This window comes from Leguminivora glycinivorella, chromosome 16, assembly GCF_023078275.1.
Source record: "Leguminivora glycinivorella isolate SPB_JAAS2020 chromosome 16, LegGlyc_1.1, whole genome shotgun sequence".
NCBI lineage: Eukaryota > Metazoa > Arthropoda > Insecta > Lepidoptera > Tortricidae > Leguminivora > Leguminivora glycinivorella.
Window position 1 is genome coordinate 1,560,370 of NC_062986.1, and position 144,179 is coordinate 1,704,548.

Below are 144,179 nucleotides of genomic sequence, written 5' to 3' on the forward strand. Positions count from 1 at the left end.
TTTTTCTGAGACTTTGTCCGTCTATACGGAGTTACATGTGTCTTTGGTATAATATTTATAAAAGCGTAATTTTAAGAATTTCTGACTTATTGTTTTCGATACATAACCAGTATAATAGATTTTTTCCGCTATTTAACTTGAAACGACACAAAGGTAATTTCATAGTTTTGAAAATCACAGTTTTGAGTCGTCACATATTATATATTCACCAAACAATTGTAATTATAACTTCATCTGCTAAGTATTCGAAAATCAAAACCATCTGCCAAGTACAAATTAACATTGAACATTGACAAAGCTTGCCGCGTGCCAGCCTAGCCAAAGTCACATTGATAATCGTTGACGTTACCTAGCAACAGCAAAATAGGGTATCTACCTAGTAATTACTCTTCTAAAAATTAAAATTTTGTAAAAACCCCCGACCGCGACATAGTTGACCGATTTTGATGAAACATGGCTAAGAACACTAAATCGGTTCATCCGTTCGGGAGCTACGATGCCACAGACAGACACACACACAGACAGATAGACTGACAGACAGACACACACACAGACAGACACGTCAAACTTATAACACCCCGTTGTTTTTGCGTCGGGGGTTAAAAATTAAAATTTTGTAAAAACCCCCGACCGCGACATAATAAACCGATTTTGATGAAACATGGCTAAGAACACTCCCGACTAACTCAGCTTTCAGACAAAAAAACTAAATCTAATCGGTTTATCCGTTCGGGAGTTACGATGCCACAGACAGACACACAAACAGACAGACAGACAGACACGTCAAACTTATAACACCCCGTCATTTTTGCGTCGGGGGCTAAAAATCACTTTTCTGTAATAGTGGCGCGACACAGCCAGATTGCATTTCAATCTTCACCTAGCGTCAAAGGTTGTCATTTTGGGTAGACCGGCCAAGAGCGATAAACAGAGTAGCAACGATACGCTCCCGAAGCGTAAGCGACCGTGACGTTGGCTAGCTACCCAGGTACCTGTTCCTATTTGTTACCAAGCCCTTGGCTAAAGTTTTCAATGTCAATGTATGTAGAAGTTACCAAAGTTACCAAACTTCACCCTATGATTTTGTTACCTAACAATAATTTCAAATTGGCCGCTTTATTGAAAAAGTTTAACAATTATTACCGATGAGATTAATTTTTAATTAATATCAATTTACAAGTTGGAACTTGTGAAGTTATACCTAATTATAGGATCACTCGTGTGTCTGTCACAGCCAATTTTCTCCGAAACTACCGAACCGATTAACTTGAAACTTGGCACACATATGTAAACCTGTGACTCAAAGGCGGACATGGAATATAAATTAAGAAAATTCAATTATAGGGGCCACTTTTGGGAGGTAAAAGTGAAAATTAAAAATCAAAGTTTCTAGAACTATATGTGAGTGTGCACGGGAAAACGTCCCACTTTGTCGATTGCTATAAAGCCGCTTTGTCAGTTTATTCATATAAAGATACAAGTAAATCTCGCCTTAATGGTAACCGACAAAGTGGGACGTTTTGCTAAACACACTCACATATTGTGTTACATATCAAATGAAAGAGTTTTTTATAAGTATTTAAAAAAAAAATTTATTTTTAGTAACGTAATTTTCAAGTAATTTAAGAAAATAGGCAAAAAATGACCATTCCCCCCTTATCTCCGAAACTACTAAGCGTAAAATTTTCAAAAAAATACACGAGATAGTTTTCAATCTATAGATTACAGGAAAACCTATTAGAAATCTACAGTAAAGCGTAAGTCGGACCTAAGAAAAAAACTCAAATTACGAATTTCACTCACTGCCGCTGCAAGGAGTTAACAAATCTCTCGAAATTGTGTCAACGCGTTTGAATATTACATAGAAACTCATTTCTGTTTCGTTTTGTTCAAAATATCGATTATTCGCAAAAATGACTTAAGTTCCTACTAAAAAGGAGGCGCTTAAGCCCTTCTTGTAAAGTACGAGTACGAGTACAACTCGCACTTGGCCAGTTTTTTGTTTATTAGGCGTGACAACAGGTATTAAGTTTATTATAGCGCTTCGCTTGCATCGTCTTGGCGGGGGCACTACCGACATTACCGTTGCCCCCAGATTTATAATTAAATGTTTTTTTTTTTGCTAGTGTATAATTTTTTTAATTTTCAAGTTATTTATATTTAGAGGCATTCATTGCAAAATAAAAATGACTAAAATGGAACCTTGACAAAACTAATAATTTAGATTAACACACTTAGGTAAATAGGTATACGATTATGAAGATTTATAGGGATTTGTATTCAATTATTTTTAAATACTGTTTTAATTCTTCATTCTGATATATTTAGTCATAAATACAAACACAAAATGTTTAGGTACATGAACAAACATTACCTTAGCTTGCACTAAAATAAATATGATAATTGAATAAATTTAAAATTTGTTTCCTAGTCATAATACAAATATTGCAAGTTAAGAGCGCTATGACAAAAAAAGGCGATATATTGTAAAATGTACAATATTTATCGGCAAAATTGTACACTTTACTCATACTAAAAGACAGTTAAAGTACTTGTTTCAGTTAGAAAATCTAATTAACTGTCGGTTCATTAAAAAACATATGGATGAAAAAGCGTTTTCAATTAGTAATGATTTTTTTTCTGATGCTCGTTTAGGAAAAACCGCGCGAAGCACAGATTTCGGAGCTCTTATTATGTACAATTTGATAAGCTCACTCTCATAAATGCGGTAAATTTAAATTCCTAATATCTTGTACTTTAGGCCCATTAAACAATATTTATCATTTAATCCTTTGAAATTGAGAAATTGAAAGTAAAACGAACTCAATTTTGTCTTGAAAATACATCGAAACAAGTGATCATTTCTCCGAAAATCTACATGTTATCGAAGTTATTTTAGTATATAAATAATCTGCACAATGTGCTTAAACTGCTGTTATCCATTTGTCGTTATAATATTTTATCATGATTTTTTGCCAATTTTTTGAAAACTAGCCTTCCTGTCGCTATTTTACCGGCGACGGACGCCTGCGATTTCAGTGCCGCGCCGGAGCTCGAGGAGGTAAGACGTATGTCGCTTTGGTCTCCGAGTTTTCATCGCAAACGTCGAGAATATTTATCGTTGTGTGGGTCGGACGCCTTGTTTATACACGGGCTATCCTCGCATTGTGTGTGTGTAAACAGCGACCAACGAATTTGATCCTAGATCCGTAAATATTTGCTTTTGTAATACTTTGTTATGTTTGAATGTTAAAGTATTACAACATTGTGATGATAAAAATGTGAAAATTACAATACGGTCAAGATGATAAGACACATCAAGATGGTACTCGGGATCTGATGATGGAGCCAGAAGGTGGTCACCAGTACCAGTGAACCATGTAAGTAAACGACTTCGTGTTTAGGCTCGTTGGGTTCGTCTCAACAAGACCTTTGACAAGAGGTGGTACTCAGGGTCTGATGATGGAGCCAGATGGTGGTCACCAGTACCAATGAACCATATAACTAAACCCAGAGATGGGGAAATCGTAATCGATTCCGGATTACACGATTACTTGATTTTACTTTGTAATCTGACACTACTGGGTGTCAGATTACTTGTAATGTAATCAAGTGAAACGGTAAATTACCATTACATGTAAAGGAATCACTAATCATCTATACAATCATTACTATTACCAATAATTCGGAATCATAGTCGATTCAAAATAACTGAAATTATTGACTTGATTACTTTCAGATTACGAATATGTAGTACCTCAGATTGCTGACTGTCACTTTGATACAAAAGTCATCATGGGTGTTGTAAAATAGGTTTTAGGGGTGCTGATTCCAAAATTAATGACCAATGTGGAATCTGACATTGCTGACTGTCACTTTGACACAAAAGTCGTCATGGGTGTCGTAAAATAGGTTTTAGGGGGTGCTGATTCCAAAATTAATGACCAATGTTCAATCTGACATTGCTGATTGTCACTCTGACACAAAAGTCGTCATGGGTGTCGTAAAATAGGTTTTAGGGGGTGCTGATTACAAAATGAATGACCAATTTGGAATCTGACATTGCTGACTGTCACTTTGACACAAAAGTCGTCATGGGTGTCGTAAAATAGGTTTTAGGGGGTGCTGATTCCAAAATTAATGACCAATGTGGAATCTGACATTGCTGACTGTCACTTTGACACAAAAGTCGTCATGGGTGTCGTAAAATAGGTTTTAGGGGGTGCTGATTCCAAAATTAATGACCAATGTGGAATCTGACATTGCTGACTGTCACTTTGACACAAAAGTCGTCATGGGTGTCGTAAAATAGGTTTTAGGGGTGCTGATTCCAAAATTAGTGACCAATTTGGAATCTGACATTGCTGACTGTCACTTTGACACAAAGTCGTCATGGGTGTCGTAAAATAGGTTTTAGGGGGTGCTGATTCCAAAATTAATGACCAATGTGGAATCTGACATTGCTGACTGTCACTTTGACACAAAAGTCGTCATGGGTGTCGTAAAATAGGTTTTAGGAGGTGCTGATTCCAAAATTAATGACCACTGTGGAATCTGACATTGCTGACTGTCACTTTGACACAAAAGTCGTCATGGGTGTCGTAAAATAGGTTTTAGGGGGTGCTGATTCCAAAATTAGTGACCAATTTGGAATCTGACATTGCTGACTGTCACTTTGACACAAAAGTCGTCATGGGTGTCGTAAAATAGGTTTTAGGGGGTGCTGATTCCAAAATTAGTGACCAATTTGGAATCTGACATTGCTGACTGTCACTTTGACACAAAAGTCGTCATGGGTGTCGTCAAATAGGTATCCGGTGGTGTTTGAAAACTAATGACCAATTTGGAATCTGACACTGTTGACTGTCACTTTGACACAAAAGTGATCATGGGTGTCTTCAAATAGGTTTTCATGGGTACTGATCTCAATATTAATGATCAATTTGGAATCTGACATTGCTGACTGTCACTTTGACATAAAAGTCGTTATGGGTGTCATCAAATAGGTTTCCAGGGGTACTGTGCAATGTCAGGTTCCAAATCGGTCATTACTTTTTAAATCATTTCATTAATTTTGGAATCAGTACCCCCTAAAAACTATTTGACTACACCCATGATTCCTTTTGTGTCAAAATGACAATTAGCACTGTGAGATTCCAAAATAGTCGTTAATTTTGGAATCAGCACCCCCGGAAACCTTTTTGACGACACCCATGACGACTTTTGTGTCAAAGTGACAGTCAGCAATGTCAAGATTCCAAATCGGTCATTAATTTTCAAATCAGCACCTCCGGAAACCTATTTGACGACACCCATGACGACTTTTGTGTCAAAGTGACAGTCAGCAATGTTAGATTCCACATTGGTCATTATTTTTGGAATCAGCACCCCCTAAAACCTATTTTACGACACCCATGATGACTTTTGTGTCAAAGTGGCAGTCAGCAATGTTAGATTCCACATTGGTCATTAATTTTGGAATCAGCACCCCCTAAAACCAATTTTACGACACCCATGACGACTTTTGTGTCAAAGTGACAGTCAGCAATGTCAGATTCCACATTGTTCATTAATTTTGGAATCAGCACCCCCGCAAACCTATTTTACGACACCCATGACGACTTTTGTGTCAAAGTGACAGTCAGCAATGTCAGATTCCAAATCGGTCATTAATTTTTAAATCAGCACACCCGAAAACCTATACTCGTGGTATATGCACTTGAAATGTGAAAGTGAAAATGCTAGAATGACATGTAAACCACGAAGTTGTATAGTCATATTGTTCATTAGTATTGGTGACCACCATCTGGCTCCATCATCAGACCCTGAGCACCACCTTGAAGTAATTAGAATTGTATTTGTCTTATTTTATCATCATATTAATATATACTTTACTCTAATACTTATCATATAACAAAAGCAAATATTTGGGATGGGGTCTACTTTTATAATTATTACTTTAATTTTTTAAATAAATTTTAACATAATTGATATTATTTCGCGCTATATTCTCGTATTTTCGTACAAAATAATGTTTATTAGAAACCAAAAGTTTATATCGAGATAGTAGATTGTGGTTGTTATCAAAATTCCATAGAAAGGATCAAGATTGTTTTGTCCATTATTGTAGTGCGAGCGAGTGATAAGACGTGCTAGAAAGGGTCGGCATATTGGGCTCGCGCGGCGGGTAAAATACCTAATTTCGCCCGACGCCGAAATGTTATAACGCTCTTAACAACTCGCTATCATGACTACCTACCTATGAATCATTCAACGATACCTATTTGTAAACCTTGAAAAATTACGATAAAATTACTAATGTTTAATTGCGAAATTAAATAGGGCAGTAAGTATATTCATAGATTTTATACACCCTGTTTTTATTGAATTCCGTTAACTTTAAAAGAATATTATTTAGTTCAAATACAATCAATTTCTTTAAGAAACTAGCCTCTTAACTCTTACGGTTATCGAATTATTAAAAAAAAATTACTGAACACGTGTGTGGCATCCCTTACCACTTCCTAATGTTATTTGTTTTGACATGTGCCGTCAAAAACTTGACAATTACTTTAATGTTATGATTAAGGTCCTATCACAGTAATTAATCTATGATGTATGGAAACGAAAAAAAAATCGAATTTGACAAAAAGCGATATACTTACAGGGTGGTTTCTGTTCTGATGATGAACCTAATAACTGCGTGTTGAATTTAATTAAATTATTTATTACCTATCGGTAATTGTATAAAAGCTACAATTTAAGTAAGTAATCGAATAAAAATAAGAATGATAATTTGAGATGTGTTGTTGTTAGTACCTAAGGTTAAAATAAAATTATAATTGGCAAATATCATCAATCTAGACCATCTAGAGGTTTAAATTGGTGCCTATATTTTTCCTAAAATATTTTATTTAACGAGAAATCAAAACATAAATTATGTACTCGGCGTAACTAGTCAACGTGTATGTGACACCATTGCATCCCCACGACATCAGTGAAACCGCACCGCATTGTCACGGACATCATGACACGCAGTCGTAAATAAAAGTGACGCTCAATGTTTATGTCCGCGTGTCCCGTGCGTCTGCGTCGAGCGTCGTTGCCCGAATGGCGGCGCGGGGCGCGCGGGGCGCCCGGCCGCGGGGCGCGGGGGGCGGGGCGAACAGCTGAGCTGGGTATATTGACAGCACGTTGCCTGCCATCCAGTCGGTCCGCAGCCTTCGCGGAGTGCGAACTTCACAATTGATATGACAGCCGCTCGCAGCATATGAACACACGCTGCGGTAGGGTAACGATAAAATTATGACTTTTGGAGCTAACCACGTTCGAGTAAAGGAGTTTCATAGGATTGTTTCTAGGTATTGGGAAGTCTCCGGTGCGACCGCCGAGAGGCGTGAAAAACTGTAAAAACAGTGTGACTGTGTTGTGTTTTTTTTTAATGAAAATGGTGCCCCAACAAGTGTCGGATGTTCGGTCCATGTCGCCGACTGCGAGCGCCGGGCCGGTGTTCGGTTCCCAGTTGGTGGACAAAAACTCGTCCACACCTTATACGGATGCTACACAGGTAAGTTTTTTGTGAAAAATTGGCAAAGTGTGAAAAAGTGACAAAAATTTTTTTTTATAAAAAAATAAATCAACGTAAATTCGTTTCAAAATCTACTGAAACTAAAACAAAATCCATTTTTAATTGAATAATTCAAAAAATATAAAGATTCAATAAAATCAAAATAAAAAACGACATTCAAAAATTTAAAATGCAACTGTCGAAACAAGTCTCGGTTACCTACAAAGTAGAAAAAAAATACAAACCAGTTCTTCGCGAAAACACAAAAATACACAGCTCAATGACATTTAAAAGTAAATAACAAAATTATATTCCAAATATGAATTTTGAGTCCGAAAAATTCTAAGTTTCTTTAAACTGTTCTATAGATCAGTCATGGTCTAAATTGACTACCTGCGAAAAAAAAGTGATCTACATACATCGTAATCGAATGATTCGAATGTTTATTTGTATCGAGTGAAATGCGCAGTAACTTTATCGTCTATCGTTGTAAACATGTTTTGCGATAATCTACGCGAGAAAATACTATTTGATAAAAATGCGGAAAATAGGAATAAGTAAGTAAATAACTTGTGGATAAAATTATTCATAGGCATGTTGTCGCAGCGAACGGAATGAATAAGAATGAGGCCATATTTTTGCATTTAAAGGCATTAAAATACAAATTAGTTTCCGCAAATGCATTAAACCCAATGACACACAAAATTCGAAGGTGATTTTACTAAGCTTCTTATGTTTAATTAGAAATTAGAATCATCATAGTAACAAACTGTGTGGTAGGACATGATTTTTTTTGCAAAGTTTAAACTCTCTCTGAAAATATTGTGTGACACATAAAAACGAGCGTAAATTGCATCCAAAAGTGTTAAAAAAACAGTTTGGTGTCGAAATTTGGAAACTGTATCGTTTCGTAAGTGCTACTAAAGTTTCCGAAAAAAATACTAGTCTGACAGATTTTCGCTTTACCAAAGAGAAGGATCGTTTTAAATTTTGAAAGTCTGCATTTTTTACGATTTACTCTTTTAAATTAAATTAAAAAATCAAATGTGCATAACTTACGATTTTTGCCTTAGCGCGAGTCTTGTATATGACTGTATGCTTTAAATTAATTCTAAAAACCGGCCAAGAGCGTGTCGGGCCACGCTCAGTGTAGGGTTCCGTAGTTTTCCGTATTTTTCTCAAAAACTACTGAACCTATCAAGTTCAAAACAATTTTCCTAGAAAGTCTTTATAAAGTTCTACTTTTGTGATTTTTTTCATATTTTTTAAACATATGGTTCAAAAGTTAGAGGGGGGGGGACGCACTTTTTTTTCCTTTAAGAGCGATTATTTCCGCAAATATTAATATTATCAAAAAACGATCTTAGTAAACCCTTACTCATTTTTAAATACCTATCCAACAATATAATCACACGTTGGGGTTGGAATGAAAAAAAAAATCAGCCCCCAGTTTACATGTAGGGGGGGTACCCTAATAAAACATTTTTTTCCATTTTTTATTTTTGCACTTTATTGGCGTGATTGATATACATATTTGTACCAAATTTCAGCTTTCTAGTGCTTACGGTTACTGAGATTATCCGCGGACGGACGGACGGACGGACGGACGGACGGACGGACGGACGGACAGACAGACATGGCGAAACTATAAGGGTTCCTAGTTGACTACGGAACCCTAAAAACGAATGAATTAATTACATGTTGTAAGTGTTGACCCATAAAACTATAAAACGTTATTAAAGTAACTATTAATGTTAAGATTGAGCATTAAAAATAAAATTAATTATATATAATCTGATGTAATACAACTCGTAAAATCGCACAATAAAATATTTTTATGGACATAATAAGTTCTTAACGTAACTACAAAATCGATGTTTTACTTTTAATTTAACTACTTTATTTCCTACAGTAGTTAAATTTGAAGATAAATGAATTCTTACTTAGTAATCAAAATCAGTAACGTTCAAACCTACAAACGAATGGCCTATACAAAATTTCAAGTATTTATTTAATATCTTTAAATTTATGAATCGACTTAGAAATACGAAAATACCTACGTAGTTTATACTATGATAAAATAAATATCACTTTTTTAACCTGTCAGATTATAATTTATCTGACAGGTAAAAGGTGGTATTTTGACAAAACAGTGCACAGTGTAAGAAAATCAGATTTTTTAATCGTCCGCTATAAAAAAATATAACATCCCAAACCAACACCAACATCAAGAATGTCTAAATCGCGAAATAAATTGATATTTATTTTATGACATAATTTTTACTGATTTTAAAAATTACCTATACTAATTTAAGTATGGAAAGATAAAGACATGTTTACCATTGCATATAAATGAATAATACTAAAAGCGCTTGTGAAAAAAAAAACACATATATAATATTTAGTTATAATTTAAAAAAAAACCTTCAGCAGATTTCCCCTGTATTTTTATAGCCATAACAGTCATGTATTCGTGTAAATAACATCGATGAACTGAAAAAAAAATAATGTTCATATTTTGCCAATCTGCGTTTTTAAAAATGAGAAAAAAAATTACATTCTCGATAGCCTAACTAAAACATAAAACACGTGTCAAGAAAATACAAAAATCAGCAATTCCATTTCAAATCCGCGAAAAAAACCTTGAAGTGTTTGTGAACGCCTGATATTTGAGTCACGCTCGCGAAGTTCATGAACTCCAAGAAGTCCATGATTAACGTTCACCAGAGCAGTGACATGACAAACAACTTTTCAAATTATCGCACTCGGCGATATGACGTCGCAAATGAAGCGATATCAGTCACAACAATCGATAAAACGAGAGGCACTGCCTATCCGCGCGAAATACGTAAAATGCGCCCGGGTATGGGTGCATTAACATTTTCAATGTCAACCCGCAATATTTTTAGCCTTCTGTGTGTGTGTGCGGAGTGCCGACGAACGTGTTTGCTTGTGTGTAATGCGTGCTGGCTTGCATTCAACTCCAAAAGAGCATTAAAGCTAAACGTCTACCCACACATACGTCTGTTCCTCTCAAAGCGTCAGTACTAGGAAATGATAATCTTAGGTCATTCGCGCTTGTTTTAACTCAGAATATTCAGGAAAATGCTTAGTCTTAACACGATCTGTGTAATTAGCTCCTGGGTTTGGTTAAGCCTTAATTAACAGCCACTGAGGAAATTATCAGATCATAAAAATGTTAATTGCGTAGAAATAAATGAGTTAATAATGTTTTGTTTATTTACGCTAAACTGCATTAAAGATGAGTCGTAACTTTTATATTGATTTCGTTTTAAATTTTTAGAGCTAATTTTAGTCGAAAAGAATGATCGACTCATTTCCCTGCGTCTGTTTTTTTTTTCATCTTGATAACCCTGCCTATCTTAAATATCTTAATGCATCAGTGATGCTAAATAAAGGTGTTTACTCTTAAACTAGATAACTCCTAGAGATATATAATATGATAATTATGATCTAAAATTGATAGCAGAAAAAACATCTTGCGAGTCAGTTGCTCTTAGTGATAATTATCACGCGGAAACGATTAAAACCATTACTACAACATAATGGATTAACTACAATAGCTTAAGAAATTAGCGACGTTCAATCATTACGATACGATACCCAACAAAAACAACGCAGTTGCACAATCCCCGTATAGATTGATAAATCATGATACGAGCTAAAAAATAACAGCAGAAAAAACTTACAAAAAAATAACAAAATTAACTTAGGGCGGAGTTTCGGGTCATTATAATTTGAACCGAGCGAACTGCGGACTTGTTTCTAGTCGGTTTTTGTCGTTTTTTTTGCTAGCGCTGTTGCCGACCGACTATGCCTTTCCACCAAGGTTGATTCACGCCTCCTAGTACCTTTAACACTATTGTCCGCTCCAAAGCGATTGTTACATTATACAATCGAAACTGAAAAACCCACCTCGCCAGCTTTTAATTTACTTTAAGCACTTCCTAGAAAGAAAAGGCACTTTGTTAAGCCCGACGCTAACTTTTCCTTCGTGTTTGTCTACTATCGTCGGTTTGCTTACAACTGCTACTCACGAAATGCCCTGTTTGAGAATTTCAGCTATTCCGATTACATTTTTACTTCAAGTTTCGAACTTCTGTATATGCGAGGGGCTGGCATTAAATTTCGGAGCGCTGTATCGAGGTAATAATTTAACTTTAAGCGCGCTGGTAACCATTCGAAAACAATTCTGTGTTAAAATCCTTTCCTCGCATAAGTTTATCGCTTAAGTAAGCAAATTTATGTACCCTAATGCAGTGTTGGCAGTTCTGTGCAAATCAACATTTGATTGTAAAATACGGACCTATGTCGGCAAATGCAATTTGCTCTACACTTGTGGGTGGTATTTAATGGCACCATTATATGCCGGGGAACGGCGAACGTTGCCTAAGAAAATTACCGCTCAAGAACAGACGTGTCTATCAAACTCAACAAGTACACAGGTTATTGAACAGCCCAGGTGCGATGTTTTTGAAAAACACCACGGCGAGTTCGCGGTCTCCGCGGATCTGAGACTTACCAAACTCGTGACGTGACATGTGAAAACAGAAAGTCAACACTGCAAACAGCAATAAATTCCGGGCCCGTTTGACGCGGACTGAAAAACGCAAGAACAACTTCCATGGGAAACAACAAAAATAAACCAATATATCCTTCACTCCTGTTTTCCGCATACGGGTTCATTTACTGTACGGTAAACAAGCGTCGGTTTTACAAAATTGGATATTTGAACTTTTCAACGTTAAATGTGATTACTCGGTGTATGCTAACCTAGTTTGCGTTTCATGTTATTAGCCGTTATTGGAATTGCTTACGTTCGACTGTATCAAGATTTCAAGAGGCCTAATCAAGATGACTTCCATCATTTCAGTAAAGTCTCGTTAGTGAAGGACGGCGTAATCAAAATTCATTACACAAAATGAGCGCGGCCCGAGCCTTCGGAGATACCATTTAGGGTGTTTATTCATGTATTCCGAACAAGTTCATTTCAGACATTTACTCCTCCGAGTCTTACCCCATTAGCGATTTATGTATGCTGATTGGATCCCCAAAAACTTGCCCAAGTTTCACGGCTCCCCTTAAGTCGCTGGCTTGATTAGGTGTTTTTAGACGAAGCAACTTTTTGTGGAAGTTTGATTGGAAAGTAATGGAAGGTCGGCGTCGTGTTATCGCTCCGAACAACGCTCCGTTAAATCGTAAGGATGTTATTTGTATTATTGCTTTTCGATGTTATAAATAGCTGGGTCCTCGAGTTCTTAAGTGCGTCGTTGATTTTACTTAGCTACTGGTAATGGGCCTACGAATCACGTTCTAATAGAGCTTTGCTGTTTTCGTCACTCGAGAGCTTTTGTAACTCGATCTCCTCTCGACAAAGCTTTAAATCTTGAACGAATGACATCGTAAATATTGGGTCTCCGTTGACCCCATCGCTTGCAATTTTAAAATGATAAATTTCATGACTGGTTTTTAAACACGAGATGACACGGTATACTCGACACTTTCGAATTTTCTCTTTTATTTGCATGCTCGCTGAAGGACATGCAATTAATAATTTTAATAGGGCTCTGAACAATATGGGCTTCATCTAAGGCGATTGAGCTATTGTAATAGTTCTACAGCCGTCGTAAACCGGTATTTATAAAGCCTTTCAGGGTAATTTAATTAATAGTGCACGCACACTCAATTCCGTTTTAAGCGTTTATATTAATGCCTCTCGGCATTTTCTGATAATTGAGTGCGTTAAATATTCATAATTCGTAACAGTCTAATCAAAAGAAACATCAACTTCATTTTTAGCTATTACGTTTTTTTATTATGTATATCGCATTTTTAGGGTTCCGTAGTCAACTAGGAACCCTTATAGTTTCGCCATGTCTGTCTGTCCGTCCGTCCGTCCGTCCGTCCGCGGATAATCTCAGTAACCGTTAGCACTAGAAAGCTGAAATTTGGTACCAATATGTACATCAATCACGCCAACAAAGTGCAAAAATAAAAAATGGAAAAAATGTTTTATTAGGGTACCCCCCCTACATGTAAAGTGGGGGCTGATATTTTTTTTCATTCCAACCCCAACGTGTGATATATTGTTGGATAGGTATTTAAAAATGAATAAGGGTTTACTAAGATCGTTTTTTGATAATATTAATATTTTCGTAAATAATTGCTCCTAAAGGAAAAAAAAGTGCGTCCCCCCCCCCCTCTAACTTTTGAACCATATGTTTAAAAAATATGAAAAAAATCACAAAAGTAGAACTTTATAAATACTTTCTAGGAAAATTGTTTTGAACTTGATAGGTTCAGTAGTTTTTGAGAAAAATACGGAAAACTACGGAACCCTACACTGAGCGTGGCCCGACACGCTCTTGGCCGGTTTTTATAATCTCATTTTTCTCGATGTTTGAAAACACTAAAATCTAATTCAAACGTCCCTTTTAAATCTTTATAGAACTCTTTAAAACTCTGGTTAGTTTCCCCACAAATCTAGTCTATTCCTCCGGTTAAACTTAAATCGGCACAAGCCTAACATTACCGAGAACCAGTTCCGCGCCGAGTATTATCGACAATGACCTTTGCTTAAATCGCTCACCAAAACCGGTACCGGACTCTCTTTTTTAGCTTTTGTTGTTTTGTTATTAAATCAGACGGGTACGGTATGATTTTGTTTAATGTTCATAGCCCTACCAACCTTGACTTTCATTTTGTTCACGTTTGAAATGATATCAAATATAATAATACTCTTTTTAATATTACAACTTAAATTAGATTTTTTGTTAATCTGCGTTCGTTCTAAAACATTACTATTACTGGATTTTATTACTTCTTTTAAAACTAAAATGTCTTAAATAAGAATCATTATTGCATATTCTACTTTATTATATCGTGTATATTCTTTAAAATTACCTGCATGTACACTTTCTTCTTTACCTCCACTTAATCTAGTTGGAAATTCACTTAACTTGCGTTTATCTTTATCGGAATTTTGCACCGCAGCAACTTTTGTATCGCACAAGTTTGCGTGTACCAACTTGCTTCCTCAATAACTGGCTGAATTAACTTGGTTTATAAAAATCTGCCGGAGTCAGGACTTGGAGTTTGATACTTTAGAACCCTTGTATTCCTGTCTGGAATCTTTGATAGTTTCTGCAGGAAATTAGATTCCTTGCGCAGCTTGTATTGACGGGCCTCTGGAATTTGTTAGGTTAGCTTTTAATAGAATTCTGTAATATCCTGTACTGCTTATACCTGATATTTGATCACGATAGTTAGGTTTTGATCTCAAAAAAGATATGAATACATTATCATACTGTTTAAACTTATATTACCGGGATATAGACCGTGATTAGTGATTTGTTTGTGTAAAAAACCGGTGAAGTCAGAATTGAACAAACGTAGTGACACTGTGAGTGTAGTGTGTTTGGACAGACCATCGAGCGTGAATGCGACCAGTGGTAACGCTGAAAGTGAACGCAGCCGACGCGCGCGAAGGAGGGTAGATCGCGCGCTGTCTATGCAACTTTAACATCCACCCGCCTTCGTCAGTTTTCCGTGATCATGATGCATGCAACAGCGTCGAAATATCGGGAGCTCGACAAAAATCAAAAAGGTAATCACGGTCTATATCCCGGTCAATATAAGTCTAATGAAAATAACCGTGAATCATTCAAAACTCTTATTCATACTGTATAAAATTGAATAGATTTTCTTCTTTCGCACTATCAGCTTTTTTTACTAAGCTCTTGTGTTAAATGATTATTTGAACATCTGCCAGACAACCAAATTTATTTAAAACAGAGAATCGTATTAAAACCAAAGCCAACTATGACACTAAACATACCTAAAGCAATATCTAAAGCAGTGTAAAAACTGAACATAAAAAGCCGTTGGCAATAGTTGGCGTGACTCCTGAGTTAATCCTTTATACGTCGGCCAAATTAATCACCCGCCTCGAATTTCCATTCTGCGAAGTTTTATCAAAACTTGGTACACTGGCGGTTGAACGGCCACTTTTTAACGCTACGTGTAGATTTTTACTTACTTTTTGCAAGTTTAAATTGAATTTATAAGCAAATTTAAGGCATAGTCCTGAAATTTATATCTTTTTGTTATTCTTTTTAAGCTATTAATTTTCACTGCTGTTTGTTTTTAGATTATTCATTATAATAATAATACTAACTGCTTCGCAAACATGGTCGAACTTAAGATAATCTTAAGATTTAAAATACCGATGTTGGAAATACATGACTTAAAAGTCTTAAGACCCAATGTCTTTGATTTATCGAATGAACATGAGTAGGACGTGCTAAATATGACACCCTGAAGTAGTACTAAATACATTTTTGAACTAAAATTATTTGTCTGCAGTGTAAATGAACGATTTAAGCAGGTCAAACGCAGCCTTAAACCTACCCATCCCACATATTCAAAACTAAATGGCTTCCCTCAAATTTACTACCAAAAGGAATCATCAACAATTATTATAATTTCTGATTTCTGTACGTTACTTGGCAAACGCCGGGTTCTGGATACCATCCAGCCTGAAGTGTTTACTTGGTGCTACTAAATTTAAGTTTAGTCTCAAAGGGGTTCAAACGAGCTAAGTTTAGTCTTAAAGCTAAAAGTTTCGAGATCGTTCCTTGAAAAAATGCTTTGGGGATCCAGTTTTATGCGGGGCTAATACTTTTAATCATTTTGACGGACGGGAAAATAACAACTTTAAGCTTTTTATTTTGAGTCTTTTGAAAATCACTCACCAGACTTATTCAATTTGGTAGGTTACATAAGTATTTTAACTTCTGATTAGCAGAAACGTCTGCAATCGATGCCACTAGGCTTAGAATAAATTTAAAAGTGGAAAATGTCTGTCTTGGGTGAGACTTGAACTCCAGATCCAGAGGCCGTGAGTTCAAGTCTCACCCAAGGCAGACATTTTCCACTTTTAAATTTACATTAGTATCTTCATTTATTAAGGTAGACTACGATATGAAAATCGAAAAATCAATTTGACTTAAGACATTTTGATAGAACTTGTTGAAGATTAGGGAACCAATACATTCTATGACCCTTATTTTTCCGAACAGACTAAGAATAGTAAAAAAAAAAAACAATACTGATCCAGGAAACGATTTCAACAAACTCTTTTGCCGAAACTCCACTCTAGTTAATAACTAAACCCTTTTAAAAGTAGCATTGGAAATCCATAAGGAATGCAGTGCCCTAATTGATTGAACTGTGGAAGATAAACAAGGGCTCCGAAATAAAGATTCACCTGTGGAGTTAGGTAATTGGGAAAACATCACTTTGGTAATGGGGTTCCGTTGGAAAACTTTTAGGAAACCGTAAAATTCAAGAAAACCATCTAAAAAGGGCAAGCCCATTTATAATTAAAAAAAAGTGCTATTGAGAATTTAATTCACAGTGATAAATAAGTTATAAGGGGCCGTCCATAAATTACGTCATCGATTTTTTCAGATTTTAGACCCCCCCCCTATAATCATCCTATCGTCATATCTTAATGACCCCCCCCCCTTCTCCCAAAATTGACGTCATTACCAGTTTGACAAAATAAAACATTGCAGATTTGAGAAAAATAGGGTATTATATGATTAAAAAAAGTATTTTATCTGTAGTTATTACTGTATTTGTGTACATCTATGTTGCATTACTTATGTATGTTTATTATGAGTTATTTTAGTATTGTATGCGCCTTAGCCGCCTCTCACATTTGCAGTCTCACTTACTAGGTGTGCTGGAAGAAATTTCTTTTTAGAAATAATCTTTTTGTACGTGAAAAATAAACTATAAATAAATAAATAAGAATGACGTCAATTTCGAAACACCCCCCCCCCCATCTATCATTTACCGTCATCCGCAGACCAACCCCCCCCCCCCTAATTTAGGATGACGTAATTTATGGACGGCCCCTAAAACGTTTTTAAGAAATTTATACAGACAGAAGCAGCAATCATCTTGAGCAGCACTATGAGTACTATGATGAAATGTAACAAGTTGTACATAAAAAAATATTTCGACTTAGAACTTATTAATACCTTGTGTAAATATTTTAAAGTAAAAAAAAAACAGTTTTAAAAATGTTTTGAATGAAAAAAAAAAACAAAAATTTTGCATCTGCTAAAATAGAAAACGTTGTGAAAAAGTCTACAGAACCACATATAAATTGAACTCGTGCTTGACCGCACACACAATCAGATTAGGTTTCGCAATATTCTTTTTTCGGGCCAAGAAAAATATCTTAGACATTCAAACATCAATGGAAAGCAAGAAATTTATATTTCTGACTAAAACCGATATCTAAAGAGTTGAAAGGATTTTAGAACACAAAATGCTTTTTGGTTTAATTATTTTGTATACTTTTCTAAGTATACTTTAACTTTTTATAGTATATTTTGTATGTATGTATGTATGTATAAACTCTTTATTGTACAAAACACAAAACACAAATATGACACAGGATAGACAGTACAAAGGCGAACTTATCCCTTTAAGGGATTTCTTCCAGCTAACCTTTGAGCTAACCTTTTGTATACTTGCCTTTATAAGTGTGGTAAAACTGGCAAATCATCAGTTTTTTTGTTGTTCTGCAATTATTTCATTACTTATTCAAAATTATATTAAAACGTTGATATGAAATATTTACCCAACATCAGTGACAATGATATTTATTTCTAATAACCTTAAAAGCGAAAGCTATTACTTGTCAGTAAACTCAACTAGGTACATACAGACATACATATAATCACGCCTGTATCCCATAAAGGGGTAGGCAGAGCACATGAACTACTGTTTCAGTGCCACTCATGGCAAAAAGGGGTTGAAAGAAATCCAAATTGTGACATTGTAGTGACAGGTTGCCAGTCTCTCGCCTACGCCACAATTGAACCCATATTCACAGTCGACTTGTATTCAATATACAGTCGATATTATTCTATTGTAGGTTTATTCTAACATAACGAGTATTAATATATTTAATGCCTGACTTGTACCTTTATAATAGCAAAAATATTAAATCGTGAAATTAATACCTTTATTTTATATCTGAGTTAAATAAAACATGATAATATTTCTCTATCCAGATCTTATTTCTAATTTATGTTATTGCAAAACTTGAACTATAAAATGGTATTCTATGTTTACCACTTTATAGTTTCACTTCTGTTACTTCACAAGCTTTCCAATATTACTAATTAATGTAAGTGAGAACTAATAACATACATTATATTATAATCCCTTTCATAACGCCTAGGTTTCACTTATTAGAAAATACAGACATAAAATAAAATATTATGGTTATGTACTAATACGGGACTAGTACCGCAGCATGCTCTGGGGTAGGGATAGTTAGCATAAACCTACGTAGATATTTATTTTAATGGATATATTTTTAATATACTACAAATATTTGATGAAAGGCGCACAGATCCAAATCCCATAGCTTTTCCTCTTTTTAGTGCTACAATGTTTAAAACTCACTCGATACTAGATCTCCTAGTTCGACACGGTTCTTACAACTGGTTTAGATCTCGTATAACTCGATTTATTATCATTTGTACTAGTAAATATGCATTGAACAAACACGTGTCGTGTTTGCATAGATATCCAGATCTCATTACAGAAGTTTATTATAACGTTCTTTTATGTAACTGTTAATTTCCTAAGGGTAAATGTCCTCACAAATTTTGGCGACGTAAAGTCGCGTCAGTTTTAGGCTTCACTTAATTAATTATACTATTAATTATTTCTACACGTGTATATATTAAACAATAAGTTTTTAACGGTAAACAATAATATCGGTTACTTTATCGTCGCTAATGTATATTGAATTACAGTGTTCTAATTAACTTTGATAACAGCCAGTATATGGACTATGAGTAGGTGTAGTACATATAATATATATGTGACACGTGTTAATGTACATGCGATAGGATCATGTACGATTCTAGTCCTTTTAAACAATTTTTACAAACGTGTACTATATTAAATGTCTCTGTATGAAGTATGGAGTCCCACTGTTGGGCAAAAACCTCCTTCAATCTTTTTATCTCAGTATTGATTTGACAAATTTCTGGCTTGTCGTTGAATAGGCGAAACGACTAAAAAAAACTAATTAGTCCGTCAGTTAGATGTTGAAAGAATTTTAGACACGTATTTTTTCTTTTTTCTTTTTTCTCATAAACGAAAAATGACGACGGTACAGTGCGTTGAAGTTTCGCGTGACGTCACGCCTAGGTACAATTTTTACTTAGACCTGACGTCACAAGCCCCCACTCCGGAACTTTGATGCTCTATATCTTTATAATTTTTCATTAATTAGAAAAAGCGAAAAATATGTGTTCAGTATTTTTGGACGATCTAACTGACGGAGTAAACAGAATGCCATTTTTTTATGTAGTCGTCATCCCTATTGAAACATGCTTCCGTCCTCTAGCCAAGTACAATCGTTGATGTTTCGTATAGTATTTCAGTCATATATATCTATAGCTCTTCCATATCTCATATTAAATAAATAAATAAATATTATAGGACATTCTTACACAGATTGACTGAGGCCCACGGTAAGCTCAAGAAGGCTTGTGTTGTGGGTACCTACTCAGACAACGATATATATAATATACAAATACTTATATACATAGAAAACATCCATGACTCAGGAACAAATATCTGTGCTCATCACACAAATAAATGCCCGTACCGGGATTCGAACCCGGGACCGCGGCGTAGCAGGCAGGGTCACTACCGACTGCGCCAGACCGGTCGTCAAAATATTCGACAGAGTTGCCTATCATTCGCCACGGAGGCGGGCGGTTAACCATTGTACTCTGAGTGCCCTGGCCCCGTAGCCGAATGGCATTTCTACGACGCGAAACGAAAACGAAACACCGCGAAAGGTAGTCTGGCTCTGTCGCGCCAATACGCAAGAGCGATAGAGATAGATATCTACAAGCGTTTCGTTTCTTGAGCGTTTGTGAATTCAGCTACGAACGCTGGTCATCTTTGCCTTGACCTATTAGTTTCTTATCTTTTTTAGATGTAATAGTAGGAGGTAGGGCATAGCGAATGATATTCCGCTTTGTGTGGTAGGGCACAGCACAGCGGATATCGTCTCGCTCGAATCTAGAGCAGAGCCCAACTGGGGTAGTACCTCCGCCTTACAGAAGACCGCAGCCAAATAGCACTAGACCCTACTCATAGTGTTGTGTTCCTGTCGGTGAGTAAGGCTGCCAGAGCTCAACGAGGGTGCGGTGTGCTGATGACGGGAGGACTTACGGAACTAACTTGTTCCGTTTATTGTCCTTTGAGTCGTCGGCAACCCGAACCCTCCTTGGAACTTGTACACTCCTTTTTGCTGTGTACTTAACACAGCAAAAGGGTATGTACAAGTTTCTAATGGGGTGGCAACGCGCATGTGACACTGTTTGAGTTGCAGGCGTCCATAGGTTACGGTGACCGCTTTACATCAGGCGGGCCGTATACTTGTTTGCCACCGACGTAGTATATAAAAAAAAGATAGGTATACATCTTTCTTAGACAGTATACTTCTTAGTTACTTCCGTTGGCACTACAACTCTTTGTGGGTCTTGGCCTCCACAATCTTCCTCCAGTTATCACGATGCTTGGCTACCTTCTTCCAGTTAGTAAACTTTTCCATCATCCTTAGGTCTTCTTCCACTATCCAGCGTTTCTAAGGTCTGGACTTGACTTATTATGACATCATAACCAAAAATAATAGCTAGAACATTTCCTTAGGCAACTAATCCCATCGTGAGCTTTTTTTCTTCACTGCAACGAGGAAGCAAAGTAATAATAAATACAATTGCTTGTCCTTGAACTTACAGCACGTTTGGTCGCTCGTCTCGGCTGAACCGGTCGGCTCTGCACTCTACGCTAAATTGAATACGATTTTTATGTGTTTTTAATTTTATGGGCTGCAGGATGCAAGTTTCTAGAAGGATTTTAATCGAATTAAAAATGTGCTTGAATTAAAAAACAATCGCTTCGTAGATGATCATCAAAATTGACATAAGCAATATTATATTACTAATAGGATCTATAGAATATTGAATATAAAAGAATGACTAATTTGAAAAGAGTTATAGATAGGTACACTATTTAAATATTTAAAAAAAGGGGAGACCTTATTTCACATCAAATGTGCACCGTATGCTGAGTATCCTCTTTTTTTTGTCAAAATATTACCTTATTATAAGGTTAGGGACTGATCGAATTTAATAGGCAAAAAAGCTACTATTTTATAATTCATAATAAGTGAGTAGAAAATGAACTAACCCGTCCAAAGACCGGTGTTCAAGCCCCAGGCTCCAAATAAGGCGAGGGCACGATACCTTGTTATAACTAGTTTAAAAGAGACATGAAAACACGGGCCCTAACGTGCCCTGACATGTTCCTATTAACCCCCTGCGGCGATGTCATCACCGTTTTTGTGAACTAGAAAAATACGTTTTTTGTACTAGAAATAATAGTTAAATTTTTGGTTGAGTGATTTAATGCGGAATCGTGAGTTAGATAAATAAACTTCAAGTTGTGTTTGCTTTTAGGGTAGAGATACATTTTCTGGTGACTTAGCAAAATGTAAAAATAATCGTCTAGTAAAGGTAATAAGAATAAGTAAATAGTGGTCACGAGCATGTAACAATATTAGTGGGTAGGAGTATGTAGGTACTAACATCGTGTACCTGTACCTACTAGAAGATGATGACATTTTTGGTACTTGTATAAAATAATATGTATATAGAACCAGTAAAATATATGTCTGCCTACTAAATGTTAAATCGATAATTTAATTCCATCTTAAAATCATTTTATATTGTACTTTTTATAGGTACCTTTTATAATTCCAATGGCCATCATATTCACAATTAATTTTAGAAACATCGCTGCAAAACAATTACCCATTAATGAGAGAATATTTAATAATGTCTAAATATATAATTGTGACGGTTGTCGTAAAATTGAGTCAGAAACGTCAATTAAGCCAAAATTGAACGTTCCCAAGTCGTGGAGGTATAATTAAAACGCTCTAGTCGCTGGGGGGGTTAACTCCCTAACCTCATATCTTCAACGAACTTTATCAAATCTCAGCTCTATCTCCTTGTGATAGGGTCAAGTTATAAACATGGAATATCTGAGATGTGAGGATGTGTAAGTAAGTAGTATTTTGTTGTTAAGAATTTTGTACACGAAAGGTGTTTGATACAATTTAGTTCTTTCATTAAATGTAATTGAGAAACATGTTTGGGCGCAATTTGAATTGACAAAATTATAATTAAGCTTTTAATTATAAAACTGATGTTTAATGAATTGAAAGTGCTTTATAATAAATGATAGACGACCCGGATTCAAATACTGAAGTAGTTTTAGTGACGTTACCTTTGCAACAATATTTGAAACTAACAAAACGAAGCAAAGGCCAAATTGCGATCAGTATAATTTATCCACAATCCACAAATGAACTTCATGAAAAACAAAAACTGCTGTATAATATATACGCTAAATGACTCGTACACAATTACATTACCAGAAATTTTCACAACTTTTTAAAACGCGTTTACTTACTACAATTTTGACGAAAAAAAAATTTACTACAACTTTAAAAAAAAAATATTTAGTTCAATTTTGACGAAAAATGTCGTAAAGTCTAAATTACGATTCATAAATTTCTCCTCAAACAAGCCTCAAAAACAGCGAGTTCACTTTACCAGCCTCAGTTTTCCATCCGCGTATCGTATTTCGTTCGGTTCTCAGTGTTCTCATTCACGATTATTTCCATATCTTTCTTGTCCTTTATAAAAGCTTGTCGTCTGCTTTTTGGAGTTTATTAACTTTTGCGTATGCTCATTTTTGAACTTGAATTAAATGTATTATTACATTTTATAAAATATGTATCTGGAAATAATAAAAGTGTAATTTTATTACGACATTTTTAACAGCAATTCAGTTTTTGATTTACAATTTGACGTACAGATTAATCTTGATAAATGTTCCTTAGAATATTACAGAGATGTAACGCAAAAATCTATTTCCTATTTTAGCGAGTTTTTTATTCGTAAATCACTAAAACCCACCCTTGCAATTCGCGACAGTTCAAATGTAAATACTATATTTTTTCTAGACCCAGACGTTTAGTTAACTGGCCAATAAAGATAAATCAAGTGCGGCAAGGGAATTGAAAAATACCGAGATCTTTTTGCCAAGAAAAATGTTTAACAAGCAAGAAGCAGACAGTGGCGTGAAACGTCGCTCTTTAGCCAGAAAACCATGTCAGTTACAACAATTTGCAAATAAGGCGTAACTGCATCAGTTGTTGCAGCAAAAACTATCCAGCGAGAAAGGGTTTAAGTTTAAATTTGCTGTAAATACGGAACCTAGACTTATATTGCATTTTCGTTTGTTTCAGGTTTGTGCAGTTTTTTGGAACTATCGAGAGAAAAAGGTATTTTAATACTAGGGTTTTCGACTTGAAAAACAAGTTGATGTATTTAATCTTTCCTAGCATTTATATTTAATCTATGAACGAATAAACTTCCGAGAACAGACAGACAGAATTTAATTAAGGTAAAGACAAAGTTAAGCTTTTCAAACTTTGAAGCATGTTTTTATGACTAAAGGGTTGCATGGACATAGATAACACAGCCATTATTTGCTCACAACGTCCAAGGCGTGAGAACTTCAAATTTATTAGGGTCGCTAATGATCCAAGTTATCTCGAACTTGGACTAATGATACAAGCCTGATTTACAAATGATATGCACTTACCGGTTGACGTTACCAAAATCTCTGTTTGAGCTTAAACTTGCTCGTATGGATTAAGACAAGTATTTGTTGGAAAAGCGGAACGCTTCGCTTCCATCGACGTCTATAAATGCTGTAAGCTTAGGTTTCATTACTTTGAATTTAAAACGCGTTAGCATAAATACCAGTGCGATAGTAGCAGCTGAATTTATTGGTTCAGTATTTCGTTTAAGGTGTTTTAAATTATATACCTAATTGGTTTATGAAATTACCTTTACGATGCAGAATAAATAGGTATAAGTATTATGCAAATCCAGAATGACTGCATTTTAATTCTCTTATAAAAAAATCTAAACTTTTTAAAATTGTATAAGTAGTAGACACTTGTCATTCTAACCAAGTTGTTAATTGCAAACAAAACGAAGTAAAGGACAAATAGCACGTACGCTTGAAAACAAGAACCCGTCTAATTGCAGTAGGTGTACGACAAAAAGTCTCAATAGCGACTCGTTCACTAACACAGTGCCAATATTTGCGCGCGCCGGATATTCTGGATCAGGACGCTGTAACTGCCATTGGCTTCAGAGAAACGTTTTACAGCGTTTGAGACTGTCAGTTACTACATTATGTTAAATTAGTTTTAACTATGTGCAAGTCTTTGATGCAAGTTGTTACGTGTGACCCTTTCAAACGAGTGACATGTTAGTGACATGTTTCACAATAATGTGAAAGTCTTTTCAAATAAAGATTGCAAAGATATGGGTTTGATAATTTCTTAAAATCAGTAAGATATGATTATTATATTTTCATACCCGTGCCATGTGTTGAATTTTCGATTTGTAGAACAAATTCATATCGAATTCATAGTCTTCACAAAAAAGCCTCAAGAAAATCACTCCGAAAATGTCGTTTACCGCGTTTTGTCATGTCGCAGTCTTTGCACAAACATTGTCTGTTCTTTCGATGCAGTCCCGAGGGGTGTAATGGCGTTAGGTCTTGAGATATTGTGGAATGGTAATGCTCAGCCGCTCTAACTTTGCGGCTGATATTTAGAGTTCTGTGGAACGTTTTAGAGCTGGGAAAGATTATGTTTGTAAAAAAATATGTTAGGGTAAAAATTGTTTTTTTTTTTTCGAAAATGTTATTATATGCTCCCTGTGCGTATGAAACTAAACTATCTACATTTTTTTGATCCACTTATGGGCGTTAAGGCCAATGAACGATAAGTGTTTTCGTCTAATTGAATACAAAATTATCTCGTAATATGACAGCTACATGACAGTGACAGTTACAACAAGCAGTCTAACATGATCTTTGACGAAATTACAAAATGAGTAGGTACGCTAGAATCGATATCATGCGGTTTGCGATAAAGCGTGTATTCTTTGGCCCGCAGTTCACTCGGTATCGGACGTCGATAGCCGATTTGTATGTCTGTCAGACGTTTGATAAGTGGTGCGCTATCCACAATTTGCAGACTCGCTAGTTATAACCCCCTATCATCAGCAAAAGCTATCGCTCCAGGCCACTGGGAAACGCACACGTGAAATGGACACTTGAATAAAATTACGACCCCCATAAATCGGAAAACGTACTTCATCCAGCGAAATAAAAAGTTCAATTTGGTACAACAAAGTATCGCGCGGGTTCATGCGACGCATCTGCGTCCGTTCGGACTTATTGATTGTGAGCAGATGCGACGGCCTGCAGCGGGAATGCATCCGTTGCCGTCAAAATATTCCGATGAAAATTCAAGAGAACAAGGCGGGCGTCCCTCGGGAGCACTACAAGGAAGTTCCTTCGCGTAAAGGATTGCCAAAGTTGCCGCGACGTCTCGACATCGCTTTGAATATCAACTGAATTCTATATCGACTCGACTTCACTAACTAGACTTGTAATGACGCAATAGTTTTTACAATTGAGGATTCCGCCTGCGAACGAGATCGAGGGTCGCATTGAGAGTTCCTTCCCGGCCCTATTGACTCCGTAATGTCTCTCATTTCCCATACACCACGGGATAAGAAAAGTTCCGATATCGCCTTCGACAAGGAAATGAAAGTAGGCCTTTCACTCGCCCGCTGAACTTAGAACCTTTGATCTTTCATCCAAAAGTTCGAGTTAACTGGAATACAAAGACAGTCATGGCCATCTGTTTAGTACCCTAAGTGTCGACTAACTAATTCCAAGTTTAATGAGAAACTCGCCTGTAGGAATAATTCGATTGCGAGTTAATTTGGACGTTTGGTTCGTTTACCTTTTTGATGTCGGGCTGAATTAAATTGTGTGCGGTGCAAGTACAGTTAGACGGCGGTGATGAATCATCTGCCGTAATGCCATCCTCTGCCCTTTTCTGTATGGCTATCATTAGTGTAATTGCTTCGCACCAGGCAGAGCCATCGATCCGGCATTGTGCGCGCCGAGCCAACACATCAAACAATTTACTTACAAGACGTCTATGATTTCTTTATTACGCTTTATCCTTTTGTCCGCCACTCCACTTCCTCTCAGATCCGCCAGAGATAGGTGATATTGAATTTTGAAATAAGGTTTTCCTTTTATCTCGCGGGGATTTGTATATTTACAGCGTGAAAAGTGATTTAGGGAAGTCCATTCCATAAATTGGTATTCCTACTGTTTCGTATATATTCGTGTGAAATCCGTTTAAAGATTAAAAAGCGGGCTCGGGGGAGATTTCCGTAGCGCTCACAAACATAAGCCGCATTAAATCAGTTCCAAAAGAATTGTGTTCCAGTTCCCTGCGAGTAAAGCACTTACGGTAATGTATTTATAATTACGTTTCTATGTAGGCTTCGGTCGTGACAACTCTCGAGTTTCATGTATCCATTTGTAGTTATTATTATAATACGAACCATGACCGTTTGAGAATCGAATGCTCCAAATGAGCCGCAGTACCAACGTTATTCACATGCAAAAATTACTTTTCGTATTATCCTTTGGCGTCATCCATATATTACGTCACAGTGTAAGGGGGAGGGGGGGGGGGTCATACTAAATGTGACAAGCCCTGTTAAAGGGATACAAAAAAGCGTGACATAGGGGGGGGAGGGGTCCAAAAACCTGAAATTTGGTGTGACGTAATATGTGGATGATCCCTAATTCTGTATTTAATACTTCTGTATCTCAATCGATATTGACCGCATTTCCAAAGACTGTTTTTTCGGTAACTTCAGGATTTATTTAGAAATGTGTGGCTTCTCACTTCTCAATTTCGAAACCGGTTAGATCATAATACTACTGCTTAATCCCAGTGGATTTGACGTCATCCATTTTACTATCAGGGATAAAACAGATTATTCCGGCAGAGTGTTCACGCGAATGAACGCTGAACAAGGTGGGGAGCTTGATAATTGTATTCCTGGCAGGGTGCTATATTACATACGTGTGTAATTATTACCGCGTCTGGGATACGAGGGCGGTGCAGTCCGCTTTCCCAGGCCTCTAAATGCTCCGTTAGGACAAACACAGTGCGTGTACCTAGTATTACACTGGCTATACACGGAAAATTACTGTACTGTTTTTTGTTCCCATACTGTTCGTTGTTTAAAATAAAATTATATGTCGTTTGTATTGGACATTTTCGAATCCAGCCTTGGAGGCCTTGGTCATTTTTCTTTTCTTTGTTTATGACATTTATTTCGGTTTATTTTCGAATTGATTGGCCTGTTCAAATTCGTTAGTCTGTTTTTGCAACTAATGGCGTGTATACGCTTACCATTAGGCGCTGTTTACCGTCTGCTTTGGGCTTGAGACTTTGCTGTTTTCTATACAAACAGGGTTTTCGAGTTCAGTGTTAGCTTTGGGTTTATCTTGGCTATGTTGTTTAACACTTACAATTAATTCTGTTAAGTTTTCTGTAAACAGGTCCAACTTTACTTTTAATTAAGACTACTTTTCTACTTTTCTCTTTTTCGTAGTGTTTGACCGTTTAAATTTTTGTCATAAATTGTTGTAATAAAATATGAAATGAAATGAAATGTAACTGACAATAATTTGCCGGAACATCGCTTCGGTACTTAGTACTCGCATCCTCACGAAAAAGCAGTAAAACTTATAATATATCATACGCTGGAACAGTAGGTCATTACGTTATTTTGCTTTAACAGCTAACTATCCATAAATTTAAACTACAAGACAATTAGCGTAACGGATAGCTGACAAATTGTAACTTACGACAAATCAAACATGTGTGTACTGTCATTTAAGTCATTTTACAAACTAACCTAACCACAAGATAAGAATTTTGAAAAAACCCCTGACCGCCACATAGTACTTAGACCGATTTTCACGAAACATGGCTAAGAACACTCCCGACTAACTCAGCTTTCAGACAAAAAAAAACTAAATCTTAATCGGTTCATCCGTTCGGGAGCTACGATGCCACAGACAGACACACACAGACAGACAGACAGACAAACAGACAGACACGTCAAACTTATAACACCCCGTCGTTTTTGCGCCGGGGGTTAAAAATGTACATACCTAATCGAATTCTTTTTAAATATTCAAATGTTTGTTTGAAACGTTTGTACTTATACTTGTACTTTTATATATTCTGTGGCATGATACAGATTAGCCAATTGTACGGTTTAAAGTAGTATTTTATCGTTAAAATCGGAGTGAAAGTATAACGTCAAAGCTCGTACTAATCTTGGCAATGCAGATTGAACGCAGAAATAGAACGTGGAAAGCTACACGTGTAGGGTACTACGCAGAACTCACAGATTAGATTACGAGTAGAGGGATCACTTTAAAAACTCACTTGTGGTGATAAATTTCGATTGGTCGAGAGTCACGAAGGGTGCAACCAGTGGGTAATTTCAACACATTGACATTGAAACATGACACTGACAATTCTGTGCCTATTTTTGTTTGATAAGTAACATGGCCGAGGCCGAGGTAGGCCTAAAATGAGATGGCGGAAAGACCTGGACTCATTTTGTGGCGATTAGCGGGAGCATGCAAAGAGCCGTGACGAGTGGCGGAAAACAGGGGAGGCCTTTGCCCAACAGTGGGAAACAATATAGGCTATAAAAAAAAGTAACGTTTTTAGGGTTCCGTAGTCAACTAGGAACCCTTATAGTTTCGCCATGTCTGTCTGTCCGTCCGTCCGTCCGCGGATAATCTCAGTAACCGTAAGCACTAGAAAGCTGAAATTTGGTACCAATATGTATATCAATCACGCCAACAAAGTGCAAAAATAAAAAATGGGAAAAAATGTTTTATTAGGGTACCCCCCCTACATGCAAAGTGGGGGCTGATATTTTTTTTCATTCCAACCCCAACGTGTGATATATTGTTGGATAGGTATTTAAAAATGAATAAGGGTTTACTAAAACCATTTTTTGATAATATTAATAGTTTCGGAAATAATCGCTCTTAAAGGAAAAAAAAGTGCGTCCCCCCCCCTCTAACTTTTGAACCATATGTTTAAAAAATATGAAAAAAATCACCAAAGTAGAACTTTGTAAAGACTTTCTAGGAAAATTGTTTTGAACTTGATAGGTTCAGTAGTTTTTGAGAAAAATACGAAAAACTACGGAACCCTACACTGAGCGTGGCCCGACACGCTCTTGGCCGGTTTTTACACTCAGCGTCAACATGTCCTTGTTAAACAGGCAATGAACGGCGAAGTGTTAGTGTTGGGCGACAATAGTCACTGTTGTATAATAAAGGCTGTTGTTGTGTTTACAGCTACAACGTTAAAAAAATACTGATCTCAAACTAAATTGAGATTATTTTACCTCCACAGTCTCAATAAAAAAAAAACTATCGCTTTAACTTTCAAAACACTTAATCACTTTGAAAAAAAAATGTCACACAAAAAATATACACCTTATTTACATTCTTAATTTGCTTTAAAACTGTTTAAAAATCAATAAATTCGTAATAGCAATTTGGCATATCCGTTTCTATGTAAATACCTGTTTTAGTATGCAATGCAATACGTATGCATATGACTCAGCGGTAACCTATTAGCACGAGGTTATTTAAATTAAATGTCTTATCTAGCGGAAACTGCGATAATACTAAAATAATAAGATGATCTAACATGTCCGTTAGAGGATTTCTTATAGATATATATTTAGTTTAGTATTAACGATGACTTAACTTTAAAAAAAGTAATGAAGGTTAGCTTTAAATGTCAGTTTATAATTTGCATAATTTTAAGACAAAAAACTTAAATGCAAAAAGACTGATTATTTTGCGAAATTGTAGAATTTTGTGATACCTATTTTAAGTCTACGTTTCTGTATTTACATATTAGTAGTAGCAATGGTAGAATAAAGTACATGCGTAGCTACTGTGTAAAGTGAACAATCTTGTTTTGTATACTCTGTGCGTACACATGTATGGAATTACTAGTATTAGATAGACGCACAAAATTACTACTTAGTACTTTCTAGTTAGGTCTAGAAACTACGCTTCAAGCGTACTTTATTTTAATTACAATAATCTTTCTCTGAGATTTCAACGAGATTTTGTAGTGACTTAGTGTTTATATATTTAGTTTTAAAATATACCTTCACAATAGTCTTATGGTAAATCATGTACATGGATGTTTTTTTTTCCAAGTTTATAAAGTTACTGCCAAATTGATAAGCGGCTACCGCTACCGTATCCAATAAATACTACTTGAAGGGTGAGACAGACATGCGCATTATCAAGCAAAGCGTTTAAAGAACAAGCCCCTGTGGCACTCCCCTATTGAGCATTCGAGGGTACTCCTGTTCAATATTAATTAAATACAGAAATAGGTGATATATATAATATATGTTTACAGTACTGTAAACAAAACAGTTCCAAAGAAAACATAAGCGAGCTTATGTAACATTACAGCAACATCGCACTATAAATAACATTATTGACAGTACTCTTCAACGCTCCTTTGATATACGCATATATTCAAGTATTTATTCAGCGATCCGATAATCTGTATTCTATTTACCTAAGCCTACAAATATAGATACCCGCCTCTTGACATCGATTTGAATTTTCATAAAATTTGATATGAATGATGGAATTGTGCGTTCTATGTAAATTATCATATTAGATATCGCTATCTGTTTACAGTATGTTGTTCCTGGAATAAATTCAATTATATTTACATGTAGCATATGCTATTGCGCATCAATTATGTTTATTTTATATTCACGTGTGTCATTATTTATTTTAATTTCCGTCTTTTACTTTATAATAAATAGTCGTATGTTGCTTATTAACTTTATACTGAACTAGCTTTTGCCCGCGGCTTCGCTCGCGTTAAATTGAATGCTCCATACAAACTTTCACCGCCCATTTTAGAGAAGTGGGGGGGTTAGAAAGAGACAAAAAGTAGCCTATGTCACTCTCCACCCCTTCATCTATCTTCACTTAAAAAAACCGGCCAAGAGCGTGTCGGGCCACGCTCAGTGTAGGGTTCCGTAGTTTTCTGTATTTTTCTCAAAAACTACTGAACCTATCAAGTTCAAAACAAATTATTTCCGAGAATATTAATATTATCAAAAAATGATCTTAGTAAACCCTTATTCATTTTTAAATACCTACTCAACAATATATCACACGTTGGGGTTGGAATGAAAAAAATTACCAGCCCCCACTTTACATGTAGGGGGGGTACCCTACTAAAACATTTTTTCCCATTTTTTATTTTTGCACTTTGTTGGCGTGACTGATATACATATTGGTACCAAATTTCAGCTTTCTAGTGCTAACGGTTACTGAGATTATCCGCGGACGGACGGACGGACGGACGGACAGACAGACATGGCGAAACTATAAGGGTTCCTAGTTGACTACGGAACCCTAAAAATCACGTCAATTCGTCGCTCCGTTATGCCGCGAAAGACTGACAAACAAACAAACAGACATACTTTCCCATTTATAATATTAATATGGATGCATATTTTATAACTTATAAAAACATTTGAAGTTATTTTTGTATTAATTTGTCTTCTCATTGAATATGGTTGTAGAAACTTTTAATAAACATTTAGTTAGTAAAAGAAAATGTCGTTTACAGTACTCTAGCCAGCACCATATTATATTATATGTAACTGTAGTTACAACAATCTGCCACCGTAAGAGGCCGACCACAAAATCGATTAACCAACCGTAATCATCATAAGTGTCATTAGATCATACAACCTTTTTTACTAACGTGACTAATGCTTGGAAATCACAATCTAAAAGATACACTACAAGCGGAAGTATAAATGACTGCGTTTTATACCCAACGGATACCTGGTCTCGTCCGTGATTGAAACCACAAGAAAGTGTTTACAAGCAACCAAAATGCACTTGACCTACGCTTGCTTGTATTTTGTCTGTTCCGTCAGTTTTTGGTTATTCTGGTTTTGGTATACGGGGCCTGTTTTGGCCGAAAATCGAACCCAATCCGGTGCCAATGCAGGTATCGTCTCAGAATGTTAAAGTCATCTTGTGTTTCATGCGAAAAATCTGTGACCGAACCAAATCACGCTTGACATAAATATATTGAAATAATTCTCACATTGAAATCTTTTATATCGTGTTTGCAGCAATCATTCTAAACTATAATCAACAATCAGTTGCCAAAGATCATCTATAACTACCTACATTATACACATTAGTGTCTAAACACTGAACAGACGTTAGGTCTTCATTACTAATGCCACGGTCTCATACCTAACTCACTATACTGACATAATGCTTATATAATAATTGTAACATTACTCATATGTGCCCATATCAGCTTCTAGAATAGGCGTATTATTGAACACAGTTTGATATTATTTTGCTATGCGACGGCTAAATGTTGATTATATAATACTATGCTTTGCACACATGGTAAATAAGCTTGTTGATTTTAATGTCAGTTAGATATTTGGTATATCAAGCATTGTACAAAAAATGTCACTTACAACATTTTGAATTGAAAAGCGATATGTAGGTTATGTAAAACTTTGAATACAATATTATTCTTGTCATATTTAAAGATATATTCATAATGGTTAGTATATTATTCGGGCTACTGGGTTGAATGACAATAAAATATCATTTACGAGGCCAATCCCCGGATTGTGGAAAAAAACTGGCAAACGTTTGCCAATACGTTAAAGAGTTCCTTGCTCCAATAACCAGCAATACCATATATTTATATTATTATTAAATAAAATTACCAATTCATATAGCACAACTACGCGATTAATCATCATCATAATAATTACCGTAGGTATAGATAAGATAGGTACATAATTGTATTTTTCCATACTGAGTCTAAAAAAGTCAATTAAGTTATTGCTTATTATTGTTAGGCTTATTAGTTATTGTTATTAAGTTATTGCTTGAAGCGGAATTATTTTATGCAGTTATAATGATATTTATTTACAAATGTGTTATAAAACATAAAATATGCGAATTGAATTACTAAAAATAAATAAAAAGTATCGATATTTTAGAATCAATGGGCGGAAACGCAATTTTAAGATATGATTATGCGTGTAAATATAATTGTAATCAACATTGAATTCAAATCGGATATAATATTGTCCTGATATTAGGAAGATTTTTTCAAATAAAAAATATATTTATAGCGAAAAGTTTTATTAAAAACGATATAAAATATTTATGGACATTCTACATGTTTGCCAAATCCAATACGGCAATATGCGTTTCTATTTCTATCTTCAAATATGAAGATATATGAGCATGACCAGTAAACCTGGAGTTGTACATTGATCCCGACCCATGAGAATATCAAAACAGGGTCGTAAAAATCACATTTCATTTGTTATTGTTAGTAATTTCTCGTACTCGAATCGACGTGTTGAGTGCATTCCCGCAAAATGCATTTTACGTCAATTGAGTGTTTATGGAAATTCGCCATAAATAATTTAGGATTATTGACTATTTGACGGAACGTGTAAGAACATCAAACTGCTCGAAAAGCGAATATGTGGTAACTGCCACGTTTAATATGCTAACGGAAGAAAGACTTTTATTTCACGACAATAATTAAACGAGTGTAGGTACGAAAGTACTTTGTCTGAAACTAATTAGACCTGTCTGAATAAAGAACTTAACGGTGTATTTACTGATGCTACAAATTACAGGCAGGTACTTCCATTTTTGGTGCCAAGAACTTGAATAAAGGATAAAACCACCCTTATTAATTAAAAACCAAATTATAATAAATCTATCAAAGATAAAGATCTCACAACGCTGACTGGAACTTAGACTTCACTAAATTCTACAAATCTAAGACATTACTCCATTTCATTCCTATTTCACGTTATCTCGGTAACGAATTGACCGAAATAGAGAGAGATCGCGATAAACCTGAAATGCATTTGTAGGAAGGGTAGAAAGGGAAGCAAGAGGATGTCGATACGGCGCGACGTGGGTAGAGGATCGTGCCAAAATCTGGATTTATTGAGACTAACTCAGTAAGAACGTTTAGGGAATCTAAAATAGTAATACCTTACCCAACTATACTATTAGCGACGTTGAATAGCATGACTTCAAAAGCATGGCGGCTATACGAAGACGTACAAATGCTTAGAAGAAATCCATAGACATCTCACGGTAGAAAAAATATTTTCTGAGAAACATAACCTGGTTGTTAAGAAATGTTGTATCACGTAAAAAACCGGTCCAACAGCTGATGGCCAGGCTTCAATACTACCCCTGCGGCAAAAAACATAACAAGTTGTCTCGAATTACCTGCCTGGGAGACCCTTGCAGGTATATGACATCACAAAGTTATCTATTCAACTGCATAAAAGACGTAACTAACGACATTCGATACGCAGCCGTCAATAAGTAACCGCAAAGATAAATTTGTTCAAACTAGGGATGTCACTTACCACAATTTCGAGAGTTTACTGCATTTTTTTAGAGGAAGTGGGTAATCAACGGTCGTAAAACATCTTAATAGTGGAATTAGTGTACTGTCATAAATTGGTATGAAAAAACGCTTTTACTGCGCCTTATTACGCGTTGAGAGTTAAATTTAGTTCGGGAGGGTGTAAAATTTAAATTAAATCTTGCTTGCTTGGGGAGAGCAAAAAGATATTTATATTTCGGTCAATCATGTATTTCCATTATTGGTCGGATATAAATATTCGTAATTCGTTTTTAAATACTATATTTTACTACTTTTCAAAAGCAATTATTTTTTACGTCTTGTCTACTTTATCTACCCTAACTTACCTACTAATAGTTGTAAGTACCACATCAAAAATCTACTAGGTCCTACTGGATTTTTTGATTAAGTATTAGTAATGTCCCAGCAGTGGGACACCATTTAGGCTAATAAAAAAATATATATATAAAATTGATCTAATGAAAAATCGCAGTGTCGACAAATAGTGCCAACTGTAATTACTCCTTCCATAATGGAATAACGGCGTGAGTACCTATCAATAAATAAATTTTTCAGTACAGATGGTGTTTTTTTTACGCACTAGTGCGAGAAGTGGTTCATTATATGTCAGGTCAAAACTTCGGAGGCTCATCTGTACTGAAAAACGTCGTACGATACACGTGCGAAAAGGAAATTCGTAACTCGTGTCGATTTAAAACACTCCCTTCGGTCGTGTTTTAATTTATCGCCACTCGTTTCGAACTTCCTTTTTTACGCACTTGTATCGTAAATATCGTAATGTACTATTATAGAACATTCTTACCCAGATTGACTTCTACATTAAGCTCAAGAAAGCTTGTTTTGTGGGTAACTCAGGTAACATTCGTATAATTATTATTATCAGTTACGACATTTATCCTAACTCACCCAACGTCGTAACCACTATAGGAAACCCTAACATCGCAGTGACCGTTGCGTAGTTTCATCACGCGCCGTATAAATAAACCACCACGTGTGCGCGTGCGCATGTCGTTAGTACCGAGCGTAGCGGAGGCGTAAATTGACTAATCTACGATTTTATATAACAATAAAATACAAATGCTCTGATAATACAACAATAATGAACAACAGGCGGTCTAATTGATAAATAATTTCTTCCAGAGTTCCAGAAAACCTTAAGGTTTTTATAACTATTAGTTTCTTACATTTAGTATAATAAACAGACTCTCAGTAAAATAAACTTCCAAGTAAAAAAAAATCTAAGGTTTTTATAAATATGTACGTCGATTACCTTAAAGGTTGGTTGGTACTGACCAAAATTACAAGGTGTAACGTAACATTCGCATCGAGCGTGTTACGCATCGAGCATGCCACGCTATGTTCTAAAATCGGCGTACCATGCTCGTCAAAACTCTGTGCTCCGCATTCGCCGCCAGTTCACTCAAGCTCAAGACATCAAGATATCAACAACGTACTGACTGAACCGCGTAAGTCAAAGGATTCGCCAAAAAACCGACAGCCGGGTGGAGCACTCAAAGCGAGCAACGAGCGGCTCGTGCACGAATGCTCGCTGTGTAACATGTTACATTACACGACGTCACGTTGATCAGTCAGTACCCATTCTATCATGTTTGTACCTACTTATTTAGGCTTGAAATGAAAAAATATCAAAAGAAAGTAGCAGAAGGAAAAAAACTTAAGTTTACATATTTTAATTTAAAAACCGATATGTATCCAGAATAGCCAACCCAAAAATACCAGCTACCTAAATTTAAATACCCTCCCTTTTCGTTCATTACTCCACGTATCTCCAAATTACACAGATAACTACATCGTAAAACTTCAAATGGCTCTCAGCAGAATACAAGGCACGTTACTAATTAAAAACCCATTTAGTTTGATAATATTGTTTAATTAACAAATCGCTAGTCCTCGATCACTGTGCCACTAATACATACGTTATAGCAACGTGCAATAAACATATAATATTATTATATTGGATACATTTACTAGCTATATTGAGATTATATTTGTGTCCTTGTATTAAGGCAATCAGGTACATTATTGCCGGTGGCGCTTACGACAAAAGATGTCTCGTTTCAAGCAACGTTTGTAATGCTGTAAGAGCCATCAAAAATAAGGTACCTTTTTTTCAAAATCATGCGAGATTTCAATCATGTTAGGAATAACCATAAATTACCTTTTTACGTAAAGAGATAAACTTCATAGGTTTTGCTCTAGAATCAAGAATGTACCTACACAATAGTAGATACATAAACTATAGTTACCTAATGCTTACACCTGCCCGTACTATTTAGATTAACAGTGTCACCTCATACTAACCTTCATATTACAATATTGTCTTAACATACACTTTAACCTATGTAGATACGTCCTTTTCGATTCAATAGTGACTATTTTTGCCTTAGTCAAATTCCACGAACGCATTTTGCTTCTAACATGAATTATAATCTCCGATCACAATGTCGTAACTGACATTATTGTTTATATGGAGTTACGCCTCTTTTATTTTTGTTTTATTCTTACCTACTCTGTTGAATTTGGATGTTAGATCATTTCCAAGTAATGTAACTCAGCTGAGTACATTATCAGTATTATTGTGGTTTAGTGGTTGAATAATTTCTGGTCATCAAACCGTAGGTAAATGAAGTGTACTGAATACGAGCCAAGCGTATTAGGTCAGAGGCCATGTTAGGTTAACACTACAGTTGTAAAATAAGTAAGTAAAAATAATAATTGGTGGATGGGCTGTGTGAGAGATAATATGAAGAGAAAGCAAGTGAATGATGAGAGATGACGGCTGATAGGGAGATATCGAAGCAGATGACATGTTGCGCCGACCTCAAATGACTGGGATAAGAGCAGACGAAAGATGATGATTAAAAAAAACGAAACGTTTGAAAAGTTGAAATTAAATTTTTACTAATCAATTAAGTTACTAAAAGACATCGCAAACATGGTAGTTATTCGAACCTTCGGTGACATCTTTGACAGCGAAACCAAAATGTTGGTCGGACATTTTCGAAAATAGTTTCAAAGTGGCCAAAAGCTTCAACAGTTTTTAGACCTAAAGGTGCTTAAAGCAATGTTTATGCCACGGATACTCCAAATACTAAGTAACTATGAAATAGTAACAGGCATCAAAACAAGCATGACTAACCCACAAACAAACATTCATGCGATAATCCGAGAATTGTTGATTTTGCATTTCCTCCACACACACGTGTCGTTTTTTATCTTCGGACCACGTGTTGTGATTGATATGTTTGTTTTCATTTTGGTTAACCATCTAAATTCTGATGACCGATCTGGCCTAGTGGGTAGTGACCTAATGACCCTGCCTGCTAAGCCGCGGTCCTGGGTTTGAATCCCGGTAAGGGCATTTATTTGTGTGATGAGACTGATGAGCACAGATATTTGTTTCTGGGTGTTTTCTATGTATATAAGTATTTATATATTACATATATCGTAGTCTAAGTGCCCACAATACAAGCCACCGTGAGCTTACCCTGGGTTTCAATAAATCTCTGTAAACAGGTCTTGTTATAAAAATTATACGCGTTGCATTTTCTACTGTCACACTTTTTCCATTTATATTTTCTAGTGAAACAGAAAGATGCAGGATCATAAAATGTAGATGAAATGATATCCTAATCGCCATACAATTTACCTTTTCACGATTTACTGTTAGTTTCAAACATAAAATTTGGCATTTCTCTACTAAAATGTTTGTATGGGGCGTTAACACTGATTTATATCTAGTTTTACTGTGATCATAAATTATTATCAAGCCAAATAAATCATTTGAGTCCTTGTACCCGCATAAAGTGATAAAATATGTCGACACGTCTGACTTATTTTACTGAAATTCAAATGTAACTAGATAAATATGATGTTTTCAATGAAAGGGTTCTTTTAGTTTGTTTCTATAAAATTTTTGAAAGGGGAACACTGAAATAACTATAATGAAGTACTGAATAGATATCCAAATAATTTGTAACCTAATTTACGCTGTTTTTGAATCGAATCAAAATCTTTATTTAAAATGACGTCAGTGTAGGTCGCGCAATCCGCAACTATCGGCACAAATTTTTTCTCAAGCAACACCAAAAAAGTAACAAACAGTACCTATTTCTTGTTTTTGTGTTATTGGATGAATTTTAAATCTAAATAAATTTTGTATATCATCTAAACTAAAAGTCAATGTAATTTTCTCTTGTTATCTGCTTATTTGTTTGTTTTTGTAGCCTTAATAACCATAATTGGTTTCGATCCAATGGCTGCTCTCACCTCACCGCCAGATTAGATTGAGGCTTCTGGTTAGCCCATCTTGTTAGAACAGTTAAGACTGTGGACAAATTGGAAAAAACAACAAAATGACCAAGATCTTCGTTGACAGAGATTTCTGTTTACGTCATAGTTATCTCTGTTGTTGTTGTTGTTTGTTGTTTTGAAGTGGTATATTATTAGGCCTAAGCGTAGGTTTATACATAAGAACCATTGGTATAGTTTTTGATATGAACAAAAATCCCTATGTGTCCCATATAGTATCATATTACATACATACATACATACAATCACGCCTGAATCCCATAAAGTGGTAGGCAGAGCACATGAACTACTCAAGTTTCAGTGCCACTCTTGGCAAAAAGGGGTTGAAATAAAACGAAATTGTGACATTGCAGTGACAGGTTGCCAGCCTCTCGCCTACGCCACAATTTAACCCCAATCCCACAGTCGACTTCTACGACACCCACGGGAAGAAATGGGGTGGTGAAATTCTTAACCCGTCTATAGTATCGTATTAACTGCACTAAATTTGGTTGTGATCACTTAAAAATATGTGGTTTCTATTATTACGATTTTAACCAACCCTGTCCCTACGCGGATAGTGTGTCCTTAAAATTTCCACGATACAAATAAGACCGAACCCAATAAAAACATCGTACAGACATTCGAAAAATTCCCACCCTCTAATCTAAGTCGTACCTTTAGAAATTATCCACCATGAAATTGGAACAACATTCTATTTCAGCTACTACAGATTACTTTCACACGAGTTACCATTTCGGATCATAACTCAAATCTAATATTAAATTAAAAAGTTCCACGGACATCTTCGCCAAGTAAAAAATCTTGTCCGACCGTCCGGAAAGATTACGAAGTTTCCAAGTCCCGAAATCTTATGAGCCACCCGTAATGATTTTAGTCAAAAGGCTAAGTTTTAAAATTGTCTAGTGAAATGTGTAAGATGTGGTGACGTGTTGGGAATACGCAAATAAGTTGGAAAAAAGTCATCGTCATCAGTTATTAATGATGAGCTTCTTGTGACATCATTTCAAATTAAGTTAAAGCAAGGTTTGGTAAATTAAAAATTTTGCCTAGTGAAGTCAAAAGAGTTTTGGACATGTTTAGAGATAAGTTTTGTGCACATAAAGTCTGTCCTGTTGATTACAAACGGCAGTGAAATTTAAATACGTAATGAGTGGAAATAGTCACTTCACTTTTTCTAGAAACTGAAACATTTAGCTTTTATCAGTGTACAGCTTTTACCGAACTAGCATGACAAATACGAACGTTTCCGGAAAAATACGAACGAAACCCTTTTCGCAATATTATACATCTGTATTCCTTGAAAATAATTATAATCGTATGATTTTACAAAGCATGAGCAAGGAAACTTAAGATGTTTGAGCCTTTGATCGTCGTGATCAACCAGAATGATTGTTGTCTTAATGTCTAAGCCGTAGCTTCAACAGTTACGCTAGTATTTGCCCTCAGATAACCACAAGGCTGAAAGTCTAGTAAATATTGACTCAAACAATATTTTCTTGCGGGCCACTTCATGTCGACATCAGACTAAATAACACTAAATCCATTAAAGAAACCGCTAAAGAATAGACTATTGAAAATGCTTTTCGTTGAAATGGAAGTTTAGACTTTAGAATTATATTTCCAATTACTCGAGATCTTATTCACAGGAAATTAATTTCTGCTTTTATTCTCAATACACGTGGATTTATTATTAGTAGAATATTAAATGTTAAAGGTATATTTCGATTTTCAGATCATTCAGCCAAGAAAACTTAAAAATGCCAAATAAGCTTTGAATAAATTTCGTGAACACAACTTATATAAGATAGGTTCTGAGGTTCTGACACTACTGACGGGGATTAAATGGGGTTTGAAAATATTGTGGGTTAAGTCTGACGGAAGTAGAAAAAGTCATGGTCATAGACACTAACCTAAGCTAACAACGAAGAATAATTTCCTAATCATCTAAATTCAAACTCGATTATGCGGAAAATTTAAAAACTTCTCCCACATTTTTTCATGGTCTACGATTTCGAATCTATATCGTTTCCTGCCACTCCCCGAAACGTTATGGTCTATCGTCTTCTTTAAACGAAGGCATTAAAGCATTAGAATTGTATGTATGGGTTCAGAGAACTTGATTCCCCTAAGTACTTAAATTAGGGCAAGATCTCAAGATAAAGCTGTTTGCTCCGGGTTTTAAGTGTATGACGAAATACTGTGACTAATTTGAATTTATAATAGATTAACAATTTACTTCAAATAAAGGGTTGTGTTGTTTTAGTTTCCCTTTTGGTAAATTTGTTTTGAAAACGTTATTGACATTAAAAAAACCGGCCAAGAGCGTGTCGGGCCACGCTCAGTGTAGGGTTCCGTAGTTTTCTGTATTTTTCTCAAAAACTACTGAACCTATCAAGTTCAAAATAATTTTCCTAGAAAGTCTTTATAAATTTCTACTTTTGTGATTTTTTTCATATTTTTTAAACATATGGTTCAAAAGTTAGAGGGGGGGACGCACTTTTTTTTCCTTTAGAAGCGATTATTTCCGAAAATATTAATATTATCAAAAAACGATCTTAGTAAAACCTTATTCATTTTTAAATACTTATCTAACAATATATCACACGTTGGGGTTGGAATTTAAAAAAAAATCGTACCCTAATAAAACATTTTTTTCAATTTTTTATTTTTGCACTTTGTCGGCGTGATTGATATACATATTGGTACCAAATTTCAGCTTTCTAGTGCTAACGGTTACTGAGATTATCCGCGGACGGACGGACGGACGGACGGACGGACAGACAGACAGACATGGCGAAACTATAAGGGTTCCTAGTTGACTACGGAACCCTAAAAAAGGATATTGTAGAACCTAAGATTAGAATTTGCTGATTTTATTCATGCTCTTTCTACACTTATTCCGGCTTTGAGTTTTAAGTAATTTTCTGTTTATATGGTAATTGAATCTGCCTTTCTAAAATTGTTCTCTTTTACAGTGAAGCGTTACTCATTCGATAAAATTTTGGGTTACCTACTTTTTATCTTTTCGCCTATACAAACACCTACATAGTTTTTGCAGTACGCTTCACGATTTAGCGAAATGTGCTACAAACATCTGGTTTCTTATTTGTACATTTGCGCAAACAAATTTACAGACCACCTGAATTGCATTGTGAATAAAATAGTTCTTTTTCGCCTATTCCGAGTATTCCGTTTTCCTTCTTCTCTTTAAAGATTCTTCATTTTAAATATTTGATGAAAATACTACTTGGCATTTCTTTAATAACTTCTTGAGTTATTCTATGCATTTGTGTGTCTGGTTTATTATATAAAAGCAAAAATATTTTAAAAATGTATTCAAATTTACGAGTACGAGTAAGTATGACTACTGTTTCATAAATAAAGTTACTTCTGAAATTCCTGAAATATAAAATATATTCAAAGATACTGTATATTACTAAACCGCTAATAAATTAAGTACTAAATGAAATGTTGATGAGAACTTGTTCAACATAAATGGTGTAGGGTAGAATAAGTTTTCTGCCAACAAACTACTGTGCAGTTTGGCAGATAAGTTTAAAACTTTACTGTAGGTAAGTTTCTTTTCTTATAAAAAAAAACTCAAGTTTGTTATTAGAATATTCTTAAAAGACAATAAATAACCACAATGCTCATAATAACATAAAAGAACCATAAGGGCAATGTAAAGCGCGGTAGCGTAAAAACAAATAAAAAGCGAACGTTTTTAAACGAAAACATATTGAAGAAGATAAGAACACGTTTTATTGTACGCGGCATGGGGGCGAAAGCATATGAAAAAAAGTCCAATACATTCTGTACCGATATCGTGTTACTTGAAAAATATTTCTATTTGTTTTCTGTTGATAAAATCAGAGTGGAAATAAGAATGGAACGCCTTGAGCTTTGTTACTCGATTTTATTCTTATATGTTTGTAAACGTCTCAATACTATAATCGTAGTTTTTCGCATTCTTGTACAAGGTCTCTCTAATTTATACACTTCGAACTTTGCCTTACCTAAACCTTGAAATCATTATTATTACCTTTGCACACTTTTAGAGAACAATCGTTCTCTGTAATTCATTCAGTCCATTACCATTTTAGACTCCAGCGACATATGTGGCACCTGATTACGATATGTATCTCATAGAACAATACATCAAAATGTCCTGTAAATATCTGATGTTGCTACCTGTCTTCATCAATTACATTTTTATCTTCAACTTTTTCAATATTGTCTAACGTCTTTGATGGATCTACTTTAAATACAGGGATCTTAGTTTATCCTTTTTGATATGGTTCCTAATAAAGCTTGACAGCTTGAGATACCGTCGCTTTGAATTATAATCGACTTTGAAGAGCTTTATCTTTTACTGCTACCGGTAGCCAAGCTTATTAGACTTTATTTACATTTCTTGCGTTATCCCTTAGTTTATTACCTTTAACACGATACACATACAGTATACAAACAGAGTTAGAAACAGGATTTTTTGGTTCAAACGGTTCTCAATGGTAAACTTGAATTAATTGGTCTGGTTGTATCATTAGTGTAGCAATTATAGTTCGGAGTTGTTATTCTGGTTCGGTTTTATGATCGAGCTGTAGACGATGCGATTGTGATTCGTGATTTACAACGAAAATAAAAAGTTTTATGACACTGTTGCACTGGTAGCCAACTCTTTCGTTAATTATAGAAAATGAGAAGTTGCAAACATTAAAAAGGTCATTATGGTCGTTAAAAAACCCGTCCTAGCAAAATTAAAGCATGAAATTGTTTAATTGAAAATATTGCCCAATAGACTTGGTTAAAAAACCTGACAAATCTTAAATATATATAAAAAAAAGTTGCATAGTGAATCAGCCAAAATTATTCAGATTAAGCAAAGTGACTAACCTGTAAGAGGTCAAGCTTAAAATCTGATATGACGTGATAAACGCCTATATGATTTCGATAAAAAGTCAATCAAACCAAGGAGATAAATATCAGAATACACGTCGAAAAAAGCCCCCGTTCAGGGCTGGATAAAATTGTATAAGAGGATTAAAAGATTTATTGTATAAGCCTCTTCAAAAGATATTTTTGGGTGTCCTCGTTTTGTTTTTGTCTTGTCCGTATATTCCGTAGCGACGTGATCGTGCATAACTTAAGCAGCGCTTAGCGCATTCGTACATTTGACTCGCGTTAAATTACTGTTTGTGATTTTAAAGTGGCTGATGGTGTTTTCGTGATAAACGTTTTAATTGACGATCAAAAGAGAAAATAGTTATAAATTTACTTTGATGAAACATCATCTTCAGTTTTTGATGTATCACTTTTGGTTGTACAACAACGCTTACCTATACTTTGAAAATATACCTATATTTTGCCTTTTGGCATTAATTCCGCCATTTGTACATGTTTCTTTGGTTGTGCAATAAAGTTTAAATAAATACATAAAATACGTAAAAATTGATAATCTAAGTTTACTTATGTCCTTAAAATAATTTGAAAAACGCAAAGCAACTCTGTACCATGGGGCTTTCCACGGTAAAATATTTTCACATTTCCTTAGTTTTACAACACATTCCTAATTTAATACTTACTTTGAACAATAACTAATAAATGCATTTATTTTTCCAGGTAAGCGCTCGTGCATTAATGGTGAGACATTACAGCATTCTCCTACATACCTGATAGTCTTTCTTGGCTAAACAGTAACAATAAATTCACAAGAACTTTGCTCGCTCCACTACAAACTGCTGGTTGTTTTACAACTCATCCTTTTAATGGCCGCTATAAATTAGCCTGCCTGAACGGACTTTAATCAAGTATATAGGTTCAAAGCCTGGCGGGGGCACAATCATTGCAATTTGTCCACTTACGATGAATACTTTTACGACCCTCCACTAAATTGACTCTTTTAGATGGCTACACACCTTAAATGATATCCGTTTTTAGGGTTCCGTAGCCGAACGGTTTTTGAGATATCAGCTCTCAAAGTCGTAAAAAGTATGTCCCCCCCCCTCTATTTTTATAACTACGGGGTATAAAATTCTAAAAAAAATAGAGGTGATGCATGCTAATTAACTCTTTCAACGATTTTTGGTTTGATCAAAGTATCTCTTATAGTTTTTGAGATAGGTTGATTTAACTGTAATTTTGGTTAAGTTATTGGTTTATTATATTTGCTGCTACGGAACCCTTTGTGCGCGAGCCCGACTCGCACTTGGCCGGTTTTTAAATTAAGTGCTCGGAAGAAAATATCAAAATCTTTTTCGACTTTATCATGATCAGAGGCACCCTCACCATATTGCGGAAAAAGATGCGTGCTAAAATATTCATCCATGATGACAGGGTGATTTATATACAGAATCAGAATACCTATCTGGTCAGGGTACTATCAAACTGCCAAGGGAAATGAAGGAAAAAATAAAATACCGAGCCAAAATTTCAGCAAGTTCTTGGCAAATGTTTTCAGTCTGTAATGTAACAGGATTTCAATTAGGGCTTAAAACAAAATGGCTGTGTGAACTCATGCGATCCCCGTATTAGCTACTTTTCAAGAATCTTTTAAGAACTTTCTAATTACTTCGCTCGTTGCTTGTAAAAAGTTACATTAAGGAAACTTTGTATTTTTACATCCACATCAATCTTGTTCTGTGTTGTTTTAAAGGACTTTGTCTAAATCCATTATAGTTTGCTTTAGGTACCGCTTTTATTTCGTTTTTAATGATGAGCTATTTCGAGGAGGTTGTAACTTAGGTTTACTTTTATAGTGCTTACACGAATGCAAGTTTCATGTTATATCTGCACACAGCGACAGCCGATACTATCGAAAATAATGCAGTTGATATCAAAAACGATAAGTATATCAACAAGTTTGCTTTCTAGATAATAAATGCGGTAGACAGGAAAGCACCGCAGTACCGCATGTCAGCTCATTTATCAGTAAAATATAACATTGGCTTAAATTAAAAGGTAAAGCGGTTTCCCTGTAATATTCCTTCATCGATTTAGTGATAAACTAGCTGCAGTAACGACCTCGTAATTGATAAAACGTATGTATAAATATAAAATGCAAGATAATTTATATGCAGATACACATGATGTTGTTACGCTATTGGAAAATAATGGTCGAAATCATTAAGAGTTAAGCTATTAAGAGAAAATTGGAATAGAAAATGTCAAAAGTAGTAATGATATGCTTTCTAATGGATAAACTGGCTTGCATTCACGAGCATGTTTGAATAAAGCGAAGCAAAAGAGGCGAGAATAAACGCTCCGTGTTAAAAGTGGAGCACTTGACTGAGATACTGTAGGAGATATAACTATCAAAGAGATCGTACATTACGGACTTTTATTAGGTGACACGTAATCCAATTTAGAACTCCTATCCGAAAAAGCAGGTACGATGAAAGATTTAATTAACTTTAACCAGCTCTAACGAACTAATCTAGGTTTAGCATTAAAAACATTACACGTTTCCTGCTCTGTTTTTAAAGTGACAATATTATTCGCTCCACGACTCTAAGTAGCCACTTCCTCATTAAACGTTTCGTTATTTCTACTCTTCAAGGTACGTATTAATAGGCTAGTTTATCTCTATTACTCTGCTTATTTACACTAACAACTGTGTCACCGATGGCAAATGATGTTTAAATACTTTAAATTGTGTTTCTCATTTTAGTTTCTACGCATTTGATAGAGCGACCAATGAATTTATGAGTGCTATTTTTATGTAGGCAAAAAGAGCGATTTATGGAGATTTAAACCTGTGTAAGCTTTTATTTGGATTCGGTCTGTGAAGATCTTAATATAGAAAGTAATTTCACAGCTCGTGCAGTTCACGCGCTCCCTTGCAAGTCGTAAAGGGCGCTAACGGCTTCTATGAGAATCCATCAACACGCTAGTTGTAATAACAGAGAATGACTAATCAATTTTTGTAAGTTCTCCAAAGTGATGAATAATTTCAGAGACGCTAACTTTTAGTTACAAATACAAAGTTATTTGATGTTCCATCTGAATAATCCAGGAAATAACAAACAGTTACAAATAATAAACAAGTAACGCAAGAAAATGAAACGAGACGTCTTTTGTTTATTATTTTGAATCCCCATTATTGTACCCATCGAATTTCCATCAGTCAAAGTCTTGACAAATTGAAACAAACTGCAAAGTTGAGTTCCAAAGTTAGCGGGTAACTGCCTCCAAATGGGGGCGGGATCCATTAATTCAGTGTAAGAACTTGAATTAAATCATTCGAACCGTTGGCTCGTTCAGGGTATTTGTTGAAGACTTTGTACACCGATCCAGTTTAAAAATTTAATTTTTAAATTGTTCAAGTCTTAGTTGGTTGCAACTTTGTAACCAGATTGCGTTCCTCTTCAGAGGCTGAAGCGTCGAACATTAAGACGAGACGCTCTGCCTCTGCCCACTTAATACTCTTTAGACCGTGATTTAAAACAACAAGATGAAAAAATGCTTAGGATCCCAACCCTTTGGATCACAATTTTTTCCCTCGACAAATTATGAAGTATAATGAACCAGCAGGAAGTAAGTTTGCATTAAGTATTCGCATTTCCAGAGCTGTCTCTGTCGAGGCAGTTAAAATTTCACTTGGCTAAGCAAAAATTTCTGTCCGCTGCAAAAATCTTTCCCCTTTTTAGGGAGAGGGGAGTAGCGAGCGAATTCTTGCATAAAATTTACATCGAGCGGTCCATACAAATTACCATTTCACTTCTTACTCTGATTAAATGTTGTAGAAAAAATATTGCTCTCCAAATGGAAGAGAAAATTCTCGGGTTTCGACTCATTAAAATTGATGTTTTGTTTTCTTTTTTGGCGTTCGCTCAAGAATGATTTGCTTAGTTTCGCATCTGATTTGTTTTTTGCTCTAAGACGAGATTTGGATGATTGTTTAATTATGTCCATTAATCATAAAATAATTTCTGTTTTTCCTTTGTACGTTTAAGTTAAAAACAGCTCGGAGCGAGCAGAAGTTCCATTAACAAAAATGAAAATGGAAGAGCGCTAGTCTGACCGCAAAAAGAACGCCACCGTAATGTCGGACTTGAGCGGAGCAAGACTTGGCAATGGCCGTAGGGATGCTGTCCAAAAAAGGTGTATGTTACAACGTCTTTCACGCAAAAGTGTGAGAAAACAGCGGAGGCGAACTAAAGATATTTGGCAGCCCTTTACAAGCTAATGATCCACTTGATTGCGGTTAAGTGTCGCCATAAAAATGTCCGATTGTTGCCAACTAGGAAAAAACAGTTGCTATTCTAAAGTGCTTCCTGGCAGAGTCCCGATATCATGAGACAATTGCCTTTAGGATCACTTAAAGTGGCCGGGAATTGATGTTTTCCTTGTGCTGTACGAACTTTTGTTTCGTGAAATTCAATTTCAAGGATAGTTTTTCCCCTCCTTACGCTCATTGCCGTTTATGTTATTTGAGTTATAAAAGAGGAATAAAACCATCGAGCTGTAGGTAGAGTAAGAACATTACACTTTTGAAACTACGACGGTAATATAGTAGTATATTAGATTCCTAGACAATTTCATAATCCGTGCAATAAAAGTAATAGTAGCAATAGTGGAGATGCAGTCAATTGAAGTTTGCACTTTGCTTTTGCTGTTTTAGATACTTCAACGAAAGTAATCTCTTAGATTAAAAACATATACATAGTTGCAAATGCATAGATAATATTTGAATAAATTTCTGTATGTAATAAGTCTGAAATACAACATTTCAAAGCATTCTTAAGTCATTGTAACCGAAACCTCTTCGAGGTTAGTTACATTTCAGGTAATTTAATTTCCTTTCTCGAAATATCTAGAATTACGAATCAATTTCAAATTCAAAATGTAATTTTCTGGGGAGCAGATAATGTTTCAATTTCGCTCAAGACATACCGTCACCTCCTTTATAGAACCTTCTCGAATTTCTAGAACAGAATTTGGTCTGTGATTAAAATTCTTAAATCAAAGTTCGGAGTTTGTGGAGTCAACATTAATGTTACGGGTTTATCAAATTTTAATGATCATGGTGTACATTTTCCCATTTAATGAAGATTCATTTTCATCCAAATTGTTTCTTAAAACCAAAACTTTGTCGTTTACTTAAACATGTCTGATCCTTCGTTCAAAATGCAAGACCCCAATATCTTATGCTAATAAGGTTTCCCGTCTAAAAGCGGCTGCCCTGTTTACTATAGTGCAAAATCATGTCAGATTTCTAGTAAACCTAGTGGGTGAAATAAGGTTAAGTTAGGCTCTGTTAGCCTGATCGAGTTTGCCTGAAGCAGAATCTGATTCCCTTATCCGAAAATCAATTTGGTCCGTGACTATCTTGTCTCTATAGCGTAAGTTGTAGAGGTTGTTATTTTGTCTTATTTGGATATCGATTTCAAAATCTCCAGTAGCTTTGTAATCTGTATGTACTTAGACGTAGCTAACTAGCTAAACAATAAAGATGTTATGGACTGGAAGTTTAAAATAAAAACGTTTATTCAGCAAGTAGGCCACAAGGGCTCTTTTACACGTCAATAGGCACAATACATGAAATGTACATAACGTTGAAACATTCAGATGTAAAACAAATTTAATAAATACAAGTGACCTTAATCTTACAAGTGGGCCGATCCTGTTACGTCAATTTTAGATTTGATTCTCCATCAAACGAACTACCGTGGGCTCACATAATCAGATCAAATTTAGCTTGGTTACCCCACATAACTCACATACTTGTAAGTATAAATATAACAATAGGTAAAAATTTATTAGGTTCAAACAAGAATACATGTACAAAAATTACACTTCCAACCTTAAAATAAAACAGTAAAATACAACATTACATGAAAAAGATTTACATTACATTACGAGAGAAACATTCAGATATAAATAAATACAACCAGCCAATACCTGATACCAGGCAGTTCAGACCGAAGTCACTAATTTTGACATAGACTTGTACCAACCCAAATCCAACAAAACATGCAAAGAAGCAACTCTTTCTCAAAATATGTCATGTGAAGTTTCAGATGAAAATCTAGACAAAATAGTATTTATAAGAACTTTAGAATTAGAATATGCTCCTATCATTAATTTACATACGTCCACAAAATTACTGGACGTCCCTCGCTAGTCTACTTTATTAAAAAGTTACTGTGACCATCATCACTTCACAAAGTAATATTATACTTCGCATCGGTCGAATAAACGTTTCAATATTCGAGGGCTCATTTATCACAGTAATTGACAGCTGGGGAGGGATTCGGACCGTGTCCCCCCCGTTTTATTTTGTTTTCTCTCAAATTTGGTGATCAGCAATGAAGATTAATACTTATCTTTTCTTTATTGCGATTAGTATGTTGGTGTTAATCTGTGAATTTATGGTGTTGGTTTTATGGTCATAATTGTTTGGAATGGCTTAAAGATCTCATCAAGACTAAGAAAGTGAGGTTTGTAATTATTTTTACAAGGTTTTTTGCAAGCAAAATTAAACTCAGTTCACATACGATTGAGTTAAATCTTCAGATGCATATGTAAGTTCAGTGACAATATAAATACTGTATTATGATACTGACTATAATAAATTATGAAAATAATCACAATAGACACAGAAAGTGGTCATGATGATGATGATGATGACAATGATGATGTGATCCTGCTATCCCACATTAGGGACAAAGGGCTCTTAGAAGAATCTAAAGACATACATACAACATTGTATAATCGCGCCTGTATCCCATAAAGGGGTAGGCAGAGCACATGAAACTAGTAAAGCTTCAGGGCCACTCTTGGCAAATAAGGGGTTAAAAGAAAACGAAACTGTGGCATTGCAGTGACAGGTTGCCAGCCTCTCGCCTACACCACAATTTAACCCATATCCCATAGTCGCCTTCTACGACACCCACGGGAAGAAAGGGGGTGGTGAAATTCTTAACCCGTCACCACACAGGCAATCTAAATACACTACTAAAAATTCAATATTCGTTCAATATTCATTATCGTTCATTCTCCGCTTACATGTGTTACGTACGAACACAGCGCGCACACATACATACCGCGCGGCGTACGTTTCTTAGAAGTGTTGCTACTGGTCTTATACTGTGATAAAAGCGACGATATTATTATCTTTTGTAAATAAGATTTCCAGCCTTTCTTCAACAAAACATTTCTTGCCTAATGCCCAGCGTTTTCGAGGCGCAAATTTATTCCTAATGATCTAAAGTTTAACGGTTAATCGTCTGTACTCATCCCTCGAAGATAACTGATGGTAATTTGAAGAAATTACTTTACTTTTAAATTATATAATCTTTATCTTTGTGGGATATTATCATAAGAAATTTTCAAATGTTTATTCCTAAAAAACTTCGTGTAAATCGTCGTTTTGATTACTGACACACTATTTTATAAGTCGTTAAATTACTATTGCGTAAACAATAAATACTTTTTAACTAATATCTCCTAAGAAAGTAGATTTTACAATATAAGAAACTTTACTAATTTAATACTGTAATTTGTAAAAGTCGCTATCAATGTCAAAAAAAGTGTATGTGCTGAAAATTTGTTAAAATTATCATTTTTAGTAACACTAAAAATTGTCTACTAGATGAACTAGATCTTGCTCTACTTTCCAAAAGTTGATAAAACAAAGTTGATAAACATGACTTTTCATGCTCCAAAACGTTTCTGTGAACACTGTAATAAATGGCATCCCCGACCTCTCGATGATAAGAAGCCAAGAAATTCAGGATGTATGGTTTCCTGTCTATTTTAATTACGTCTATAAACCCGGGCCAATCACATCTCTCCGTCCCTTTCGCTCCCGTCTTCATTCCCTACCGAATGAGGGAGAGGATTTACTTGACAGATTACTTTTTCTTCTTTATGGACATAGATTACCGCCGGCAGATTGCACGCTGGGAACTTACGTCGACCAATTAAGCGTTATAATTGCATAGTTGTTAAGCTTACCTACCGGTTTATATTATGCTGCAAAAAGTTATTCTTGATAATTACTAGTAATAATTAATAATTATGTATAATTTACTGTTATTAAAGGCTTGGTGACGTCGAGTTTTATTAGGTTTGTGCGTGACAGTGCATGGTGTGCGTAGTTCAACGGTAAGCGTAGGTTATTTGACAGTTGTCTTTATAATATACATAGAAGGCAAAAAAGCTCGATCAGCCTGACGGTAAGCATTACTGTCGGTCCATTAGTAACAAAAAGCTTCAACCAATAGAAATCCTGCTGGCGTAGCTGAAATGCCAATCTTCAATGCTAGACGACAATCGATACGCATTCTGGCTCTGTCAGCGATATAGGTAACGATATTATTTATTTATTTATTTAAACTTTATTGTACAAATAAAACAAAAATGTATGTATATTATCGTAAGCATTTGTGTATTTGACCCTGCCTAGCTTCTTCTGGCTGTTTACCGAAAAAACATAAGTTACCGGCTTCGCCACCAGTGGGCTTGATCGCTTTTTATTTAGTGTATGGTATCTATTTCAGTTTATAACATTAGTTTTTTTATCTAGATTGATTATATTCGTTATTTTTATTTTGTACTAGCGTTTGCCCGCGGCTTCGCTCGAAAGAGACAAAAAGTAGCCTATGTCACTCTCCATCCCTTCAAGTATCTCCACTTAAAAAATCACAATTCGTCGCTCCGTTTTGCTTTGAAAGACGGTCAAACAAACAGACACACACACTTTCCCATTTATAATATTAGTATGGATTGTATTGTATATTTCGCTCCATCTAGCGGAAAGCTCTGTGTTTATAGGTTTTTTCGTATCGGCACAGTATCGGTGTGTTTACGCTAAAGTTTGCCGGAGTAATTTTGGAGCGATTTTTATTAACTTTGCGAGCTTTTCTCTTTGACTTTTTACGTTTTATGACTGCACACTTGCTTTTATCGGTTATTAAACTGTATTTTAATCGGAATTTGTGTTGAGAAAGATAAGTGGGAGCTGGGTTCGAACTTTGTTTTTTTTTTTTTTGTAAGTCTTACGGCCCAGCCACGACATTGGTCTAAGCGCGACAGCGGTGAGCGGCAGCGTGGCGGCAGCCATACGTGCGAATGAAAAGTCCCATCGCTCTGTCTCGCTCCAATGTATGGCCGCCGCTCTCCGCTGTCGCGCTTAGACCAATGTCGTGGCTGAGCTGTTAGCTTACACACGTAAAGCCTGGGTACATAGCCGAATGGCACAAGCGCTCACGAAACGCGTAGATATCTATATCTATCGCTCTTACGTATAGGCGCGACAGAGCCAGACTACCTTTCGCGGCGTCAGGGATAAGATGGACGGCTGTCTATCATTTGTCACCATGTCTGTCACGTTCTAACAAGTTAGTAAGTGCGAAAGAGACGCATGATATGACAAGTGACAAAAACAGGACCTAAAATCGTAACAATTTATTTAGCAAATAGGCCACAGGGGCACTTTTACACGTCATAAATATATGTACATATTTAGAAAAGATTTAAAATTGAATTGTAATTACAATCATATTAGTATAGGTCTGGTAACAGCAGCGGCTGGTTCATACAAGCCGATTCCCACCGGCTTGCCTAAAATTTATTACTAGTAAAGTATTTACCTAATGTTAAGGTAGGTTTCTTTTGTGCTCAGTGTTGCCTAGCAGAAAATTTTACCAGCCGCCACTGATAGGTAAGTAAAAATATGTCAAGCTTCAGATAATTTGAGATCCTTCGATTGTATAAGAACGTCTTTTTAGGCAGATCCGTGACTCTTAAGGTACGGAACCCTATAAATGTCTTTGAACTTAATACTAAGGTAAATGTAGTCATAACTTGACCTCAGCCCACGCAGAGTATAAATTATTTTTATTATCATTGACGTGTAATTTTGAAACGCCAGTGCCTTTTAGCGTTATAAATGAAGCGACAAACGTGAAAAAAGGTACTTTTGAATTTTAAAAATATATTAAGTAATCATGTGTAAAAATGAAGGAGTCATTTTAGTTTTCCACCACCACTAAAGGGTCCAGCTTCAATTAAAGTCAGGTTTCTGTAAGGTCTTTTTAATTTTGACAGAAAATGTGAAAAAAAAATTTCTTCACATGAGGGATAAGGAATATACTGTGAATGTAAGTCACAGAAAATGTCTATTATCCTATCATAATGAATCATTCTAAAATTACTAAGCCAATTTTTGATGTCTTCAGGTGAAATGGCTTACGAAAACTACTCCGACAAGGAGAGGCTTCTTGGGACGAAAAACTAGTTATGTGAAACTATTTATTACAAAATTTATCATTTATGCAACAAAATAATGTCAAAGTACATAGATGTCGCAAAAAAAATCCTTAAAATGGACAATATATACGAAGGGCAAAGGAATATTGCAAATGTCGAGACCTTGGCTAGAATCGAACCACGATGAAGTCAATAAATGTCATAGCGTATATAATGGAATTAATGAAGTATAGAGGTGAACAGCTGCCTACGCTTAGTCGTGATAAAAGACTAGTAACAAGTAAAGACTAAATTTAGTTGCAATCGTCATCCATAGATGGCGCCACTCAACAAGGTTTGAAGTTCGTTTTATAAGTTTTCATCAGGGACCGGAACCGCTTACCATAACCGGGGTTTTTCATAGGCTTATTTTAGAAGTTGTTTTAAAAACCCCAACCATAATGGTAACCTTTTGTAAGGGTGACTGTTTGATAGGGTAAGCCTATCTGATACAGTTAACTTAAATAACCTCTAACGAAAACCAAACCCAATCTTAAAGGTTACCCTATCATTTTAATTATTAAACCGTTTAAGCAACTTTAATCTCTGCGCACATTGAAATTCAACTTATTATTGAATAACCATAGCGAGTACAAGCTCATACGTATCGTCTCTAAACAAGTTTATGTCGATTCAAATAACGTAGTTTTATGTCGATTCAAACAATATTGGACTTTAAAACCTTACACTAAAATTTAAAACATAACTGACCTGAATTATCATAGTGTGTTTTGACATTGAATGCATTCGTAGCGCGCGCCGGGTCGTTCTATTGTTTATCTATCTTACCTGTGCGTTTCCGAACAAGCTTTTTAAAGATCAACCTTTTGTTTGGCCGTCGGACCATCTCACCAAAGACGCTCATACTCGAGAGCAAATTTTAGTAAAGAACTAACTAAAAAAAATATTGTAAAAGAACAAAGCAAATAATTATATCGATATCTTACGATTAGATAATTGAAAACATCTTCTCAATTGGGCTTTGTTAAAAATGTCAAAATAGCTATTTATGCAACAAGTGCGGAAAGTAGGTGATTTCTGATGAGTGTCATATAAGCGATACGAGTCGGAATTTCGGAAATCATCTTTGCGCACATGTTTCAAAGTTTTCAAACAATGCTTTACTTTGCATTGTGCGAGTAAATAAAAAACATAATAAGACAAAATACTTTAGTAATTATTAAAATTAAAAGTTATGTTAGTACAATTTTCGAATTTGAAAGACATTGGTTTTATGGGACTTATAATAGTAAAGTTCAAAATAAAATAAAAAAATTGAATTTTAAAAAGCACTAGTGCGGAAAAGTATTACTTTCCACACGATTTTTATGGGACTGATAGTGAAGTTAAAGTTAAGTTTAACTTCACTATCAGTCCCAGTCATCAGTTAAGTTAAAGTTAAAAGCAAAATAAAAAAAATGTTAAAAGCACCAGTGAATATTGTGGAAAAGTACCTACTTCTTTCCGCACAATTTTGCTTCATAGAAAACGCACTTTTCGAGCACATACATTCTAATAGCTATTTTTATGGGACTAATAGTGAAGTTCAAAATTTAAAAAATGAAAAGTAAAAAGCACTAGTGCGGAAAAGTACTTTCCGCACGATTTTGCTTCATAGAAAACGCACTTTTCGAGCACATACAGTGCTATTTTTATGGGACTGATAGAGAAGTAACAAATTAAAAAAAAGTAAAAAGCACTAGTACGGAAAAGTACTACTTTCCGCACGATTTTTCTGGGATAGACAGTGAAGTTCAAAATTTAAAAAAAAATTAAAAGTAAAAAGCACTAGTGACTAGTGCGGAAAAGTAGGTACTACTATCCGCACAATTTTGCTTCATAGAATACGCACTTTTCAAACACATACATTGTAATAGCTATTTTTATGGGACTGATAGTGAAGTCCTAAATAAAATAAAAAATTAAAAGTAAAAAGTACCAGTGCCGAAAAGTACTCTACTTTCCGCACGATCTTACTTTATAGAAAACGCACTTTTGTAATAGCTATTTTTATGGGACTGATAGTGAAGTTCAAAATTAAAAGTAAAAAACACTAGTGCGGAAAAGTACTACTTTCCGCACGATTTTCCGGGGACGGATAGTGAAGTTCAAAATGTAAAAAAAAAAAGAAAAGTAAAAAGCACTAGTGTGGAAAAGTATTACTTTCCGCACGATTTTGTTTCATAGGAAACGCACTTCTCGAGCACACATACATTATAATAGCTATTTTTATGAGACTCATAGCGAAGTTCATTAATAAAAAAAAAAATTAAAGTAAAAAGCACTAGTTTGAAAAAGTACTACTTTCCACACGATTTTTCTGGGACGTATAGTAAAGTTCAAAATTTAAAAACATTTGAAAAGTAAAAAGCGCTAGTGCGGAAAAGTACTACTTTCCGCACAATGTTGCTACATATAAATCGCACTTTCCGAACACATACATTATAATAGCTATTTTTACGGGACTGATAGCGAAGTTCATAATTTAAAAAAAAAAGTAAAAAACCCTAGTGCGAAAATGTACAACTTTCCGAACGATTTTTCTGGGACGGATGGTGGCCTTCAAAATTTAAATAAAATTGGAATGTAAAAAACACTAGTGCGGAAAAGTACTACTTTCCGCATGATTTTGTTTTATAGAAAACGCACTTTTCGAGCACATACATTGTTATAGCTATTTTTATGGGAGTGATAGTGAAGTTCAAAATTTAAAGTAAAAAGAACTAGTATGGAAAAGTACTACTTTAAAAGTACCTACTACTTGCTGCACGATTTTGCTTCGTAAAAAACGTACTTTTCGAGCACATGCATTGTAAAGGCACTTTTTGAGCACATGCATTGTTATAGTTATTTTTATGAGACTGATAGTGAAGTTCAAAATAAATAAAAATTAAAAGTAAAAAACCGGCCAAGAGCGTGTTGGGCCACGCTGTGTAGGGTTCCGTAGTTTTCCGTATTTTTCTCAAAAACTACTGAACCTATCAAGTTCAAAACAATTTTCCTAGAAAGTTTTTATAAAGTTCAACATTTGTGATTTTTTTCATATTTTTTAAACATATGGTTCAAAAGTTAGAGGGGGGGAAGCATTTTTTTTCCTTTAGGAGCGATTATTTCCAAAAATATTAATATTATCAAAAAACGATCTTAGTAAACCCTTATTCATTTTTAAATACCTATCTAAAAACATATCATACGTTGGGGTTGGAATAAAAAAAAATTCAGCCCCCACTTTACATGTAGGGGGGGTACCCCAATAAAACATTTTTTTCCATTTTTTATTTTTGAACTTTGTTGGCGTGATTAATATACATATTGGTACCAAATTTCAGCTGTCTAGTGCTAACGGTTACTGAGATTATCCGCGGACGGACGGACGGACGGACGGACGGACGGACGGACGGACGGACGGACGGACGGACGGACGGACGGACGGACAGACAGACATGGCGAAACTATAAGGGTTCCTAGTTGACTACGGAACCCTAAAAGTAGGTACAAAACCTTGCTTGCTGTAAAAACCTACTTCATTTTATTCCCTTATAATATACTGATGAGTACGAGTAGGTCAATAATTGTACTATCAAATACAGAAACTAAATGACGTACATGTCAAATGGTAATAACTACGCAAATTCGAGTGCATGCGTCTGAGACAAGCTCTATCTATAGCAAACCAGTTTCAATGTAGAAAGACAACAAGGAACGGATAAAGCTTACCATAACTCAATGAAAACAGGTTTTAAAAACCCTATCGCGATAGGGTTTCGGAGTTAACTTAGTTAGTAGTTATGGTAACCTCATAGTAACAGATTCAATAAGCTTACCGTTTTAAAAGGTTACCTTTAAAAAAGCTTACCGTTTTATTTAGTAAGAAAATTGATTGGGTAAGCAAATTGATGAAGTTAAGCCTAAAAAGGGGTTTTCCGGTCCCTGGTTTTCATGCGTTCCGTCTACCGCTTGACATGGTAACGCCATCTAGTAAGATTTTATGGTGGTACGAGTAGTATTGACTTTCAATTTGCTAGGCTAACAATTATCAAATCATGTAAGTAGGTACTAAAACAGGTAAAATAGGTACCCCTTAACAAACTTTATAAACAACACTGACACATGGCGGACTTAATGCTTTAAAGCATCGTCTTTCCAGTCAACTACTGTGACAATGACGCTATTATTTACAATTTTAATACATAGTGAAATTAAAAAAGATAGATTGACATTTGGGAGACGACTATGATAAAATTATTGGCCGGATCTCAATTTAGCACATCTCCACCTCTCTCCATCGATATCAAGTTCAAGAAACCAGTCTATATAATATAGGTGTCTTTACTCATAATATTAATTTTCACAGTGAGCTATGAGATCCGATAGCCCAGCGGTTGTGTTGTGGTATCAACGATTCTTCGGTTAAGCAAGCTTGGGAGTGGTCAGTTTTATGATGGGTGACCGTTTTAGTTTTTTTTATTTAATGAATTGAATTATTTTCAATTTTTTTCTAAATAATTTAAGAGTGAATCTACTATGTTACTAATCTAAATATTTTTTTCTTTTGGTTTCTGAGTACAATCAGTTCAACTATGAAATCACTTCTTAAAATTTTCTTCAACACTGAATACACAATATATGTCGATATTTTATACATTCATACATCTACTTTCATAAATATATGACTTAGGTAATAAACTAAGGCAGGATTTAATCAAGTATGGTAATTTTGTACTCCCACGCTTCCCCTGTATGATTAAAATTCAGAAAAGCATAACCTAGCTAAATATAATTACAAGCTAAACTTACATCATGTAAAACCATAAGGCATTTATGCCAGAGGTCTGGCCTAGCGGGTAGTGACCTTGCCTGCTAAGCCGCGATCCCAAGTTCGAATCCCGGTAAGGGCATTTAATTGTGTGATAAGCACAGATATTTGTTCCTGAGTCATGGATGTTTTCTATGTATATAAGTACTCGTATTTGTATATTATATATATCGTTGTCTGAGTGTACAACACAGGCCTTCTTGAGCTTACCGTGGGACTCAGTCAATCTGTGTAAGAATATATATCCTATAATATTTATTTATGTATTTATAAGGCTAGTTTACCTATGTAAATAAAGAGTTACTTTTTTCATATTTTTTTCACGTTGAAACGTTTATAATGAAAATTCATAATTATAAAGATACGTTAAGATTTGAAGGTTGCTGGGATAACCCAGCTTGCTGGGTTACCCAGCAACATAAAAATAAGAGGGAAAAGGAACTATGAAAGTACGCAGGCAACGACTTTCATACCTACTTAAACTTAGGTATGAATCATACCCACTAACCAAAAGTAGGTAAGAAAACGCACGTACGAATTTCGTGTGGCCAACGCTCTTCAGTTTTATTGGTCGTTACACTAATAATTTTACGAAAGGGAATCGTGGGAAACGCAGTCATTCGCCTTTGATCCGTTGCCATGGCAACCTTCTTGCCGATGTTGCAATATTGCGTCAATATTTTGTTAACACTTAGTATGGAAATTTGAGATTAGGCGTGCCTTTTGTTGATTTAGTATCTACAAATACCCATTTAAGGCTAGTTTAAGTTTATCTATTTAAGACCTAAGGGAATATTTTATTTAAGATATATAATATGTAGTAAAATTGATTACTTAGTACTAATATTGTCTTCGATTACCGCGACAGTTACTCATGAAATAAAACTATGGAAACGGATTAAATCGCGTATAATGAATTTAAAATTCATCCCGTTTCGAACTCTTTACAGTGTTCGTGGTCAACGGGTGACTGAGGAAAAATTACAATGTGCAAAAACTACCCACATACAAGAAATATTAACGAACCATGACCACAAAAAATAATATAGATTTTTAAGGCAGGTTCAGGCACTATTAATAAAGCTAGTTATACAATATTCAAAAAATTTACCATTACTATGTTAAAAAATTACTACTGTACTTAGTACTACATACCTACTTAATACTTATACAGAGTGGCTATGATTTGGGGCTATTTTTAATTGACAACTGCTACCACTTTATAGGTAACAGCCAAATCAAAATAAATATGTATATATTTTACATTACACTTTTTTTACACGTATTATAATATTCTTTTCCTCTCACTAGCTCGGAAACACGTGTTCTGTCCTTTAATACCAGCGGGTAAAAACGCATTTTATCCACTAGTGGGTAAAGTAGTTTGACCTTGAATAAAGTCAAATTAACTGCTTTAAAATTTATAAAATTAGGTGAATCTAGTAATAACGATGATTTACCACCTATGGAACTACTGGAAGCAGTGATAAACGCATTTTTTGCGTTGTAGTTTCCTCGCTATAGTGAGAGGAAAAGTTTTGTGTTACACTCGGGTGCAAATGTATTTTACTTCTCGTGTGTTAAAATACAACTTTGCCCCCTTGTATAACAAATAACTATTATTGATATCCGAAACATCAAAACGCGCGGTGTTAAAAAACTCCAAAATACAGACATTAGTAAAAACACATAATAACTGTACGTCTTATCAAAAGCAATTATAAGTCGTTCAGGCTATTTTTCCGTATGTAAAGTTTTAGCTACCTGTTATTAAATGTTTATCTATGGATCGTAAGTGGGTGTTAACACAAGAACACAAGGCAACGACTGTGACCTCACGCTTGAGGTGAAACTTCACCTTAATTTGGTTTGCTATGGACCTTAAAATGTGAGGGTCTTACCGCTTATGAATAATTACGTAAAGTACAAAAACTGTTAGAATTAGAAACACGCGTATATAGGATGAAAATGTTAAGACGCTACAGGAGCGAAAATGCTAAAATGGAAAGGGCCCCTTTCAATTTGGGAATTTTAGTTCTATATACTAGTGTTATTAACTACATTTATAGAAAAAAAATTGTCCGTTCAGAACAATTCAGTTAATCGAGGTTTCGCTCTCGACTGTTTCCTCCTTCAAAACTTAATCAATCGTAACGAAATTTGAGAATCTGAATAACAATGAAATAATAAGTGTCGGACCGTTTAGTTTTTTTGGCTAATTGTTACCAATTTTGAATAGCACACCTTTTTTGCGCCATAATCAATAAGGCCGGTTTTGGAATTTTTTTATGGGCTTTATCGTCTTTAAAAATAAGAGTATCAAAAAAAATCAAAACGGTCTGACAGATAAAAATAATAATGATCTGTGTTGAAAAAATCATTGCTCTATCTTCAAAATCCAGGGAGGAAATAGTCGAGTGTATCGTCTTTAATGGGCCAATAGCGGCACTACCTAACGGGATATAAGGTTATAAATCTTCAAGAAAATGTAGGTACCCCTTACTTAATGGCCGGTGACACAGTAACAACCCCTCTACTGCAGGCGTCTATTAGCGATAGTAATTGCTCACCATCATGCGATTTCACTGCTAGTTAGCCACATAAATCATAAAAAACGACTGCGTATATTTCCAGATTTCTTATTAAAAATCAATATTATTTAAAGCTTATCTTAAGTCATAATAGATGGCAGTTGGAAATATAGATCCCAAAAAAGCATATACAAAGGTGAATCATAAAATGAAATGAGCGAAATAATCTTAATACAACGCTTAAAAAGCAATTTAATATCTCAAAAAATCAGAAACCAACAATTCAATTTAATGACAGCAATCGCCAATCAACCTGTAATTTATTGATACCAAATTAAAACAAATTGGTACGAAATTTAAATATAACTTACATTGCCAATGGATCGTGTACCATACATATTCAGACTCTTATTTACATACATTAAGCATTTACGTTTCATTACGCGTAACTCATTTCGTATTGATATAATAATTGTTTATTATACTGTGTACTTTTTTGGACAAACACCGAATTTATAATGACAGATAAGCTTTACTTCTGTAGTAATACTGTCATCATGTGAAAGCGGAATAAAGCAAACTAAAAAAAAATCTTCATAGATCTGTCCTACTTCTCCTCTGATGTAAGTACTTAATTGTATTTTTTTTATTCATCACGAGTTTAGCTCGCGCGAATTCATGAACAAGTAGAAACCAAATGTTTGCGCGAATGTTAACGAAATTATATTTTTCCCCTCACTAGCTCGGAAACACGTGTTTTGTCCTTTAATACCAGCGCGTAAAAACGCATTTTACCCACTAGTGGGTAAAGTAATTTGACCTTGAATAAAGTCGAATTAACTGCTTTAAAATTGATAAAAGTAGGTGAATCTACTAATAAAGATGATTTACCACCTGTGGAACTACTGGAAGCAGTGATAAACGAATTTTTTGCGTTGTACTTTCCTCGCTATTAGTGAGGGGAAAAGTTTTGTGTCATACAAGGGGGCAAAGTTGTATTTTAACGCCGAGTGTGGAATTGAAAAACGAGCAAGTGAAAGAATACTATAGTTGAACCATGAGCGAAGCGAGTGGTTCGAGAATAGAATCCTGAACTGTAAAATACATTTGCACCCGAGTGTAACTATTTTTAGATATCATCGCCATTATTAGAGCCACGTAGTTCTTTAAAAAATACAAGATAATATATCCCTAATAGTATTTTTGTTTCTTGTTGACCCTTGTAGTTGAAACACTCTGTGTACATATGTATGTACTTTTATTATTAAATAAAATATATAAATAAATATTGGGGACACCTTACACAGATCAGCTTAGCCCCAAACTAAGCAAAGCTTATCCTATGGGTGCTAAGCGACAATATACATACTTAAATAGATAAATACATACTTATATACATACAAAACATCCATGGCTCAGGAACAAATATCTGTGTTCATCACACAAATGAATGCCCTTACCGGGATTCGAATCCAGGACTGCGGCTTAGCCGGCAGGGTCACTACCGACTGAGCCAGACCGGTCGTCAACTTTTGTACTTCTATTTCTAATTTCAATTTTATCCGTATTTTGCACAATAAAAAATTACCACACTTGTCTAATGCATTATTTAACCAGTTCTCACATTACCGCAAAACAAAATGGACCACAGATAAGAGATTCTCAAACTAACAATACCCTATTGGCATTGAATCCACAGAACTAATAACCCAGAACGGAAGCATAATCTTATCATAGGTAACACGAGATCTCGAGATTACTTACAAATTACTATTAACCTCGTTTATGAAATCACTAACACTGCCTTAAATATATATACAAATTAGGTCTTACTACGATCTCATAAGGATCATAAGTGTAAACATATTAATGTTGATCGTTTTTCGAACGTACGCCCCCTTATGAATAACATTATCGAGGAGTTTAATCCCTTTTATATTTGTGACAGTCTAAGTGACTACATCAAAAACATGATTTTCTGACTGAAGATTTTTCATATTTATCAAAATCAATAACACTACAATTTCTAAACTTGGTTAACTTGCCTTCACTTTCATCACAAGGGAAAATTAGACTTTTAAAGAATAAATTTTGTCATATCTATTTATAATCGTGGGTATCTGTTAAAGGAAACACATTAAATACTTCAATCTAGGACGATGAAGGCATTCATTGAGAGACAAAATCTTACTCGTAATCTTTACTGTGATTACAAATTATAGAAATCAGGAATGAAGCTGTGAAAAGTGAGATAGCTAGTAGTGCACATCACCATTCTTTCGTTTGATTGACGTATTAAACACGTACCAACTAGAGGCGTTACTATGATCAGATATTTTTGACTTACTAAAACTAAACTGCCCTAACCAGTTCTGACAACGTGAGCTACAATTATCGACGGTTACTCTCATAACCTCGAAAGTGTAATATTACAACGAGGAAGTCTGGCAGGATTTAAGGTTAACGCACCTCATTCAAATTTAAACCACCAATTGAATAAACAGATAGACTATTAAAATGATGTTTGCTTCGAAACTATTTTACTAGTACATTGACTTTATTTTTGAACTGTATCTTTTTTTCACGCAAAAAAAGGAATATACCTAGAGTTTTTAATGTTCTTATACAAGAAATCGGATAAAAATAGTATGCAAATTAAATTAAATAGCTACTAATGTAATAACAATAATTGTAAAATTAGCTAACAATATAACTACTTCCAATAAACAATGTTGAAGAAAACAATACTGCTACATAATTTGACAATGAATCGAAAACGACTCTACTTTTAGTCGTAATTTGTAACGTAGTAACAAGAAATAACAAGACAAAACAAGCCAGCAATAAACTCGAACATAATGGAAGTGTTAAGTATAATACCCGTCATAATTGGTCCGTACACTTTTTACTTGTAGCTACTAAACACAACGTGGACGATCTTCATTAACTAAATCACGCACTATACGAAGCGTAAAGCGGTGATAGTGACTGGCGATTAGCGGATAAATGAGCTTGTAAAATCGCTTATTATCTAAGAAAATACACATGAATATGTTCAAAAAAAGTGATGGAACTGTTAAGACAATCATGTATGTTCCATGTGTCTTATAGTTATTTCATTCCCGAATTCATGATTCTGGTTATTTATATGAGACGTATATTCTTTACAGCGTCAATGTTAATTAGTATCTTTTAGAAATTTACTAATTCTGTCTTAGATTTATCTAAATTAGACGGTATATTTATTGATTTTAAAAAAGTGCCACATTTATAAGTTCAAATGAAATATATCAAAAATCGCTTCTCATCTCTCACACCGCAACCTAATCGCCTAACCTTTAGTTTAGCATTCGTGTTTTTTTAACTCATTTCGTAACAATATAACCATCCATTGACCAGATAAGCATCTCTAGCCGAATTACATTGCGTGCCGCCACTACCACGTTTCCAAATCTGGATAACCTTACAACCCAGCCGAATGAAACAGCGTTTCTATTATGCGCACTCCCTAACAATTTGCTGCCATGCGAAACGGTCGTGTTATCATATTTTTATAGAACAATACACTCGTTCATAGTAATTACTACGTCAACGAATTTGTACGAGATGTTTTAAATGAGATGTTGAAATACTGGTTAGATTAAGTTAAAATCGGGCGAGATAATTTGTTTCACGTGTTAGTCTGTTAATTTGGTTCGTTAACGTTTTATGTATACATGTTGGAGCACATATTTGAAATTTGGTTTAATTTTGCCTACACGTGTATCTACAAACCACATTTTCCGATAGAGATAGTTTATTTAGGCTCTTCCGTATATTTGCTTATTTGGTCCGTACTCATTATTGCTTTAGAATACTTTTCAGGATTGGGGATTTGTATGACCGTAAAAACTTTTGCTGTTAAATACCTACTTTACCAAAACACATTTACATTTTCGGGGATTTCTGGCCCACTTTCTTATGCTAATAAACATCAAAAACATGGCAGTAATCAAAAGTTAGAACGATCTTGTAAAATTACAAAGCTGCTTGGATTAGTAAGCACTTTTGACACTCATTTTGGCAAGTTGCAAATCCGTTACCAGTGTTACCACCCTAATCGCATCATCTGCAGAATTTGTAAAAACTTGTTAAGCCGCACACGTAATTCCTTTAACATCGTAAGTATCAAATGTACTTCGTGTTTAATCTAAACTAGATAATAGTTATTACCAAGGTAACTTTAAGAAGGAAACGTACCCGGTTACCGTTCACGAACCAAATAACCTTGGGGCACTTGAATTGCCGGTAGATATATGTTTTAATTCCAAAATGTAGTAACTTTACTTAGAACCTGATGAAATAAGACTATTTTTAATTAAAGATGTATATAGTTTACTTTAACTTGATTACGAGAGTAGTTTTAGTTTTTATGGTTAAATCTTCAAGCGTTTTTGACCTATTTTCAATTCACAAGTTAGATCTCTACATTTGCATTAAACATCAGTGTTGGTAACTTTCGTAATTTAGATTTGTATTAAATTATAAATTCAAGGAGATTAACCAATCTTTGCAGTCAACATTTGAGATTAAATATTTAAATTTAGCTTTAAAATAAGAAAAGTAAATACCGTTAAAAATGTAAAAACATTTAGCACAATTCTTATCTCTGAGCTATGTTGCTCCGAAACCTTAAAGTAGCAGATATATATACTCAGAACGTCGTGCCCAATCTTGCATGAACAACAAACGGGTGACAAAAACCCATCCTCGAGTCCGAACACCTCCCAATCGATATCCATCCAAGCGGCATAACAACCGACTCCTACGAAACCTGATCCTTGTACCGTGCAGTAATCGGGCCTTCCACGCCACTGGCCCATTACACGTATCGCTGATCGCCGGAGATTGAAGATATTTTACAATTTATATCATTTTATTTGGATATTATCGGTATTCCCTGTGGCTTCACCGGGTTTAGGTGTATCAATTTGATACATTTTTATTAGCGATACGAAATCTTTTTCCGGACAATTTCTATTCGTATCTTCTTTACTATGCAATTGCCTATCTGAAAACCACTAGAAAGGAGTCTTAATTTAGTGCCTTGAGTTACACCTTCGTGTATTTCAAAATTATGGCTGTTTGGATTTTTTCAACTTTCAATATGATTATAGTCAAAAATTGTGTAATTTACATAACTACATATTGTGTTTTCACTTAAACCATATCTACATCCGTTTCAATCTAAATATTCTATTCATACGTTAGAAAAATCTAATTATAAAATCCATATTCATGATGTTTACACCACCTCAGCTCAAAATTCATAATCGTTTATAAAACCTTACTTTATTTGCATTTAACATTAACCTTCTGCTATCAGATACATTAATATCCCACCCACGGGCCCAGGTTACCTTATATAGCAGTTTGGCGTTAGCTATGTCGAACATGGCCAAATTTCATCAAATACACATCATTTGTACATATATGGAGAGTTATTATAAATTATAATGAGTAAAAAACTGTTTATTTTAGAGGCTATAATATATTAATCGTCATTATGAGTGTGATTGTATCCTTATAGCAACAAGTCTTTGAGTTTATTGCCAAGTAGGGCAAACGATTTAGAAAATATTGATTTTTGATGTTTTGGATTGTTGTATTTGTCATGGTTATTGGAGCTATAAATTATTCTAGTCGTATTATTCATCTTGCAGGTGCAAAACAGGCTGGCATATCATTCATAATATTTATGTTATTGATATCCGTTTCTTATCAGCATTATAAACTAAACTACGTTGCTAATTTACAAGGAAATACTACTTATTACAAGTTAAACATTAAATAAATGTCATATACAAAGAAAAAGTGACCAAGGCCTCCAAGGCTTCGCTAGCTCGTAATCACATGTGTTGATTCAGTTAGGAGGTCGAACTAGTTTCGGTTCTACCTCAGAGATGGCGGGGGGCGCCTAGCCTTCGGTAATTGTGTCATATACTTGGAAATTTCGACCCTTGCTTTCGTGATCCGATGGCCGAGTGGTTTTACAGGCATCCGTCCGGTTAACGGAGTACGCTGGTTCGATTCCAGCTCGGAACACTTGGAGGCCTTGGTCACTTTTTCTTTGTATATGACATTTATTTAATGTTTATAGTGTAATAGTAGTGTTACTAGTTACTACTTAAAAATACAAATTAAAATATTTTCAAATGAGAATAATTTAATTTGTTGTAAGATTATTACAAGTTTTATCTTTGAACGAAAGTCCCTGCAAGTGCAAATGTACTTGACCACTTCATAATAAAATTTCATTCATAATAAATGTTGCCATTCAATAAATTCTCTCCCTTTTCTTCAAAATTTCTTATAATATTACTTTTTAACTATAAACTTCTTAAAAAGCGAGAGCTTGTAATAGAGTGTGTCTCACCACGCTTTCAAAGGCTCCGTTAAATGTCTATTAAAAATAAACCCGTGTTTAAGCAACCACCTTTTCCCCACAGGCGTAAATATTTAAAAACCTAATATTCGGTGTGAGCGATAAATATTTGATAAGTCGATTCGCTCCGAAGAAAATTTCGGTGAAACTTGGTTGTGTGAAACTTTTTCCACGCTCATAAAAAGGGAGTCTTTCATATTTCGCGGTTCTGAAATATGCTAGTACGGGGGCGTCATAATGCATAATTTTATTTGTCTGTCCTAGAAACGGACTTTATTTGATTAATCTGAACCATGAATCTTGAGTGACCATAAAAGTGCGGCCAGAGAAACGTGATGGTAATTTCCATAAGTTGTAAAAGCCATAAGGTGCAGACAGTCATAAAACGGGACTGAAAAACTGAAATAATCTTCTACTAGATGGACCCTTATGATGTCGTTCAGAATAATCATAATTTAATAATAAACTTATGTAAATCAGGTCTTTGCAAGTCAAACGTCGTACTTGATATAGCAAGGACAGTAACATGCATAATAATCTTTGGACTAGCTTTAATGCTGGATCTACCTTAGGTCGGTTGGCATGATTTAATCATGATTTCAACATTATTCTCCATAGCATATTTGCTGTAAATATTCCATTTGTCAACAAACTTTACGTACGTGAATATGTACAAATTAAAACCACTACGTACTGAACGCTCAATTAACCAACCCATGTCAGCTCGTATTGATAAATTATAAATCCCTTAATAAGGCTTTGAGTAATCTGACACATAAAAGCTTCATTAATGTTGAAGTTCATATCGCAAATGAGCACTTTATATGTCAGAATAAAATTCGATTAATTTCGTGAGCAGAATAAAAACTGGTCCCAGGGTCGTTCCTTGAGGTACGCCTAAAGTAACCCTCTTGATGTCTTATTTAGCATTATTTGCTTGAATTCCGATACTCCATTCACAAGCAATGACCATTCTGTAGGCTTCTTTAAATCTCAATGCTCATAAAAAGACGCATAAAAAAGTTGCTCCCAAAATATTCCAAGGCATTGTTTTTTTATCGTTCTTCTTCCCATTCTGTCGTGTAACTTGCAAATGCCCCCATTTCTGTTATATATACATGTTAAAGAACATTCTACTAAATTCAGAAAATGCTCATTTCGACAGTTTTGGTGCGTTAACGTTAGAGTTCCGTATCCAAAAGGGTACTAAAGGGTACGTTTGTTGCACAGCAGGCATGAAATACATTGGAACAATTTTGGCTTTAACGCAGCAGAATAAGGCACGAATTTGCACACGTCTATGTCAAATGGACATTTCGACGTTAATTTTGCAAGCGTCCGCAAAACATGGACGGTCATATTGTTTATTCCATGAACTATAAATTTTGATATTGTAACATTTGTAACTCAGCCGCAAAAATACCTGAGAGTATCTTAGATTGTCAAAACTGCCTGTTGTATCTACTTTTGCTTCAATCTTTTCAATATCTATAGTGTCTGTATAAAAGATAGGCGTATTATGCACGAAATTAATAAGCAAAATGATGCCACGGAACCGACGCTTTTCTCAGAAGTTTAGCTTATTTTTCCCTTCATTTTCATAAAGGTGCGCGTAAAACATATGAATCGGAAAACTTGGCTATATTATAAACTTTCTGTTTGTATTGTCAATAAATTCCTTGTGAAGCGTACCGTGTATGGCCCCATACATTTTGAGTATCAGTGTTTAGAACAGGGGTCGGATATTTCGGCTGATAAAAGTCACAAGAAGTATAAAAATGAGGGGTAGTTAGGATGTTTTAGTTTTGGGGTGAATGAGGCCAGGGTAGGAAGTGGTTAGAGGGGTGAGGGGGGTGCAACGAAGCGGAGAGGGGAAGTCACGGTACAGTTAATGATCAGTAGGTTGACTGCGGTTTAAACTCATGCAGCTAAATTATATTTGGTACAAATTTAGTTCACCAAAATTCGTGCCGATTTTAAATTGTTTTCTACTTTTCTCTGTTTTCAAGTTTTTGGTGTTTGATCTTTCTGAAGTATAATTGATAATGTAATTAAATATTAGGATTAGATAAAAAATAAAACAGAACTATGTATTGAAAATCAGGACGCAAACACTGAGCTAAAATGAATAAGAATATTAAGCCTTAAATACATGATATGGCAAATACGTAAGTTGTTCTTTATACCTACTAATTTAACTAAACGAGTACCTTGTTACCTACCTGTTTTGTAGAAACTATGTAAGTTATCATTATTAAAAGTTTTTGACTATGTTTATTTAATTTTTGAATCATAATACTGTTTTATTTTACTACAAACTTCATACTCAATTCAACTAAAATATGCACTCCAAGATTTAACTTCGAAACTTAAGAATATCAACCCAGAATTTTGATACGTGAAAATGTAGAACTTATGTTATCTTTGTGCTCTGAATATTAATGCTAGAACATATTATAAAAATAGTTAAATTAAAATTAAAAAAGAAGAGAAAAAATATGATAAAGAAACGTAAAGCTTTGAGCATCCAAGAAATAAAGATACATTATTGATACATTCATGTTAGTATGAATGTATAATTGTATACTACTACTCCATGATTTTTTGTCATGGTTACGAGAGTTTTTAGTCAATGGAGGTCCAATTATGGAGGTTTCAATGTATAAGGAGGTTGTAAGTATATTAGTAGTTCGACTGTACTGACGTCGATGGTAATCACCAAACTAGATCGGAAACATATCAGAATACATGAATGACTGGCCATTTCCATCCATTATTCATGCAAAATGTATTTTTTCTCCCAAAAACTGGGTGGATTTTTAAAATTTTGGTCGGTCGTTCAACCATTTTACCCGAACTCACTTAAGGTCGTAAGCGACAGTTTTTTATGTAATTGATTCATTAGACTTAATATCTTCATCATTAAAGTCTGATTTTGTTAAAATTTCTTGAACTTAAGATGGTTTATAGTGATCTTTACGTCAATTTCGCTTTTTAGTTGTCAGCCGGCCTGGCTGAAGTGACAATCGTTAGTTCGCCATCGAAACGGTTTGGCTCTGTTGCGCCACTACAGAAGCGCAAGGAAAGATACGCTTAAGAAGCGTTAGCGATAGTTACATTGCGTTGGCTAGGTCCTCTGTTGTCTTCCACCGCGAATAATGCGGTTGCGTCACGCTTATTTTCAGATTGGTGACTTACTTCATTTACAGTTAATTTTTAAACAATGGCCGACGTTTTGCAGTAAACTGCCTATAAAAAATTTACATAGACCAGAACATTTATTTCATACTTGAACTATTTTTTTTACTTCATAATCATCTTATGCTTGATATGTTTGCTTGGATAAATTGTTGTGCCTTATTATCAATCGTCTTACTTAGCTTATTAACTAGGCATCTAATCTAAGCACACATACTATCGATATTATTTCGGGCGATGAGTTGAAAATCATATTGCAGAAATAAATCTGTTTATTTATCTTTCATATCTTCTTTTATTTGTTTCCCTCAACCCCGAAAAGCTTTACCATGTTTCATCATACACAAAAACTATTTATTAATGTCACATTCTTATGTTTCAGGTAAGAAACACATCAGTAAGTGTATCATAAATAATACAAATAACTTTCCCTATCCCTGAATCGTTTTCCTGACAGCCGATAAATGAGAATGGCGCTTATGGTGGATATTAGGGTTCTGTAAAACACCCCTTTTGGGCTATCTGTCAGTTGAAGCCCCTAAGAATGACTAAACAATTTGTGCAAAATTAACTGACGCTAACTTATGTTGAAGTTTCACGGTCTTATGCCTCCGGATTATATTTTTCCTGAGACTGCATTTTTATTTTCAATTTAATTACCCTAAACAACAAGGGTTCAATTGTCTCATCATCTACCCTCATTCAGAGGACTTTCCTTTAACTAAAGTTAATTGACAAGCACCCAATATTCTTACAAAAAGGACTTAAGTTAAGAATCTGTCACGTCAAGGAGAAAAAGTCAGAGAGCAAGCATTCATGAAGCAATCGGAATAAAGTTGGAAAATGCCTCCTTCAAATAAAAATAATAGTTATTTGTTATACAAGGGGGCAAAGTTGTATTTTAACGCCGAGTGTGGAATTGAAAAACGAGCAAGTGAAAGGACTCTATAGTTGAACCACGAGCGAAGCGAGTGGTTCGAGAATAGAATCCTGAACTTGCGAGTTTTTTAACACACGAGAAGTAAAATACATTTGCACCCGATTGTAACACAAAACTTTTCCCCTCACTATTAGCGAGGAAACTACAACGCAAAAAAATGCGTTTATCACTGCTTCCAGTAGTTCCACTGGTGGTAAATCATCTTAATTACTAGATTCACCTACTTTTATCAATTTTAAAGCAGTTAATTTGACTTTATTCAAGGTCAAATTACTTTACCCACTAGTGGATAAAATGCGTTTTTACCCGCTGGTATTAAAGGACAAAACACGTGTTTCCGAGCTAGTGAGGGGAAAAAAATATTTTCACAGCAACAGTTGGCAACCAAATCAAATGCTTACTTTGATAATATTGTAGGTAAGTACCTATTCCAAAATTAATTTTTGCTGCTCGAGTTTTTCCCAATTTTCTAGTAAAATTTTGTCGTAAAATCACGGGACCCTCAACACATGTATCAAACTCGTTCGCATCCAAAATGAAGTTCATCGGCCGTTCGGATATCCTGAATAATATATGGGACAGTAACCACGCGATTTCAAAACTCATACGTCAAAGCATAATTCTTCAGCTGTGGGATTAATTTGAATTGTTTGAATTGAATGAGTTGAATCGGTATTTTGCAAGGTCGGACGGTCAATGTACCGTACATAGTGCTAACTTTTATAATGTAAACCTTGTTGGTAAGAAAATGTGGTCTACATAGTTATGGTCAGATAACAATAGTGACAGATAGCCCGCGGTTTGAACGATTCGCGGGACTAATAAAAATAGGTTATCAATGTACGCAGTTTTGCTGTAAGTGTATCAAATGTGAAACAATTTAGATGTTTAGTTTATTTTGAAATACCGCTGGAAGTCTTATCGAGTTTTGGAATTAGAGCATGTCATGTGAAGACTAGCAAGAAAATTGACTTTAAAAATTGCAATATGAATACCAGATAATTATGAACTTCTTAAATGAGTAGTCTGATTTGCTTATAAGAAATCTGATTATGACGACACTTAGGTTGATTGGTTGGTTGGCTTCCTATTTTTTTTTTATTTCATCAATAATTTATTCTGTATCATTATCCTAATTATAATTTTTGTTTCCTTTATGTCATTTTTGTAATCTATTGATACTATTCTTGGCCAATTCAAAATCCTTTAATTCCTTTCTAAGTAACAATTTCATCAATTATTTCTTTTATATCTTTGTTTGACTTCTTTTGCTTTAACTAATTATTTTCTTCTCCTTTTTACCAAAAATCAGCCTATATTTTTTAGTTCCTTTTACATCAATACTCTTTTGCTTAGTCCACCACATTTTGTGTTTTTTACCTTTGTAAGTAACACATTTTCTTCAATTATTTCTACTATATCAAAAAAAAAAAAAATCTTTATCCCCTATTGTCTATTGTGTTAGTTTCATTTTCATCATTGATCCTCAGCCTATATTTTTTAGGTTTTTTTACATCGATACCCTTTTGCTTAGTCTACCACATTTTGGTCGCAGCGTCGGCTCTAAGAGCAATGACTTTTGACCCCGCGGCGGTAGCGGCGAATTAATCGTCTGCTTCACGTTTTACGCTTAAAGCATCATGTAGAAATGATTTCTATGCAAAATCATTCTATGCTGTGTATCATAACAGCGTATAGCATCACAAATGTGGAATATTGGAATAGCTTCAGCGTTTTACAAGTAGGTAATCAGAATATTTTACGAAAAAAAATAAACATTAGATACAAATAAAATTGCAAAATTGAGCAGTTTGAAGGCGAAATTATCTTAATAAAAATCATCAGTCATCCTACCTATATACTACTATAACTACATGTCGTCTAATATAAATATCTAATTTGCTGTAGGTAGATTGCCGGTCAAAGATTTTTAGTGACGTATTGATTTTATTAGGTATCGTAATTACAATTAGTGTAGTTACTATGGAGTCAGAAATGAGTTGAAATTTCCAGTATCAGGTACTGTAAGAGCCCCATTTTGCGACACGCCAGTAGTTTTCAAAAAATTGTCAGTATCGGGTATTGTTAGAGCCCCATTTTGCGACATGTCAGTAATTTTCAAAATTGTCAAGTTCAGTTAGTTCATCTACAGAGTACGGTCGCGATCAATGACTTTTGACCTCGGCGTAAGCGGCGTCAAACGTATCGCTATGATGCTATATCATCATTATATATTTTAGGTCTTTTCAGTGCAGTTTCAAGTAGGTATTGAATATAAAGTTGATAAACATGCAAAAACTAAATTGTTATTCACGACCTATTATTGAATCATTTGGTTACTTGTGTAGGTATTACATTTTCCTCTATACCTACCAAAAACAAGACCGGACCAGGTCAATAACCTGTCACTTACAGCCAGAACGACTTAACTCATTTCACACGCGATTACACTCTTTATTAGTTCAAGCGTAGTTCCTTTAATACTGTGGATGTTTTGACTCTCTTTTAGACAGTGTTTTTTGCATTGCCCTGGGTCAGGTCTAGCCGAAACTCGTTCCAATAAAAATCAACGATTATAGTCATAATCTCATAGAGAATTTAAATAATATTCCGTTTTTATTCTCAAACCAGTAAGATTCAATTTAAAGTAACTCCCCTTATCGGGCACTAGCGGTTAATATACTATAACTAACCTTATTTAAATTGAAAGTTTTATTTCTTAGGTTCAAAAGGTTATCTCTATACTCCTTGGAGGCGACATTTGATCCCTAATAATGAATTGTATACGGACTAGTTACTAAGTCATGGGTTATCATATATTACGGTAAGGCCGTTATACGGTAAGTAGGTTAAATAACTTTTCCTTGCTTGAATGCTCTTGTATGTATGAATCATTATTACTTACTTTTTCTGTGTAATAGTGTAGAGAGAAGTCATTTTCGGTAACTAGCAATAGGTAGAAAAATAAGTCAATTAAAATATCAGTTTGAAAAAAAAAAACGCTTCGTGTCTTACCAAAGGTAGCTGGGTTTTTAGAAAATAGAAAATAGTTGGTTATTTTTAATCGCTTATAAAAAGCTTTCTGTTGCAACATTTTCAACAAATCCTGTAGACCTATAGTTAAAAGCGGATTAACACGCGCATAGTCTGAAGTAATACATAAATCGGTAAGCCATCTAAAAATTCCCGATTCGAAAAAGCATTAAAAAGCCGGTGAACGGATTACAGCAACGTCAATCCTCGTTTAATCTACGTTTATCGTCGCATAGCAGCCGGTAGCCAGCACCGATGGACAATTTAATCCCCACGTTCTATACGAGATTTCGTTTCAATAACAAAATCGAGGAGTTTTTAAACGACAGTGCCACCAGCCCGTAATGAATGATTTCAGAATTTAACTGTTGCGTGCGAATTTTCGAGGTAACAAAAATCCTTTCGTATTCCAAACGCGAATCTCCAGCGTCGAGATTTGTCCGCATAATCCTGCCAAACTCATGAATCAGGATAGAATAGCGCCATGGAATAAGCTATAACACGCAGACTAACCCATTTTACGAGGCCGAATCACTTAAGACAATAAGGTATCATTAAGCACTCGAGTCAAGGATTATAAACATCAAGTTAAACCTTCAGATTAGAACGGGCAACCTGATATCAGCGACTTTAAATCGAGACACTAAACGTCAAAATAATCTCTCCAAACATCAGGAATAAGCGAGAAAGTTGCACATTTCTAGATTAAGGTTGACAATAACTCCCAGGCGACAGATTAATCTAAAGTGCGCCCGTGAAAGCGATATGACGTCTCTTAAAAGGTTTAAACTAACATATTTGCTAAGTGAAATGTCTTGACATATAAGAAATGTTTCTCCAATATACGTGACCCGGCGAATCACGAACGCGACTTATTTTTTCCGGATCGATAAAAGCTCCTTTACCTGTATTACGAGACAACGGTATATATTTCGAGAGATTTATTATAAGTTAAACAGTCCGGGTTGGAACATTAATCTTCCAAAGTAATGCTTGACTAAATTGTTTTAAAGAAGCACGACTGACAATCCATTTAGATCTCTTTTGCGAAATAAAAAGGCTGGACCTAATGAAGCGACGGGAGCATCGAACCAAACTAATGTTTGGAATTTTAAGAGCATCCCGAGCGATTTAACTTTGGAAAACCATATCTAAATTTCGAGCGTCCCTGGCAATATTTCAAGAGAGCACTTAAAATTTTTGACATTAGACCGGCGAAATGAAAAATAGGAGTCCGAATACAAAAATAATACGAAATATCAAGTAGTGTTAACCGAAGTATTAATCAATGTGGCCGCTCAAGCGTTGACATAATTGTTCTCCCGAAAGACTTCGATACAAATGATGAATGGGCTACGGCTAGAATCAACACGACCGCTTACAAACTTTTACAATTATCGGCTACAGAAATGTAATTTCAATTTTTCAACTTCGATAACAAACTTCCATTCGGTCTACTCAATTCGTGTGGGTAAATTCACAAGTTCAAACATTCGAGAACCGCTTATTAGACTCCACGTGTACTCGTATATGTACTTGTTATCGTTATTATTTTCTAATCTCAATCAAACTGGTCACATTTGATTGACGTCTCTGATGTGTTAACATCTACCTTATTGTTTGTACGTCTATGATTTCATAATTTATAATGAGTTACTATTTAACTCTTTATATTTTGATTAGTTTTGCTTTCATCGCGTGTATTTATTTGAACTTTTAATTCGATGTTTTTGTCCGATCCTTTCCTATTAGCAATCTCGTCTATCGAGTTAGTCTGAGCCTGTAAATTCGTCGTTTCGACACTCATACTTCGCTTTGCTGGCTCGGCATTCTACAGAGACTTCATTTGCTCTCAGCGAAGCGAGATATATTGCCAGACGCAAAAACATTTCGACGCTCAAATCTCGATCTTCGAAACCCCTATTTACGCTCGCAGGTATCCTAACTGCGAGCGAAGTTTTTATGTGTGTGTTTTGTATTATTTCTCTGAAATTGGAAGCTGCACATCTGGTGCAGGTCGGCCGGCCCCGCTTTTATTGCCCTGTTATGACTGCAATCCGAATCGCGAGCCGGGCCTGTATTTTACTTATTTTATTTATTAACACTGCGCTGCGGTAAATTAAATTTTGCACTCGCGTATTGTTTGTCGAAAAAATGTGATTACACGTCAGCTTTCCCGATGTGAGTTGATTAGCAAAACCTTTTAATAAACTGGAATCTAATTTGTGCTTCCGTGCATTGTCTAGGGTAGCAATATTCCTGAAACCACCTAACGTGATTAAGTCGGATGCCTTTTTGACGCGCCGTAGGGGCGATTTCATTTCTCAAAGTAACTTTGCAAAACATGTGAGACTCCGGCTCTTTGCGATATTATATGTTTCTGTAGGTGAAGCGAGACGAGCGCTATGCTTTGTTAAATTTTAACGAGATTGCTCCTCGCAAATATTCGAACGTGACTTCTGCGAAGTTGATTTCATTAGGACGAGAAACAGATTAATCTCTGATATCATTGATAATATTGTTTACGACTAAATAAACATTGCTTTAACGATATGCAAAAAAGATAAAGACAAGGTTGCCGGTTGAATAACCTTTCGCATTTGAATTATTACAGACATGTACGTAGACAATGTATGCACACAAACAAATTGTGGCTAACCTAACACACTGACGCCATATGTATATGTATGAGTTCACGGAACACGACACGACTGGATGACGACTTTTAATAACCCAAATAACATATTTAATTAAGTCGGTACAGTTTTTTCAACAATAGCGCAAAGTAATCATTGCTGTGGTTGTGTTCTGAATACGGAGTAATACAATTAGAGTACTCGGCGCTAGGATTATCTCTGGCAGTAAATGGAAATATAAAATTCTCTTGCATCTTCCCTGCTTTTTAACTGCATAATGAAACAAAAGCGCATCCAGCGTGCAGATTACGTAGCACGAAATATCATTAACTTTGAAGGATTTTTAGAAAACTAAAAGACGCAGGGGAGCGAAATATAAATTGTGATGTTCCGTCGCTGACAGCTGCCGACGCGGCGTCCATATAAACCTCATCTTTCTGTATATACCCCGCCAATTACAGTGACATATCTGGAGGCACGTCGCTTCCAGTCGGATGCGATCTCTGTATCTTGGAGCCGTTGCCTCGATGATACGCCGAGCGATAACTTTATAGGGCATTACCCATCGCTAGCGTCATGTTTGCTCGATGATTTATCAGTTTTATGTACCGCGAATGCTCCACGCTCAAACGAAATAGGTTTTTCTCCGGAAATTCAGTCCCGCTCCGACAATATGCCACAAATTGAATTTGAAGTGTAACTTGTATAACTCACGTAATTGACGAGAAATCCGAAACACAATCTCCGAGTCAATCTAGAGACCGCAGCAATAATAGGCTCTCTAACATTCGACTTAATTTCGGTTCAAACAGTGCACGGCCTCAATTGAATCTGAGTAATGCATCATTTGATTTGAAGCGTTCGTTAGCTGCAAATAAATTGCAGCGGAAGCGAGGTCGACTGTACCTAACACTCAGTTCTGACTAAATCTCCATAGTCAAATTATTCACTCGTGCAATCCAAGTAAAGCCCCCTCCTCAACATGGCTCCGGCGTTCGTGTAATATTAAATTATAGTGGCCCAAGTAAGGCATTTCGAAATGGAAAATTGTATCCAGCCAGTTTTGTTAGACCAAAGAGAATTTTGCCGTTTATTTTCTATAAGTTCCTATTATAAAATTCTGTTTTATGTTTTGCTGGCGAAATCGATCAGAGTTTTGCATAAGTAGCAGCGGAAGAGTTGTCTAGACACTAGACGGGTTATTAATGCTGCCTTTTAGAGGTCGGGAGGTAGGGGAGATAACAACATGTGTACATGCACGGGACGTTATCCAAGTTAAAACAACGCGTCGGATGGAAATTGCGAAATATGAGCAGGATCACGGTGTCATTGTCTTGGCTGCAGGGAGAATTTATCACTGTGTCTACTCCGCTCGCTTGGACTAGCGTAGTTTAGGGCATGCTGAATTTGCACTAACAGAATTTTGGCCGGATTTGCGTTTGGCTATTATAGATTGGCCGGAAGATTTTTATCCCTTAAAGTTTCTTCAACTTTCTAGTTCAATGACAAACATATAAAGCATCGATAGTATGCCTTCATTTATGGAGCACATTTTATTTCCACGGCAAGACATCAATAAAATTTCATAAAATTAACAAATAACATCAAGGCACTTATTATTTTTAAACAATATAGAATAAACGTCATAGGGTAGTCATAAAACTGTATTATATGATATAACGTCTATATTGCTATAGTTTGTAGGTTAGAGGTTTAGCTTAGGAAAGTCTACCGTCTCCAATTCTCCTTTAACTGCTCTAAGGTTAACTGGAAGAAATCCCTTAATGGGATAAGTTCGCCTTTGTACAAATGATGTGTGTGCTCTTTTTTTCTTTCCTGTGTGTGTTCTTATTTTTGTACAATAAAGTGTATTACTACTACTACTACTAAACCAATTATTTATTCTTTGGCTTAGTGATACAAGTCGTAGGCATTAGGCAACGTAACCTTTATTATACTTGAAAACCGTTCATTTTACGTACGTTATACACATTGTATTTCGAGATTATTCTCTCCTGAAGAATCCGGGGTCACAATTGTCCCTATGTAAAGTTTAATGCTCAAGTTATAAATTGCCCGTGAACTTATTTCGAAATTCATTTTAATACAGCGAAACATGCTCAGAACACTCCTTGCGTAACGAAAAGCCGGGGCGAAAAAACAACAATGGACCAAATCCTTACTTTTAATTTATTCGGCTTCCCTTGCCGACTGGACGTCATTTCATTTTGTGTTAAAGCAACACGTTTATGCTTTTATTCGTCCGCTGGGACTCCAAAGATATTTTCGTTTTGAGCAATTAGTCTCTCTCGTTTCCGGGAGTTTGAACCTCAAATTTGTTTGGATTAAGTTTAGTGTTTATCTAAAGTTCTGAAAGGTTCCAGATAAGCTGCTCCATTATCCTGATCTAAGTGAATTCGCAAAGTAAACTCCGGGTCCTATTAATATTTCTTTATAGCACTTCTCTGTTGCGAGTTGAGAAGTTTGATATTTAATGCGAAATAGCGAGGTAGTAAAGCGTGGCTGTTGTTTATATGCGCCATCAAATGTAGATAACAACGAGTTTACATCCAGAGTTTAAGTTAGTGTCATTGTTTTGTAAGTTACAAGTCTAAGCGACATCTCACAATAGCTTCGCTTTAACATTCATGAATATCATTAAGCCTCCCCCTGTTTTGAATATTGTCAACCTCTTTCCGAACTGCGGAGTTGTGTTTATGCTTATTGCCTTTTGGGGAAGCGATTTTTCGAGAGGAAACTTTACGGTCATTACTATATTCGTAACTAAACAATGTGCCGTCCCGGCGGGGCTCGCTAAAAGAACAACGGGGCATTCAAAAGCAATAAGCTTCTATTTGAAAACGTCCCAAAAGGTTTACTATTACAACAGACTCGATAGCGACCGACATGCAAAGCCGGGCGTTTAAAAGAGGAAGGAATAAAGTAGGAGTAGCTAAAAGCAAACAAGAAAGTTGGCTCGGAGCAGGCGTTCTTACGGCGCATGAAATAAGTTCTCCGTGGACATTATTTAAGTTGCCAGTGCAGTAGGCACTGTATTAAACGTATCAGAGTAGTTTTTAAAGTCGCCCTGTCGATGCGGCGGGCTGGTCGACCGCGAAACCGCCGCTCGGCGCTCTTGCCAAAGCCGGGAAAATAAAACTGCGGCAACAGTTTGTTGTATACCAGTTCTACAATCGTTTCGTTAACTATCCACGTTTTTCACTCAAATTCCCTTGTTCAAATTGAATCTGTTTCAAAATTATTTTCAATTTCAAAGTTTCGAGCGGCGGTCCACACATATTTCCCTAACCCAAGGTCCCTATGAATTGGCTCGGCTTGAAATTTGCCAAAATTCCCGTCCCCTTTGGGACAATTTTGACAAATAGTTGTTAGACTAATAAATTTTCATTGAAACCTCTATAAGTTTAACGGCGCGTCAGCTGAGCCAGAATTGGGACGTTTGAGGAAGTTAGAGTTAACTTAATTATGAGTTGAATTAATCTTGACTTAAGTATTATAACTTCTTAAGATGTCTTCGTCGCTTTGCTTTGATTAACGTTTTTGCCATATATGTACTTTATATCGAGCAGGTGCTCGTCGAGAGGAAATCATTATGTGTTTAACTTGTCATTTGGAGTCTTAAGTGTTCTGTCCTTAGCATCAACTTTTACCGGACGGGAATTTATTTTTGCTGCAATAAGCACTGCTGTGTGTTTATGGTTGGAATTGACGCTGTTTTTACGCGTGCAGCGTTCAAGGCCCACCTCGAAGCAAAAATTTGCATTAATCAAATCACTTACGTGCTAATGTATTCCTTCGCATGCCTTTTGATCGTATCTAAAGCCTTGTTTTTTACAGTGGCGTTAGTTAGTGCACCCAATTATTAGGAGATCCCATCTTTAAATGGCGTGCCCCCTTATGTTAATTTTTTCTTGTTTTTTCTTGCTTAGCGTTACTGTGTTTAATGCTTTTGATTTTCCAACTAAACGAGTATTTGTATTATCAAAATCTACACTTTCTTTATAACTGATTATATTCATTCAAAGCTAGCCATAGATATTTAACGTTCCATTTTTGATATTTTCGTCAATTTCTCAGTGTATACAATGTATACAAGAAATTCTTATCAGTATTGGGTCGCACATGTATCTTCTTGCACTAAACTCTATCTTACTAAAAATTTAAACCATTATATCCAACCACCGCAATAATTGCAATTCTTACGTCAAATATACTGAAACTGCAGTCGTTAAACGAGATTTAAATTCATACCCCACTACAGGCGGGGGTTATTCTGGTGCAGTTCCGCGATATAGTGCTCCTGCTACTGTTATTGCCGGTATTCTGCTCAAATGACAGGCCAAATGCAGGCATTATATCCGCCACCTGCGCCGTTGGCATGATTTCGAATAGCTATATTACTTATGAGCTCTAAAATCTTGAGCATATTGAAAAGAAACATGTGTTTGACTTTAGTAATGAGCCTAATGTTTAAACTTTAAGAGTATATCATATTATAAATGAACAAGTAGGTACGTACGTAATCAAAACACTAAAATGACTTGGTTGTCCAGTTGTTGAAAATAAATTTCTTATTATTTCTCAGCGAATTAAAATCCGTCTAAGCTTCAGATTTCATTTAAATCGGAATTAGTATTACGAAGCGATTTTAATTTAAGTGCATTTAAGAGCGAATCCTATTCATGGCTGAGATTAAACCATTTCCAATATTAGAAAAGTTTTTCTTCAAAAATGCTTGTTAAGTGCATGTTTTGAAGTTAAGTCACAAAAGGGGTCGAATTTATTTAATAATGCTGTAGGTAAAAATACTTCAGTTCTTTTTATATCTTCATAAAACTTCACGGAGTCCCATGAGCCTCCAAGGCACCTGCACGTAACTCGAAATTCCTATGGGCAAAAACTTCAGAAGTCGAGACACTGAGCTGGAGTGAAATTACAAGAGTTCGCGCAGAAAAATTTCACTTTAAAATTAGTTACTCTGATATTACGGTGCAGTTAAAAGTGGGTCCGTTGGGATTTCAATATTTACTGTGAATAAGTTTGGATTGGTATATGAATGGTACAGTGCGTCTGTGAATTTAAATGTGCGCTGAGTAAAATCTTGGTTCAAGTCCAATGTTTGTCTCAAAAATTCAAAAAGGTTTTATTTGAATAAAGTGAATTTGTTACTAGTTTTTTTCTGTATTGAATTGACCTTTCTATGCGTTAAGGCTGGGTGTGTAATAATGTAACCTTTCGTAAATTTTTCTAAACTTAAAATACCTACTAAACAAAAAAAAAATGCTCAATCTTCTTGCAACATTTTATAACAGAAAAAATAAAGCTCTTCAGAGGCAATGAGGTTCACTATTTTATGATCATTCAGTCACAACTTTCACTATTTTATGATCATTCAGGACTAAAAGATGTTAAGCATGAAATTAATACCAGCACAACCATTAGTGATATAACTTTTATGGTTGAAACACTGCAGTATCTGAACTAATAAAAAATGTAACAGTAACACAAAGCCGTCAGCTCTGTAATTCTCATTCTCTCTTGTTATTTCGTTTGTCAACTTCATTACTCCGTACTGCTTTGTGAAGTTTAACTTCAATTTGAGTTCTGGTTTATTTGTACATCATAGTTTTTGCGCTAATTTTGAAACTATTTGCACTTGTTACCCTTGTTACTCGATAAGATTAACATTGTTTTTTTATTATAGAAAAATTGTTTTTATCCGAAGGAACTTTGATCAAACAGTCTTCCAATAATCTGACATAAAATTCGCTTCAAGCTTTTGTGCTGCGACATAAAAGAAGATTCTAGGTAAAGTTACGAAGCCTTCTAGCCTGGATCTAATTCTATACTGAAGACATTGATCCTATTCCTAAGACCCTTTGTATGTCTAAGTGCGCCTTTGTTATGTTAAGTAAATGTGTCAGACTTGTTGAATAACGAATCTTAATCCGTAGGTACTAGAATTTAATCTCCGTTAACTAAACGCCCAAATTCAACAGAGGTCGATTCTCCAGGCGACTGATTCCTCGAATGTACTTGAATTCTCCCATCAACTTCACCTTTCTTTGTAACAATCGTTTTGTCAAAAGATCTTAGAGATTTTTGTTCAGTATCAGCTCTTGTTGATCGGTTGATTAAATTGACATTTCGGATTGACGGAATGTAAACCATTATTGCCTTTAAAGCGTTAAAAGTAATTAAAGAATGTTTAAATAGGTTGAGAATTTAACTGAATCAAATAAGTTAATGTGATTTTTTGTACATGTCGTCAAATTTTAGCGTTTAAAGAATGACAGTGTCATCTATGTTTGATATTAGACAATTTTATTTTTCTTTACTCCCTTTTAAAGTCCACCAAAATCTTAAACCGCTTCAGACTCAAGTTTTATAAGGTTATAAAAGAGGGTAAAAATGTCATAGTTCCCATTAAACTCGCTCCGTGTAAAGTTTACGTTCGGAATAAGCTGCCGGCTCCCGTTTGTTTGCAAGTGACGTTAATCTTACGGACGGGGCACACTGCTAGCTTTACTAACAAGGCTTAGTGTAAACAGCTAAACATATTGAATGCACTGTATTTACTATTATACCTATCATATATCTTGAGGAAGGAAGCATCTTGAGGAAAAAAGACGAATTTCAATAGAGCCTAGTTTTCCGACTGGTCACAAGTTTGGATGGCACTAACCCACACCGAGTCCTTGGATTTGTTGCCAATGCGGACGCCAAGCTTTCAAAGCTGTTAAAAAGGAAGTAGTTATCGCATATTTTGATACTTGCAATTGACTTTTTGAATACCTCTAGCGTAATTTTATGTTAGATTTCTACTCCTTATGCAATTGAGAATTTAATCTTACAATTTTATTTATTTTCTTGTTGAAAAGCCGTCAGCTTTTAAATTCGTGCGTAGACCTTAAAGTTTAATTCATGACCGTACAAAAGTAAGAATAGAAAGTATATTTAAAATTATAACTGCCAGTATTAATGAATGCTAAATCTTTTAATAATGACAGTGACAAAACTGCAGACAGTTAATATCTGTGCAGGCGTTAAAGCAATCACTCAACTTGCCAATTAAATAGTACCAGACATTTAAGTTTAGTGCTTAGTGTCAAAATCGATATTAATTGACAAGAGATTTTGAATAGTCGATTTAACTACAGCAAGTGAAATGAGGACAGTCATAGTAATGACTGTATTTCCTTGGCTGAAATAATTACTGGTTTGTGAGACAGCCCTATTCTAGTAGCGACGTTAATAATTGAACTAAAATTGGTTTTTTAACCAATTGTTACTATATTAATGAATGTAACACTGTTATCACTTTTTTTATATTCATCATGAACCAATATTATCACGGTTCTCTTTAGTCTTTTGCCTAACAACATTTTTTTCAATAAGCTTTTCAAACTCTGTCTCAAATTCAATACTAATTTGATTCTTATCATCTCTAAACTTCCCTTTGTCTTGCATTACTTCGTTTCCTGCATCCTTATCTAATCCTATTTCTTTTACATTACCTTTACATTATTTTACATTATCCCAGGTCGCAGTGTACTCTTCCCGTAACACGAGCGTGTCTGCTGTAATGTTATTGCAAATTGCATCATGGCTGTGTGTTCCTGATATTCATACTTCTGCCTTTATTACTGCATATTTTATGCGAATGCTACTTTCTGTAGTCGTTAGCTTCAGGATAAATTGAAGGTGTTGATAATGTTGTACATTATATTTGTTTTGGTGTACTTTATGTCGCTGTTATGAGAAATTTGATGTAAGCTTCACTTTGCGAGGTTCCTTGTCCATAAGTAATGTGATTTAGGTGTATAATGGATGTTGCTCTTTGTATATTACACGTTCTATCTTTGCCAATTTAACTAAACCGAGTTACATGACATCCATTAAAAATAAAATGTTATTACTATGTTAAAAGCTTTAACATAACCCATAAAAATGTGTCAACAATATTGTCGATTAGAATTAAAAATTTACAGCATTATAGCGTCTAAAATTTTAATATGATAGATCCGTCTGTAGATAAATTTTATTGTTTACATATAATAACGGAGACTATAATAAAAAAAAGGAGGTCTATAAAATAATTTACATATGACCACCTAGTAGCGGTCAAAGCGCGATAATTTAACTTGTGTGGCAGAGGTCTATTGCACATACTAAATTTGAATGTACCAGTCAACATTACCACACACATAGATGTTTCATAAAGCATATATGTAAATGTTATCTGGGGCCGATTTTTGAGTCTCACGCGTTCGAATTCAGAAAATTGTCACTGAAAATAATAAGCAAGTCACCGTTTTCAACCGGTATTTTGGTGACAAAATCCCATATGCGAGATTCAAAAATCGCCCACTGCAAATAAATTCTAGACTGATCGTATTAGGTTTTACTAATAATTTAACTTGAGATCGCAGACTAGCGATAACACGAACATTATTAGTTAATCCATAGAGACCACGGTCCGAGGTCATCATTGGTGCAAGTCAAGTCTGCTATTCTGTGCACCGGGCTTTGCGAGTCGAACGCACAAACCAACCAGTTTAACGTCATTGTTGCTCTTAATTCCTCTATGTAATATTTAAAAAGAAACACGTTGTATGTATTTCAACTTTTTTAACCCCCGACGTAAAAACGACGGGGTGTTATAAGTTTGACATGTGACAATGTCGGGGGTTTTTTCAAAATTTTCATTTTGTGGTTATCTTTATGTTTTCGCTACGATGTTAGGTTTTCTAGAAAATTTCTAGTATAAAAAAAATTAAAAAAAAAATGTGTGGCAGGTGTAAAAGGTTATCAAATTATTATTCATCATATTGATGAGCACATCAATATAGAAATAAAAATGTATGAGAGAGTTTAGGTACATATCCACTACATGAACTACATAGACAGGTTCCATGTTATTCACTCTAGTCATAATGGCAGTATCGTGTCACTAACTTTAGTACCTTGTATATCATCGCAAGTTTACTATTCACTGCCAGTGCACAGTGCCATAAAATAAAATACAACTTTGAGTTCATGCACTGCGATTAAAATAAAATGGAACAAACCTAAGTTTAGGTCATACTACTTGATAACGATCGAGTCCCCCAAAATTCTCAGTCTATTTCACTGGATGTCCTCAAATAGATTCTTCAATAAATTTTCTCATCGACACAAGTTTTCATCTCTTCCAAAACGTCACCAAAATCATCCTCCTTGCATTCGCCACGGCTCCTGAGAGCCTTCCGCTTTGACAACTAATCCCAAGTTTTGACGTAGACCTAGTTTTACGAAAGCAACTGCCATCTGACCTTCCAACCCGAAGGGTAACTTGGCTTTATTGGGATTAGTCCGGTTTCCTTACGACGTTTTCCTTCACCGAAAAGCAACTGGCAAATATCAAATGACATTTCGCTCATAAGTCCCGAAAAACTTGGTATACGAGCCGGGGTTTCGAACCCGCAACCTCCAGGTTGAAAGTCGCACGCTCTTACCGCTAGGCCATCACCACCGGCCTTTTCACCAAAATGTCACCAAAAATTTCGATCAATTTACGCTGGATGCCCTCAACTAGACTCCTCAATCAACGCATCGACGCATCGACACAAGTTTCAATAAGCGGCGTGTGGTGAGGCATAAAAAACGTCCCATTAGTAGTCAGTTGCCGTCTCCTACGTGCGTGGAGAAGGAATGAGTTGCCTAGGCCTTTGACGGTGCAATGTCAGTTGTTTACACTTGAGGCTAAATATTAAGTTTAGAAACAGTGTAGAATTTCGATAGCTTTAGCAAGAAACTTGCACATTTAAAAAAAAACGAATATAATGTGGGGAAAGAATACTCGTACATCAGCTGACCTAGTCATAGTAGGCTATTATTGTAGATGATAGAAGGCGAAGACTAATTAATTACCTTTACTTCTTTTCTCACCCAAGGCAGACATTTTTCACTTTTCAATTGTTAGAGAAAAAACACCAGGTCACCACTTAATCATACAATCTATTGAACGGAAACCTAAAATACAAGAGTAAATCACAAGATCAATGACAATCGATACGAAGCGACGCGACAATTCCGTCTGACATTTTGGAAGCGATGAATAGGGATGGGGACGTCGACTAGTGATTTCCTTACACAATTTATTCTAAACCGAGTGGCATCGATTTCAGACGTTTCCGATGCTAATTAAAAGTTAAAAGTTTACCTTTACAAGGTTTCGAACCCAGAATTTTCTGTACTTGTAAATATGAATAAGGTCAGAGTTTTGAATGATTCACGGTTCTTTTCATTAGACTTATATTGACTGTGATATAGAACGTGATTACCTTTTTGTTTTTTGTTGAGCTCCCGATATTTCGACGCAGTTGCATGCATCATGATCACGGAAAACTGAAGAAGGCGGGTGAATGTCAAAGTTGCGTAGACAGCGAATAAGTAGAAGGAGGGTAGATCGCGCGCTGTCTACCCAACTTTGACATCCACCCGCCTTCTTCAGTTTTCCGTGATCATGATGCATGCAACTGCGTCGAAATATCAGGAGCTTGACAAAAGTCAAAAAGGTAATCACGGTCTATATTCCGGTCAATATAAGTCTAATGAATAAGGTCACTAGTCATTACCAACTCTAACAAAAAAGTTTTACAAATTTTAAAATTTGATACCCTTAACATTATTAAACAAAAAAAAAGAATTTACATTTAATTTGAACATGACATGCTTCGCTTAAGATGATTATCCGAAGATCGAATAGCGATAAAAATACATGCACAGTGTTTGTAAACTTAAGTCAAACATAATCGTGATTAGAACCTTCCAAAAAATGTAAAATCCAAATACATATTTTAATACATTTCGTGACAACGAAATATTAGGAAACGATAAAGCGGACCCTGTAATTTTTAGTCGTAAACATAGCTAACTGCATATTACAAGTGTTGGTTACTTCCTTGTACGGTCTACTCTATGTCAACCTTCATACGACCGCTCCAGTAGAATACATTAAATTTGTGTGTAGATTACCTTTAATAGATGCCGTATAAAACATAAAAATGCACTTGTATATCATGCACTGTATTTAGTACGTATATGACAAAGAGAATAATACAATGTGTGAAAAGTAAATGCTATATTGGATTTGAAAACATGACAAACTTTCTGTATTGTTGGCGTTAAGGAATATGTGCATTTCGTTTCATTCATTTATTTATTTCATTAAACAATACATGATTGTGTTTGAAATCACGGACATAAAATAGACAATATAAGACAATTTGTATATGCTAAAAATATACAAACTAGAGCAAGCAGTACATTAACTTCATGATTATTATTAAATAGGTCATTTCACATACATACCTTATGGCTCACGGTTCTAGCTACGAGAATAATACTTGTGAAATTTGACGATAAATAAACTAAATTCGAATAGACGCCATCTTATTACGTTCTTCTCATATAATCAACCCTATATAATATGAGTTATACGATAATAATAAGTATAATCTGTACCGACGAATACTATTACCAACAAGACAAATGGTTATTTACAAATTTGACATTATTTCAGAATAATATTTTAAAATATGAGCGTAAAATTTCGATTGTATGCTATATGCTAAGTTTGTCTATCTCTTAAAGAGCATTCCATGGGTTTTCCTGTACAAATAAATTATTATTTCGTGTGTTGAGATTTTAATTCTGCACATTGCCTTAGATAAAGATCCTCTTACACCAGCCAATTTACAAATAATTCGTGTTTGTACGGGACAACGAAAGACTTTTTCATGGAATGCTCCTTAAGTGATAGTTCGTGTTTTTTTCTTTTTTCCTACTTATGCTACATCTACGTTTAAGCAGTCTGTGAGAATACATTAAACTCAGGAAATCACGAGCCGACCGATCGCCGATTTATCTTCCCAAATCGTAAATTCTGCCGTAATGATATTTTGCATCCGCCATTTTCGTATAGTTGCGAAGTTTCGCCGTAAATCAAGTTATGGCGTTTATAGTGGTTATTTCTTTTGGTTATTATGTTCATTATTTTTAAAGAGGAATATTACCTGTAGCTACTGGTTCATTTGGTTTAACTTTTATTTCGAATTTATTCTTGACCTTACAAGCGAATTCATTTGTAAGTTTATCAGGATATTTTGGTTCTTTTTTATTGCTTTTTTTATTTAGAAGTAAAAAACGAAGCCTTTCAGACCTTGTTAGTTTTCATCTGTGTAACATTGCCCTTTTTTAGACTTATATTGACCGGGATATAGACCGTGATTACCTTTTTGATTTTTGTCGAGCTCCCAATATTTCTATATCCCGGTCAATATAAGTCTAATGAAAATAACCGTGAATCATTCAAAACTCTTATTGCCCTTTTTATTAATATTTGCGATAGCACAAAACACACAAAAACTAAAAATCGAAATAAACACAACGATTTTACTTCCATAAGATATTTTCTAACCTTAGCACTATTAATAACTCTAAGCAATATCAAACCAAAGTAATTATATACGCGGAGAAACCAGGTTTCCAGCCAGGCCTAGCCATCGTCACAATCGCTAACGATTTCTAAGTTTCCGCTCATATTGGACATGCAGAGGGGTGTACGGCACATAGATCAAGCAAACGTATCTACTTAGCGTGTCAAATGAACTCAGTGAAATCCACTGAGTTGTCCGTCTTTACTCGCAGTTTGCAGCTTTCGGGCGTCAATTTTTGTAAGTTAAAGTCAACCAAAACATAAAAAATGCCTCGTTACGTGATATTCAATTGCAACAACACAAAAATTATGAACAATCAAGAGCCTGAGACATATTTAAAATTACAGGCAAGAATCTACTTCAGTACAAAATTTGACACGCTCGGCCCCTATACGAATATATGAATTTGTTTCTTCTATCTAAATTAAGTTCTGTGGTGTACGGCGTGCATGTCAAACAATTGAAGCTCATACAAGTGTCCTGAGTCGACGCTGTATGGGGTGGAAGGACGCTTGCCCGCCCCGCTGCCCGCCCCGCTGAACGCTCCGCTCCGAGCGTCCACTCAGGCCTTACACTGCGTAACTGTTGCTCTTCTGTATCGCGACAGCCGGCGGAGCCGAATGGCAATCGTCGAAGCCAGACGCCGACAGACAATGCAGTCTGGCCACAGTATAATAAGGAGTACTATCGTACAGTATGACCACTCCCGCTCCCCGCTGAAAGAGCCGCCCACCCCCACTAGGTTACCTCACACAGCCTGTCAAAAACACAAACAGTCGACCTGTCATACTTCACTCATACTAGCATAGTACGCGTTCACCTACACGAGCTTAGACTGTGTGCTAGGAACGCGCCTCTTTCATATATTTGATCGCCAGTGTCCGAGGTGTGGTCTGGCTCTGTCGCGTCAATACGCATGAGCGATAGAGATAGATAGCTACGAAACAGATATTATCGTGAGCGTTTGTACATTTGGCTACGTATCCTGTAGTGGCGCGACAGAGCCAGACTGCTTGCGCCACCTAGCGTCAACTATTGTCACTTTGGCTAGGCTCTTGTTGATTCGTACCATTTCACCCGAGATAAGTGGCTAATAATCGATAATTGTCGTTGCGGGTTCGATCCCGGCCCCGCCACGTTTCTAACTTGACCTAGTCGCAACTGGATTATGCGTTGAAATGACTGAACGTAAGAACCTAAATTTTTTTTTAATTACCACTACCACTATTTAGAGAGAAAAGACGTCATTATATGCATACATTTATATTATAAATTTATGAATAAATTATATCAGAAATATTTCTTCTGGATGAAAAAAAGTCACTGTTTAATTTAGACATCAAAAGATTTAAAAATTCAACCTTAAGGGAGTGAAACAAAATTGATAGTTGAAATAAATTCTTCCTAAAGTAAAACTTATTACTTTTAAAAATAGCGACAATAAAAAATAAGTTGTTCCGTTTAGAAGGGCTTTATAAAGTATCACAAAAAATAACTTACTTCATATAGCTCAGTGACACAAATAAGTTTATTTCAGTACAAACGATTAAATTGCCCTTCATTTTATTCACGTGTCACATTTTTTTGTCTATTCTAAATCACGTCCAACGGTCAAGCTTATTACCACAATAATCGAAAAAACATATAATTGTACGTCGAAAATAACTTTTAAGGTCAAATATCAATAATAACCGTTTCGATAGTATCACAAAAGCTGATATTATAGAAAAAATAGCTTTGTTACTAATTAAGTGGTTTATTCAAGTTCTATTTTAAGTTAAAAGTTTTTAGCGGAAATTCAAATTAATAGAACAGTTACAACGAGACGTTGTATAAAGACGTTGACACAAATAGTTAATAGGTCATGTGCAACAGATGGCGCTAGTAGTATTTAACATAGATTTATTACATGCTAATTTATTTGATATACATATTTTCAATATTGGATATGGATAAATGTTGTAAATGAAAAAAAATAAAAAATGGTCTAGTATGGTGGTCAAAAGCAACTCAAAATATAACACTTTTTGGTAAAGAAATTTTTTACTTATACATCCTACCAAATTGAAATAACAGTGGGAATATGTAGCATTTTATTAGAAAAGTCAAGACGCAAATTACGATGTTGTGTTACAAAAGTTTTATTACATACTCAGTAGAGCCAAAACAAACCATTAACGTTTCTGAACTCTGAACCAACTAATCAAAGGGCTTACAGCTGCGAAAATAATTTACCAAACAACCTTTGCGATATCCTTCCTCATTGATTTGTGGTTATTGCCTTCCCAAATAACGAGACGTAGCGGAATTACACATTTTGTCACTTACTTATAGATTTTTCCAAAAAAATAAAGTGAATTTCACATTGTGGTATTAAAATATTACTTGCCAATACGTCTCATTCTAAAACACCGAGTACCTACGGGAGAATTGCACGCGCAACTTCAAAGAGTACACAGTGGCTCAAAAAAAATGTTTTATGTCACAGTGCACATTCACATTGGCCGCGCAATCTAATGCAGACAGTAAAGGTATATTTTATTACTAATACCTGACTCAATATAAAATCAAATATTGCGAAGATTTTTGATGTAAGCCACAATTGGTCTAAGCTGTTAGTGCCTACTGTTGTAAGTGCAGTTACTGCCTTTTTGAGTTTTATAAAAAAAATCACAGACACTCGCTTAACGTCAGTGAAAATTCAATTAACATTTTCCCTCATTTTGATGATTTATTCGTAAATAAACTGCTCCAGCGAACCTTTTATGACTTAAGCTGCAGTAATAATAGTAATACCCGAAGACATAAATTACAATGGTGCCCTGAGGCATGTTTCGTAAAGAGCGTTTACGGACCGGCAAGGTCAAGTGTGCGCCTCGGGCTATCTTTAATGATAGGATAAAATTTATAAATCAGGCTTATAATTTTTGAACACTTTTTATAACGACAGCTTTTTAACTATTTAAAACTATGCCGAATTCTTTGCACGGCCAACTTACTCGTACATATTCAAAAGGATTCTAACTTCTTGACTATATTATTTTTACGAAAACGGCTGTGACCATCTATTGTGTCTTTTATGTTATGTATCTCATTCTCTAGCTTTTCTACCTTTTGCATATAAACCTCAAAGTAAAATTTTGAGAGCAGGAAAGTATCAAAAACATTAAATCCCAAAGTACAAGTATCTCCATTCTATTTATCGAAAACACAATCAATATTTGGAAATCATGAAGCAAATGATAAATTGATATTTCATACCAGGTCTTACTAGATGTAGTTCACGATCATAATTCATGTACCTAAAATAATTTCGACCGTGTTTTATTGATCTCACTAACCATACACTAGCACGTGTAATCACGTCGTAATCATCTGGTTGAATTATGGTATTCTTAACACCGACCCACAAATAATAGCTTGTTTGCCGATGCCATTAGACCCGGAAGGTGAACCAACGTGCAGGTGAAAAAACGACTCATAAGAGCCGTACTTCTGTGTCAGTTACTGCCTTTTTGCTTAGTATTAGAGAAAGAAGCCTCCAAACCTGTAGAAGCGTGATCGACTAACATTTGTTCCCCGAGTAAACAATCGCAACTGAGAAAAGCCAGAGAATTATACGACTGACTTGTATTTATTTACCCGTCATACGTTGCAAAGGGCAAATACAGCCGAGGTGCAGAACACAGTAACTCAGCGGTGTAAAAACATGCGTTGGCTTCCTCTGTCAAGACTGCTCGTAAATTCTGATTCGAGTTACATTTTATGTTTAATATTAGCATCTTGTGGTTAACTTACCGGCGTAACAAGTTTCTCGGTTTGAATGTATAATTCGATTGTTTAGTTTTTTACATCCTTTACGTTTTTCTAGGTCACGTTTGGAAAGGCAGTTTTTTTGTAGGCCGATATACTGAGTATTTTCGGTACCATTGAAACAGTAAGTTCAATAGCTATTCATACATTGTTGTTACGACAACCCATGATTTGTACTTATGACCTCTCTGACTTTGATTCATTTCACTCATATTTATGAAAGAACACACGGCGAAACATTGCTTACATTCAAAATAGCGTCAAACCAATCTGGTCTTTATTGGGACCGTTTACTGCATATAATAGATTGAACGTACCTGTTAATGCATTTGACTTTGTTGCCATCAGTACCTAAGATTTTTTATGATTTATTGATTTTGATACGGTTCCAAGGCATTAAAATGGCTTTTATGAGTTTTAAAATAAGTTTACAGCATTGTTCGCATATGTAGGTAATGTAAGTAAAACGTTTCATTGCATTATTGGGATGGCTAAAAATGTAATAAATTTATATGTATCGACAATACTTACACCAAACCAACTAAGTATCTTATTCAGACTCGTATTTCGTAACATAGTATTAGTATATATTGTCGAAACGTAAATGAAGGCGATTACGTCAATCTTTACGCTCAATTACATTTTTTTTGTTAGAAGGGTTTAAAACGACCTAATTTCATACACGCCTCGGCATAATACCTTCATTAAAAACGCTTGTGGGCTGCAAACCCTGTCAAATCTCGATCAAAAGAACTTTTGTAATTTCGTGATTCACGGGCTTCCATTGAAACTATTTAACGAGAGTCAAAAGCTAAAGCCTTTGACTTTTATCGTTTAGATCTTTTTGTTATTTTATAGTCTCCATTGAAACTCAAATGTTTTATTTAACCTCGCTTGAATTTAGAACATTACTCAGTTTCTGAGTGTTAATTATATTTATTACATAAATATGACAAACGTCTCAAGTACAATGAGATTACGAGCAAAACGCTAGCTGACGAGGTTAAAGTAATTTGTAGGACCCGGTAAGCGAGTCCAAAACTAATGAAAAGAACCGCGCTGATCAATAACGACGTAACTGTATACATTTTAAGGAGACTTACGGCGTTTTTGCTAAGGAAGTCAGAATAGGCGTACCACCCATCCGTTGTTTCGAAACGCTCAGGGTTAGACGCTACGTGCTTGACGGATCAAATCACATTCTCAACAAAAAAACGCCCCATTTTGTATTGAGTCTTAAAATTTTTCGACCCAATTGACTCGGCGTTTAGTAAAAACTGTTTTAAAAACGCTTTTTGCAGGATCATGCTTAAAAATTACGTTGCTATTTGGTTTATTCCTGACCTTGCAAAAGGCGGTTACTGCAATTTAACTTTTTTTGGTTAATACAATTTTAATGCTTCAAGTCTAGAATTTTTTTGTAGGTTAAATCTACTAGTACAGTAACCAAGTTTAAGTTGGTTCTCATATTGTTAGTTTAATCGCATTTTAAGAATTCGCCTTTAGACTCACAGAGCGAAACATGTGGGCCAAGGTTTGTTCATATAACACGTACGCTTAGGTTAAGGATTTTTATTGGCAGAGGCAAAAAATTAATATGTATTTACAAATTAACGTGGTAACTAAACGTTATTAGTACGAGTAATTATGTAGGTCAAAAAGTAAGTAACTTAGCTTCTAGCTACTATAGTTCATAATATTAGTTAGTACCAGGGGCGGCTCACTCCGCGATTCTATCGCCGCGCTACAAGTACATGCCGGCGGCCGCGAGTTCGCGGCCTAATCAGGGTGGGGCGCGTTCTCACGGAACGCACGTTCGCACTTTCTACTGTTACTTTACGTCGCGAGTTTTTTTAGGTTCATATGTGATGTCCGCGTGTGAATGGCAAATAATGTTTAGTTAAATAGACATCATGAATAGAATAATAGGACAATCTTACACAGATCTAATATTGATTAAGTCCCACGGAAAAGTTTAACTGGGCTTGTGATGTTGGGACTTAAACAAAAATATATAAATACTGTATGGATATATATATGTATACCTAGAAAGTACCTAAGACTTGAATATAATAGTATAACATTTTATATGAGTTTTAATTCGTTTTAATCCATAGGCAACCCTATCGTCCGACGCTGCGCACGTGCGACTCGTTTCTTTGTTAGAATTTTGTAGGTATTTAAAAGGCGGCATTTTGTGAACATCAAAGCAGTGGGCCTTCTGTACTTGTACTATTATATATTCTGTGTTAGTACTTGATATTAAATGTCTAACACATTTTTCGATATAATACAACATTGTGGGTGATCATACGTCAGTTAGTATTAAATATAACATGCCCCTTTGTTATTTGACACATTATTTCAGTCGACTAAATAAAGTAACTTGACACGTAAACAAAATACGTAAAAGGAAGACAAATATAATCCAACCGCCTATAACTAAGTTTGTTTACAATATTAACAATGCAATACTCAACATTTATTCGCAATAAAAACGTACGCCTTATACGGAACAAAAACACAACACATTTGAACTTCTTTAATATTCACATCGTGTGCCTATATGAATAGACGATTATGGCAAAAAGAGGTCAAAAGTAGCTTTAGAAAGGTTTCCGTCGTGACTCTGGTGCATTAAACTAGACACGTGTACACGGTGACGATGTCAGTACTGGTTTGTGTCAAGATAGCTTGGATTTGGACACACGTCCATTTTAGTGAACGATTTTGACGTTTTTAAAGTCCCACACGCACGGGTCGAACGCGATAAAAGAACATTATTTTAACGATGTAGGGAACAAATCAAATTATTTCATTAAATATTTATATGTGTTACTATCTAAAAAAAGCAAATAAAAAAAATACTTAATTTGATTTGTTCCCTACATCGATATTCGATAGGTGGCAGCATCATCTCTCTCGCTATATCGTAATCCTGCTAAAGGATCCATATAGGAGGTGCAAGCACAAATTGCTCGCCCTTAGAGTTGGTCAGAGTTGCGAATATACCCAAAGTTGGATGTCTGATGATCGTTCACTAAATGATATAATTAAAAATAAAAAAGGAAAACGTACGCAAGGCATTATAATTATAAGCAATCCAATACCCAACAGATTATAAAGAAAATCATCATCTAAGAACTTAACGGTAGTAATAATTTATAAGGCTCATTAGTAATTCGATGAAATAGCTGTATTAACTTATTACGACTATAAAACTGTAGTTTTATAAAAAGTTACATAAGCATAATCAGAGCCTTATAGGGCCGCATAAAACATATGCTTCGATACGTCAGACCTCATTATGAGTTCCTTAGAATTCTATAACAGTTTAGTAATTTTCCATTTGATGACAGATGTATTACAGTACTCTAGGAATTCTTTATTATTAAACAGTGTGGAGACACGTCTTCGCCATTTCGCCTTTATTAAAAGAAGCAGATGCGCTTTTCTTATTTTAAACAGTTTTATTCAACTGAAAGTTGTAATATTTTTGCATAATATGTTTAAAAGATGAGAAAAGTTGTCTTGTGACAAAATATTGCTATAAAGCCGATATTGAAACAACTGAAACGAATTTTAGATCATTAAAATAATATAAATGAATTAGAAATACATTCTGACGTTCCTAACCCTTCACAACATTCGTGGTTGAAAAATTTTTCGTGGTAATCAAAGACAACACTCAGAATTTTACAAATATCTCTCATATCATACTTCTTCGTAATTTTAAAATAAATCTCATAATTTATGTCGACTCGATATAGGAATATAAACAATATGAAAGGTATATATGTATGACGAATATATGTATGTTAAACAAGGAAGCCTAGAGAAAAGGCTCAGAGACATCCCAAGGCAGGAAGTGAATATAAATTGTGAATAAGTCAAGGATTCCAGATGCAGAGATGTGCACATCAACTTTATACTGCTACTTTATTTTATTCTGTCCTTAACTCTGGGAAATGAAGATTTTGTTACAGTCTTTACGATCCAACGGATAATACTTACGATTTTACGGAATCGTTTTTACACTAAAGTATTCGATCACTACTTTGAAATGTTTGAGTCAAACTGAGCGTAAATCCTGGAGCTAAGTTAATAAAGAGCAAGATGTCGATTTCCAATTTCAATTCCTTGCCTCCCTAAAAAGGGACCGTTTTAATAAAAAAAGTTTCATTTCGACTATTGTTACTCATTATCAGAAAACACAAAAGGTTTAAAGGCCTCATCTGGCGTCACGTATTACAATGAAGCCCGTAATCGCGGGCCGATCCTTTTGTTCAATGCCGACTCGAAAATGTCCTACATCTTCATTAATATTTCCTTCGGACGCATTTGCACCGTTTTTGTTAAGTGCTTCTTTCATTGTATCATTATTGTCTTTGCTATTTGTCTGTTTTAGCGCTACAAGATTGATACTAATGAATGTATGCTTGATTAGTTTTGAATTGTTTGAACATGCAGACTAAATTAATCTATCAATTTGAAATCAAATTAAAAGCTCATTAAAATCATGGATTAACGACTTCATCCATATTTAGAATCCACGTTCTGACTACTCGATATACAAGACATACGATATTTCGAATTGAAAGCCGTTTTTTGTCGTGTCCATAGATTCACTTGATGTTTATGAATAAAACATAGTTCTAAGTGTAGTCTGTTTGATCGTTGCGATACGGGAGTTTATTAAGAAAATTTATTTTATCTTTGCTATATGTAGATTTATAGCCTTATTTACTCAATTAACTCCATCATTAAAGTAGACCTCTTCAATTATAGCCATAGTAATTATAAAGTCTCTGTTATTAGCAGTTTATGGGCTATTGTTAATTTTTTTAATGCTATTTTCTAAGATATAGACGTCCATAACATTTTATGTTTTGTTTATACCTAATACTTAACCATATTTTCATGTTATAATCTTACTACTACATATATTCATTCACGCCAGTATTTCCAAATGCTGTAAGCAGAGCAAATTAAACATGTTTCAGTAAAAAAAATATTGATATGGCAGTGACAGATTGTTAGCACATCGCACATATACAACTGAACCCATATCTTAAAGTCAACCCCCACGGGAGAAAAAGGGGTCGTGAAGTCCTTAGTTCGTCACCACATGGGCAGTATAATTTACTGTTGTCAATATATTTTTGACAGCTAAACTCTTAAAACATCGGACATCCTCTAAGGAAGTTGTAATGAATCTTAAAAACGGAAGTACCTCGCTAAATCGGAATCGAACAAACATGTCCAATACCAACGCGGAACTTTAAAGGCCTTGGCCAGAATCAATAGTTTGTATGACCATAGACTAAACATTGTATGATCACGACTTATTCCGTTTAGGGAGCCAAGCAAAGTGATAAATTATAGCCCTTTAATGATTTCCTAGGTGATAAAAGTACGTTTAAAGGCAAAGATGTTTCTACCTCAGTTTCCTTAGATGTTGGAATCAATTACGCATTATTATGTGAAGTTATTTATATTGCGACCATTTGAAACTTGTGTTCATATAATTATGTTTTAAATAAATAAATAAATATTGGGGGACACTTTACACAGATCAACCTAGCCCCAAACTAAGCAAAGTTTGTACTATGGGTACTAGGCGACGATACACATACTTATATAGATAAATATATACTTATATACATAGAAAACATCCATGACTCCGGAAAAAATATCTGTGTTCGTCACACAAATAAATGCCCTTACCGGGATTCGGCAATCTTGTCAATATAAATCTAAAATGTATACGAACTTACAATTTTTTTTTTTATTCCTTTAAATCTCTTTATTTACATGAACATATTTACATAATTATATAAGAAACTAAGACTAAACTTAAAAGCTAGCTAATGTCTAAAATAGGCCCTTGAGGCATTGTACCAAGGATACTGGCGACATTTCCTCGCTGTATCGCAATGCTGATACGTTGTGCGAGGAAGTCGCCAGCTCTTCGGTCATTATTATGTTAGTAAATTTATATTATGCTCAACATACCTAATGTTAGAATCACTCAAAGATAAAGAAACATGGCATCTTGTGAAGGAATTCCGCATAAAATATAAGTCAGCACTAGAAAGGGATTCTTGATTCATTTCACCCTTATAAGGGTTAAATTGGGTATGACTAGGGGAGACTCGTTTTTGAATTTAGAAAATGGCCGGGTATAAATAGAATGTTAGTGAAACGAGTATATCTCTGCCAATTTTCATTTTATAAAATCCACTCTTTATATCCAGCGTGAAATAAGACCAGTAAGACACTAAATCTTCTTGAGAGCGCGGATGTCTTAAAGTTAAATAATATATGGCGTTTATACCATGTACGGCAGTATGTGTGTTATTCCGTCGTACACAAGGGCAGCCAGTTTGGTTTCCTGACTACGTCACTGTTGAACGACTAGAAAGATTGCGAATATAATTATAGGAGGCATGGATTAAATGTGTGATGTTGAGTTATGGAGTTATAAAAATATTTCTACTGTATCAAAATACTACTATTTACAATTTTACTAGTGCATAAGTTTTTCAGTTGGTTTTCGTTGGTTTGTAGAAACTATTTCAGTTGGTTTCGTTATTTTCTTAATTAATAGTGTTATTATCATAAGGTAACGGCGGCTATCAACGCGGGTATCGAAATCGACGTCCATTACCGCCGCATTTGCAAATACGCATTTTATAGGCAAACCGACCAATTTCTTAAAAAAAGTTACTCACACAAAGGAAGCCTGTTTAGTTGACTAACGCACATATAGGCGATAGAGAGTGTGAATAAAAGAAGACGCTCGCTATTTGACAGTTTTTGCCACGGGGCCGCGAGAAGAGGTTGTGTCATACTGACGTGTGACGCTAAACCTAAGTGAACTCCAATCTCATTTAGTAGTTTACATAATAATTATGGCAAACAGGTGAAAGTTATGCATTTCAAATTATTGTTTATAGTTTTCTACATGACTTCTGAGTACTTTTTACGTATGTTTAGCCTGGAAATGTGTTTAAAGTGGAAATTAAAAGACAGCGGTGAAAGGCGCCATTTCGTGAGTAGATTCTATTACTGTGGTATACCACAGTAATAGTTAAAGTAGTGATATTAGTTCTTTTTGCTTTATTTTAAGTATATGTGATCAGTTATATAATGTCTTACAGTTGTTTCAATCTTGATCTATTCACGCTATCAAAGAACTATTTACGCGGTATGAAAATTATTCAACAAAACCTTAATTTTTAGCAAAAACTTCATGACTAATTTCGTAGTTTCTATGAAAACCGTTAATTTGTAAAATTTTTTAAACATTGACATAAAGTCTGATGCTTACTTACCAGTTATGTAAGCTTGGTTTTAATATAAGGTTGCAATATTTTATTTTGATTTGTAATGAAAATACATCTGTATGACTTTGTTTTTATGGGTCGGAATTAGATTTTATAATACTCCAGTTTATGCCTATTACCGATGGTACGATCAGATAACCCTCGGTAATAGAATATATAAGAATCTATTACCGATCCATGCAATATTTGTTTGGGTCGGTAATGGGTTCCTATAGAAGTATCTATTACCGAGCGACATATTAGTCTTGTATCAAAATATGACATTTAGTGTACCGTAAGTACAGATTTCTTAGGTGAAACTGAGTCTTCTGTGGGTATTCATAAAGGAGGATAGTATAGGTATATGTATTTGTCATAATTTGTATATTCAACCGTCGGTATTAAGCTCCGGATTTTGAGATGGGTTTCTATTTACCGATGGCAGAAAAACACTGTCATTCATACCCTCGGTAATGAAATCTCAATTCGCGTTAATAGAACTGCAGCCTGTTCATTGCCACGGTAATAGAAAATTTAGGTATGTTGGCTTCAATAATCATTTTATGACATATTATAAACTAAAATGATCCTAAAACTCTTCAAAACTAATAGTTCAATAAATACTCTTCCATAAAAAAAATATTTGTGGTCGTTAATGAGCTTTGATACCCTTAATTTTTTGGTATCTTTTGAAATCTTCCTTAAGTACCACGTTAATAGGCGCCATTACCTTAATCTGTTGAAAATATTTTTAAATTGATTTATTTCCAGAACTGTAATAAGAGCATAATCACTATAATTGTTACTCGGTAACTTAAAAAGACGAGTTTTTTTGCTTCGTTTATTTTTATGACTATGCAAATCTAGTGTTTCCTTGGCAATGATATCATTTTTAATATAACGTTTTTTCTTTAACTCAAGTTACATGCAACGGCTATATTTTTTACCGGCATGCATTCATTACCTAGTTTAAAATTGCACCCTGACTCATATCTGTCGGATTTACTCGTAAATGTGATTAATTACTAATCGGCGTCAAAAAAATGCATACATAAAGTTTACAATCTAAATGTAGACCAAATACAAATTGAGCAAAAAACCCCGGTAATAATAGTAACCCGAATTTTGGTTGCACGGCAAAAAGCTACCTCGGCTCACCTTGAGCTCCGAGTGGGCGGGCCGAACTTGATTTAGTTGCCATCTGACAAACCCTTTTTTCTCCTGAATATAAATAAGACGAACAAAAAATATAAAGTCACGAGGTTTTTTCCCTGGAATATTCCCCCGGGACGGCGGGAGGAGTTTAGCGAAAGTAAGATTTGAATAATAAAGCGCCGTATTCGCTTATGGTCGTACACGGCGTGGTGTTGTTTTTATGTTCCTCCGCGATAGTGCTCCAACTTTCCCCCCTCACTAAACCCTGAAATATGCTCTCCATTTCGGCGGTAACTTTGCAGATACACCCCTAATCCTTTCGCATCTTCGGCATAACGAGGAAAAATAGATAACGCCGCCCTTGTAACGCTGTTCGCTTCCTTCATGGTTTGATAATAGCTTCCTCTGTGTCCTCACACATCCTCATCAATGCTCGCACCGATCGACGCGGAAGCGGTCAGACGAAAAGAACTCGGTTTATGACCGTTGCGAGATCTTAAAAATAGACACGAATTGGGTCAGTTAGCGAGCCAATAATCCACTTCATCTTATATTCCAACTGCGTTATAAAAATTTCCATCTGTCAGTTGAATAGATTGTTTATACTTGTTTGTAATAATAATTCCTTTGATAACAATTTCATTAATAGTAAGGACGCGGCCTAATGGTGCAAAGCCATGCATACTAATTCAACCTGAACAGATTTTTGCTGGCAGCGGCAGATGGGGCATGCCTGAAATATTAATCACCCAGACTACAATTAACTGATTCTACCTCCGACATGAATACTTTACAGCTTTAAAAGCCTTTGAGACTTAACTAACCATTTGTTTCTTTTGTCCACAGACGAAGAAGAACAACCCCAACCACATCAAAAGGCCGATGAACGCGTTTATGGTGTGGTCCCAAATAGAGCGCAGGAAAATTTGCGAACAAACCCCCGACATGCACAACGCGGAGATCTCTAAAAATCTGGGCCGCGTTTGGAAGACCCTCAACGACGTGGAGCGTCAGCCCTTCATAGATGAAGCTGAAAGGCTCAGGCAGCTACATATGAGGGAATACCCAGATTACAAATATAGGCCTCGCAAAAAGGCAGCCAAGCCCGCGCAGCGTACTGGAGCAGTCTCAAAACAAAAGCGCAAGCAGCGAGCCGACTCTAATAACAATAGAGGAGTCTCTAGAAGACGGTCGAGGCCCACGCCTCCGTCCGTCCCTAGCGTACCAGTAGAAACACCAGCGCCTACATTATTGCCGTTACCAGCGTCCCCAGCAGGATCTCCCGATTCCCCAGAGTCCGCCTGCTTTTACGAGGACAGCCATCGCCGAGAGCAATCAGACCTCACCGATCTGTACTCTATCACGGACCTGCTCCCGCTGCCGACGGACTGCGAGGTGGACCTGGACGCGCTCACGGACATGGAGTCGTTCGAAACGGCCTCCTCCTCCTCGGGCTCGCACTTCGAGTTCTCGTGCACGCCGGACGTGTCAGACATGCTGAGCGAGATCGGCGTGGCGGGCGACTGGGTCGACCACACCTTCTCCTCGTACCTCACGTCCTCTTAGAGCGCGAGCGGGTCGCCACGGCCGCAGCCGTTCCACTGATCTCATGCGTTCGGCCCTGTGCCCACCAGGCCGACGACGCGGCGACCGCTGCCGCCCCGCCTAGAGAGTGCCTACATCCAAAATGACGTGTCGATTTGGATTCAATGTACAAAGTTATTTAATAAGGATCGAGGGTGAACTTTTGTTTTAGTGATCAACCAACCGTTCGCGGACGAATTCTTCATGAGTTCTTAACTTTGGTTTCTTTAGTTTGTTTAGAAATAAAATCGAATGCTCCGTGCGACGTCGTCGCAATCGTATCGGGTTTAAAAACATAGGCTGTGAGTTGGTTCTCGTTTATGTCGCTTTCGTTTAAATTTAATGGGGGTAATTTCCAAAGATCACGGCACGTCTCAGATGCGTCTCAGTACAGAATCCGTCTCCTCTCCGTCGCTGCCGGGCCGGTCCGGCGCGGGCCGGGCCGCGTCCGTGTTCTATACGTGTACATTACTCGACTTGGCTTCTAGTACATGCTGAACCGATAAGTTTGCGGGAAACTACACTCTTTATTTTATTAACATTTTGTACTTTAAGGGCAATCGTCATTTTACTTTGGAAGTGTCTTAGATGAAATAATTATGTATCATTCGATGAATAGAAAAATAAGACTAGAATAGTCATGTTTGTCTTGCGTTCCATTTACTGTACGTAAGTTCACTTTATACTTTGATGCACGTAGATGATAGTTTGAAAATTATAATTTTTGTTTCGGAAGCTAATCGGTATGTCATTGAAAGAATTTCGGAATGCGGGAATTTCGAGAATGTTATAGAACGGGTGGAGCCCCCACAGTTGTCCTTTTGTAAACAGTCGCCCGGTCGCTTTTGCAGCTCTAAGATTTCATTTTGCCGCGCGACTTTGTAAAGTGGGGGCTCACGGGTGAGATTTCTATTCGAGTTGGTATTGCTATTATGTATGTTAGAATGTTAAGGTAAGATATAATCTCTGTTCAATGGTAAGGCATGAAATTAAAAATGTATAGTAACGACGGCACCCAAGATTGATGCGAAGGGACACTTTTCTTTCTTTCTTCACGCAAATCTTTTGAACACAAACGTCTATAGAAAGATACATATCAATAAAGGGATGTATTGTATCGCGGGACGGTGAAAATAAGTCGGTTCGACATATGCGTCAGGTTTCACTCAAAATGTTTTGCTATTTCAAACTCTGTGATTTACTTTATGGATTTTCTAAATTGTAAGGTTCTAGTGGAGACTGATAACGCTATAGATTAGTTTTAGCCGCGCTAGCTTCTCAGAATTTTAATTTTTAAAACTGGTCGTGATTATACGGTGGCGTCGCAGCTCTTTGTGATTAGGTGCGATGCTTTCTCATTTTTACTGTCTGAGTCGAAACGTCGAATAATGATTACTTTAAAGTTAAAAAGCATTTACTTTTTTACTCCGCGTTTAGTTCTGAATATAGTAAAAGTTATTGTCTTACCCAACTGAATCACAAAGAGTTTCATGAGCACTGTGTAAATAAATTCACTTTGTACCTATTTTTGATAATTTGTGTTATTGTGGAAATCTGGTCACATCAATGAATAATGAAAATGATGTTAATGATGCAACGCCAGATGATATACCTGACGAAGTTTGTAAATGTGATGAGACAGAGTCCCACACTAATGCAGAAGCTAAATTGTAAATTGTCGCTAAAGTCTGTCAATTCATTGAAAATGGTGTCACTTAGTTAGAAGGTAATGTTTACAAGATAATTCCGCAGTGTAAGAGTCATTAAGATTGATCCTTCTAAAATTACTATTTCAAGTGAAATCAATATTTGTAGGATATCTGTGTCCTTCATAAAGTAAGGGATCCGTTGTGGAAGAAAATGCTTTACCAATATTATTATATTCTTATAAATATATATGTAAAAAAACGAGTTCATGTATAACTTAGTAAGTGTCTATGAAATCCAATTATTTAAAATGCATAAATACAAACATGTTATCTATACATTAATATAACTGCGAAACTGTAAGTTTAACTGTCTTGTGTGTTCTAGGGCGATATTATTATATTAATAATACATTATAATAATGAAAAGGGAATAAAAAAAAATTGTGCCTAATAATGTCTTGGAACTCTTCTATGTATATTTTAGTGATGCTCAACAACTATTTTTAAGCGCGTAGTGTTCTGTAGATGCTGTCAAAATATCTAATACTATAATAAACTACAAGTAAGATTTCCTTTAACGCCAGATATGCATTTTCTACTAGTTTTGCTTCATTAATGATATTCATATTGGATCTTGGAGAAATTATTGCACTACTTTTTTATAAAACTTTGAATATTTTGAAGTGGTTTCTTCAAGGTCATAGTAAAGTATATTTTTGCTACGTAAAACGTCCCTCCATAATTTTCAAAATTTTGACAATAATGTATTATTTCCATCACATTCTTGATCTGGACTAGTTCTTCATAAATAAATGCTAAGTTACTCTTTTTTTACTTTTATACGCTGATGCTTTTATTTCTATAACAAATACAAAATCGTAACAAAAATACAAAATCCAACGAGAAAAAGCAATACTTAAAAGTCTTATAGAAGAGTAGAGAGATAACCAACGCTCAAATTTAGAATTTAATATGTCCTCAGCTAATGAAAATAACTTAATAGTAAACATAAATACAGATTTTAACAAAGTGATTCGTTTGGATGTTAACAATTATACAAAAATCAATAGCAATTATGATGGTACACCATGACGGAAAAAACATGAGTGATTTTTATTAGTGAGGAGTAGATGTCGCTACCCGCAGTCTATTGCTACAGAATAACTAGTTGAGTAACAATAGATTGGGGTTTTTGGCAAAAATAAATAACCCCGAGATATCGATATAACACAACATCGAATTTAAAGTAATTAGCGCTTCTTGTTGTGGTTCTGAATTGGAATTATCAGGGTTTGATGTTTCTTTTTAAATGTTTAGATATAACTTTGAAAACTCGAAGCCTTCCTTCGTATGTCCCTAGATTTGATCCTTTGCTTTAAAGCAGGCTTTCTTCGTAGCATCTTCTCATTGAAGGTATATATATAAATCTATTGCGTGTAAATAAGTACCTATTGAAACTGTTAATAATAAACGTCAAAATAAAGCGATACTGTGAGAAAAATTAGAGGGTATAATAAATACGCGTCTCAAAAATAAATATCATAGAGGACGTAGTTAGTTGTTGTAGGTTATATATGTAATTAATAATTGTTGTAATTCATTTAACAGCTTTGGGCTTGACATCCAAGTATGTAGGTGACCCCGAATATAGCAACACATAGGCCTCCCTAACTGTAACATGTAAAATAAAACTCTTAAATTAGTGATTTGTACATGCGATTGATCAAAATGTTAGTGATTAACTCACAGAACTGAAAAGTTGAAAATATTCTCGTTATGTTATGTGTTTGAAAATTGAATCGTAATTATATCTCTCTGTATAATATGTATGTATCACGATTGTTGATTTAATTGATAAGTATCTTCTATCGTAAGAATTGTTTCCATTTCGTCTTAGAGATACAACGAAGCTGTCTTTTCTGTTTCTTCATCGTCCTGCCCAGCACAACATGTAACGATTAAAATATTATCTGGTATCTAATTGGTGTCTATAAGAAGGTAAAATTAAACATAAATAACCCTTGTATTGTATATCAACATCTGTAGTGGATGCGTATTATTGTAATAATAATGTTATTATCCGATTCGTTGTTGGCGTAGCTGTGTCATTAATGATAATTGGTATAACGATAAAGCTAATGATAATGATAAAACAAACAAAAAAATTCGCACAATCTGAGTCAAGGAACTAACATAGGTTAAACAATAATAGGTAGATATTAATGATTATGATTAAGTAACAGATATACTTGCAGTAATAGACGTGATCGATATTGAGGATTTTAGTTTTCAAGTTTTCGATGAACATTTCGTTCACGACTCTCTTTCCAAGTCCACTCTTTACATGCTAGTAGGAAGAACACGTGCATTGGAAGGTTTGGATGTAAGAAACGAAGACGAACTAAATACCTACCTTCGTAACAAATGCAGTTGATTCTGTGTCAGTCACTAAAGCTTAAGAACACGATCAAAATGTTATTAATGCTTGGATCTTTCGCGTAGTGTTCAAATCGTTGCAACTCGAATGAGTTTTCTAAGCATGGTAAAGGAGGTTGTTAATATTTTGGATTTCAACTTTATTCCAGTTGTTTTACTGTAAATAAGATTTCGTTGATCAAATTGATTAGGAACAAAAATGTTTATAAAATGGTCCACTAAACTCTATCAAGTACTATTAAGGTAATTTTAGTGTTACCGCATACGTTTACTTTGAAATTGGTGTGCTTAGACATTAATTTCTGAAATCTTTTGAAAAGTATAATATGCCAAACTTAATCCTACTTTTGTAGCTAGAAAGCATGGCTTTAATAAAAATACTGAATTCGACTGATAACATTCTCACGTGATTACTTTTTCTGACGCTTTACTTCCATTCTTTTGCCATTGGACTTTGTAAATATCTTGTTAATATTTCTTCTTAAGGCCACATTTTGTTAAGGATTTTGAGAAATTTGTAACTCACACCGTACCGTGTGTTCCGAACCATTCTAGTCTTTTTTAAGATTTAGAACATGTACTTTGTTTCTAAAGTCTTTAAATTCTTCGTTGGTGTCAAGCGGAGTACCATGCCTTGTTGCTTTACCTTCGATGATCGTAGTGGCCTTTATATCATTGATACCTGATTTTATAATTCAATTTATACCAAAAAGAAAAATGAAGCTCTTAGAAACCGTTACCGATGGATCTCTTGTAAGCTAACCGTTGTTCACTCATTCGGCTAACCAAATATTGGGGACATGTTGTTTTCAACTGTAATTGGTTCTAAAGTATTGTACATATTAGTGGTCAGAATTAATTTAAGAAGGAAAACAACGCACGTTTCTCTTAAACGAATCAAAGATTGCCCAATGGGGTGTATTTTATAATCTTTTGTCCGGCAATAGTTTAAGAGGTTTTTATTTGTATTTCTAAGTTATTGTCGAGGGCAGGGTTCGCCATTGTGCCCCTCGGCCGTTGTATAAATTATTGACGTGTATTTCTTAAGATATCTACTATAATTGCATATATGTACGTAGTCTTTTAAACTGTTAAGTATGAATAATAATACTGTAGTTATGGATTTAAGGCAAACGTGTACATTTTGTATCGTACTTTGTTTCAATAATGAATATATATTATTATATGGTAAAAATAAATCATCCAGTTTTTTAAAATTACCAGATTTTAAATTTGCACTTTCCCTTTTTCTTGTTAAAATAATTATGAAATGACAAGGCTTGCTGTTACAATTTACATTTTTAATAAATGAAGAGATTTAATGTTATGGATAATTTTCTTGTGACTTTGGCCTGTCAATTTTTAATTATTTTAATAAAAAACAACTATAAAATAAAAACAGTGCTAAAATGTTGTGTACGAAAGGAATTTTAATACTGTATAAAATGTTACGCACTGTTTTTGAAATGATAAGCAGGAAGTACTTACGAAGTACCTGACACAGACTGAATCAATAAAGCTTATTATTATAAAATAAAAATTTAAAAAGTGCTGAAGATTTGTAGGCAAAAAATTACGCATAAAAAATCATTTACTACCTACCCAATACTTAACTTTAATTACGAGTTCTACAAAAATATGCACTTTTTAAGTTTTTACATCTACAGTTGAAAGAAAACATTATGCTCGCGCTTATCTTATGTAAGTAGTTTAAGCACTTTTTCTGGCACAATAAAAGATTTTTATTTTATTTATCTGTCAACAAAACATGTTGCAATGTTTTAGTAACAGATGGGCATATCATGTCATCTCCTAGATAAGCGCGACCATCATATCGTCACTACTTTTAAAAAATCTCGTATCTCACGTTGTTCCTCAAAGTTAAAACGCAGCAAGTCTATATGCGTTCCATACATACTACAATTTTCTTTTCATTGACAGACGAAAATACAAGTTTTTTTAAAAGTAGTGACGATATACTCCTTCTGATCCTTTAAAATATCCGGCCTAGGCGAAATGACAATCGTTGACACGTTGACACGAAGAGCGAAAGGGAGATAGCTACGATACACTTACGAAGCGTAAGCGATTGTGACGTTGGCTATGTACTCATGTTTTTCTTGACATGTCTATCTTCTTCTTTAGTCGTTCCCTCAATGCTGAGGTTCGTGACATCATGTCATTCTGTTGAAGACTAGGTCCCTCCATAGGCGTCTGTTCCTCGCCAAGCGCATGGCCTCGTGCAGTTTTAATCGCATGGGTGCAGTAATTTGAGCACACCATCTAGTAGGGGGAGGTGCCTGAGGTCTATAATAAACGTCGTATCTTCGTCTACGGCACTACAGCGAGATTTCCAAACAGCGTGATACCAAGTCTTCAGCACCTGAAGGGTTATTAAAAAAAACAGGAGGTAAGTATAGATGGAATAACGGATGAAGTAAGTATTTTATCTGAACATTGTCAACAAGTATTTAACAAATATTAATTTGCAGTCTAGACAACTTGCGTGGAAGAGTGGCGCTGTCGGTCACAAATACACATAATCTAATAGACATGCCAAATATTAACACTAGAGGCGGCCATTGGGACTAATTTGACTCAATAACATTTAGAATACAAACGCCTACAAAACGAGGTCTGCCCCTAGCGAATAGTTGAAAAAAAAAACGCACTAAATAGACCATTTTAAGGGCAGATAGGTATTTAAAACCAGCCAGGTGCAAAACACGTTCTAAGGGTCTTTATTTTTTCAATATACGGTGTATAATAAACATATGTTCATGTTTATACCATAATAAACAATCTCGTCCTTGTTATAAACCGATTAAATTATAATAGGTTAAACACTTACTACTTTTTCAATTATTAGAAACAGCTGACACCGAAAAGGCGTATTAGGATTTTAATTTTATAATTTAAATTCGATCTGGATTAGAGATATGGACACGTCAGTGTCAAAAGTGACATTTTAACCAAAAAACGTTACTGTCCTTAACAGATCAGATAATTATGTGATGCAAATCAAACTACTTATTTAAAGATTTGAAAACGTTGGTACAGATCTGATGTAGTGCGGAAAGCTTTTCCTTTGTATTTTTAACCCCCGACGCAAAAACGAAGGGGTGTTATAAGTTTGACGTGTCTGTCCGTGTGTGTGTGTCTGTCTGTGGCATCGTAGCTCCCGAACGTTTGAACTTATTTAGATTTTTTTTTGTCTGAAAGCTGAGTTAGTCGGGAGTGTTCTTAGCCATGTTTCATGAAAATCGGTCTACTATGTCGCGATCGGGGGTTTTTTCAAAATTTTAATTTTGTGGTTAGGTTATTACGGTAACTTTCGTATTTGTAATTCTGTTCAGACAGTGTCAGTTCGTCTTGTACTGAGACTGATTGAAATAGCATGATACGTTCGTACATTTCCGTAAGAATACGAAGGAAAATCTTTTCCCACTATATCTGTAGCGAATGCATCAAAGACTACCCGTACCCGCATTGGCGACTACGCATGTCGTTTGTTACACTGATGAGGAATGGAGCATAGTTGAGCTTAGCCTTTGTCATGACCTTTTTGACGTGTTATTATATTTTATTATGTAGCGTAAACGTCAAAATGTATTTGTCACCGTAAAATTGTAAAAACCGTTGGTTTATAATTTCACTAGCGAGATTATGAACTAACAAAATATTGTGAACCGTAACGTACAGTTCACAATTTGACGGATTATATAATCTAACGAAGCAAACCCGTCAAATTGTAAACTGTCATGGCGTCGGAAAGAAGCTAGCGCTGTGATTGGTCGGTTTTATAGTAGATCGTTATGTGCCCATAGAGTGACACAAATAGACAGTTAGACACTGCAATGACAGATGCCAATCAAAAACCTTAATTTAACTTTTAGTATCAAAATTCGATATATTGTTTAAGAATATATCACCGTAAAATTGTAAAAACCGTTAGTTTATAATTTCACTAGTTAGATTATATAAAGTACTAACGATTTTTTTCTAAAACTGAATATTAAACCACAAGAAATATACGAATTAAGCCGCCACATAACAAGCAAAATAAATGTCAATTTTGTTCCTTTGGCAAGTTTGACCGTTTGCAGATTAAATACATGGAAAAGCGAAGAACGTTCCAAGAACCAAAATATAAATACATTATCCGTGTAATTCACGCTATGTCAATAACTCACTCTGATGATTGAGCCATTGGTTGTCAATAACTCACAGAACTCACTCTGAAGATTGTAGGTGACTACTTTTATTTACATGAACATATGTATTAACATAATTATATAAAAAACTAAGACTAAACTTAAAAGCTAGCTAATGTCTAAAATAGGCCCTTGAGGCATTGTACCAAGGATACTGGCGGCATTTCCTCGCTGTATCGCAATGCTGATACGTTGTGCGAGGAAGTCGCCAGCTCTTCGGTCACTAGTTACCTCAACCAGACGCTTCGCGATTTCTGTGAACAACTTGTTCGCGCTGGGACCCCATGGACCTAGAGTTTCTACTTATTATACGAACTCGGTGATAAAACAACGTAACATAATTGTATTTGGGTTTATTAGTTGAGTTGAGTTAGTTAGTGTACCGAATGGACACAAAACATAGTCATAAACAAAGTGTCCACCTTAAAATTTATGATGGCGGAATGATCTAGAAGACTTTCGAAAACATTGGTTAAAAAATTGAAAGGAATTTGCTCAATGAGTAGTGGGAAACAATGTGCTTTAAAAAAGTTGCTTGGTGAAAAAAGGTAAAAGCCAGCAATAAAACCTGGTAGGTACAATTTTTTTGAACAAAAACTTAAATAAATATACGGATCTCATATAAAAGCCAGGTAAACAACAGCTACCTTACATCTGCCACGGACTGTTCAGTTTCATTTCAGCGATCAGTATTCGGGCCACGTAGACTTCGGTACGGAAAGGTCGCATCCAAAACACGTATGTAAACGATTGCCTTTTGATTCTTTTCACTAATTGGAAAAGTTACCTACTAACATACATACAATTACAATACAATACCAGATTATTTATTGTCCCAGATTTGTAAGAACCTCTTTTTGACACATGACAGCGTCCACAAAATGTAAACTCGCGCAACCTAATGAAATTTTAAATAAAATCCTGTAATAATATTTAAAAAAATCAAGTAATTATAAACAATATTTCGCTTACTTTAAACATAATCTAACACATGTTACATTTTCGCGGATCTTCGTTAGTGACTATTTTACGATATTAATTTATCACCCAGGATTTACTTATTATGTCATTTATCATTCATTTTTATTTTTAAACTAGTGCTGTGGCAGAGTCTGTCATTTCGATACAAATGACATTTCAGTAAGTTGATAGAAATCGTATATTTGTTTAAGAGCCTCCTTGTACATAGGGCCTAATCGATTCAACCAATTCGAAATTAATCGTTAAATTTGGCAAACGATACGTCTTAGCCACATCGCAACATACTTCAAAACAAATGTGTCAAAAATGTGAACTTACAAATCTGAGACAATAAAGCACATCTCACAATGAATGCACAAGAAACACAAAACAATTAAACAGAAGGTAACAACAGGCAGTCTTTTTGGTTAAAGGCGATTTTTTTTCAGATAATGTAGGTATTTTAACGACCGGTTTGGTCTAGCTGCAGAGCACGTAGTGCCCCTGTCTGCTAAGCCGCGGTCCTGGGTTTGAAATCCGGTACGGGCATTTATTTTTGTAATGAGCACAGATATTTAATTTGTCCCTGAGTCCTAAATGTTTGTATGTATGTAAGTATTTGTATAATGTACATCGTTGTCTGAGTACGCACTGAACAAATCAAACAAAACTGTTCATCCGAAATAGGAGGTTTATTAAGCTTAACAAATAACATGACGGAATATTTATACAATCCTAAAAAAATCTTAACACCGCGATGTACAAATCTGCACGGATGGTACAGTGACATCTAGCGGGATATTGATACACTAACTTACTATAAGAGTTGTACAAACAATTCTTCTTGAGCTCACCGTGGGACTCAGTCAATCTGTGTAAGAATAACAATGCCCAATAATATTTATTTATTTAACTACAGATGTCAGTACAAATTTATAACATGTATATTCTATATATTTTCTGTTAACTGGTCCCTAACAAAGCCTAAATTACCTCTGCCCTGCTCCGTAAGCATATGAAAAGGATAGTTGTGAACCAAAAAGCGGAAGGTCCGTCCTTTATCTGTTTGATTAATTCAGTTGGCCGTGTTCGGGGGCGCGCGCCATACAAATGGTGCGATTATCTGCCCGATTCTTACCATGTACGGCAAAATTAACTCTAGATACAGTAGCGAAAAAAATCTATCATACTGGTTATTTATCGTAAGCAATAAGTCGAAAATTCTTAAAATTAGACTTTTATATCAAGTTATTTTAGCTATTGGATCATCATTACAAATATGTATTTAAATACTTACGAGTCTTATGACAAATGCGGCCGTTTTTCGGCATATGATAGATTACACAGCAGGACACCATCGCGAGCGCAGACTTCTGGCCGAAGGGCGTCGTGTTTCGGCGGTTCCGGGGCAACCTGCCGAACCCTACGCCGTGTCAGACGACGCAACGGAGCTACGCTGTTACGTCGTCGCCTAAATAGAATATTGTTTTTTTTTTCTCCTCTGTTTTTAATCTGTTTTTTAACCCCCGACGCAAAAACGAAGGGGTGTTATAAGTTTGACGTGTCTGTCTGTCTGTCTGTCTGTCTGTCTGTCTGTTTGTCTGTCTGTGTGTGTGTCTGTCTGTGGCATCGTAGCTCCCGAACGGATGAACCGATTTTGATTTAGTTTTTTTTTGTCTGAAAGCTGAGTTAGTCGGGAGTGTTCTTTGCCATGTTTCATGAAAATCGGTCCACTATGTCACGGTCGGGGGTTTTTTCAAAATTTTAATTTTGTGGTTAGGTTATTACTATTGGGTTGGTAAGAAAGTAATGAGCGAATCATAACCAATGTTGTAATTTTTATTTAATTTATTATTTTAATCATTTATCAAAAATATAACGGCCTTTGTTATCTACTACTTGTCTCCATCGTTCTGGTAAAGAATGAATAGCATCGGCGAAGAAGTTCTTAGGTTTAGATTCAAAAAACTCAGCTATGTACTGTCGTAGATGGGCTTGATCATCGAACTTTTTTTCATTCAAGGTATTGCTTAGCGATCTGAACAATGCGAAATCCATAGGTGCCAAGTCTGGAGAGTACGGTGGATGAGGTATCACTTTCCAACCTAGCTCCAATAGCTTTAGCCGAGTCACTTTTGCAATGTGTGGGCGAGCATTGTCGTGTAAGAAAAAAGTTTAGTATGCTGTGGACGATTCTGACAGATTTTTTGGTTTAAATTTTCAAGCTGATTACAGTATACTGAAGCGGTAACAGTCATTCCACTTAGTAGGAGTTCCCAGTGAATAATACCATGAATATCCTACCAAACGGACAGCATAACTTTTTTCGGGTGAGGCTCTGTTTTTGGTGCCTCTATTCCTTTTTCGTTTGGAGCTAGCCACTGACGTTTGCGTGTGTGATTTATATATAAGACCCATTTTTCATCTCCAGTGATAAGATGGTCCAACCAGTTGAATGTGCGGCGAAAAGACAGAAGTTGTATGCAGATATCGGCACGGGTTTAGTTGATCTCTATCAAGTTCGTGCGGTATCCAAACACTGTATTTGTAGTTTTTTCCCAACTCGTGTAAATGTGTTTCTATGGTGACATGAGAGCAGCCTAACTCGGTAGCAAGAGTCCGACTCGTTAGCCTCGGATCTCCTTCAATTAAGGTTTTTAATTTGGCTACATCAATCTTCACCGGTCGACCAGACTTAGGTTGATCTGATAATGAAAAGTCGCCACTACGAAACCGCTGGAACCATCGTTTCGCCGTGGCCTCAGACACAACTTCAGGAGCAACACGCTGACATATATTACGCACTGCTTCGGCGGCTGAATGGCCAGACTGAAATTCATATAGTAAGCAATGCCTTACATGCACTTTTAATTCGTCCATTTTCTTCCTTATATTAGCTCGGCGACAGCTAGTGAATGACTGACGAGAAACTGTGCGACTCGCCCTTTATATACTTTCGACCATAGAAGATTCTAGAACTCTCTCAAAAATTGTATGTGGAATTCAATCGATCGCTCATTACTTTCTTACCAACCCAATATTTATGTGCTACACCTATTGTTTTTATTTTTTTAGTTTCACAGTGCCTTGGTTTTACTGTTATGCTGTGTACTGTAACTTATTTAAATAATAAATAAATAAATTACTTTCCGCTACTGTATGTCAGTGTCAAAAATGGCATTTCTGAAAAAACTGAAATGAAATACCCAAGATTTTATACTTAATATGACGATTTCTTACAAATATCCTATAAAAACCTATCGTTATCTAGTTTCCGTCTGTAACAGCGACATCTATTGGGAAATTGAGTATATAAATTAAACAATACTACATATCGACTCGAACTAGGTAAGTTGCACCAGAAAATGAAACAAATCAAAATTGTGGATAAAGGTGGAAACAGAATATTATTTGTGATTTCTACTACATCCTTAGGAGTTATCACATTAAAAGGTAAACCCTATTTGAAAATCTATACCTACATAGATTTTTTTAATAGTTAATAAACTTAAGATTTTATTTCAATGTTAAGGTAATAAAAGATGTCAATAAATTTAGGATGTGAATTGTGAAGTGCAATATTACTTGTCGACGATTCCATGCATGAATTTGTTGTATAAAGTTTTTAATTATGGTTAAAACCGATGATTATTTCCCTATATACTTCTCTAACAATATCATAACCTAACCACAAAATTACAATTTTGAAAAACCCCCGACCGCGACATAGTGGACCGATTTTCATAAAACATGGCCAAGAACACTCCCGACTAACTCAACTTTCAAACAAAAAAAACTAAATCGAAATCGGTTCATCCGTTCGGGAGCTACGATGCTACAGACAGACACACACATAGACAGACAGACAGACACACACAGACAGACACGTCAAACTTATAACACCCCGTCGTTTTTGCGTCGGGGGTTAAAAACCCATTTGTAGTACAGCCGGCTCGAAGTCCCCAGTTAATGCAAGTCGGATCGGATCGGATCGGATGAATACTGCGCCCGATTAATTTGCGCGACTTGTCGGGGCGGGCCTACATGCCCCCGACATCGCCACGGTATAATACTACAAATTGACGTAGTACAAATTGACCTATTGAATTAATTCAGCTTATCCCTATTTCTGCTCTTACGTCCGTGTGTTGTGTATACGAGTATATGTTTTCTTATGTATATCAAAGATGTAAACACAGTGTAACATTAGGGAGCTGAAAGATATTAAATTTAAGTATGCATTTCAGAGGGCAAATAAAGATAAAATGTGATATGACGCCAAGCGAATTTCACCAATTTTTTTTTTTTATGAATTTTCACATAAAAAGTAAATGTTACTGGCACTTAAAATAAAAATTGACATCTTTTTTCTAAAACAATATTTTTTTGCAATGAGTTACTAGTTATTTTTTGACATTCTATCAACGAAGATTGTTAGATTATATTATATCCGATAACGGCATCATCGCCATCAAAACAGCGTTTTGTTCTGAGAAATAACAAGTAATTGTTATTTTTTAACGAAATCCAGAAAAGTTTTTAGTTTCTAGTTATTAAATTTTTAAGTTTTATCATTCTAAGAACAAATTAAATTACTTTCATAGAAAATATTTTAACTTGTTATTTTGTTTGTTTGTTTTTTTTTCTTTGTATATGACATTTATTTAATGTTTAGAAGTTTTATCATGTAAAAAAAATGTTTTTCGCAATAAAAATTCGATACTTCTTTGATTCTACCTCTACTTCAAAAGTGTACGACAACACTCGTTTTATTACATTTTATAACCATACTCGAAAACAATAAAATATGATTTTCAAGATTAACATCTTCCTCTTGCATTTGACGTAAAGTCATAAAAACACACTTTCATCAGTTTTGGTTCCAAAATTAAGTCATTCCATTTTACGACTTTTCTCCAAAATGTTCCTTAATTATATTTCTGGAGATAATTTTCGTTCTACATTTAATGGAAGTTATCCTCGAAAATTGTGGATTTATTACTGTAATTTGTTTATTATTTATGCCTTCTTCACGTTATATGAGATCGAGGTAATGGGTGATTTTTAGGGTTCCGTAGTCAACTAGGAACCCTTATAGTTTCGCCATCGCGAGCGCAGACTTCTGGCCGAAAGGTGTGGTTTTTCGGCGGTTCCGGGGCAACCTGCCAAATCCCATACCGGGGCAAACGACGCAACGGAGCCACGCTGTGACGTCATCGCCCAAATCAATTGTTTAATTTTATTTTTATTATTGTTCTCTTTATTTTCTCTCTTTTTTGTTATCTAAGTTTCGTGACGCATTGGTTTTACTGTAATGTCATGTAAACATGTTTTTACTAATAAATAATAAATAATAATAATAAATAATGTCTGTCCGTCTGTCCGTCCGCGGATAATCTCAGTAACCGTTAGCACTAGAAAGCTGAAATTTGGTACCAATACGTATATCAATCACGCCGACAAAGCGGTAAAATTAAAAATAGAAAAAAATGTTTTATTGGGGTATCCCCCCTACACGTAAAGTGGGGAGTGATTTAATTTTTTCATTTCAAACTTAACGTGTGATATATTTTTAGATAGGTTTTTAAAAATGAATTGGGGCTTAGTAGAATCATTTTTTGATAATGTTCATATTTTCGGAAATAATCGCTCCTAAAGTTAAAAAAAATGTGTCCCCCCCCTCTAACTTTTGAACCATAAGTTTAATAAACATGAAAAAAATCACAAAAGTAGAACTTTATAAAGACTTTCTAGGAAAATTATTTTGAACATGATAGGTTGAACATTTTTTGAAAAAATACAGGAAACTACGGAACCCTACACTGAGCGTGGCCCGACACGTTCTTGGCCGGTTTTTATTTTTACACAAGATTACCTTTAGTCATTTTTTGAATTATATAGGCAGCAAACGAGCCATCAGGGGCCCGTTTCTCGAAAGGTACAAGCTTAGTATTACAAGTGTTTCCATGACAACCCATACGATTGGACAGTTCGCGCACTTGTAATACAAGGCGTACCTTTCGAGAAACGGGCCCCTGATGGGAAGCAGTCATCACCGCCCATGGATATAAGTAACATCAGGGGAGCCACATACGCGTTGTCAACCTTTGAGATCCCTAAATACCTGGTTTCTTGAAGAACCCCATGTCACAGTGGAACGGAAACGATTCCCCTGGTTTTGGAATAATTTTACAATCAGAATTATTTTTGGCATAATCTATATTGGCATAATTCAACTTTCGGATAATCTGTTATGGCATTGTATAGTTACGCATAATTTGTCTAGGCATATTTTCCAAATATATTTCGTGCATAAAGGTTATTCGCCGAATGGTTTTTATGCATAAATTATTTCTGCATAACATTGTTTAGTCGAAATTTACCACGCTGAATTTATATCATAGGTAAATACTACTATATTAATGTTTCAGTTCTAACCTAACCTAATCGAAATTATTGACAAAATTTTGTATTTCTTGAGGTCGCAGTTCTAACCTAACCGACTCACTTGACAGCATTTAGTATGGGTGGATATTCTGATTTTAAGAAATATGCCAAATACAAGTATGCGAAGTAATTCATGAAAACAATCGGCGTAAACAGAATTATGCAAACTTATTTTCGGACAAAGTAATATTCGTATTATTTTAGATTATGACAAATAAGTTTTCTGCCAAATTAACATTCGGCGAAAATCGATTATGCGAAAATCGTTTCAGACAATTAAAGTTATGCCAAATAGATGGAACCCAACGGAAACACCTCAGAATAAGGTGGCTCATTCCACGTTATAAGCATTTTGCGACGAGCAAGAGGCCCGTTTGTTCTTGGTTTGCCACGTGTCGAGAGAGTGAAGATGAAATCAGTGGATGGCGTGAAGAACTCGATAAGTTGAGATATTTTTTACTGAAATTTTAATTTAGAACAAATCAAGTCTTATGGTTCAGTTTTGTTCCGTTCCGTTCTTCACGCCTTGCACAGAAATTCTATTTCTGTCACCTTTGAGCAGGAGCACCTGGATACCAGCTTCCACCCTTTGACTCGGTCCAGAAACGCGCTGTGCGGATTGTCGACGATCCCAAACTTACAGGCGGTATTGAACCCTTAAGTCTAAGGAGAAACTTCGCCTCCTTATGTGTGTTCTGTCACCTGTACAATGGGTTGTATTCTGAGGAACTGTTTCACATGATGCTATCGTCCACTTTTCATCATCGCACCGCTCGCCATCGACAGGGCGCTCATCCACACACCTTGCAACCTAAATGGTCGCGCACCGTGCGGTTTCAGAGGAATTTCCTCCCGCGGACGCTCCGGCTGTGGAATGAGCTCCCTGCCGAGGTATTCCCGATGAACTACAGTATGGGGTTCTTAAAAAAAGGAGTGCACAAGTTTCTAATGGGTCGGCAACGCGCATGTGACACCCCTTGAGTTGCAGGCGTCACGTCGTTTGCCAACGACGTGGTATAAAAAAAAATGTGCAAATATTTTGCAATCTCCCCTTACAGTGGCCCTTATCTATAGTATCCGGGTCAAGTGCATTTCCTACACTCTAATCAGGTCCCCAAATCACCTGATTACGACCTATACATCACAATTTCGACCACGCGGTAAACACGGTCACCTTGAGGTCGACAACCTGCCCTGAAGGTCGTGATAGTGATAGATTGTGATAATGTTTTTATACGTATAATAAATAGTAAGCCACACTAAATGTCTGTGCTCTCTTTTAAAAGAAGTTTGGCTTATAATTATAGTTGCTGAAGAGAGGAAATTCGAGGCGATACATTAAGACGCTACAGGAGCGAAAATACTAAAATGGAAAGGAGCTGCCCTTTCTATTTGGGAATTTTAGTTAAATATACTAGTGTTAATAACTAGATTTATCGAAAAAAATAGCCATTCAGAACAAATCAGTTAAAAGATATTGCGAAAAAATCTTTAAAATCGAGGTTCCGCTCTCGACTGTTTCCTCCTTCAAAACGTAATCAATCGTAACGAAATTTGAGAATATGAATAACAATGAAATTATCTGTGTCGGACCGTTTAAATAGTTTTTTTGGCTAAATTTTACTAATTTTGAATACCACACCTTTTTTTGCGCCATGATCAATAAGGCCGTTTTTGGAAATTTTTGATGGGCTCTAGCGTCTTTAAAAATAAGAATATCAAAAAAATCAAAACGGTCCGCCACAAATAAAAATAATAATAATCTGTGTTGAAAAAATCATTGCTCTATCTTTGAAAACCAGGGAGGAAATAGTCGAGAGCGTTTGAATGGAGAATTGACCCCTCCTGTATCGTCTTCAAACATGACCGAAAGTAGTTCAAATTCTATTAGAACACCATACTATTATGAACTAATTTAGGCACAAATAAGGGCATAATATTCTTAAGAAGTTCTGGGCATGGAAGAATTTATAAATAAAACGAATACCTGACCTAATTCAATTCAAAATAATTCACCTCCATGTCTTTTTAACCCCCGACGCAATAACGAAGGGAAGAGCATTTCTTTTTTTTTTGCCACTTATGAAATGTGATATTTTTGAAAAAAAAAAATGCCATTTCTACTCAGAATGACTAGCTTTTTCAATTTTGTTACCATTATCCGTACATGTTGTATGGGGTAACAAAAGAGGAAAGTAACAAAAATGTATGGAAATTCTGGGACACTTGTCTTTTTGTCTCCCAGGCTCGTGATTCTGAAAAAAAAAAATTACAAAAAAAAAAGAAATGCTCGGAAAATAAGTTTGACGTGTCTGTCTGTCTGTCTGTTTGTCTGTCTGTCTGTGTGTGTGTCTGTCTGTGGCATCGTAGCTCCTGAACGGATAAGCCGATTTAGATTTAATTTTTTTGTTTGAAAGCTGAGTTAGCCGGGAGTGTTCTTAGCCATGTTTTATGAAAATCGGTCCATTATGTCGGAGGCTTTTTTCAACATTTTAATTTTGTGGTTATTTTTCAACATGAAACACAACTTAACGTACGCTTGAATTAGACCTTTAAAATGGGTTACCCTTTGCCGTTTTTTAACCGATCGAACCCATCCATCATTTTGGGTCCGTAAAAAACCAGCCCTGTTTTTGTGCCTAAAATGTATCCTAATTTCGTTCCAGTCGAAATACCTAAGACCTAATTGTAGGTTCTAATGAAATGGATGACCTAGCCCATTATTCTGGTTACTTTAATCAGTACCCTTCTAAAGAGGTCAATTACGCCTCTAATTTTGGGCTGAAATAAAAGGTTTCATTAAAATATTTTGTGTAAAATCACGAGGTAATTTATTTTATCTTTACGTGCTTGCAATACCTCTACATGCTTTTAGATAGAATAGAATAATAGTACATTACGATACAAGTGCGTAAAAAAGGAAGTTCGAAACGAGTGGCGATAAATTAAAACACGACCGAAGGGAGTGTTTTAAATCGACACGAGTTACGAATGTCCTTTTCGCACGTGTATCGTACGACGTTTTTCAGTACAGATGAGCCTCCGAAGTTTCGACCTGGCATATAATGAACCACTTCTCGCACTAGTGCGTAAAAAAAACACCATCTGTACTGAAAACATTTATTCGTGAACACAGGCAAGACAAAATACACATAATAACAACAAGACAGAAAGGAATGAAGTGACACGAAATGGCCTCAACTCAGCGTGTTGCTGGTGACTTCCAGCGCTGATCTTCCGATGAGACCATCAAATGAGAAAGATTCACGAGATTGTGGACTCTGTGCTTTTTCATTATGTAAAGCTTATGCAAATAATCATTATTGCATTTATTGTGCGTTGTCCTTATAAAATTACACATTTTTTTTTAATACTATGTCTGTGGCAAACAAGCATACGGTCCGCCTGATGGAAAGCGGTCACCGTAACCTATGAACGCCTGTAATTCAAGGAGTGTCACATTCGCGTTGCCAACCCATTAGAAGCTTGTATACTCCCTACTAAGCTAAATACACAGCAAAAAAGAGTGTACAAGTTCCAAGGAAGGTTCGGGTTGCCGACGACTCAAAGGACAATACATGGAACAAATTAGTTCCGTAGGTCCTTCCGTCACCAGCACACCGCACCCTCGTTGAGCTCAACACTATGAGTAGGGTCTAGTGCTATTTGGCTGCGGTCTTCTGTAAGGCGGAGGTACTTCCCCAGTTGGGCTCTGCTCTAGATTTCAGCGAGATGATATCCGCTGTGCTGTGCCCTACCACTCAAAGCGGAATATCACTCGCTATTATGCCCTACCTCCAACTACAAAACGGAATATAATTCGCTATGCCCTACCTCCTACTTTATATTATATAATGTGCAAAAAAAAGGTTTTTTTTTCTGGCTTGAAAAAAACATGAAAAAAAAAACCGTGAAAAAAAAAACAGTTTCTTTTCTGGAGCATGTTTTTTTCTAAAGTACGAAATCTCAAAATTTGCAAATGCGGTTGATTTGAAAATGATTTATGCGGTTTTTTAGAATTAATGTTAACTATTAAACGAATTTAATCATATAACTTTAATTTCTGGTCTTATAAAAGTAACATTTACGAAATCTGTAGTTGGTAGTTATCACTATTTACTGTTGGCAACACCACCGCCTCTCCACGCTGCACGCTGCATCGGGGATTCCCCAATAAACGTTTGTATACTGAATGTTAATCGAAGTAAAATGTACGTTTTTGTTATTGAAACAAGTTATAACTCACGAAAAACCGGTTATTGTCGAATTATTTGTTCATCTGAAAAAAAAAAAACATATTTAGAAAAAAAAAACAATGGTGCTCGGTTTTTTTTTTTCTATTTGCAACCCTAGGTAGGCCCCCCCACAAGGTGGACTGATGACCTGGTGAAGGTTGCAGGAGTCCGCTGGATGCCGGTGACGCAGGACAGGTCATTGTGGCAATCTTTGGAGGAGGCCTCTATGTCCAGCAGTGGACGTCTTTAGGCTGATATGATGATGATGATGTGCGGCCTGGGGCCCATTTCTTGAAGCTACAAGTTACAATTTACAAGTGGTGTCAATGTCTAATATGACAAGTTGCAAAGAGACTTCCGCTTGTAACTTGTAACTTTCAGTTTTGAGAAACGGGCCCCTGGCCACTGGAGAATAAAATTGACTAGATTCTCCATTGACCACCAGGCTTGACTACGTGACTTGTCTAGCTAACTTAGTAATAAATAAATAAGGAATATATTCAGGAATCAAAATTAACTGATAAATAACTGATATTGTAGCCCTATTAGTTGTTAAATTAGGTGATTTTTGACAGTTCTAAATAGTTGAAAGAGCGCTTTGCCATGAATTCAACCATGAACTGCTGTCAAGCCTCGATTTTATAGGAACTGCCAATTCTGTCCGTAAGAACTATTAATTTATTGTATGACTCCACTTGCAAAAAAGATACCTTCGGTACTAAACCGTCATACGTTCAAATCAAAACACAAATTCTATATATAGCAATGACAACATGTCTTATCAGACTGAGTGTCTGCAACCAGATTACCGTCGAGTTTTTCTGCATGGTTTGTTTCATACTATTTTATAAATATCATGGCCATGTTGATATTGAAATGTACCTACAATTGGAGATAATGTCATGTCATGTTCGGCAATGCAAAGAAATAGTAAATATTACGATCATCAGCAGATTTAAGAAAAACTTGAACATCATCACCTTGCGTTTTGTTGTAATAAAGATATGAAGTAAACAAGGAGATAAGTCACCTGACAGAGTACAGTAGTTGTCATATTTATCGGAGCTATCAAAGCTCTCAGAAATTTCGGAATTTGCACCCTAACGTCTAACTAAGTAGAGGCGAGTTCCAATATTAGTGAGAGCTCTGATGATATACTTATCTGATGGCGACTGTACAGTCAACCAATTGGCCACTCTACAACCATGTCAAAATGACAAGCAGTAAGAGATTTCTTAAAATCTGATTTATAACGTCACTATGACATAGTTCTACAGTGGCCTAGGATTACAATTGGTTGAAGGGGTCAATTCTCCATACAAACGTTCTCGCCTATTTCCTCCCTGGTTTTTGAAGATAGTGCACTGATTTTTTCAACACAGACTATTATTATTTTTATCTGTGTCGGACCGTTTTGATTTTTTTGATATTCTTATTTTTAAAGATGCTAGAGTCCATCAAAAATTTCCAAAAAGGCCTTATTGATTATGGCGCAAAAAAGGTGTGGTATTCAAAATTGGTAACAATTAGCCAAAAAAACTAAACGGTCCAACACAGATAATTTCATTGTTATTCAGATTATCAAATTTCGTTACGATTGATTAAGTTATGAAGGAGAAAACAGTCGAAAGCGAAACCTCCTTTTTGGAGGAGGTAGGGCATAGCGAATGATATTCCGCTTTGTGTGGTAGGGCACAGCACAGCAGATATCGTTTCGCTCGAATCAAGAGCAGAGCCCAACTGGGGTAGTACCTCCGCCTTACAGAAGACCGCAGCCAAATAGCACTAGACCCTACTCATAGTGTTGTGTTCCTGCTGGTGAGTAAGGCTGCCAGAGCTCAACGAGGGTGTGGTGTGCTGACGACTGAAGGACCCACGGAACTAATAATACTGGCTTCGGTCTGTGTAGGCGCGGACTGCAGGCTCGGCTATCAGGGAGACCCGGTGAAACGGCTGACCGCTGGCCGCCCGCAGGTCAGTAGGGTTCCCGAACCCAGGGATTACCCTAATCTCCGCCCTGGGAGGCTGAACCACCAACCTGCGAAAAATCCCTGGGGTAGAAGTCGTGCCGGAGAAGGAGACCGGAGTGGACTCGGCTGCTGCCACAGGGGGGGACCGGGGGCCCTTCCGTACGCCGTGCCTGCAGACCGCACTACCTGCATAGTCCCCAGCCAGATTTGCTCCGTCTATTGTCCTTTGAGTCGTCGGCACCCCTAACCCTCCCTAGAAATAAGTACACAACTAAACAAAAATGGCTCGCAGAAAAAGAAAGTTTGGTCCATCAGCGGAATCTCCATCCACGCAAGTGGACTTCTGCAATATCAGGGGTATACACTCCAACCTGAACGCAGTCCACTGCTATTTGGAGACTGCGCAGCCGACCTTACTGTTCCTTACGGAGACGCAGATATCCTGCCCGACGGACACATCATACCTATCGTACCCCGGCTATACACTTGAACATAAGTTCATGAGACGCGCCGGTGTATGTGTGTACGCCCGGCGGGATATATGCTGTCGCCGTCTCCAAGCCTTTGAAGACAGGGACCTGTCAGTTCTGTGGGTGCGTGTGGACTACGGCGGCCACACCCGTGTCTACGCATGCCTATACAGGTCTCATAGCGGCAACACGGAGACAAACCGACTCTTCGAGCACCTACAATTGACGTCCGACAGAGTTCTTGAGCAGTACCCATCCGCAGAGCTTGTGATTTTGGGGGACTTTAACGCCCACCACATTGAGTGGCTTGGTTCTCGGTCCACCGACTTTGCGGGAAGGTCTGCTCATGAATTTTCTCTGGCCTATGGGCTCTCACAACTGGTACGTTCTCCCACGAGAATACCAGACATCGAGGACCATACGAGCTCTTTACTGGACCTCCTGCTGACCACGCGTCCGGACGGATATTCCGTCTCAGTGAATGCACCTCTCGGCTCGTCCGATCACTGCCTCGTCCGGACTAAAGCGCCTTGCGCGCGGCCTGATCCACCGCGGCCAACAAGCCTACGTCGCGTTTGGCAGTACGGGTCAGCAGATTGGGACGGATTGCGAGAGTTTTACGCTTCGTACCCATGGAGGCAGCTTTGTTTCGCATCAGATGATCCAGACTCCTGTGCGACAAATGTCGCTGAGACAATACAGCTGGGAATGGATTGTTTCATTCCCAACTCGTTAGTCGCTGCAGGAGCAAAGAAGCGACCTTGGTTTAACCGGCCTTGTAAGGAAGCTACAACACGTAAGCAAGCCGCTTACAGGGCTTGGACCAAGGCCGTAGCTGTTAAGGATCCGAACGTTACTGATGTGAAACGTAAGCTGAATGCTGCCTCGAGGTCTAGTAAAAAAGCTATTGCCAGAGCAAAGTTCGATTTTGTCGGCAGATTTGGTGAGAAACTCGCAGGCTACCCATCCGGGAGTCGCGCTTTCTGGTCTCTTGCCAAAGCTGCCGAGGGGAACTTTTGTCGGTCGTCTTTACCACCACTGCGAAATGCTGACGGTAATCTGGTCCATAGTGCAAAAGAGAAAGCCGATCTTCTAGGTACTCTTTTTGCCTCGAACTCGACTGTGAGCGATGACGGTAGCACCGTGCCGCCTACCATCCCGCGGTGCGCACACTCCATGCCGGAAATCCGTATCTCCCAGAAGGATGTTCGGCGGGAGCTACTGTCCTTAAACGTTCACAAGTCGAGCGGGCCAGACGGCATACCTGCAGTTGTGCTCAAACGCTGTGCTCCAGAGTTGTGTCCCGTGCTAACGCATCTCTTCACGCTTTCTATTAGCAAACGGGAAGTTCCATCTTCGTGGAAAACGGCCCTTGTGCACCCTGTCCCAAAAAAGGGCGATAGATCGGATCCGTCAAACTATAGGCCTATCGCTATTACCTCCCTTCTCTCTAAGGTCATGGAGCGTGTAATTAACTCGAAGCTCCTTGGATACCTAGAAGAACACGATCTAATAAGCGACCGTCAGTATGGCTTTCGCCACGGTCGCTCTACTGGTGATCTTCTAGTGTACCTAACTCACCGCTGGGCTTCGGTCATCGAGAGTCAAGGTGAGGCATTGGCAGTTAGCCTAGATATAGCGAAGGCATTTGATCGGGTCTGGCATAGGGGCCTTTTGTCGAAGTTACCATCTTATGGACTGCCCGAGGGATTATGCAAATGGATTGCCAGCTTTTTGTCCGGCAGACGCATACGAGCCGTAGTAGACGGTAGCTGCTCCGATAGCATGGACATAAACGCTGGCGTCCCGCAAGGTTCTGTGCTATCCCCAACGCTGTTCTTGCTGCATATCAATGACATGTTGTCTATCGGCGACATTCATTGCTATGCGGATGACAGTACTGGGGATACATTTTACACGGGCCGTGCTAATATCCCTCGTTCAATGGTGCTGGAAAGTCGTGAAAAGCTTGTGTCGGACATCGAGAGGATTCTGTCCGGAGTCTCGGTGTGGGGTCGGGACAACCTAGTCTGTTTCAATCCCACTAAGACACAGGTGTGTGCGTTCACCGCTAAGAAAACCCCATTTACTGTGGTTCCACAGTTCCAAGGCACAGCCCTTGCCTTGTCAGGAAGTATTGGGATCCTCGGAGTCGACATTTCGAGTAACGTCCAATTCCGGTGTCACTTGGAAGGGAAAGCTGCGTTGGCATCCAAAAAGCTCGGTGTGCTCAATAGAGCGAGGGGATACTTTACTCCGGGGCAAAGACTGCTCTTGTACAAGTCGCAAGTTAGACCCCACATGGAGTACTGCTGTCACCTTTGGGCAGGAGCATCTGGATACCAGCTTGGACCCTTTGACTCGATCCAGAGACGCGCTGTACGAATTGTCGACGATCCCAAACTCACGGGCAGTATTGAACCATTAAGTCTAAGGAGGGACTTCGCCTCCTTATGTGTGTTCTATCGCCTGTACAATGGGTTGTGTTCTGAAGAACTGTTTGACATGATGCCAACGGCCACTTTTCATCATCGCACCGCTCGCCATCGACAGGGCGCTCACCCACACACCTTACAACCTAAATGGTCGCGCACCGTACGGTTTCAGAGGAATTTCCTCCCACGAACGCTTCGGCTGTGGAATGAGCTCCCTGTCGAGGTATTCCCGATGAACTACAGTATGGGGTCCTTCAAAAAAGGAGTGTACAAGTTTCTAATGGGTCGGCAACGCGCACGTGACACCCTTTGAGTTGCGGGCGTCCATAGGTTGCGGTGACCGCTTTCCATCAGGCGGGCCGTATACCTGTTTGCCACCGACGTGGTATATATATAAAAAAAAAAAAAAAACCTCGATTTTAAAGATTTTTTCGCAATATCTTTTGACTGAGTTATTCTGAATGGACAATTCTTTTTCGATAAATCTAGTTAATAACACTAGTATACCTATTTAACTAAAATTCCCAAATTGAAAGGGGGCTCCTTTCCATTTTAGCATTTTCGCTCCTGTATCGTCTTAAGTACAGCAAAAAAGGGTGTACAAGTTGCAAGGAGGGTTCGGGTTGCCGACGACTCAAAGGACAATTGACGAAACAAAATAGTTCCGTAGATCCTTCCGTCACCAGCACACCGCACCCTCGTTGAGCTCTGGCAGCCTTACTCACCGGCAGGAACACGACAGTTTGGTTAAACTGCAATCTGTATCGGCCTTAAGACATGTAGTGATAAAGAAGGAAAATTACTACGGAACACAAAAACTGAGTCTCAATATACTCATAATCCTCAGTCCTTGACTTTGGCTGATTCACCACCGATTAGCCCAGTTATAAGTTGCAAGAAATTAATAATTATGTAGGAAACGTCCGCGTGCGGCTACGTATGCTGTGGACTTGGGAATTTGTGTGTTTAATGCTGTTTGTTCTTTACGAATGTGGTCGCTGTAGGGGTTTTCCTCTAGGCCCTCTAGGGTATATATTTATTTATTTTTTATTTCAAATACGTTACACAGTATGACAGTAAAAACCAAAGCAGTGAGTAACTAAAATACATAAAAGCATAACAAATAAACTATCTACTGACGACCGGTCTGGCTCAGTCGGTAGTGATCCTGCCTGCTGAGCCGCCGTCCTGGGTTCGAATCCCGGTAAGGGCATTTATTTGTGTGATGAGCACAAATATTTGTTCCTGAATCATGGATGTTTTCTATGTATATAAGTATGTATTTATCTATTTAAGTATGTATATCGTCGATTAGCACCCATAGTACAAGCTTTGCTTAGTTTGGGGCTAAGTTGATCTGTGTAAGGTGTCCCCCAATATTTATTTATTTATTTATTTATTTATCTACTTGCATAACAAATAATTATCTAGAATTATTTCATTTCATTTCATTTATTTTATTTCAATATAAACTTACAGTTAAACACCAAAAAGTTTACATGAGAGTTAAAGAATTAATAACTAAAATACTAACCACACATAAGAAAAATAAATAAATAAAGAAACAGTACAAAATAAAATAAACATTCAAATTAACATAAAATCCTATAAAATCTTGTTCATAAACAACAATGTCACCAAAATATTTAAGCGTATATTGATAGTAATTAAATTAAAAATAAAATGCCAAAAGATACAATGAAATCAATAAATTAAATTAATCAAAACAAAATATGTTTAAAAACAAAAGACATTTTCTGCAAAATTCACCAACATTGTCCGCAAATACATCAATATCGTGACCCTCGATAGCCATCACATTGAATAGGGCTAGAGCCCGCGGCGTGGGCGCATTGTCGGCTTGACGGGTGCGCGCGCGCAACCAGGCGAACAGGCGACGGCGGCGCCGCGGCGGCAGCGCACTCACCTCATCCGACACCGTCCGCATTACCGGCACGTGCAAACTCATACGTTCCAGCACGGATGAATTATTAACTTTGTTGTGCACAATACCATGGTAATGTACCAACAAAAGTAGCTTTCTTCTCAGTTCTAGAGAATGGAGGCCTACCATCCCCGAAACGAAACGAGAAGGGTAAAGATACGGGTAGTAGCCGTAGGACCTGCTGTACAAATAACGTGCGAACTTTCTTTGTAATTTTTCAATCATAACAATATATTTGCACTCGCAGGGATCCCATGCCACCGAACCGAATTCAAGCTTACTACGGACATATGCGTTGTACAATATTACAGCTATTTTCACATTTCTAAATTGAGAACTCATCCTAATGATAAAGCCTAGGGTCTTAGAAGCACTTTTACATATGTTAATAATGTGCTGCCTGAAGTTCAGATGAGCATCCAAGGTCAGCCCCAGGTCACGAATTTCATCTACTCTTTCTAACTGGACGCCTTGGAGACTATAGGTATAATGGATGGGTGACTTATTCCTGGAGTACGTCATGACCTTGCATTTGGTTATATTAAAATGTAAATTGTTAATATCGCTCCACTCGGCCACGGCATCAATATCTTGCTGCAGCATATTGCAGTCGGTCATAGAACTAACCTCCATGCAGAGCTTAAGGTCATCCGCGTACAAAAGGCAAGCAGCAAAACTTACAACTTTAGGTAGATCATCTATCATTATCAGAAATTGAGTGGGCCCCAGTGTACTGCCTTGGCTCACTCCCGATAGCGTATAGTATGGCTTCGACTGACACCCTGCAAGTTTAACATACTGTCTGCGGTTATGAAGATAATCAGCGAAAAAGTGAAGGAGTTTAGGTGTGAACCCTAACTTCGCGAATTTTCGCAGCAACAAATCGTTGTCAACCAAGTCGAACGCTTTTTTAAAATCAAAATACGCTACATCAACTTGGTTGCGGCGATCCATTGCTGCTGCCGCATAGTCTACAAAGCAGACCTGATTTGTGGTCGTAGACCTACCAGCACGAAATCCATGTTGGGCTTGATCGAGATTCAAGCCAATTTGCTGATTGATACGAGACGCTATTACAGTTTCAAATATTTTACCAAAAACTGACATCACAGCTATAGGCCTGTACTGTGTTATATCTGACTCAGCTTTGCCCTTTGGAACAGGGGTGACACATGACACCTTCCAGCACTCGGGATATTTAGCTCGCTGCAGAGCCAAATTGTATATGTGCTGAAGTGGTTTCTCGAAGGATGTTATGCAGTCTTTGGCTAAGTATGGTGGAATGCCGTCCGGTCCCGGAGCAGAGCGTGGTTTGAGGCCGCGAACCACCTGCCTTATCTCCGATGCACTAACGCTGTCAATAGTCACTAGCGTCGCATTAGCACCAGAACTACCTGCTGCTGCCACTGCGTCCAACAGAGGTTTTTTCTTTAAGAACACGGAGCTAAAATACTCAGCAAACGCATCGGCAGCCGCTTGTCCCTTGAAAGTCTCATCTTTGTAGTGATATTCGCAACATTGACGTCCATCTTTGCGTTTACTTTTGACAAAATCCCAAAACTTTGCAGGGTTTTCGCTAATATTACGTTCAATGTTACGAATATATTCCTCGTAAGCTACATTGATACGACTTTTGGCGCATTCCCTATAGTACTTATAAAGTTCTTTGTTGAATTCTAACCCCAATTCTTTGTATTTCTTTAAGTGAAAGTATTTGTCTTGGATTGTTTTAATTATTATGGGAGTAAACCATGGAGGATAGTTGTATTTGCCAGGTTTATGCCCATTTTGCTTTCTCAAAGGCACACATGAAGAAATGCACTCCTCTAATTTTGAGTAAAATACTTCCGTAGCCTTATCCACATCATCCAATTCCATCACAGCACGCCAGTCAATACTCGACAGGCTTGCGTAAAGTTGCTGAAAGTCTGCTTTTCTATAATTAAATTCAGGCTTCAACGAGTCATTAACTGAGGATGTCTGCTCTGGAGGAGGCGGATGTCCTCGCGGTATCGCAAGCTTAATTTCTAGCGGTGGATGGTACGCATCAGCCGGCACCAACGGTTCCACCTCACCCGTCACGCTTACAATGTCCGGCCGCCACCCACTCAGTATTAAATCTAATAAATTGCCTTGCTCGTTTAAGATGTTATTATGTTGGTGAAATTTGCAGAATTCCATAAAAATAGAAAAATTATTCTTTACATTAACACTGCATGAATTAAGGTTAAAGTCCCCTAGTATAATAAAATCTAACCCTGAGTACCTACATACCGCTCTTTCAAGACATGCCAAGACACTCAGGTATTGTTCATCGCTATAATTTGGGGGTAGGTAAACCACACCACATAAAAAAGTTACATTTCTCCATTGGACTAAGGCTATTAAAAGTTCCATATTTTCATTTATTCCCTCTATATCGGTAATCAACCGTAAGGTATAAGTGTCACGCGCAGCTAACAGTACTCCTCCCCACCCAGCATCATGCGCCCGGTCTTTGCGTAGCACAGTGTAACCAGAGGGGAAGAGCTCTGCATCATTAACTGAGCTAGTCAAAAAGTTTCTGTTAATGCAATGAGATCATTTGAACATATTAGCACATTATTCAAGAACAACACAGTTTTCGACCGTAAACCGCGTACATTTTGATAAAAAATAGTTAAGTTTTTAACCATATTATTTTTATTTTTGCTCACTTTTCGCACGAAAGTTTTGCCATGGCTTTACACATATGTCCTGTTCCCAGTTTTCACCGGCCATTACCCGCTCCGCCAGCCTAGAGGGTACACATATCTTAAATGAGGCATAATTTCCTCGCGATTTGAGCGCTTGCACGGTACATTCATCACTGCTGCAAATATTCCTTAAATGTTCCTTGACCTGTTCAGTGGTAGTACCTTGTTCGACGTAGCAAAGATGGAGATATAACTTTCGCTCTGACGCCTTCAGCACAGTAGTACCAGCAGCTGCTGTTCCTCTCGTCACCCCCGAAGCAGGTGTCATTGTAGGTTGGATATCTTCTGAATGTCCACCTGTCAAATTGGTGATCGCTGCACTGTGTTCGCAATCACCACGTGGAGATGAAGATGATTTACGATTCAGTGGTTGCGCGGTAGTGGTTGGCGCTGGCAATGGATGCATGTCCCTGACCAGGCTCGGTCTTGATTGTTGATGCGTAGACCTCACCGAAGCTGCCGTCTTAGGCTGCTCATCCACTTTCTTCTTTTTCGCCGCTCGTCTGGACTTGGATCGATTTTTTTCCACTTGTACGATTGGTGAATGCTGATCTAGAGCTGATTTATCAGCTTCGGTAATCGTAGCTGAGGCACTAACAGTCGACACAACGCGCTGCGTTGCACAGGGAGAGTTTCCGGTCTTATCATCATCTTGTTGTAGCTTCCCCTGCGAGCCCTGCTGCCCGGGAAGGCCTCCATGCATCACCTGTTCTTTTAGCGGACGATCAGAATTACTAAATGTATCTAGGTTGGTTTGTATCTTTTCTTCCAGTAGATTTAATTTTGCATGTAATGATTCCATGTGCTTATTCAAGTCTTTTACAGCTTTTTCACTTGTCGCTGTAATAGTTTCTGAAAATATACGGCTAATCAATGCCGTTAGCGAATAATTTAAATTCGTTTGAAGCTCCTCGCGAACTATTAATCGTATATTTTCTTCTGTAATCTGAGTTTCACAGGCTGCGGATGATAGATTACACCGTGCACCGGTGCGAATTGTAATGTTTTTGTGGGTGTTGATCATAGATTCGTTGTGCTTTGGAGTTAGACTAGTAGTTAGTATGGATGTGTCATTTAAGTTAAAACAATTGTTACGGTCAATCAAACGGACAGGTGTTAACGTATTATCTCCCTTCGGCTGCTTGCCGCGGCATTCATAACACATCCAGTTATCCAAATATTCACTCGTAAGTAAAGCATAATCACCTTCTTTGATGTTGGCGCAGAGCAGATCATAGTGCGCTCCACATAAATAACAAGTTAAGTAAGACTCGCCTTCCCCGATTTCTGTTGGGCAGCCGGCGCACTTAAAAAGGCTTGACATTGTCTTTAGTATCGCTTAACTCACTGTATTTAAAGTCTAAATTTATTTACACTCCGAGTTCACTCACTGCACGATGTTGTTGTCTACAAGACGCGAGGCCCTGGCGTAATGGGCGTAAGCGCCATGAATTCTGCGTGACTTACGACGTTTTCTTCAAAAACGCTGCACTGATAAACCAATAGACACTTTACGCTTTTAATTTGTTGATTATCGTTTCATTTCATTTATTTTATTTCAATATAAACTTACAGTTAAACACCAAAACGTTTACATGAGAGTTAAAGAATTAATAACTAAAATACTAACCACACATAAGAAAAATAAATAAATAAAGAAACAGTACAAAATAAAATAAACATTCAAATTAACATAAAATCCTATAAAATCTTGTTCATAAACAACAATGTCACCAAAATATTTAAGCGTATATTGATAGTAATTAAATTAAAAATAAAATGCCAAAAGATACAATGAAATCAATAAATTAAATTAATCAAAACAAAATATGTTTAAAAACAAAAGACATTTTCTGCAAAATTCACCAACATTGTCCGCAAATACATCAATATCGTGACCCTCGATAGCCATCACATTGAATAGGGCTAGAGCCCGCGGCGTGGGCGCATTGTCGGCTTGACGGGTGCGCGCGCGCAACCAGGCGAACAGGCGACGGCGGCGCCGCGGCGGCAGCGCACTCACCTCATCCGACACCGTCCGCATTACCGGCACGTGCAAACTCATACGTTCCAGCACGGATGAATTATTAACTTTGTTGTGCACAATACCATGGTAATGTACCAACAAAAGTAGCTTTCTTCTCAGTTCTAGAGAATGGAGGCCTACCATCCCCGAAACGAAACGAGAAGGGTAAAGATACGGGTAGTAGCCGTAGGACCTGCTGTACAAATAACGTGCGAACTTTCTTTGTAATTTTTCAATCATAACAATATATTTGCACTCGCAGGGATCCCATGCCACCGAACCGAATTCAAGCTTACTACGGACATATGCGTTGTACAATATTACAGCTATTTTCACATTTCTAAATTGAGAACTCATCCTAATGATAAAGCCTAGGGTCTTAGAAGCACTTTTACATATGTTAATAATGTGCTGCCTGAAGTTCAGATGAGCATCCAATTAGGTGATAAAGTAACGCCGAGGCTTCGTTGCGTCGTCTGTCCGGGCGTAGAATTCGGCAGGTTGCCCCGGAACCGTCGAAAGACTACACCCTTCGGCCAGAAGTCTGCACTCGCGATGGTGTCCTGCAGCGGCCGCGGGTATCCCAATAGGGTGGTTTCGTCGTCCAAAAATCGTTCATTAGTATGAAATTGTATGCGAACACACACGTTTAGAGCTTTTCATACTAACGAGCGATTTTTGCTCGGCTTGAGCTCGAAAAGTTTGGGGAGACCCAAAGGTTATGTATTAGTACAAACTTATTTCAAGACCTTTTCAGTACATATGGCGTTTTTTTACGCACTAGTGCGAGAAGTGGTTCATTATATGCCAGATCGAAACTTCGGAGGCTCATCTGTACTGAAAAACATCGTATGATACACGTGCGAAAAGGAAATTCGTAACTCGTGTCGATTTAAAACACTCCTTTCGGTCGTGTTTTAATTTATCGCCACTCGTTTCGAACTTCCTTTTTTACGCACTTGTATCGTAATGTACTATTTCAGTACAGATGGTGTTTTTTTACGCACTAGTGCGAGAAGTGGTTCATTATATGCCAGGTCGAAACTTCGGAGGCTCATCTGTACTGAAAAACGTCGTACGATACACGTGCGAAGAGGAAGTTCGAAACGAGTGGCGATAAATTAAAACACGACCGAAGGGAGTGTTTTAAATCGACACGAGTTTTTTTTACGCACTAGCATTTTTTACGCACTTGTATCGTAATGTATTATTCAATTGCCAATCCACACCACAATTGGCTCAAATACTACAGCCGACTTCTACAACACGCACGGCATGAAATGTGAAATTTTTAACCTATCACCGGACGGGGGACAAATTTAACTATTTTTCTCTAAGGGCCACTTGCACCATCCGCTTAACTCAAGGTTAGTGGGCTGTTAACTGTCAAATTCCATATAAAATGGTGGATTAACCTCGGGTTAACCCTCCATTTTCGGTGCTGCAAACAACCCTTACAAACTTGTAAGCAATATTAGCATTATAGAGGTACATATAAAATATCATACGTCTTATTTAAAATATAACTTAACATGTTACTAATTTAGCAGCCTCTTAATGTCGGCTAAAATTAAACAGCAGTAACCTTGTACTTTATCTTAAATTCATATGACTCATGTCAGTGCAGTTTTCTGGCCTTTTCCACACGCCCTTCGCGTATCGTGCTACGCTCAATGCCTTAATATTACAGATTATGTCCGATAGAACTTGCAAAGCGTTTGTGAGATCATAATGAAACTTTAAAATCTTAATCTGAAAATAGTCAAATCAAGGTACGTCGTCGACGACCATAATTAGCTCCAGTGTAAGGTAAACGTCGTATAATTATTTCATAGATGGTAAGCATACTCGTATTTTACCACTTGCTTCACTTGAAATCGCTGTCAAGTAACGACGGGGTGTTATAAGTTTGCCGTGTCTGTCTGTGTGTGTGTCTGTCTGTCTGTCTGTTTGTCTGTGTGTGTGTCTGTCTCTGCCCAACTAACAAAAATTAGTCTTATAGTGGCTTATAATGCCAAAAATAGTACTCTTATAATAACCTTGTAAACCCTTTACAAGAGGGCATTTGGGCACACCTTATAAGGCCAAAAACCTTATATCCCCCTTGTAGTTGCTTTATTATTAGCTTTCTTATCTTGTACGTGCTTTATTATGGCATGCAATAAGAAAGTTAACCTTATAATGGCAAGAAAAGTGCTTTTAAAAGGCTAATGTACTAATAAGAATCATATTTAAAGCTTTAATAAAGGCAATTATACTTGTAAGAATCATATTCAAAGCTTTAATAAGGGCAATAGCTCTTGTACACGTTTTGTGATCATCAGATATAAGGGAGTAAAACTCATAACGGCGAAACAGGATGCTGTTTTAAAAGTTTATTGTGCTTTTCGTAGTGATTTATGTGTACATCATCATCAAGTCATCCATTTTGCAAGTTAGTAAACGGTAAGTTAACTTTTACATATTACAATTATTTGCTTATTTATTATGAAAACTGTGTGGGAATCCAATTTCATGGTGAAATGTGATATAAAATGTGTTGTATTATTAATGCGCCCTTGTATTTCAACGGTTTTGTACTAAAAATGCGGTTAATTAATTTTGACATGTCTTGAGCAAGGCTGTTATAAGAGTAAAAGCAGTAAGCACATCATTTACAAATACTCTATAAGAGTAAAAACTTTATAATAGCCACCGGTGTTACTTATGATTCGCCATTTTATATATCTTTAGGGTTCCTTCTCACAATTAGTGAAATCCCGAACCTTACCATCTAGTTAAATATTTGTAACGGATACCAGTTAAAAATTCATAACGTTATCGTTAGAGAGCAGATTTCAGGTAGCGATTTAAATATTAATATGAATATGACTCGCATACAATATTTATTATTTTTTCTACACACGATAAAATGTATGGGAACATAAAAGTAAAACCCTTTTTGGATGCTTTTGTGAATATTGGGCAAAAATTATAATGATAATAAATAAAAATAAAAAAAATATTTATTTATACTTATTTCTTTAATATTTCTTCTGCGCATTGCACAGTAAAAACTTCTATTATGGCTCAAAGAATATAAAAGAATAAAATACTTTTTTTTAAATGTAGTTTGTTGAAAAAATAACATTAATTTAATCTAATTATTCAGTGAAGTTTGTGGTGTGCGATGTAGGTAATAATAATAGATTATAAACCACATGACATGTATTTAATAAATTGCACTAGTCATCACTAGTATCCATATTAATATTTAAATCGCTACCTGAAATCCGCTGTCTAGTTATCATGTACTTGGCGCAAACCTTTGAAATTGCATTTTTGTTCGAAAGACCGTTCTTTTTAAACCGGTATTTTGGGGAACGCTTTGATAAAGGTTTGGTTCGATTAACCGGCATAGAACAAAATAAAACCGTGTAGTCCGCAGCATGTCAGGTAATACTGATATTATCAATATTTCATTAGGAAGTTATACCTAGAATTTTCAATTTAAAACAAACTTGTGCTTCGGAATATTTAATATTCTGGTGCCTTATTTTATTACTTTCTTATTGATTTATTGTAAATGCGCATGTACTTACCTGCGAGCTGCGCTTGCACCGCTTGACGCTCCTAGCAACCACACTTCTATTGAACTTGTTTTGCATGTGTTTTGTTCTACCTACACACCACATTTATTATGTTATAATTATATTAAATCTTTATGTTTTTGTTATAGCAACTTACTAGCGCGGCACGAAACGATCATTAAGTTTAAAAAGTGTTTTGCTCACGAAACTATTTGTAAATATTTGTTTTTTTTTTTTTCTCAAATAAGTGAATTATTGTTATTCTTTTGAGAAATAAAGATCTTTAAACCGAAATACTCTATTTGATATTTATTATTATGGTTATTGTTACAGAATCTGTGGATGAGATACATAGTCAGCCGTTTTTAGTGACGTGAAGATGACAACTCTTCTCCTCCTCTTAGTAAGTAAGTGCTATTGAAAACCACAGACGATTTCAGTACCGCCATCACAATGGACTTTGTGTCGATAACTATAAACAGCCTAGCCTAAGACTTCAAATAAATATTTTTTTTTATTACAGATGAACTACAAAACGGCACATATTCTGATGGAGAAAATCAGTCACAATCATTACTTACACCCAAAAATAAGCCCGGAGTGGTGGATCAAAAAACATGCAAAATGGAAGAGGACGCAGGAAATAGTTTAGGTTGTAAGAAAATCACACCAAGCAAAGATGGCGCTGATAATTCAAAACAAGAAAACGAAAATCAATATATCTTTTGTGAATTTGATGAAGACCTCGATAAAAGAAACTACTTATTATTTTGGAAATTTACTGATAGGTTAATTACAATTTCTACCACCGTGTAGGCGCTCTGAAGAATATATTAATATTTTGAAGTATGTAGACTCATTGAAACAGCAACATCGTGAGCAATAGAACTGAAAATATTAATCTTATAAAGTTACTTATATCGGTTTGGTTTCGTTGCACATAAATAAATATCTTAAAAACAGTGAGTTTGTCTTTATTTGTCCTCAATTTTAATCTGTCTTAGTCCCAAAAGGACTACATATAAAATCGGTTTCTTCTTAAAATAGCCGAACATTGTATTCACTTATTCAGATCGTCCAAAATTCACAATGATAATCCGCAATAAAAGATTTTTTTTTTATTTCAGACCAAAGTCCATAAAGTAAGGAATACACTTTTGGGACTTATTCTAATAAAGTTAATCTTAAAAATTAATATTAGTAGGTACTGATGGATAAAAAAACTGAGTGCCTTGGTAATAGTCTCTTATACGCTCAGTTATGTATAATTGGCCACCTCCGAGTGCATGCTAGTCTGGTATAACCGGTGGACACTCTATTTAATAATGTAAACATTGTAAAACATGGAAACAATGGACCAGTTACATTTGCCCTCCAGTCGAGATCTGCCCCGCGGCCCGCTGTATATACCTTAACATTTTTCACCGCAGAGCTACAGACACCTTAAATAAGAACAAAAAATATAATTATCAAGCTAAATCCAAACTCAATTCATCATTTAACGATATACCTGTATTACTGTCACTGCTGCTTGCCTGCATATTCTTATAATTATTCCATAATGGCATCCTCTACGGAACCACTAATCGATAAGTTGGGATCAGATTGTTCACATTCGCTGGATTTTCAAAATGACGAATCAAGTTTTATAAAAACTTTTAATATGACACTTTCAAGAATAATGCCTTTATAATTATTGTATAAGAGAAAATGTATTGCTTTAATTCTTTTAAACACTTTATAAAATGCTATAATTTATTTGCTGGATAGACGTTTTATAATATGCTCCTATGAGGCATAAAGCATCATAGTTATCTTATGCATTACTTTTATAAGAATAATTGGCCATAACAAAAGCTTTTATAGTGCTTTGAATATTATACAGCGAAAAGGCATTTTAAATGGCTTCTATAAGAATACATTTTTTTAAACCCTTATTGCAGTCATATAAATTGGACTTATTAACGTGTACATGGCCAAGTTATAAGAGTAAATATACTATTGGCCAAATCCTCTTATAATGAGCTACTATAAGAGTAAATATTTTTAAACCCTTATTGCAGTCATATAAATTGGACTTATTAACGTGTACATGGCCAAGTTATAAGAGTAAATGTACTATTGGCCAAATACTCTTATAATGAGCTACTATAAGAGTAAATATTTTTAAACCCTTATTGCAGTCATATAAATTTGACTTATTAACGTGTACATGACCAAATTATAAGAGTAAATGTACTATTAGGCCAAATTCTCTTATAATGAGCCGCTATAAGGAACTCTGGCATAATGAATGCTATTTTAAAACTACTATGAGTGTTTAGCCCTTATAGATTGATTTTATAAGGATATTTTGTTTGTTGGGTGGCGTAGCTCCCGAACGGATGAACCGATTTCGATTCAGTTTTTTTTTGTTTGAAAGCTGAGTTAGTCGGGAGTGTTCTTAGCCATGTTTTATGAGAATCGGTCCACTATGTCGCGGTCGGGGTTTTTTTTTAAATTATTATTATTATTATTTATTATTTATTTATTTCACACATACAAATATCATTACAGGATGAACCCAATGCGATATTGTAGTAACAAATTAAATTATAAAAACAAAGAACTTATACATACGAACGTATACAATGTTAATTTTACCTATTCTGGATTTCTTTAGGCCTGATTTAGACGGCGTGCGAACTCGCATGCGATTTTAGTTACATTGCGGGCTGTTGAGGTTAGATTAATTTTGCACAGCCATCAAATACCGCAATGTAATAAAACTCGTATGCGAGTTCTCGTACCGTCTAAATGGGGCCTTATTGTAACAAAGAGTACATAACGCTACCTTTGTGAATTCACTCATCGTACAGGAAAACAGGTCTATTTGAGTGGCTATGAGGTTGAGAGTGCGTACGGAGCGCGTCAGCGGCGCCTCCCGCAGCAGCTTGGTGCGCCCGTGCGGCACGGCTAGCACCCCGGGCAGGCGGCGCTCCGCACAAGACCGCGGAACACAAATACCCAGTGCCCCCAATATATCTGCATTGTATATCTTCCCTCTCAGCAGCTTATATATATATGTTATGAGTGTTAGCTCCCTTCTGACTATCAGCTGATTGTATCCGACCATGCCTAAAATAAACAGTGTCGGATACATCAACGGGTAAAACGGGTACACGCCGTATTGCCTCATATAAATATACCTAATAAACTTGTTTTGTATACGCTCTAACATAAAGATATACTATGCTTCATGTGGAGCCCATATTTCCGCATTATATTCAAGTTGGCTTCTAACTAATGCATTATATAAAGAAGTTATAGCCTTCATATTTGTGAATCCATTAGCCATCCTTAATACAAAACCGAGATTCCTGAATGCTTTTTTACAAATATTAGAAATGTGATTTCGAAACGTTAGATCAGTGTTAAAGCTAACTCCGAGATCCCTTACTTCTGTGACTCTAGTCATTGAATCTCCATCTACTGTGTAATTATTTTGAATAGGATTACGCGCCCGAGAGAAAGAGATAGTGATACATTTTTTGCTATTAAACTGTAAGAGATTTTTCTTGCTCCATTGTACGACTCTATCGATATCAGCTTGCAATTCTTTACAGTCATCGTCATTATGTATCGTTAGAGATAACTTAAGGTCATCCGCAAACAATAAACACTTTGCGTTTTTTACTGCTCCAGGCAAGTCGTTTATCATTAGTAGAAATTCAAGAGGCCCTAAATTGCTACCCTGACTCACGCCCGATCTAGTAAAATAAGGTGCCGATCTGTGACCCTTATAATCTACGTACTGCTTCCTGTCCCTCATGTAGTCTGCAAAAAAATTTAATAAATGTGGGGTAAAACCGAAGCCCGCCAACTTCGACAGCAATACGTCATTATCGACTAGGTCAAAAGCTTTTTTAAAGTCAAAGTAAGCGGTATCGGTTTGACCGCCACCATCCACTATAGGTGTAATATGCGCTACGTGACTGAGTAGATTGCTGGCCGTACTCCGCATCGGACGAAACCCGTGTTGCGCATCCACGAGCTGCGCGCTTACCTGCTCATATACCTTTTTGTGAATAGCCGATTCAAATACCTTCGCCGGTGTCGAAAGAACCGCTACTGGTCTATAATCCTCTGACTTAGCTCCTGATCCACCCTTCGGTACCGGTATCACTCGAGTGGTTTTCCAGACTTCTGGGAATACTTCTAGCTTGAGACATAGGTTAAATATGTGTAACAGCGGCTCAGCCAGCACCATTCTACAGTCCTTAAATATGTACGGGGAATACCATCCGGGCCTGCAGATTTT

General features: G+C 36.1%; 1 protein-coding gene across 1 annotated transcript; it reads left to right on the forward strand.

Moving 5' to 3' along the window:
* Positions 1-7,199: 7,199 nt before the first annotated feature.
* On the forward strand, positions 7,200-110,090 carry LOC125234443 (transcription factor sem-2-like). Its single transcript, XM_048140687.1, has 2 exons — positions 7,200-7,567; positions 104,051-110,090. Exons 1-2 carry the CDS (start codon positions 7,442-7,444, stop codon positions 104,768-104,770), a joined length of 846 nt encoding a protein of 281 aa, XP_047996644.1. The 5' UTR covers positions 7,200-7,441; the 3' UTR covers positions 104,771-110,090.
* Positions 110,091-144,179: the final 34,089 nt, after the last annotated feature.

Excerpts from the sequence above, each read along its gene's own strand:
- LOC125234443 (XM_048140687.1), top strand. The coding sequence starts at position 7,442 with ATGAAAATGGTGCCCCAACAAGTGTCGGATGTTCGGTCCATGTCGCCG. Across the intron at positions 7,568-104,050 it reads CTTATACGGATGCTACACAG|ACGAAGAAGAACAACCCCAA; the intron begins GTAAGTTTTTTG and ends TTTTGTCCACAG.